The sequence below is a fragment of the Neovison vison genome, chromosome X (genome assembly GCF_020171115.1).
Source record: "Neovison vison isolate M4711 chromosome X, ASM_NN_V1, whole genome shotgun sequence".
NCBI classification, from domain to species: Eukaryota; Metazoa; Chordata; class Mammalia; order Carnivora; family Mustelidae; genus Neogale; species Neogale vison.
The window spans coordinates 19,047,226-19,191,404 of NC_058105.1; the positions used below are offsets into that span (position 1 = coordinate 19,047,226).

A 144,179-nucleotide genomic window follows, 5' to 3' on the forward strand; every position below is an offset into this window, starting at 1 on the left:
GGAAAAGTATCCTCATTACGCCTTAGAAAAAAATCCTTTTACCTGTGCTCTGGGTTTCATTTCCTTCCATTTGCTCTAGACTCAAGCCATTTGCTCTGTCTTGTTTTGTTTTTAATTCCTCGACTTCCTTTTCTACTGATTTTTATCCTATAAATACATTCAAGTTTTTTCCTGCTATGCTATCCCTTCTCTGGAATTCACTTTCTTTAACAGTTCAACCTTTTGAAAAATGTAGCAGTCACTAGCTATAATTTTCACTAATCAGGAAAGGTCTACAAAAAGAAGTTAGAGAAACAGGAACTAATTTGTGTGGATCATGTGTTTATTGAGAGACAGAATAAAAATGGATGTTATGTAAGGAGAGAGAAAGAAGTAAAGGAAAATAATGAAAGTGAAAGGGCAGCAAAAAACAGCTGGAGTAAACTAGTAGTTACTGAAAGAAAAAGACAACGTGGGTTTGCTACATAAAACATCCTCAGAGCAGAAAATGAGAGACACAGGCTTAAGAAAATAAATACTACACATTCCCTGAAGATGGAGATGGTGTCCTAGACACAGAAGTAGGAGGAGCAGAGATATGGGTAATAGAAATTCAAATTGACAAAACCACAATGAGATACTACCTCACACTAGTCAGAATGGCTAAAATTTACAATTCAGGAAATGACAGATGCTGGTGAGGATGCAGAGAAAGGGGAACCCTCCTACACTGTTGGTGGGAATGCAAGCTGGTGCAGCCATTCTGGAAAACAGCATGGAGGTTTCTCAAAAAGTTGAAAATAGTGCTATCCTATGACCCAGCAATTGCACTACTGGGTATTTACCCTAAAGATACAAATGTAGTGATTCAAAGGGGCACGTGCACCCGAATATTTATAGCAGCAATGTCCACAATAGTCAAACTATGGAAAGAACCTAGATGTCCATCAACAGATGAATGGATAAAGAAGAAGTGGTATATATATACAATGGAATACTATGCAGCCATCAAAAGAAATGAAATCTTGCCATTTGCGACGACGTGGATGGAACTAGAGGGTATTATGCCTAGTGATGTAAGTCAATCAGAGACAGACATTATCATATGATCTCCCTGATATAAGGAAGTGGAGAGGCAATATGGGGGGTTTGGGGGGTAGGAAAAGAATAAATGAAACAAGATGGGATTGGGAGGGATACAAATGATAAGAGACTCTTAATCTCACAGAACGAACAGGGTTGCCAGGGGGAGGGGGGTAGGGAGAGGGTGGTGGGGTTATGGGCATTGGGGAAGGTATGTGCTGTGGTGAGTGCTGTGAAGTATGTAAACCTGGTGATTCACAGACTTGTACCCCTGGGGCGAATAATACATTATATGTTAATTAAAAAAAGAAATTCAGATTGATTAGAGAGGAATGTCTATTTGTTTATTTTTCTCCCTTAACTTTAACTTTTTCCTGTATCTGAACCTATCCTTTTTTTCTGCCTCTGAGAAAGAAGTTCCTACATGCCTTCCTGTCAGAGCTAATTACTGCATGTACATGGTTAACTGATTCCACATCTTGATTTTTCAGCATCTTGCTTCAGTAATTATCCTCACTTCACATGCTACAATTTTTACCCTATATTTTTATTCCCTCCCTCTTTCCCTTCCCTTCAATTTCCTTCCCTTCCCTCTTTGCCTCTCACTCTTCTTGCCTTTATTTCTCTCTCTCTAAATACACACATACACATGTATACACACATATGTGTATATATCTATATATGTACGTGTGTGTGTGTGTGTGTGTATCCTACTTTGTACCAAATTCCTTTCCTTATGCCTACAATCACACAAAGGATTCTCCAGGTCTAAGAGCATTCATCCCTTAATCCTGATAAATTCGTGAGTTGTCTCATTTCTTACCTTCCCTTTATCACCAAACTTCACTGAAGAGTAGTCTACAATTGCTGCCTCTACTTCCTCACACCTGCTGTCTAGCTTCTGTACCTTCCAGTCTACTGAAACATCTTATTTGAAGATTACTGATGACTTCCTAATTGTTGAACTTAATGCTTCTTAGAACTCCTCCTCCTCTGTATCTTGGAAACATTCATTTGGAAACATTTATTTCTTTGGCTTCAATAATATTTCAGTCTCTGAATTCTTCTTCTAACTCAGGACAACTTTTCTCCTTAACTTGCTTCTTTCTCTCCCTACCCCATAAGGGTGGGTATTCCTCTTGGATACTCCTTCTCATTTTTTCTCTGATTTTGGGCTTGGTGATTTCACTCACCTCTACAATTTTAACTATCTTTTCTATGTAGTGGACTTCCAGTTTTTATCTGTATGTCCAACCTCTCAGCCCTGCATCTCTGTGTAGTTGATGAACAGCTAGATTCAGATGACTTTCAAGCACGTTACATTCAATTATATCCAAAGCTGAGCCCTTTGACCAAAGCCAGCATGTCCCCTTCTGTCTTTCCTTTGTTAAGTTTTGCTCTCTTCCTAGTCACCCAAATAGAACATTTGGATATATCTTTGATTCTTTCGTTTATTCTTTCAGTAAGGATTTGAGAATCAGTTATGTTACCACCACCAGTTTAAAAACTTCCAATGGTTTACTCTTTACTATTCAATAGAACTGAAATTCTTAGGTTAACAATATGCTCTAAAACATGCCCCCACCTTATATTTCTTAATTTACAACACTTGCTTTCAGCCAATGGGAACTAGCCATTCTGAAAATGCATCCTATGATGAGCATTTACACTTTGGTGAATTTTTTAATTGCCATTTGGAATATGATCATTTCCCATACCACATTTTGCTTATTAAAATCTTATTTATGCTTTTGTGTGCCCCTGTGTTAGCCTCTAAAATCTTACTAAAAATCTTATATCTATTTATAAAATCCTATTTATTTATTTATTTCAAAACCACCTCAAATTCATCTATCGTATAAGTAAACCATGTTTTCCGTACCCACAAATAATTTAATTTCTCTATTTCCACAACATACTGTTGCTTGCTTATAGTACTTGTCCATTATTCATATGGCATGGCTTTGGGTTTTCCTGTTACTGAAAAGGAGAGACTACAACAGAGGATTTTTGGTAAAATATCATCATGTAAATGTTTGAAAGATAGGAGATCTGAATTGGAAGACATGACGGAGGATATCAATTAGGGAGAAGAACAGTTTGGATTTGTAAATTAAGGATGCAGTGTCCTTTCTTCATTCTTCATAAAGTAGAGTGGTTTTGGAGTAGAGGGACATTTCAGTTTCATCTCAGAAAAGGGAATAAGGCCAGAGATAATTGGAAATTAACCAGTGAAGCCGAATACTTAGAAAATTGTGTGCAAAAGTGTAGACTTGAAAGATTATTTGGAAGTGTATGCTAGTCCTTGGCATTATGCTTACATAAAAGGGAAGTCATCCAGTAGGGTTGACAGGATTTATATGCAAGAGAGAGTAGAGGTCTGACGTATAAAATGAAAGATAGCACTTTTTCTGAGCATGCAATAGTAATAGCTGAAATTAATTTCTTAAAAGCTTGGAAATTTGGCAGAGGTAAATGGGAGATGAGCAAATTCCTTTAAGTAAGAAAAAGCATTGAAAAAGATGAGGAATGGTCAAGGAGAGAGAAGCCCAGCTTTCATTTCAAGCTGTCAGAGAGGATTGGTACAGATGAAAAAATAATTTGTAGAAAGCTCTCAAGGAAAGAAATGAAGCCAAATGCTTTGAAGAGAAAAAATAGAGCTGTAATGCAGGAATGGATATAGGCTAACATAGGGGCACACAAAAGCAAGCAGAGTGACTCAGCAACAGACTTCACAGCTCAAAAGTGAGTGACTGTCATGAACAAGATGTTGAGAAAATCTGAATCTGCTTTTGGTATGGATGTGGCACAGTGGAAAATTTACATGCTCTTGGGTCAGAGATGGTTTTAGTCCCACTTCTACCACTTACCAGTTTTTCGAACTTGGGAAAATCTCTCAGCTTCCAGATCTTTGAATTTCTCATCTGTAAAGTGATTTCACATTGTTGTGAAGCTCAAATAGACAATATTTGTGAAAATATATTGAGCAAAATTTAGATATTATTATTCTAGGACTTTTTTTTTGCATGAGGCGAGCAAACATTTATTTGTGGGTTTCCTTTCCGCTCCAGCTTTATTGAGATATAATGGACATGTAACCTTGTGTTCATTTAAGGTTTATGACATACTGGTTTTTTTATATCAATATATTACAGAATGATTATATCTGTGGGTTTCTATCTATAGTAGATAGAATAAGAAGGAAATCACCAATATGATTTAAAAAAAGGAAAGCGAATGATATATGAGCAAAGAAAAACTTAAAAACTGGAAGTCTCGGGGTGCCTGGGTGGCTCAGTGGGTTAAGCCTCTGCCTTCGGCTCGGGTCATGATCCCAGGGTTCTGGGATCGAGCCCCGCGTGGGACTCTCTGCTCAGCGGGGAGCCTGCTTCCCCTCTTTCTCTCTGCCTGCCTCTCTGCCTACTTGTGATCCCTCTGTCTGTCAAATAAATTAATAAAATCTTAAAAAAAAAGAAACTGGAAGTCTCTGACATTATGTATATATGTATTATATATAAACAGTTTTACATGTTATTTATATATAAGCAGTTTTATATATTTATTATATATATATAGTTGCAAGTTGACAATGGCACTTTATTTTTCTTTTCAACACCCTGTTCTACAGCTTCCTTGGCCCTTTTTGCCCAGGTGCCAAAGAGCCGGGCATTGGCACATGCCATTTGAAGACTGGCAAATGCTTTGAAGTTCCTCTTCTCCTCTGTAATGACTCTGGCTTTTTCCTTACAGACATTCCATATGTGCATGACTGGTCCTGTCAGCTGGGTAGTCAATTTGAATTCTTCAGCAGAGCTGTCTTCCTTCTTCGGGTCTAAGGCTTCCTGGGGAAGAGAATGAGCTTGGAGCCTTTCTCCTTCAGCCACTTCACATTGGTCTGTGGCAATTCTGTGGGGTTTTTTTCTGCCTTCTTGGATTCACTGAGATTCCAATGATCCATGCCACCTTCTTGTGGAGACCAACCACCCATAAATTCCATGCTGAAGGCCCTGCCAGCTTGCAGTTTGGTGTGATACCTCACCATAGGGCACTTTAGGATGGGCTGGATGGGACTGGATGTGAGTGCTCCAGGCCATGTGGTGTGCCTTGGCTTGCAGGCCTTGAGCCTGTGGATCTTCTCTGCTGGCTGGTTGAACCATGTGGCCATGACACTGCCAGGCCTTGTGGAAGTGGGGCTTCAACATCATGGCATTTGGGCTGGGTGTCATGGCTGTTGCCTACAGACCTCCTCCAAGCGAGAAAGGCCAGCAGGAAAACAATATATGTATTTTTAAAGTTTTTATTTTAATCACCTGGTGCTCATTAGGACCAGTGCACTCGTTAATTCCCATCACCTATTTCACCCATCCCCTCTCACCTCCCCTCTGGCAACCATCAGTTTGTTCTCTATAGCTAAGTCTGTTTCTTGGTTTCTCTCTTTCTCATTTCCCCTTTGCTTGTTTGTTTGGTTTCTTAAATTCCACATATGAGTGAAATCCTATGATATTTGTCTTTCTCTGACTGACTTATTTCACTTAGCATAATACACACTCTTCCTCCATCCACATTGTTGCACAGAGCAAGATTTCATTCTTTTTTATGGCTGAATACACACACACACATATGCATATATATGTGTATATATATACATATACATCTTTGTATATTCATCTATGGACACTTGGGCTGCTTCCGTAATTTGGCTATTGCAAATAATGCTACTATAAACATATCCCCTTGAATTAATATTTTTGTATTCCTTGGGTAAATACCTAGTAGTGCAGTTCAGCAGATTGTTTGCTATAGCTCTGTGAAAAATGCTGTTAGTATTTTGATAGAATTGCATTAAATGTGTAGATTGCTTTGGGTAGACTTTTTTTTTTTTTTGAGATATTTTAATACTATTTGTTCTTCCAGTCCACCACATGGAATGTCTTGCCATTTCTTTGTGTCATCTTCAACTTCTTTCATCTGTGTTTTAACAGTTTTTATAGTACAAATCTTTCACCTCTTTGGTTAGGTTTATTCCCAGGTATCTTATTATTTTTGGTGCCATTGTAAATGGGGCTGTTGTCTTAATTTCTCTTTCTGCTGCTTCATTATTGGTATATAGAAATGCAACAGATTTCTGTAGAATGATTTTGTATCCTGTGACTTTGCTGAATTTATCAGTTCTAGCAGTTTTTTGCTGGTGGCTTTCAGGTTTTCTTACTGACTTTTGTGTGGGTGTGTGTGTTATGTTAGTCACCACACAGTACATCCAGGTTTTCTATATGTAGTATTATGTCATCTGCAAATAGTGAAAGTTTTACTTCTTCCTTACTGATTTGGATGCCTTTTATTTCTTTTCTTTTCTATCTTTTCTTTTTGAGAGAGCATGTGTGAGTGGGGTGGAGGAGGGACAGAGGGAGAGAGAGAGAAAATCTCAAGCAGGCTCCACACCCAGCACAGAACCCAACATGGGGCTTGATCCTACAATCCTGAGACCATGACCAGAGCCAGAATCAAGAGTTGGTGCTCAAACAACTGAGCCATGCAACAGCCCCTACTTTTTATTTCTTTCTGTTGTCTGCTGTGGCTAGGACTTCCAATATTGAATAACTATAACTATAACTAAACTATATACATAAATATATATAAATATGTAAAAAATATATATATAAAATATATATATTTATATATAATGTATTATTTGTTTCAGGGGTACAGGTCTGTGAATCATCAGTTTTATACAATTCACAGAACTCACCATAGCACATACCCACCCCAATGTCCATCACCCCGCCACCCCATTCCTCCCATCCCCCTCCCCTCCAGCATCCCTCAGTTTGTTTCCTGAGATTAAGAGTCTCTTAAGGTTTGTCTTCCTCCCTTTTGTTTCATTTTTCCCTCCCTTCCCCCCACGAACCCCCTCCTTGCCTCTCAAATTCCTCATATCAGAGAGATCATATGACAATTGTTTTTCTCTGATTGGCTTATTTCGCTTAGTATAATACCCTCTAGTTCCATCTATGTCTTTGCAAATGGAAAGAATTTATTTTTTGATGGCTGCATAGTATTCTATTGCCTATATACACCATCTTTTTTTAATAATATATTTTTTTATTTTTTAAAAAATACTTTATTTATTTATTTGACAGAGAGAGAGAGAGAGATCACAAGTAGGCAGAGAGGCAGGTGGCGGGGGGTTGGGAGGAGGCAGGCTCCCTGCTGAGCAGAGAGCCCGATGCGGGGCTCGATCCTAGGACCCTGAGATCATGACCTGAGCCGAAGGCAGAGGCTTTAACCCTCTGAGCCACCCAGGTGCCCCAATAATATTTTTTAGAAAAAAATTTTTAAGGTTCATAGTGGTACTATTCATGATGCATGAAATGTAACAGTATGTCTAAAAGAGTAAAATGTGATGAGTGAACTTCAGACATCATGAAAGGAGCCAGAGGACATTCATTATATTTAAATAAACATTAAAATAAACATTAAATAAACATTATATCTAAATAAACAAAGTGCAATTTTATATGCCATACAAAGTTATACTGGGTCAGAGAAGGGGGCTGTCATATACAAATAAAACATAACTATGTGACTCTAGACCCTACTCTCTATATATCTCTATGTGCTCATTGAACGTTGAAAAGAAGTGAATAATGTTCAGGATGAGATCACCCAACCCTTGAGGCCCTTTATTGTATCTGTGTTAAAGAACCTGCTTCTGAGAAAATGCACATTGAAAGTAAATGAAATTGCATGTAAAAGTGAAAATGGAAGGGGTACTCTAATGACCCAAGTTTTTTCCAAATCCTTATTGCTAAATCCTTAGGTTAGTTCTGCATTAGGTCTCAGATTATTAATAGCCTCCCAGCTGACCCTATGTCCAGTCTTTTTTTTTTTTTAAAGATTTTATTTATTTATTTGACAGAGAGAGATCACAAGTAGGCAGAGAGGCAGGCAGAGAGAGAGGAGGAAGCAGGCTCCCTGCTGAGCAGAGAGCCCGATGTGGGACTCGATCCCAGGACCCTGAGATCACGACCTGAGCCGAAGGCAGCGGCTTAACCCACTGAGCCACCCAGGCGCCCCCTATGTCCAGTCTTAAAACTCTTCAATCAATAGTATGCTTTTGTGTAAAAGTGAGCTTTTAAAAACACAATTCTGAACATGTTACTTACTGATCTGCTCAAAAAATCTTTAATGGTTGCCCACAATCTATAGCAAGGCTCGGCAAACTTTTTCTGTAAAGGGCCAGATAGTAAATATTTTAGACTTTGTTGTCTAGACACAGTCTTTGTAGAATAGGCTTCTTAGTTGTTGTTTCTCTTACATTACTTAACAATTTAAAAACTAATCTTAGCTCATGGGCTTTTTAAGCCAAGAGCTGGATTTGGCTATAGTTTATTGACTTGTAAATAAAGTGCTAGCTCCTTAATATAGCATAACAGTCTCCCTATAATCTGGCCTACTGCTTTCTTCTCAAGTTTTATGTATTGCCAAAACACTTCCCACACCTTCTGCTGTGGGAATTAAATTGTTGGCACTATCTGGAAGTACACCAAGCTGGGTTTTGTACTGCTGTACTTGTTGGTATTGCATCCGCTAAAATTGTCCTCCTTTATCCAATTGGCAAGCTACTTCTCTCCCAAGACTACAAAAGGTGTCATCTCTTCTATTAAATATTTCCTGACTGCCCATTTAGAATTGGTCTCCGTAACCTGTACAAATATGGATCACATATTTGTATCTACAGCACTTCACTGTGCTTATTTACTCCCCAACTCGAATGTGAGTCTCTCAAAGGCAGAGAATGACATACTTGGATTTGTACCTCTGACATACAATAGCCTTTTAATAAATTTTTGTTAAATAAATGGCCCCAGGCATTGTGTTAGGAAGTCATCCAACACAAGAAACAACATAAAGAGAAGTGAAGAGAGATTGGCAGCCCTCTGAATTGTGCATGACCCCCACACAGAAGCAAGTTATTATATTTGTTGTCTGTAGAGAAGTTCCCTGATTTCCACTTTTATATCTTGTCATGATTTCCCTATACACTCATCAGGGCATGAGGGTGGTTACACAGATCCTCATGGCAGACTTTTTCTTGAAGCAGTAATGCCATCTAACAGTGCCTGTGTTTTTAGAATCCTAATGTGGACTCAAAACCTATCTTCCAATAAACATACTATAAAAATGTTTTTCTGAAAATAAAAGGAGAAGAATCCATGAAACAAGATGGGATAGGGAGGGAGACAAACCATAAGTGACTCTTAATCTCACGAAACAAACTGTGGGTTGCTGGGGGGAGGGGGGTTGGGAGAAGGGGGGTAGGGTTATGGACATTGGGGAGGATATGTGCTTTTGGGTAAATTGGAAGGGGAGATGAACCATGAGAGACTATGGACTCTGAAAAACAATCTGAGGGGTTTGAAGTGTCGGGGGGGTGGGAGGTTGGGGTACCAGGTGGTGGGTATTATGGAGGGCACGGCTTGCATGGAGCACTGGGTGTGGTGAAAAAAAAATGAATACTGTTTTTCTGAAAATAAATAAATTGGAAAAAAAAGAAAAAAAAATAAATACGAATCTTTAGAATGTAAAAATGTTTTTCTGAAAATAAATAAATTGAAGAACAAAAAAACCAAAAAAACAAAAAACAAAAAACCATACTTTAAAAAAGTATTCCTAAGGGTTTTAGTATTATTAGTGATAGAATGGTGACCTAAATAGGTGTTGGTGAGCTGCCTTTGGAATGTAGCTACTCTGTGTCAGTGGAGAAAACGTGCTCTGAGTTCCTTGCTGATGACTTATGAGTTAACTTTTGGACATAACTCATTCCTAAGTTTGGGGCCGTCTTTACTTAAAATATATCAAGCATAGGTCAGAGGAACTGGAATAGGAGTCAACCAGATTAAAAGCAAAGCCATAAAAGTGAGAGCCAAAGAGAAATGTGATATAACTGTGTTTCTAAAACTAGAGAATGGCGTGGTGAGGCTCCTTGTTGTACAGTCTGGAGAGGAAAATGCATAAAGGAAATTGACTTTGAAAAACAAATTATAGGAGTATTTGGCAACTTTCAGAAAATTGCTATAATATCTCAGCAGTTTTTAAAAAAATTGCTCTTCAATAAATAACAATTTATAAAAAATTGCTATTCAATAAATAACAATTTATTGAATTCTTATTATGTGCCAGTAACCACTCTAAGAATTTTTTTATTATGTTCAGTTAGCCGGCATATAGTACATCATTAGTTTTTTGATGTAGTGTTCAGTGATTCATTAGCTGCATATAACACCCAGTGTTCATCATCACACCTGCCCTCCTTAATACCCATCACCCGGTTACCCCATCCTCCCACTTTCCTCCCCTCTCTAACCCTCTGTTTTTTTTCCCAGAATCCAAAGTCTCTCATGGTTTGAGTCTCTCTCTTATCTTTTCCTGTTCAGTTTTCCCTCCCTTCCCCTGTGGTCCTCCATGCTATTCCTTATTTTCCACATACGAGTGAAACCATATGATAATTGTCTTTGTCTGCTTGACTTATTTCACTCAGCATAATCCCCTCCATCTTCCATTCACATTGCTGCCAATGGTGGGTAGTCATCCCTTCTGATGTCTGAGTAATATTCCTTTGTCTATATGAACCGCATTTTTATCCATTCATCTGTTGAAGGGCATCTTGGCTCTTCCACATTTTGGCTATTGTGGACATTGCTGCTATGAATATTGGGGTGCATGTACTCCTTCTTTTCACTACATCTGTATCTTTGGGGTAAATACCTAGTAGTCCAATTTCTGGGTCATAGGGTAGCTCTATTTTTAATGTCTTGGGAAACCTCCATACTGTTTTCCAAAGTGGCTTTACCAGGTTGCATTCCTATGAACAGTGGTGAGGATGTAAAGAAAGGGGAACCACTCTAAGAATTTTATATAAATTATCAATTAAACACACACACACACATACATACAGAATAATTTCTTTACCCCTACTGGGGCAAATGGAGTGTGAGTTCTACTTCCTGATTATTATAATTTTTTGCCCAAAGATTTTATACACACACACACACACACACACACACACACAAACACACAATGATCAACCTTCAGAAAGCAAAGAAAGAGGTCAAGGATGGAAAATAGTGTGCCCAGATATCTATCTACCCAAGAGAAGAGTGTGGGAGGAAAGAAAACTTTAGAAGCAAGACATAACTATCTTCTCAATGTGTTATGACAGAAAAATTCCAGAGTCAGTCAAAGTTAAGATGAGAAAAAGAATCAGAAATTACCATAATACAAAGTGTACAGTACATGTTGGCTGAAGTGCATATGGCATCTTATTAAATGGGGAAGAAGGAGAAAAGTAATCACAATCTTGGCCATGAAGACTCTTGGGTAGAGCAGAAATACTAAGGCTCATGAATGTGTATGAGAAGTAGGAGTAGAAATGGCCAGAGGGTCGCTAAGGCACATCATGGAAGAGAAGACAGAGAAACAGGAGAAGGCAAAAGAATAACAATTTCAGTTTAGACATTTTTGTAAGAAATTGATATGATGAAAATTAATATTTGTAGAAGCAATGTTGGTTGGGAAAAGATTTATTAGTATGTATGATATGCAAACTACTTTAAAATAAGAAATTATTAAGTATAAACTAGCACAATTTATTAAAGGATAAAGTGCTTTATACATACAAAAGATACTTCTTGCCATGAAATGTTAACACCTAAATATGGGAATTAAGGGGTTATTTGTCCGTTAAGTTCAAATTGAGGCAGACACCTATAAAATGTGATATGAGGAACAAATACTATACAATGGTTGTATAACTATTGTGCTACATATGAATTTTATGCAGTTTGTGTGGCAAGAAAGATGTTTGGTCAAAAATAACTTGCTCTTTAGACCTCAGAAAAGAACCTGTCCCTGATGGACTACTATAGTTGTAGGATTCACCTTTGCCTATCTCCTACTATTATGCTCTCTCTGAACTATTCATAGCTTTAGATCGTATTCATAGCTTTAGATCATAGTGTAACTTGAAAAAATGTTAACATTTATGGTGAATTTGTTAAAGAGTGTCTAGTAGTGACCTTGTAGAATATTCACCAAGATTTTTGATGTTGTTTGTTTTTAGATTCAAAGCACATTCATATCTTTAGATCATAATGTGATTTGAAAAAATGTGAACATTTATGGTAAATTTGTTAAAGAGTGTCTAGTAGTGACCTTGTAGAATTTCCACCAAGATTTTTTATGTTGTTTGTTTTAAAAAACATAAATTGAAATTTTATGGACAAAGTTTTCATTGTTTTTCCTGCACATTGAAGAGGTTTAAAGGGAGCCATTAAGATTTTTCCTTTTCTTTGGTAACTTCCTAAGTGTGGCTTTTACATCCTTGTTTCTCAGGGTGTAAATGAGGGGAAATAACATGGGAGTAACTGCTCCATAAAATGTTAAAAAGAATTTGTATTCTTCCTGAGAGTCCTTTGAAGTTTCAGGTACATGTAGATGGCTATACCATTAAATATGGTGACCACAATTAGCTGGGGTCCACAGGTGGAGAAAGCTGAGTTTGGCCTGAACAGAGTGGACCCTCAGCACGAGGACCACAGTGTGGAAGTAGGAAATGTGGACAAAAGTGAATGGCAGGGGCAGTGTGAATATACTGACAACCAGATCCAGACTCCGACTGACAGGAGTGTCAGAGCAGAAGAGCTTCAGCAGGGCCTGAATCTCACAGGTAAAATAGTTGGTAGAATACAGAATGGTATTCTGTCCACAATAACAAGCAGGCCTTGCAATTACTGCTAAGACTGCTACTAGAAAGGCACTGGCCCAGGTTCCCAAGGCCAGCTGTATGCAAACCTGATTATTCATAATGGTGGTAAAATGCAAGGGATTAGAGATTGCAACAAACCTGTTATAAGCCATGACAGCAAGGAAGAGACATTCTGTCATCCCTGGAAAGAGGGATGTGGTCATTTGGGCATAACAGCTGGTATAGAAAATGATGGGGAAGTCCCTGAAACATTGGGCCAAGACATATGGTTCCCAGCTGGTTGAGTAGCAGATACCAAGGAAGGATAAATTACTGAGGAAAAAAATACATGAGGATATGAAGTTGAGAATCCCATCTCACTACAACAATAAAGCTGTTTCCAAACATTGTGATCAGGTAGAAAAAAAGCAGTCCCAAGAAGACAGTCTGGAGTTGAGACTGTTGGGAAAATTCAGTGAGCAGTCACCTTAGAGGCATTGTCTCCAGGCTGCCCTTTTAGTCATCTCAAGTACTGGGAAAAACAACAAAATGTAATGTCACCTATATTAGGAAGTAAGAGGAATACCATCTTAGTAGCCTGTTAGAGTTCACGTTCTAGACTTCTGAGAATTATTGTGTGTCATTTGTTTTACTGGGTTAGACTCAGCTGCTCAAGTATCCAATGATGAAAATACAGGTTCTCTTTGCTTTTCTATCTTATAGAAACTTAAAAGGTTAAGTTGTTTGGACCGTGTTAGATCCCAATAGAGGTACTTACTTGATCAAGTAAGACAGTCATTAACACTGAGTTAAACAAAATTATTTTGCTCATAAAGGGGCATTGCTAGATGCTTGACTTTATTCTTGAGAAAAGAAGAGACAAATATGCTACATCTCTCTACCAATCATGTGCATTTATAGATAACTTTATTGAAGTTGGTTCACCAATTAACAAACAATAATTTTTAACTTTAAGCCCAGTGATCCAATTGTGAATGCCTTGAAATAGCTATTTGCTTTTTTCAACTTTTTTTTTTTTTGCTTCTTCTGGTCATATTAAAACCACATATGGATGGCAAATTAGAAAGTTTATATGTAGCTAAAGCAATCAGTCAATTCAATGGAAAAACACCACCAGCCAAAATAACATGAAATACATGAAGTTACTCATGGATTTACTAAAATCTCACTCTTTGTTCAATTGTTCTGACATCTCTCTTCAATGACAGAAGCTTACTATGTGCAGATCACCATCTCCATATAATTTCAAACAAGAGCTTAAAGAGTGATGGGAAAATTTTATTAGATTAAGGATTTTGCGAAGACAATGGTTACCAGAAATTTTGAAGAGACAAATCAAATTTTAGAATACATGTGTCCAAAAGTGTAGAAAGAAAGAAATATAGAAGGAAAGAAGGAAAGAAAGAAGCAAAAGACAGAGCCCTGTCAGTTTTGTGTGATTTTGGTAGGGAGTGAAACAGATGACCCTTTGAAATCTATTTTGGCTTTAGGATTTTCTCATTAAGACATAGAATCAAATATCTCCATACTGTATTGTTATATTAGTGCTGCATATAATTGGGTAATTGTTCATACCTCAAAAGCAGAATGTTAAAATACAGTAAGTGAGGGAGTCAGTGGAATCTAAGCCTAAATTCTGATTTAGCCACTAATAAGATGAACAATAATGAGCAAGTCAGCTTCCTCATATATGAAATGGGAATATCACCTAGCCTCTTGCAGAATTGTTCCAAGAGTAAGATAAGATTATGTCTGTAAATAGCCTAGCACAGTACCTGGCACAATAATTAGCCACACAAACTATGTTACTCTGCATTCAACGTTCACATCCCAGGTAGACTTTTCCTTCAACTTGAATTTCATCCTTGTAAACATGTGTCAAAATGTCATTTCAGCCTACCTTTCTTTGTGAGATTATCATGTTACCAGAAATAATACCATTTGAAGTTTTAGGTTTGAGTAACTATTAAAGAAAGTTTGTGTAAGTCATTAAAATTTGTTCCTGATGGTAGGCGGAGAAGACACATAAAAAGATGAAAATTACTCACTGACTTAGGGTTGGAGGACAGCAACAGAGAAGTGCACCTCATTCATAACAGAAGAATTTTGCAGTTGGCAACACCCCCACAAATGACTAATCTCCAAGAAGAAATTTGATTCCTTCAACAGCAAGGAAAAGAAGTTTAATACAAGCAGCTGTGGTAATAAATCTTCCTATCAGTTGTGGTTATAAGGTTGCAAAATCTTGAGTTAACTGTGCTGGTGAATCATGCACATTTATTTCTACTTGTTAAATATATTTTTCTTTTATTTACATAGAGATGGCTTGTAATAAGGCTTCCATGAAAGGTTGGTGTCCAAAAAACAATGAAGAAATTCATTGTCTAGCATACATAATGATAATACAGTTCATGTCAGTTCATGACATGGAATTTTTCTTTGCCTGTACAAATATGAAAATGAAATTTCTTCTTGAGGTGTCCAAAATTCTGTTACTTTGTTCCCAGACACAGAAAAATAAATTGAGGCAATGTCCTTTCTGAATACATCTAGATATTTTCAAAATATCAGTGTTTGCCAAAAAATGTATAGTGTACTTACAGACTAAAAATATTTAAGTAGCATTAAAAGAAGACACAATTCCAATGCAAGAAGGAATTTTGGAAATTTGGATAATGGTGTGGTGGTTGAAGGATTCATGACCTCAGTCTTGAAGAATAGTTTCCACTTTTGGGATTTAGGGGATATCCCTGCTTTGTAATTTAGTTGCCTAATACAAACATAGAGAGAAAAAACAAAGAAGGAGGAGGAAGCTTCCACTGTATTTCACTTATTAAAATAATGTTCGCTTTTCTCCTAACCTGGTTGATGAGAATTTCAGTGAATGTTCTATATAGCATGGTCGGTAAATATGGTGGTGTTGGATAACCACAGCCAGTCTTTCTCAAAGAGAAACTTTCTCCTGTCTGAGCAGTTCTCCATTAATTTACTTTCTTTTCTGCTAGCAAATTAAATGTTCAGGCAGTACTATGAAGAATTTATATTGAGGAATTTTGGAGAACAAGATGTACATCATAGGATGATTGCATAATTTTTGTGTTCACTGGGTTCTGCAAATGATATGTTGTGTTGGTCAATCCAGTTTTCTTCCAAGAATGATTGTTGGTTCAACAGAGATTAGATGAAGTTTTATTTTTATTTAGTTTTTTAAAAAAAAAAACTTAGGGGAATTTAGATCCTTAGAGTAAGAAGTAAGACTGAGTGGACACTTTAGAGGCTGTAAGCCCCTGGATTTAGTGACCGTAACTGAGTTGCCTCGGCTTTCTCTGGCATTCTACTTTGCACAGAGGAAAGTCTTGAAAAATGTTTGCTGAAAGAAAAGCTCCCTATGTCACTTTGAATGTATTCTTCCATTAAGGTGTTTTTTTAAAATATTGCATTTAATGATACTGTTTGGGGCCACCTGACCCTGAGTAACTATTTTCCCTGAAATTTGTACTTATCAATTTTTGGTACCCCCAAAAAAAAAAGTGTTGGCTGATAGAGTAGTGCTCTGTAGAAAGACAACATAAGAGGATGACTTTCAGCCAAATAGTTACTTCTTACTGGGCATTTGTGGTTCACTCTTTCCATAGAGGGTTGATGGTAAGGGTCTGCTTATGTGAGATACTCATTCCTCAAGAATTTTCTTTGTGATTCTATCCAAGGGACTCTCATCCCCAAATATATTTAATATATTAAAAAATATATTACACTTGTATGGAAATCCACAAAATATGAAGGAGGATAAGATGGAGAATATTTACAAGAGCATACAAATTTGGGAAATTGTAGTGTTATCCAGGAAATATTTCACAGAGGACATGGTTGATGCTTCCCTAATGAAGATTACAGAATTGACATAGAGGCAAACTACACAAACTACAGTAGGAATGGAAGGCTTCAGCTGTCCGGGCATCTGATGGAAGTTTCATTCTGCTAAAAACAGAGCATCTGATACATTTGGGATTTGCCTTACTGACAATTTCACTTCTCAGAAGGTTTAAGAAGCTTTGAGGGTAAATGATGCTATGGACCTAATTATGGTAGAATGGACCAGAATCTTGGGAGAAAATAACCATATCATCTGGGAATTCTTAAAATAAAGAAATTCTATGGCTAGTATTTCTAAAAGGGAGGTTGGCTGTGAGGCCATAGACCTCTCTTTTCTAAATCCATAGACCTCTCTTTTCTAAATCCATAGACCTCTCTTTTCTAAATCTTTTAATTTCTAATCTTTTAATTTCAAATTTCTTAAAGTCTTTGTTGATAGCTTGACCAAAACAGAGACTCACAAGAGATTTAAGATGAAAATAGACTCCTTCACTTTAAATACACAGCACAGAGCATGGAAACAGCACAGACTCAGCTCTCCTGGGTGTAGACAATACTTATTCAGCAATTTTATAAGGTCTAATTGACAGCAACTTTCTTGTCCTATAATCGGAGTCTACTAGACCCATCCCTATTGCATACTGATCTGTGACCTACTCTGAAACTTTACTAGGAAGCCGAATTTTATTTATCTTGTGGATATTTTTTCCTCAGAGCTTTTTGATGTGTATATGGAAGGATTCAATCTAGGCTTCATGGTCATGTAGAATAATTCATTCATTTATCCATTCAACAAATATTTATTGATCTCTTACACTGTGTCAGTTCTCTTCTATTTGCTGAGGATATAGCAATGAACAAAAGAGACAAGATTTTCCTTCTTATTTAATTTGTATTCTGTGGGAATGAGACAGGAAACAAGTAACAAAGTAATTCAGATAGTAATGGCTGTTAAGATGAAAATAAAATGGTCATATGAAAGAGCAGTGGAACAAGATTGTTATCATAGGTGTTTGCTTTTAAGGAAGGTGATGTTTGAGTGGGGACCAAAATGATACAAAGTAGCTATTTGAAAATTTAGGGGAAGAGAGTATGCAGGAGAGGGAACAGTAAGTGCTAAGACTCTAAGGCAAAAACAAGTTTAGGGGTGCGTAGGTGACTCAGTCGTTAAGCATCTGCCTTCAGCTCAGGTCATGATCCCAGGGTCCTGGGATTGAGCCCCGAATTTGGGCTCCTTGCTCTGTGGGGAGCCTGCTTCTTCCTCTCCCACTTCACCGGCTTGTGTTCCTTCTCTCACTGTCCCTCTCTCTGTGAAATAAGTAAAATCTTAAAAAAAAAAAACCCACCCCCCAAAACAAACCCAAGTTTAACTGTTTGCCAGATAGGAGGTAAGTGTAGGTGAACACAATGTAGGGTGACCAATCTTCCTGGTTTGTTCTGAGCTTTCTTGATTCTTACTACTGAAAGTTTCATGTCCCCAGAAACTCTTTAGTTCCTGTGCCAGGTTTAGGATTACCACAGAAACTAATTAATGATATCCACCTCACAGAATATTTTTTCTCCAAGCTAACCATGCTGTGGTCCTTCCTTCTCAATTCAGATGATGTAGTTCATTCCAAGACCTCTCAATAACAAACCCAGATTTACTCCTGAAAATGCTTAGATCTACTTCTGATTTTTTTCCCCAATGTCCTCTTGAAGAGTGGTCCTTTGAAGTAGAGACACTTCTGAAAGCATGGAACGACCACTGTCCATCATGGAGAAATTACATTTGTTGCAGCATTCTTGCACTAATCTTGAACATCCTAGGATAGCCAATATTTTTTTTTTACTTCTATTTATTTATTTATTTATTTAAAATTTTTAATTTTTTATAAACATATAATATATTTTTATCCCCAGGGGTACAGGTCTGTGAATCGCCAGGTTTACACACTTCACAGCACTCACCAAAGCACATACCCTCCCCAATGTCCATAACCCCACCCCCCTCTCCCAACCCCCCTTCCCCCAGCAACCCTCAGTTTGTTTTGTGAGATTAAGAGTCACTTATGGTTTGTCTCCCTCTCAATCCCATCTTGTTTCATTTATTCTTCTCCTACCCCCTCAAGGCCCCATGTTGCATCACCACTTCCTCATATCAGGGAGATCATATAATAGTTGTCTTTCTCCACTTGACTTATTTCACTAAGCATGATACGCTCTAGTTTCATCCATGTCGTCAGTTATTTTTAATAGTATTATGCTTAGCAAGGAGGTAAGACCCCTAACCTTGATTTTTCCACACAGACTACTCTCAAACCAATTATCTCATTTCCCCTGTGACTGTTCAACTGATTTTCTTTAATCCCAAGGCTCAGCTTTATGATTTGCTAAGCAGTGCTTCATCTTGTTCAGTTTGGCTTGGAGTTCCCTTCCACTGAGGTCAATTTGGATGCTAATTCTGGTATCCAAAACTTTACCTAAGCACTTCTTATTTTCTTTATATCATTCAAAATCTGGCAAATTTGTCTTCTGGGTTTTTATCTAAGTCATTCGACAAAAGTGTTGAACAGAGCAGGGCCTCGGGCTTGTAACTGGAGACATCCTTCCAACATAGCATTGATCCATTAATCAATATATTAAGGGAAATTTGTTTAAGCAAGTATTAAATCTTAAAATTCCAAGCCTACTATGTTACTCATGATTTGGGATAAGGCATGTAATCATGAGGCCAAAATATTGCCTAAAGATAAAGTTCTTCTCATTTGCTCTTGCAGTAAAAGATGACTGGAAGTGTGGCTGGAACAGGTAAAGGACAGCAGGTACACCTTGGAGGGAGAAAAAGAACCCTCGAAGCTGGGTCACATGGGCTTAACAATTTGGGAAAGACCAGAAGAGGAGGGGGCTTGAGGAGAAATGAAGAGTTAAATGACTTAGCCTTTTATTAAAGTTTTTTTGTAGTAATCCTACAGCTATAGAAAATATATAAACAAATGGGTATGATTGTCTTCCAGTAAAACTTCAATTAAAGAACAGCACAATGTCCCAGATTTGATGGCCAGGCTGTAGTTTGCCAACTTCAGCTTTAGATGATTTAGAATCAACTTTATAGAGATATCCTCATCCATGTCTGTGCAAATCCAGGAACACAGCTTCCACCCGCAATCCTACCTCCTCCTCTGTTAAGTTCTCCCAATTCTGAGATTCCACACATAGGTTGGGATCCCTTTAACCTCTCTTTTAATCCTGGCTGCCTTTCAGAATTCTTTCTTTAAAAAAAAAGACTTTATATTTATTTGACAGAGAGCAAACAGGAGTGGGGGGAGGGACAGAGGGCAAGAATATATCTTTTTAAAAATTTTTAAAAATATTTACTTATTTATTTTTAAAGGTTTTATTTATTTATTTGACAGAGAGAGAGGCAGTAAGAGAGGGAACACAACCAGTGGCAGTGGGAGAGGGCGAGGCAGGCTCTCCACCAAGAAGGGAGCCAGATGCAGGGTTCCATCCCAGGACCCTGGCATCAAGACCCGAATGGAAGGCAGACACTTAGTGACTAAGCCACCCAGGTGCCCCTCTTTTTTTTTTTTAAAAAAAAGGTTTTATTTATTTATTTGAGAGAGAGAGAGAGAGAGCATGCACACAAGCAAGGGGACTGGCAAAGGGAGAAACAGAATCCCCGCTGAGCAGGGAGCCCAACACGGGGTTCCATCCCAGGAACCTGAGATCATGACCTCAGCTGCAGTCAGATGCTTAACTGACTGAGACACCCAGGCACCCCAGATGATTTCTTCCAGTCTTTGTCTTTTATGATCTGAAACAGGGACTGGCTCTCTGTTTCTGAAATCAGTCGTTTAAGAGATGGTTTAGATTTTGCATGCCCTAGGTCTCGGTGGCAACTACTCGGCTCTGCCATGGTAGCACAAAGCAGGCTTAGACATCACGTAAACAAATAAGCACAGCTGGACTCTAATAACGTTTTATCTCGGAAAACAGGTAGTGGGCTGCTTTCCACCCACATGCTGTAGTTTGCCAACTGCTTGTCTAGATGGGATGCTGACTCTTGTCGAAATCATATCCTCCAGCCCGCACACCACCTTGCATTTCTTTTTTGCATTATACTAATTGGGAGCTACCCGTCCTCTCCAGGTCACCACAAACACTGGTTCTGAGGCACCCATGGGGCTTGTGTCCTGTTTCTAAACAGCACTCCTTTGTGGAACAGTGTCCTCGGAATCCCTCACACTCCTAAGGCCTAGAAGCACCCCATTGATTTCATACTTCCAATCTCAGAGTCCTCTGAGAAGGTTGTTTTTAAGCCTGTCGGTTTTCATATCCTCCTCTCCTGGAGTGAAATGTCTGCCGGGGTCCTGGGTGGCTCAGGTCGAGATCTCAGAGTCCTGAGATCAAGCCCCGCGTCGGGCCCTCTGCTCGGCAGGGAGCCTGCTTCCCCGCCCCCCATCTCTGCCTGCCTCTCTGCCTACTTGTGATCTCTCTCTGTGTCAAATAAATAAATAAATAAAGCCTTGGAAAAAAAAAGTCTGCCAATTTAATTATGAGGTGATGGCAATTGGCAGGGTTTAGCACCCGTCATGCGAAAGTTCAGGTTCTTTTCAGTGAACCCAACCAACCCAATGGATGCACTGACAGCCGTTTGCCAAGAGTCTCATCTCCTTTGGCTCCAGAGGTTATGAGCCTCCCTGGATGACTGAAGGCACTGCTGGCAATGGGCACTTGTTAAGAGCAGGTGACTGAGAAGAGCAACTACGGAGTGAGGCACAGGGGATCCCTGCAAGGTGATGAGGGCCAATGACCGCTGTAGCTAAAAGAAGGAGTAAACCTCGCAGGCACATTCATTGTTCATGTCCCTGCTTACTTTAGAATGCTGCATTTAGAAAAATGTGTGGAGATTCCTCAAGAAATTAAAAATAGAACTTCCCTATGACCCTGCAATTGGACTCCTGGGTATTTACCCCAAAGATACAGATGTCGTAAAAAGAAGGGCCATCTGTACCCCAATGTTTATAACAGCAATGGCCATGGTCGCCAAACTATGGAAAGAAACAAGATGCCCTTTAACGGATGAATGGATAAGGAAGATGTGGTCCATATACACTATGGAGTATTATGCCTCCATCAGAAAGGATGAATACCCAACTTTTGTAGCAACATGGACCGGACTGGAAGAGATCATGCTGAGTGAAATAAGTCAAGCAGAGAGAGTCAACTATCATATGGTTTCACTTATTTGTGGAGCGTAACAAATATCATGGAGGACAAGGGGTGTTAGAGAGGAGAAGGGAGTTGGGGTAAATTGGAAGGGGAGGTGAATCATGAGAGACTATGGACTCTGAAAAAACAATCTGAGTGGTTGGAAGTGGCGGGGGGGTGGGAGGTTGGAGTACCAGGTGGTGGGTATTATAGAGGGCACGGCTTGCATGGAGCACTGGGTGCGGTGAAAAAATAATGAATACTGTTTTTCTGAAAATAAATAAATTGGAAAAAAAATAAAAAATATAAATGCTATGGGACCATAAAAAATGTACACTTATTTCACCCAAATTTTAGATTGACTAAAACATGAAATTCTACAGAAAAAGAGAAAGAAAGAGACATATGTATGGTCTCACTTCTGTGTGGAACCTGGAAAGGCTGAACTCAGGCATGGAGAATAGGGGTGGTTACCAGGAGTTGGGGGCTGGGGGAATTGAGGAGGTGTTGGTTAAAGGACACAAATTTCCACTTCTAAGATGAATATGTGCTGGGGACCTAACGCACAGCGTGGTGATTACAGTTAATAATAGTATGGATATCTTTGAAAGTTGCTAATAGAGTAGACTCTTAAATGTTCCCACTGCAAGAAAGAAGCGGTAATTAGGTGATGTGAGGGAGATGTCAGCTGATGCTCTAGTGGTGATCAGTTTGCAGTATATAAGGGTATCATATCATCAAATTACACACCTTCAATTTAGACTGTGTTATATGTCGGTTATATCTCCATAAAGCTGGGACAATATAAATTAACCCACATCTTCCTTAAATCTGAATTCAAAGAACAACTTAGTCTAAAAGTTCTGAGGCAGATTTCTTGTCCTGGTTCTGCCGGAACACGCTGGGCTTTATTTCTCTCCTCTGTAAAGCAAATGGATCTCACCAATTATTGTTTCTAAGGAAAATTTTCTCCAGTCAACAGAGAAAACGTGGAAGCCACAGAAAGCCATAGGTAATGGAACAAGAATCACAGAGAATTCCACAGTTTAGTTGTGACCGTTAAGTACATTTGGGCTCTTTTCCTGTTCCTATGCTATTTTCACCGTCATGGTGTCACACTATCTATACAAAATGTGAACTGCTTTGCCACGGAAGCATTTTCCCACGGTACTAGACAATTGTTCAAGGGTCTTCTAGCTCTGTGATTTCAAGTGTGTTTAGTTTCTTATGGTCAGTATAAAGACTATCAAAAATCATGGCGAATAACATTTCTCTTTTTCCAATAAGCAAGACAATATAAAGCTATTCATGGAAAATGAATGGAATAAATGTAAAAATAAATTATTTGTAAACTTAGAAGGCATTATGAAGACCCTTTATTTGTACTTGTTAGCCATGGTTTGGATTATAGCCCAAAGAAGAGTTCAGCCTGGTGAATTGAAGAACAGATGGTACCATTCCTTTCTCCCCAGGGAGAAGTGTATGATACATATGTCTAGAAGTTAGCTTTTATGAAAATTACTGGAGAGGAACAAATATCATGTTTAGAAAAACCAGAAAACTTCTCTGATTTTGGAAGTTTAGAGTATAATTTTAACACCTGGCAAAAAAGTGAAACAATATTGCTCTGTGGAGTAGAATGAAGATGGCTGACTGGCTTTGAGAATGAACTATGGCAGGCTTTATGTGAAAATAAAACAGCACTAAGAAATCAAGAAGGCAACACTGGAAGTTTGGACTTTGGCCAGATGTTGAACCAATACCTCCTATATACAAGGCATTGGCCCTAGGCACGTAGCATCTAAGGAAAGCAGAAGCACTCTTATTGCTTGTAGGAACTCACAGATGAGTCATGAGATGAAGGGGGACATTTGGACGCAACTCGTTTTAGGTGAGGTGCAGAGTACTGAGTGTCCTGGCAGACAGACACCTGAGATGTTCTAGGAATTTCTTTCTTCTGTTGACCTGGAGCCATCAATGTTCCATTGGGTCAGTCATTCCAGCCCAGGAAGGAATCCTGGGGCTTGGCAGCGTCACATACAAGCGCGGAACACACAGTAAGCTTTCCTTCCATTCAGCTGAGATCTGAATTTAATGCCAAAGGTAACTCAAGAGCAGCAGCGCCTTTACTAAAAGGGCGAGAGGAACACTCCCCAAGTCCAATTATTAAAATGGCCAGGGATGAGGTGAAATCACACCTGCCAGAGGACGCGGTATCAGAGGTTTCAAAATTTCAAAGGGAAACCATTTCCAAGCCTCCAGGAGGAGGTCCCAGAGAGGCAATTAGAAGGCCCTTCTCATGAAAGGGTTCAGAAGTATTTACAAGAGCATGCCCAAGAGAAGGCATTTATTTCTGGGCTACTGACACCGAGGTTGCTTTCCTCCCTAATTAAGTCTCTAGATCTCTGGAAACCAAGTATTTCAGTACCTTCCTGCCAACTTTGACCCTAAGTGGCACGGGAACCTAACATTTTCACCTACGTTTTACCAAGTGCCAGGATAACAGGCCAAGCAACTCGGCAACAGTCACCTGGGTGATTTTCAATCTCTGGACGGTTGACAAAAAGTGATTTAGTTTGATGTCAACATCATACCTCAGGGTAGCATACCTTGACTCCTTAGGCAGAAGTCTGGTTCCTTTTCTTATGCTCACACTTTTCCCTCTGTGTTTTACTTATCTGCTTGCTTGTGTATCTCCCCCACTGGGCCTGATTTTAGGAGGAGAGACTCTGTGTCCTTGCTCACCGTTGTTTGCACAGTGTCTAGCCCAGTGCCTGGAACATTACTACACACTCAATAAACAGCAGTCAAAGGAAAGAAGGCTAGGACAACCTGTGCGGGGCCATCGCGAAGTGGATAGGATTGGCTCTCATATGAGAAGAGAATGCCATGGGAAGGCAGTTGAGAGAGCTCTGCCCAGGGTCAGCCAGTTCCTCGGAGATTTGCCTACATCGGTGGTGCCATGGCTGGAGCTGCCCTGCTGCACAAGGACCTTTTCCTCATTCCAGTCGGCGAGGCTCAGGAATGATGGCACCGGCGAAGCCAACTTGATTGATACTCTGATACCATTGCAAGACCCAAGTGAGGACCTCAGAGTCCATGCGCTACAACTTCCGCCTTTTAAAGATGGAGAAACTATGGCACAGAAGTCAACAGCTGTCGTCCCTGAGGCACTAGGTAGCAGAGGAAACGTTCACCCCCATGTCTCCGGACATCCAGGCCACTGTTCCTCCCTCTGCAGTTGGCTGCCTCTCCTAAGGCCTGAAACTCAACAGGCCAGCATTTCAAGGGCAGCTCCCCGAAGGAAGTAGCCATGTGGGTCTGGGGGATCTCTTCCCCCTTTTCCCACCTTAGTGTCCCCAGTGGGAAAAGCGGCCTTGTAATGTATGCCTCCCAGAACCATGGGGAGCTAGCCTTAGAGGAAGCAGTGCTTGTAGTGTTCGTAGCGGAGTGCCTGTTACATGACTGGTTCCCATCTCTTAAGTCCCTTCTCTTCCATCTGGGCACATAGGACCTTTCTCGACACTTAGAAATGAAGAGGGTCTTCAGTGGTTGGGAAGAGTCAGCTCTGCAGAGGGTCTCAGCTGCTCAGACCCATCTCATCCTTCAGGAGACACATGTGGAGCTCAGCCCTGCACCCATGGGCTCTTGCTCTGAAGAGACTCTCCTCCCTCTTCACTCCTGACATCCCCCAAGGAAACACAGCCTCAAAACACAGACTTTCCAATCTTCCTAGTAAAATGAATGAAAGAACCTTTTAGGGAATAAAGTGATTTCTCTTTAGCTCCTCTTGTTTACTTTTCCATAAGCTCCCAGGATGGCTTACATGTTGGCTGTTAATCACACCATCTGTTCAAACTGTACTCAGTAAATGATTCAATTCATACTTTTCTTCTAAAAGAATCTTTTTAAGGATGGTGTTTATGTCTCTGTTATCCTCATAGTACTATGAGCTATTTTAACTTTGCTATTGTTGTGAACGCATATTGAATCCTTCACTTGTTAAATGTATATAACAAGACAACTCCTCTGCATTTGTTCCACTCAACTCTTGGCTTAGAGGGGAGAGAATGCTATTTACTAGAGATTCTATATTGTTTAAAGGATAAAAATAATGATGATGTTCCAACCAATATTTTCTTTGGTATCTTGAATTTAGTAACAGTCACTGGGTTCTAGCTATGTGAGACTGTTCGGGCCAAGCCCAAATGAGCAGAATATTCTTAGCCATCAGGAAGCACCAGCTCTGCTGAGGAGCCTAGCTGCTCAGATGCATCTCGTCTTTCAGGAGGCGAAGTTGCCCCTGGTTTAGAGAGGTACCTGGGAAGAAGAGTCTGGATCTCCCCCAGCAAGTCCAGGTCCAAAACTTAGGTGATAGTAGACTTGGGCAGGAAGTAAAAGGGCTGGTGGTACTTTTAGGGAAAAGACAGGCCTTGGAGTTAGTAGGAGATTGGGGGTGGACTTCTTACTGTTACAGAATACTCTGTGGACCCCTGAAGGTTCTGTATCCATATGAGTGTCTGTGAGAAGTTCACACAATAGCATGACTTTGTCCTAGTGCTGGTCCGTATAGATGCCATTCTCTCCTGCTTTCTAAGACCTGTAGCTGCATGGAAGGTGTGTTACATTGTGCAATCATGTACACAATATGAGAATTATACAAAGTCGGCACATATAAACTTGTGCGTGGGGACCCCAGTGAAGAAGGGATTTGTTTTTCATGTCAAGAGATAAAAGGTAGTTGACAAAGGCTCAAATTAGAGGAGATAATCTTGCTGGGTTTCTAAGATTGGGTAGTTTACTAGTTCTAAATGCCCACATCTTACAGAGTCTACATCAATATTGTGCATACAGCTGGAAATGAATGTGTTTGTGGGGATGGTAATATGTTTGTATGGTTGAGTCAGCAGCAGTCAGGACACCTGTGTGGGATGGGTTCAGATCTCTGAAGGTCTTAAGTTTCACAAATTAAGAGTTTAGCTTCTTGCCTTCACATAAGTGGACATCACTGAGGACTCTGACACAATCTCAGAAAGATGGTTCACCGTAGTGTGTAACCTGTATTGGATCAGGTTGCCCATGAAACCATTTCTTAAGTTGTTGTAATAGTCAAAGCAAGAAATGATGAGGGCTGAAGTTAATGGAGAGGTGGTAGGATGGCAGACTAGGGATGGATTTGAGATTTGTCACAGGAGTAGAATAGGCAACAACTGAAGGATAATTAAAAATTAAAGCTTGTAATGAGAGAGGAAGAGGATTAGAAGATGTCTTTCCAATGGATTGTGGCACCATTAAATAAAATCCAAAAAAGAAGATGAAGGGGAGATTTAAGGGGAGAGGTGAATCTATGTATTTTTAAATGGTCTGATTTGGGTTGTTTGCATACTTGAGATAGATATGGGTCCATTTTCCATGAATGCATGTGACTGGAGCTCAGAAGAGATGTCTGAGCGCTAAATAGAATTTTGGTAGTTATTACTATAAATAATTATTAGACAGTGTTCATGAGTTTGACCTTGCTCCAACCAACATCTGCTCAGTTTGTCTTAGAAAAGCCATGTTTAACCCATGCCATGATATTTTCTCTCCTCATGGTTTGGGGTGGAGAATTAAATAATTATAAAGCAATAATCACCAAGTATGCAGTGAATAATAATAAATCAGTATGTAGGTAGTAAAGGAATTAACAGTATGGATAGGGTTGAAAATTCCATAAATATCTATATTCCCTACATATGCAGGGAGGTATCCTTAGTCAGAGATGTTGAGTATTGGGACACTCTGGGATTTAAGAAACAACAACAAAAAAAAAAATAAGCAAAGGGAAAAACAAAAAGAGAGAGGCAAACCAAGAAATCGACTCTTAACTATAGAGAAAAATCTGGGGGCTACTGGAGGGCTGGAGGGGTGGTGGGTGGCAGGATGTGTTAAATGTGTGACGGGATTAAGAAGGTCACTTGTCCTGATGAGCACTGGGTGTTATATGGATGTGCTGAAGCACTATATTGTACACCTGAAGCTAATATTACATTGTGTGTTAACTAGCTGGAATTTAAATAAAAACTTCAAAAAATAGTAATAAAAATGAAACATTACAGAGCAAGACATAGTTGCCTTCAAAGGGAAAGAACAAACTGGTAGGGATAATGTCTGAGAATTAGTTTCAGCTTCAAGGGACAGAAAACTTAATATTGAGTGGTTTATACAAAATGGATGATTTTTTTGTGTGTTTCATGTAACAGGTAGCTAAGATGATAGGTCCAGAATAGCCATGGTAGTTCTACAACATTCATTGATTCATACCCCTTCCAGCTAACCATTCTGCCCTCATTCTCACAGAGAAAGGAATGTTGGTAGAACTCTAGATATCACATTTATATTCTACACATCAGGATGGAGGACAGGGAAAAAATGGGGGCTGATTTGCTTTTATTTAGGACTTTCTAGAAATTCCCCACAACACTTTTACTTCTACTTCATTGTTAAGAAATTTGGTTGCCCAGACACACTTAGCTTCAAGAGAAGCTGGGAGCTATAGATTAAAAAAATTTTGGGGCGCCTGGGTGGCTCAGTGGGTTAAGCCTCTGCCTTCGGCTCAGGTCATGGTCCCAGGGTCCTGGGATCGAGCCCCACATCGGGCTCTCTGCTGAGCGGGGAGCCTGCTTCCCCCTCTCTCTCTGCCTACTTGTGATCTCTGTCTGTCAAATAAATAAAAAAAATTAAAAAAAAATTTTTAAAGATTTTATTTATTTATTTGACAGATAGAGATCACAAGTAGGCAGAGAGGCAGGCCGAGAGAGAGGGGGAAGCAGGCTTCCTGCCGAGCAGAGAGCCCAATGCGGCCTCAATCCCAGGACCCTGAGACATGTCCTGAGCCAAAGGCAGAGGCTTAACCCACTCTGCCACCCAGGTGCCCTAAATTTTTTTTTTAATTTAAATTTTAGTTAACACTCAGTACAATATTGGTTTCAGGAGTAGAATTAACTGATTCATCAACAATAGCCTGACTGTGGAGAGAGCCCAAATGTCCATTGACAGATGAATGAATAAAGAAGATGTAGCATATATCTACAATAGAATATGACTCACCCATCAAAAAGAATGAAATTTTGCCATTTGCAGTGACGTGGATGGGGCTAGAGAATATTATGCTAAGTGAAATAAGTCAGTCTGGGGACTATAGATTTTTAGTTAGTTATGTTGTCACCTGAATACAATTTAGTAATCTGTCACCAAAGAAGATTGGGAGAATAGATAATGGTATAGACAACTAACACTCTGCCACGGGACATAATACCAAATTGGCCCCATCTGGTGTAAAGAAATACTGAAAGGAAAGAATCACCTAGTAGTGCCATGGGAAGACTTCCAGTCAGTCTGATAAGCAGAACATATTTTAAGAAAATTTGTCCAGGCAAATACTTGACATCAGAGGGATCCAACATGAGTTATCAGGGATGCTCTCACAGGTACTTAGAGAAGAGTAAAGAAAAATATGGGAGCAAGCAACATTTAGAAAGTAACACAAACAATCAAATTGTGTATACCTGAAAGATCAGTCTGTATGTAGAAGGACCCCAGTCACAGTATCCCATCGCAGGACAGGAGGCTAATTCATGGATGGTGGTGGTGATGATAGAGAACCTTGACTGACAAAAGCACAGCAAGTTCTGTTTCCTAAAAGGAGTGATATACTAAGAGATGTCTAAGGCAGAAGCATAGGTCCAGAACCGAGATACAAAGAGTGGAATAACAAAAAGACGGACTGGTTTTTGAGTCCCCAGGAGGGACCTCATAAGAGTGGTTCCCAAAATTTTGGGTTTCACATACAAAGTACATTTTTTTTTTCAAAGTGAACTTGCCATAGTGTTGGCAACTTTTTATTTTCTAAGTAAGGATATATTAAAAACAAAACAACCAACTGTCCACAATTTACAAAACTTATTATTTCATTGTAAAGACTATCTTAGGTAAAAAATTAGAAAACAAATTCAAAACAAAGAAAAAATCTTGTCTAAAATTCAAAATGTGCAAAAGTATGGGCAATAATAAAGCTCCTCTCTACCATTCTTCCTTTATCACCCAGTTTACTTCTCTGGAGGCAGCCACCATTATCTGTTCTTTAGACATCCTCCCAAGATATTGCATGTTTAAGTAAATAAAACATGTGTGTGTATAGTATTCCATACCTACCATTTTTACTAAAAATATCTTGAAAGGCATTGCATGTCAATACATAGAGAATTTTCTAATTCTTATTATGTATGCATAGTAGTCCATTGTATGGATTTACCAAATTTAAGTCATTTATTAATGGACATTTTAATTTTTTCCAACCATTTGCTATTCTAAACAGTGCTTCAGTGAATTGTCTTTTAAATTTAATGAAACTAAATCTTAAGGGCTCTTAGTTTTCATTTTATTTCATTACAGACTGGTAAAAACTTTACCAGCACCAGCACCTTTTTATGTACTTGGGAAATACTTTTCTGTAGTTTTCTACAACCTTGAAGTCAGTCAAACTTGTGAAATAAGCCATTTGTTTTTGGCTGTCAGTTACCTCCTTTATGAAAAAGTGGAATCCTTTCAAAAATGTGGTCTAGCTCACTAAGCAGGGTCTGAGTTTCTGTTTCCAACTGCTTGTCATACTTCCTTCTCTGTGTTGAAATATTTTCCCTATTTGGTTTTTCCTATTGTCATTTGAAACCAGCCACTCCCATAACATGCAAGAGATTTGATATGACTAGACATGGAATAATTAAAGATGCCAGATGTAGCAACAAAAGGACAAGACTTTGAATACAACTCAGGCATTTGGGTGGATTTGGCGCAGGGAGAAAAGGCCATCCTCTGGTGTTAGGATATATTAGGCATCTTTTTTGTACATCCTGGCTTCACTTATACATTATTTTAGCTGTCACCATGGTGATCAGCTATGTGGGTTCCAACATACTTCATGCAGGTGCAACAATATGTGGACAATACCTTGCCTCATGCCTTCATCATATGCCTCTTAACTCCTGAGCTGGGATTTACTAGTGAAAACTACTGTGAGACCATCTGCCTACATATATATGTCAACCTGGAAGCATGAAGAACTGGGTGGATGGGTGAATCTTTATCCATTAGGAGATAGGAGATGATGACTAAACTTATCCCCCTGGAGGCAGTGCCAAATAGTGGTTAAGGGTCCTGGAATTATGCAGTTTGAGCTCAAATCCTAATTCTACCATTTATATGCTGTGTGACATGGGCTAGTTGTTTAACCTCTCTGGATCCCAGTTTCTTCATTGGTTAGTGTGGAGAAGAGTAGTACCTAACTGAGAGGGTGGGTGCATGTTTTCCATGAGATCACATATATAAGGCATTTAGCATAGAGCAGGGCATGGAGCAAGTATGTAGAGAAATTTGGTTAATAATGATCTATTCACCACATTACTGTCTTCCAATTTGCCCTCAGAAATTTTGAAAAAAAAATCCATCCCTCTCTTTCCACCCAGGAATGGGATGGAGTTTATACAACTTCTTAAGCAATTCAATTGGATTAAACAAAGATTTTCAGTTGAGGTCAGCTCAATAATACATCCTTGAATTAGCTTTCCCTGCTTTCTTGATTCATCATTGATGTCCCTCTTTCTTCCTCTCTGAAGTTGTGCTCCCAATATAATATCTGCCCCTAATTACTCTGCCTCAAATCTAGGTACTGCTATGAGACGACACCTTATAGGCAGACAATCATCACTCAGGAATTTTGACAGCAGAAAGGTGTACTCCAGGGGCACCTGGGTGACTCAGTTAAGCGTCTGCCTTCAGCTCATGTCATGATCCCAGGGTCCTGGGGTCGAGCCTCATGTCGGGCTCTCTGCTCAGTGGGGAACCTGCTTCTCCCTCTCTCTCTGTAGCTCCTACATCTTGTGCTCTCTCTCTCTCAAATAAATAAATAAATAAATAAAATCTTAAAAAAAAAAAAAAAAGAATGGTGTACTCCAGGTCAGGTAGGGTTCTAGTCTCTGGAAAAAGAAGGGAACACTGCTTGCAAAAGTAAGGCTGCTCCTGAGTCCTAGAAAGCCTAGACTACTAGACAGCTGACCAGACCCAAAGAACTAATTGGAAAAAGATAATGGAAGTTAACTGGGACACAGCATTAAATATGGAATAGAAGCTGATTGTCCTGATATTGAATCACCAACATATTTAGAGTTTCCTATATACTCCTTGCCTAAATTCAAGACTGAAATTAGGGTGGGGCTCAATATGTGGACAGGTAGGCAAAGTAATCCCTGCTATGTGGAAAGAAGAGTTTCACAGACCAAAGACTGAATGACATAGAAATTGACAAGAAAGGCAGCATTCCTATGTTTATTGGTAGATGGGATGAAACAAGTAATATACTCCTCATGCAGATCCCATATTTCTTGGTTTAGCATTTCACTTTATGACCCATATGAATTTTTCACCTGTTTGATTAGAGTACTTAAACATGCCACCAAAATGAATGGCAATCAATTTGCATTACAATTTACCTTAAGGCACAGCCTTAGATGTACCATGGAAGCTTCACTGGATTTATAGTCAAGATACCTGAGTGTAAGTTGTGCCCTTTAGTAAACCCTTTGACTTCTCTGAATCTCTTTTCTGTTCTGAAAGTGGGGCTAATATTTGCTTTATCTATCTTATAGGCTTGCTGTGAGTGTGAAATGTGATAATACCTGTGAAAATAATATATAAATTGCTAAGTGTTTTGTAAATACTGGCTACTATTACAAGAAAGTATCTTTAGTACTGAGTGGAATAGAGCTCTTTATATTATTTGCCTTAAGTTTTGCATATGATACAAATGCAGTAATATGGTTTCAGGGTGGATAAGTTTCATATATTTATGATAGGTTACTGGGCCACTGCTTTGTCCTTTCTAGCCTGCTGCCAGAAATATGGCTCTCAAGCCCCTGTTTATGCAGCAAATTTCTCATTATCCTCTGGGAAAGTCCCAGTTTGGATGTCATTTTGCAAACAAGATCATTAGGGATAAAAAAAAATCACTGAATCATTGACATGTAAGTATAGAGTCCTGAATGATCCAAGGCAGAAATCTGTTCTCTGTGGGAAGCTTTATTCTTTATTCTCAATGTTATAGCAAAGCAAAAGAATTATAAAATAAAATGTCTTAATGTTTAAGGACTTTTGTGTGATTTTACCTACATAAAATTTTTCACTCCCTTCATCCCCATTAAACTGTTACCTGATATCCACACTACCATATCAGTGTCTTTTAGGTGGGATTGCCCACAATCCTGATACTCAAAAGTGTGGTCTACATACCGGTAGCATTGGAATCACCTGAAAGCTTGCCAGAAATCTAGAAATCCAGAGTTTCAGATAATAACCCTGACCTATTGAATCAGAGTTTGCATTTCATCAAGATTCCCCCATGTGATTCACAAAGTTTGAAAACCAAGGGTTTATGTTAACCTCCCCTCTTAAGTCAGCCCTCTTCAATCTTCTTAACCCCTTAGGTTTTATTCCTGTGCTTCACTCTGCTTTGATCTGAGATCCTTACAGCAATCCCTTACTCTAGCCCTCTGAACAAGTCTTTCTTTGTAATATACATATGCTCCCCACATGTCTGAAATTCCACTTTTCCTAATGTATGTTGATTTACCAACCAACTTGGTGTCCCTGTTGCTTTCAACACGTAAATATATACTGTATATATTGTAGCTCTACCTCTTTGGAACACAATCTCACACCTCTACCCGTTAATCTCGGTCAGTACTGGGTAAGCTAGACCAACTCCATAGGAAGGAAGGAAATAGGAGAAAGCCAATTTGGCAATACCATAGAAGTTACCTAGAATAGATGGGGTATGCACATCTGAAACTTGATAAATTTCTTATTCCTCTAGTCTAAGATTTTCAGCAGTCATCTGGTCCTTTTCAGAGTGTAAGTCCCTGGAAGATATGCAGAGATCTCTCTTTACTTTTTACACTCTCATTTCTGTTTGTGGGCAGGGAAGTAATAGGGTAGACAAAACAAAGCAATAGCTGATCTAGAAGTCATTGTGATCAGATTCTGGAAATTACAAACTCATTGCAGCAAACATACAAAGATAAATGGCATACCATGCAGAATGTGGAGTGTGCCTTCCTGCCATATCTTCTTCCCCCCCAATCAGGTGAACACCATGGCTACCTAGCTGCTTCAGAGCTAGTATGTGAAATTTGTTGCTCTTAGCGGATTAGTATTTGTGGCTAGTATTTGTGGCAATCCCTTCTCTGGGAAGAGGCAGTTTATAAGCAAGGGCATACTGTTTCATTTGTATTTAAAAGAACAGTTCCCCTCCTTATGTGGTACCACAGAGACTAAACTGTTCTTTCTATCTCAATTTCTAGCACCCACTTTTCCTTGGTTATGATTATAATTAGTGAAAAATAAATTCATGCACTAGAGAACCATCTTCAGTATCCATGTTCTTAAAGATGAAATTGTCACGGAAGAGTCTTTTGACAATAACTGACTTTCATTGTATTGGGTCTGAGATAGGTTAATCTTTTATTCAATTCTGTTTTCTGGACAATTGTGAAAGAGCAAAGGACTGGTGACTCCTTGAAAAGGATGCTGGACAAGAAACCTGCAGCCATCAGATGGTTATCCTTCCTTTGACTACCTTCATTAGGGCATCTTTCAACATCCTTGTTTTTCAGAGTATAAATGAATGAGTTCAGCATGGGTGTTACTGCCCCATACAACACTGAAATGATCTTATCCTCCTCCTGGGACAATTGAGAGTGTGGGCACATTACATGAAGATTGCTGTCCCATAGTAAATGAAGATCACAGTCAAGTGGAAACCACGGGTAGAAAAAAACCTTGAGTCTGGCCTCTGCAGGGTGGATCGTCAGGATAGCCACAGCAATATGGAAACTGCTTCTTGTGAAATTACATGCAGTCCTTGCCTGGCATAACTATACTATCCTGTAGCTGAATTAGAACTCAAAGAACCAGTGTGAATCATAGGAAAGAGCACTGAAGTAAGGGCATTTTAGTTTTGGTTTGACCATTTACTTGCTGTGTAATCTAAGCGAGCTGCAGTCTCATTATCTATAGGTTAATCTATAGGTTAAAAAATCTATCGGTTAAAAAAAACACTTAGCATATGTTTCTTACCTCACAGAACTGTGAAGTCCTAACAAAATAATGGGTTGGAAAATGCTGTGAAAATTATAAATATATTCAGACATAAAAGTGATGACTGTTTCTGAAAGAAGGAATACAACTAAGATTTCCCCTAATTTAACCTTATTGTTGCTTTTCAAGATAAAAGGGAATATAGGAATTCAGTAGTTGCATTTATAAGCACCTTTCCTTCTGCTCTAATGATAGAAACAATATTCAGTCAGAGAAGAGCTTTAGAAACCATTTAAGTATTGGAACAGATCTCCCACCATCTCTGAATTCTTTTCAGTAGGCCCTTACAAGAACAACAGAATCTCACCACTCTTGTTCAACATAGTATTAGAAGTCCTAGCAACAGCAATCAGACAACAAAGAGAAATAAAAGGTATCCAAATTGGTAATGAAGAAGTCAAACTCTCTCTCTTTGCAGATGACATGATTCTTTATATGGAAAACCCAAAAGACTCCACCCCCAAACTACTAGAACTCATACAACAATTCAGCAACGTGGCAGGATACAAAGTCAATGTACAGAAATCAGTGGCTTTCTTATACACTAATAATGAAAATACAGAAAGGGAAATTAGAGAATCGATTCCATTTACTCTAGCACCAAGAACCATAAGATACCTGGGAATAAACCTAACCAAAGAGGTAAAGGAGCTGTACTTGAGGAACTACAGAACACTCATGAAAGAAATTGAAGAAGACACAAAAAGATGGAAGACCATTCCATGCTCTTGGATTGGAAGAATAAACATTGTTAAAATGTCTATACTGCCTAGAGCAATCTATACTTTTAATGCTATTCCGATCAAAATTCCACTGGCATTCTTCAAAGAGCTGGAGCAAATAATCCTAAAATTTGTATGGAATCAGAAGAGACCCTGAATCGCTAAGGAAATGTTGAAAAACAAAAATAAAATGGGGGGCATCACGTTACCTGATTTCAAGCTTTACTACAAAGCTGTGATCACCAAGACAGCATGGTACTGGCATAAAAACAGACACATAGACCAGTGGAACAGAGTAGAGAGCCCAGATATGGACCCTCAACTCTATGGTCAAATAATCTTCAACAAAACAGGAAAAAATATACAGTGGAAAAAAGACAGTCTCTTCAATAAATGGTGCTAGGAAAACTGGGCAGCTATATGTAGAAGAATGAAACTCGACCATTCTCTTACACTGTACACAAAGATAAACTCAAAATGGGTAAAACACCTCAGTGTGAGACAGGAATCCATCAGAATCCTAGAGGAGAACATAGGCAGTAATCTCTTCGATATCAGCCACAGCAACTTCTTTCAAGATATGTCTCCAAAGACAAAGGAAACAAAAGCGAAGATGAACTTTTGGGACTTCATCAAAATCAAAAGCTTCTGCACAGCAAAGGAAACAGTCAAGAAAACAAAGAGGCAACCCACGGAATGGGAGAAGATATTTGCAAATGACAGTACAGAAAAAAGGTTGATATCCAGGATCTATAATGAACTCCTCAAACTCAACCCACATGAAACAGAAAATCATATCAAAAAATGGGCAGAAGATATGGACAGACACTTCTCCAATGAAGACATACAAATGGCTATCAGACACATGAAAAAATGATCATCATCACTAGCCCTCAGGGAGATGCAAATTAAAACTACATTGAGATATCACCTTACACCAGTTAGAATGGCCAAAATTAGCAAGACAGGAAACAACATGTGTTGGAGGGATGTGGAGAAAGGGAAACCCTCTTCCACTGTTGGTGGGAATGCAAGTTGGTGCAGCCACTTTGGAGAACAGTGTGGAGATTCCTCAAGAAATTAAAAATAGAGCTTGCCTATGACCCTGCCATTGCACTCTTGGGTATTTACCCCAAAGATACAGATGTCGTGAAAAGAAGGGCCATCTGTACCCCAATGTTTATAGCAGCAATGGCCATGGTCGCCAAACTGTGGAAAGAACCCTTCAGTGGACGAATGGATAAGGAAGATGTGGTCCATATACACTATGGAGTATTATGCCTCCATCAGAAAGGACGAATACCCAACTTTTGTAGCAACATGGACGGGACTGGAAGAGATTATGCTGAGTGAAATAAGTCAAGCAGAGAGAGTCAATTATCATATGGTTTCACTTATTTGTGGAGCATAACAAATAGCATGGAGGACATGGGGAGATAGAGAGGAGAAGGGAGTTGGGGGAAATTGGAAGGGGAGGTGAACCATGAGAGACTATGGACTCTGAAAAACAATGTGAGGGTTTTGAAGGGGTGGGGGGTGGGAGGTCCGGGTACCAGGTGGTGGGTATTATAGAGGGCATGGATTGCATGGAGCACAGGGTGTGGTGCAAAAATAATGAATACTATTATGCTGAAAATAAAAAATAAATTAAAAAAAAAACACAACATCCTCTCCAACACATGTTGTTTCCTGTTTTGTTAATTTTGGCCATTCTAACTGGTGTAAGGTGATATCTCAATGTGGTTTTGGTGCAGCCTCTTTGGAGTACAGTGTGGAGATTCCTCAAGAAATTAAAAATAGAGCTTCCCTACGACCCTGCAATTGCACTCCTGGGTATTTACCCCAAAGATACAGATGTCGTGAAAAGAAGGGCCATCTGTACCCCAATGTTTATAGCAGCAATGGCCACAGTCGCCAAACTATGGAAAGAACCAAGATGCCCTTCAACGGATGAATGGATAAGGAAGATGTGGTCCATATACACTATGGAGTATTATGCCTCCATCAGAAAGGACGAATATCCAACTTTTGTAGCAACATGGACGGGACTGGAAGAGATTATGCTGAGTGAAATCAGTCAAGCAGAGAGAGTCAATTATCATATGGTTTCACTCATTTGTGGAGCATAACCAATAGCATGGAGGACAAGGGGCGTTAGAGAGTAGTAGGGAATTTGGGTAAATTGGAAGGGGAGGTGAACCATGAGAGACTATGGACTCTGAAAAACAGTCTGAGGGGTTTGAAGTGGCGGGGGGGTGGGAGGTTGGGGTACCAGGTGGTGGGTATTATAGAGGGCACAGCTTGCATGGAGCACTGGGTGTGGTGAAAAAATAATGAATACTGTTTTTCTGAAAATAAATAAATTGGGAGAGAAAAAAAAAAAAACCACAACAGGATAGCTCATTCAAGCTAAGGCTTCAGCATTTGAGAAGAACAAGGAGAAGAATTTAAAGAAGTGCAGTGTTAAGTGATGTCCTCCAGGATCCTTCACTCTTTTAATTGAACCTACTGAGGGTAATTGATTCAACTCCCACATGTCAGTCAGGGGCCATACATAAGTAAAAAGTAAATTTAAGTCAGGCAGGAGAGTCAATTATCATATTGTTTCGCTTATTTGTGGAGCATAAGGAATAACACGGAGGACATGGGGAGGTGGAAAGGAGAAGGGATTTGAGGGAAATTGGATGGGGAGACGAACCATGAAAGATTGTGGACTCTGAGAAACTAACTGAGGGTTTTGGAGGGGACTGGGGTGGTAGGTTGGGTGAGCCTGGTGGTGCGTATTGTGGAGGGCACATATTGCATGGAACACTGGGTATGGTGCATAAACAATGAATTCTAGAACAGTCAAAATAAATTTTAAAAAAATAAAATAAACTTTAATATTGTTTTTTTGTGAACCAAAACAGATGATTTTAAAGTGTTCAGCCTATCTTTCTCTTTGTGAACTGAAAAATACTTTTTTTTAAAGAAGATGCTTAACACTTCTTTATATGACTTGCTACACAAGAACTAGTTTAAATATACATTATTCTAAGTTGTTTTCGGAGCTAGAAACGTGTTCTGAATACATAGATCTCCTGAACACTGATGCCTACATGTATCTATATTTATATTTACATATATTTTATTTTATTTATTTTTTTAAAAGATTTTATTTATTTATTTATTTGACAGACAGAGATCACAAGTAGGCAGGGAGGCAGGCAGAAAGAGAGGAGGAAGCAGGCTCCCTGCTGAGCAGAGAGCACGATGCGGGGCTCGATCTCAGGACCCCGGGATCATGACCTGAGCCAAAGGCAGAGACTTTAACCCACTGAGCCACCCAGGTGCCTCAATATACATATATTTTAAAAAGTAGGGCCAATTTATCCAACCATCGGTGAAACTAAAGATATCAAGCACAAAATTTATGTTTAGTTCCTAGTTCAGGGCCATTGCTGAGAGACAACAGAAAGTGAGAGGTAAGAATAAAAGATGGAGAGAAAAGACAGTGTCAGTTTCAAGAATGAGATACAGAATAGAATAATTGTGTTGTGGCAAATGAGGGTAGAATGAGGACTGGAAGAAAGTGAAAGGGAGGCATATTTCAGCTGAGTAGGAGGACAGGTTTTCTGTCTAGATAACTAAAGTTATCTAATATGACAGAAGAGCAGTTTTATGAATTAGTGAGCTCACTCCCACATTGATGCAACATTCAATTTCAGCCCGGTCAGCAGTACAGGAGACAGATTTCCTGTATTGGACCACAGTCTGAACTGGGCCCAGTATACAACTGGAGAATCTATGATATCATAATTATGAGGAAGAAGACATGGCAGAGAGAAATAGGAGTTCAGAGAAGGCCAAGGGAAAGAAGAGACATCTAGGGGAAAGATCTAGGGAGTAAAACTAGGGGAATATGGAGGAAGAGAATAAGGAAAGACAGATGGAAAGAGAGAGAAGGAACCATGCTTATCAAAAGGGAGGCAGAGCACTGGTTGGTTAAGCAACTTCCCTTTCTCACCAAGTTTTTAAGTTAGCATTATTGTCACTACTTAACTCTACTTCCACACTTCCTGTTAGGTCCTAAATTCAATGCACCTTTTAAAAAATATACTTTATTGAGGCATGATTGTCATACAATAAGCTGTACATATATAGTGTATACAACTTAATGAGTTTGGAGGTAAGTACATACCTGTGAAACCATCACCACAACCTAATCCATAAACATCGCCTCCAAAAATTTCTTCCTGCCCTCTTTATTTATTATTATTGTTGTTATTATTAATAATAATATAATTTGTAAGCAAGTTTATAGCATATAATACTATTGTTAACTATAGGCTTTATGTGGAATGGTAGATCTCAAGGGCTAATGATCCAGAAATTCCAATTTCTATATCCAAAGGAATTTAAATCAGGATCTCAAAGAGATATTTGCACTTCATGTTCATTGTGACATTATTCACAATAGCCAAAACATGGAAGCAAACTAAATACCCACTGGTTGATGAATGGATAAAGAAAATGTGGTATAAAGAAAATGTGGCATATATGAGGCAGTTAGGGTTCATAGGAACAAGCTCCAAGTGAAAAACATTGTACGTCTAGTGTGCTTTTTGTTGGCAGTTGTGGTTAAACTGCTTCTATTGCACAGCAGAACTGGATGCCCCAAGAATGCAGGCCAGATACAAATCAGACATAAAAGGGTACACTGAGCTCCAGAAAGCACCAATGATCTCCCTGAGTTGCTTTCCAACCAATCAGGAGGAGGCAACTTTCTATATATAAACAGAGTCTCCCCTCTGTTTAGGGAGACAAGCCTAACTATTCTCTATTGTTGATCTGTCTTCCTTCAACTCAAATTGTAGCTCCAATAAAGCCTTACCTGTGCCTTTGATCCTGGGGTCCAGCTTCAATTTTATGGTTGTCAGGCGCAAGAATCTGAATCTGGTAACATACATATACAGTGGAATATTAATCAGTTTAAAAAAGAAGGAAATCCTGCTACTTGTGACCACATGGATAAACCCAGAAGGTATTAATGCTAAGTGAAGTAAGCCAGGCACAGAGAGACAAATATTAACATGATACTGCTTACATGAAGAACATAAAATAGTCAAAATCATACAAGCAGAGAATAGAATGATGGCTGCCAGGGATGTGAGGAAGGAGAAATGGAGAGGTACTAGTCAAAGAGTATGAAGTATCAATTATACAAGATGAGTAAACACAAACCACGAGAGACTGTGGACTCTGAGAAACAAACTGAGGTTTTTTGGGGGTGGGGTGGGGCCATGGGTGAGCCTGGTGGTGAGTATTAAGGAGGGCATGTATGGCATGAAGCACTGGGTGTGGTACATAACGAATCTTGGAACACTGAAAAAAATTAAATTAAATTTAAAAAATTTAAGATGAGTAAGTCAACTCACAGTTTGTTTCCATCACACAACGGAACCTATTAGAAAATGACCCACTGTACTACTAATGGCTGAATCCACTGTTTTTTCTCTTTAATTAATTTTATCTAACACTTTTTATAATTCTCACCTCTTGAAATTTTTAGTTCCCTGGCTTCTAAGATTCATTTTCTTTTAATTCACCCCTCACCTTTTTTATAATTTTTGTATTATTTCAGCTCCCTCAAGATATCCCTGCTTGGATATCTTCAGTTTCACCAATATATGCAGAAATGCATATATTTCTGACCTCTAAATATATTCATTTCTAAAATTTCTGTACTATTCAAGATAAGGTAGGTTACTCTATGTCAACAAACAACCCTCAACTTTTGAATGGCTTGAAACAGCAAAAGTATATTTCTTGATCATGCTACAAATCTATCAGCAGTGGGTCTCTGCTCACTGAAGTAACCTAGGGACTCAGACTGATTAATATTCTTTTTGATGCATGTTTTAGTGATTGCTAAGGCAGGAGAAAAGAGGCATGTTGAATCATGCATTGCATATTTAAGCTTCTGCTTGCAAGTGATGTAAGTCTCTTATTTGTGTTTAGTTGGCTAAAACAATCATATGTCAGTGATGCCATGTATTTGGTAAATGGTAATGATGTCACATATCTGGTAAAATGCAAGAATAGGATTGCTTTTGAAAGACTCATATGACCATTATATATTCCTTCCTAATTCCTATAACTTTACTCTTTCCATAGATGGTCATATCTGGCTATATGACTCTGTATAATTCTTTGTATTCATGGCTTCCAAATCTTATAGCTACAAGCCTAGTTATCTTTCTTTCTTTTTTTATTTATTAACATAAAATGTATTATTTGTTTTGGGGGTACAGGTCTGTGATTCATCAGTCTTATACACTTCACAGCATTCCCCATAGTACATACCCTCCCCAGTGTCCATCACTTAGCCATCCTATCCTTCTCTTTCTCCCCAGCAACCCTCAGTTTGTTTCCTGAGATTGAGAGTCTCTTATGGTTTGTCTCCTTCTCTGGTCCCATCTTGTTTTATTTTTTTCCTCCTTCCCTCCACAAATCTGTACCCTGCCTCTCAAATTCCTCATATCAGAGAGATGATATGATAATTATATTTCTCTGATTCACTTATTTTGCTTAGCATGATACCCTCTAGTTCCATCCATGTCATTGCAAATGGCAAGATTTCTTTTTTATGGTTGCATAGTATTCCATTATATATATGTGGATCTAGAGGGTATCATGCTAAGCAAAATAAGTATGTATCTCACATAATCTTTATCCATTCATCTGTTTATCCATTCATCTGTTGGTGAACATCTAGGTTCTGTCCATAGTTTGGCTATTGTGGACATTGCTACTATAAACACTGGGATGCAAGTGCATCTTTGGATCACTATATTTATAACTTTAGGGTAAATACCCATTAGTGTGATTGCTGAGTCATAGGGTAGCTCTATTTCCAACTTTTTGAGGAACCTCCATACTGTTTTGGAGTGGCTGCACCAGCTTGCATTCCCACCAACTATGTAGGAGGGTTCCCCTTTCTCTGCCTCCTCACCAACACCTGTTGTTTCTGACTGGTTAATTTTAGTCATTCTGACTGGTGTGAGGTGGTATCTCACTGCGCTTTTGATTTGTATTTCCCCGGTGACAAGTTATCTTGAAAACTTTTTCACATGCCTGTTGGCCATTTGGATGTCTTCTTTGCAGAAATATATGTTCATGTCTTCTGCTCATTTCTTGATTGGATTATTTGTTCTTTAGGTGTTGAGTTTGGTAAGTTCTTTATAGATTTTGGATTTTAGCCATTTATCTGATATGTCATTTGCAAATATCTTCTCCCATTCTGTCAGTTGTCTTTTGGTTTGTTGACTGTTTCCTTTGCTGTGCAAAAGCTTTTTATCTTGATGAAGTCCCAAAATTTCATTTTTTCCCTTGCTTCCTTTGCTTTGGTGATGTTTCTACGAAGAAGTTGCTGCAGCTGAGGTCAAAGAGGTTGCTGCCTGTGTTCTCCTCAAGGGTTTTGATGGATTCCTGTCTCACATTGAGGTCTTTCATCCATTTTGAGTCTATTTTTGTGTGTGGTGTATGGAAATGGCCCAGTTTCATTTTTCTGCATGTGGCTGTCCAATTTTCCCAACAACATTTGTTGAAGAGACTTTTTTTCTATTGGACATTCTTTCCTGCTTTGTCGAAGATTAGTTGACCATAGGGTTGAGGGTCTATTTCTGGGCTCTCTATTCTTTTCCATTGATCCACGTGTCTGTTTTTGTACCAGTACGATACTATCTTGATGATTATATTCAGCTTTGTAATAGAGCTTGAAGTCTGAATTTGTGATGCTGACAACTTTGTTTTTCTTTTTCAACATTCAGGGTCTTTTCTGGTTTCAAATATATTTTAGGATTATTTGTTCCATTTCTTTGAAAAAAGGTGATGGTTTTTTGATAGAGATTGCATTAAATGTGTGGATTGCTCTAGGAAGCATAGACATTTTCACAATATTCATTCTTCCAGTACATGAGCATGGAACGTTTTTCCATTTCTTTGTGTCTTTCTCAATTTCTTTCATAAATGTTCTATAGTTTTCAGGGTGCAGGTCCTTTGCATCTTTGGTTAGGTTTATTCCTAGGTATCTTCTTAAAAATTATTATTATTTTTTAATTTTTAAATATTTTTTATAAACATATAATGTATTTTTATCCCAGGGATACAGGTATGTGAATCGCCACGTTTACATACTTCACAGCACTCACCATAGCACATACCCTCCCCAATGTCCATAACCCCACTCCCCTCTCCCAAACCCCCTCTCCCCAACAACCCTCAGTTTGTTTTGTGAGATTAAGAGTCACTTATGGTTTGTCTCCCTCCCAATCCCATCTTGTTTCATGGATTCTTCTCCTACCCCCTTAAGCCCTCATGTTGCATCACCACTTCCTCATATCAGGGAGATCATATGATAGTTGTCTTTCTCCACTTGACTTATTTTGCTAAGCATGGTACGCTCTAGTTCCATCCATGTTGTCACAAATGGCAAGATTTCATTTCTTTTGATGGCTGCATAGTATTCCATTGTGTATATATACCACCTCTTCTTTATCCATTCATCTGTTCATGGACATCTAGGTTATTTCCATAGGTTGGCTATTGTGGACATTGCTGGTATAAACATTTGGGTGCACGTGCCCCTTCGGATCACTATGTTTGTATCTTTAGGGTAAATACCCAGTAGTGCAATTGCTGGGTCGCAGGGTAGTTCTATTTTCAACATTTTGAGGAACCTCCATGCTGTTTTCCAGAGTGGTTGCATCAGCTTGCATTCCCACCAACAGTGTAGGAGGGTTCCCCTTTCTCCACATCCTCCCCAGCATCTGTCATTTCCTGACTTGTTAATTTTAGCTATTCTGACTGGTGTGAGGTGATATCTCATTGTGGTTTTGATTTGTATTTCCCTGATGCCAAGTGATGTGGAGCACTTTTTCATGTGTCTGTTGGCCATCTGGATGTCTTCTTTGCAGAAATGTCTGTTCATGTCTTCTGCCCATTTCTTGATTGGATTATTTATTCTTTGGGTGTTGAGTTTGCTAAGTTCTTTATAGATTTTGGACACTAGCCCTTTATCTGATACGTCGTTTGCAAATATCTTCTCCTATTCTGTCAGTTGTCTTTTGGTTTTGTTAACTGTTTCCTTTGCTGTGCAAAAGCTTTTGATCTTGATGAAATCCCAGTAGTTCATTTTTGTCCTTGCTTCCCTTGCCTTTGGCGATGTTCCTAGGAAGATGTTGCTGCAGTTGAGGTCGAAGAGGTTGCTGCCTGTGTTCTCCTCATATTCCTAGGTATCTTATGATGCACCTGATTTCTATGCATTGATTTTATATCCTGATATTTTACTAAATTTCTGTATGAGTTCTAGCAGTTTTGGAGTGGAGTCTTTTGTGTTTTCCACATAAAATATCATATCATCTGCAAAGAGGGAGAGTTTCTTTGCCGATTTGGATGCCTTTTATTTCTTTTTGATGTCTGACTGCTAAGGCTAGGGATTCTAGTACTATGGTGAATAGCAGTGGTGATAGTGGTAAGCTCTGCCATGTTCCTGACCTTAGGGGAAAAGCTCTCAGTTTTTTCCCATTGATAATGATATTCACTGTGGGTTTTTCAGTGATAGCTTTGATGATATTGAGGTATGCACCCTTTATGCCCACACTGTGAGGAGTTTTGATCAAGAAAGGATGCTGTACTTTGTCAAATGCTTTTTCAGCATCTACTGAGAGTATCATATGGTTCTTGTTCTTTCTTTTATTAATGTATTGTGTCACATTGCTTTATTTGTGAATGTTGAACCAAGCTTGCAGCCCAGGAATAAATCCCACCTGGTTGTGGTGAATAATCCTTTTAATGTACTGTTGGATCCTATGGCTAGTATTTTGGTGAGAATTTTTACAGCCATGTTCATCAGGGATATTTGTCTATAGTTCTCCTTTTTGAAGAGGTCTTTGTCTGGTTCTGGGATCAAGGTAATGCTAGCCTCAGAAAATGAGCCTGGAAGTTTTCCTTCCGTTTCTATCTTTTGGAACAGTTTCAGGAGAATAGGTATTAATTCTCCTTTAATGTTTGTAGAATTCCCCTGGAAAGCCGTCTGGGCCCAGGCTCTTGTTTGTTGGGAGATTTTTGATGACTGCTTCAATCTCCTTTCTGGTTGTGGGTCTGTTCAGATTTTCTATATCTTCCTGGTTCAGTTTTGGTAGTTTATATGTCTCTAGGAATGCATCCATTTCTTCCAGATTGTCAGATTTGCTGGCGTATAGTTGTTCATAATGTGTTCATATAATTGTTTGTATTTCTTTGGTTTGGTTGTGATCTCTCCTCTTTCATTCATGATTATATTTATTTGTGTCCCTTTTCTTTTCTTTTAGATAATTCTGGTTAAGGGTTTATCAATCTTATTAATTCTTTCCAAAAACCAGCTCCTAGTTTTATTGATTTGTTCTACTGTTCTTTTGATTTCTATTTCATTGGTTTCTGTTCTGATCTTTATGATTTCTCTTCTGCGGATTTAGGCTTTCTTTGTTGTTCTTTTTCTAGCTCCTTTAGGTGTAGGGTTAGGTTGTGTACTTGAAACCTTTCTTGTTTCCTGAGAAAGGCTTGTATTGCTATATACTTTCCTCTCAGGACCGCCTTTGCTGTGTCCCACAGATTTTGAATAGTTGTGTTTTCATTTTCCTTTGTTTCCATGATTTTTTTCAATTCTTCTTTAATTTCCTGGTTGACCCATTCATTCTTTAGTAGGATGCTTGTTAGCCTCCATGTATTTGCGTTCTTTCCAACTTTCCTCTTGTTGAGTTCTCATTTCAAATCATCATGGTCTGACTATATGCGGGGTATGATCTGAATCTTTTGGTACCAGTTGAGACCTGATTTGTAACTCAGGATGTTATCTATTCTGGAGAATGTTCCATGTGCACTAGAGAAGAATGTATATTCTGTTGTTTTGGGATGGAATATTCCGAATATGTTTGTGATGTCCATCTGGTCCAGCGTGTCATTTAAAGCCTTTGTTTCTTTGTTGATCTTTTCCTGAGATGATGTCTCCATTGCAGTGAGGTAGGTGTTAAAGTCCATTACTATTATCGTATTATTGTTGGTGCATTTCTTTGGTTTTGTTATCAATTGGTTTATATAATTGGCTGCTCAAATGTTAGGGCCATAGATATATAAAATACTTAGATCTTCTTGTTGGACAGACCCTTTAAGTATGATATAATGTCATTCCTTATCTCTTATTATAGTTTTTGGCTTAAAATCTAATTGATCACTGGGTGTGGTGAAAAAATAATGAATACTGTTTTTCTGAAAATAAATAAATTGAGAAAATTAAAAAAAATCTAATTGATCTGATATAAGGATTGCCACCCCAGCTTTCTTTTGATGTCCATTAATATGGTAAATTGTTTTCCACAACCTCACTTTCAATCTGGAGGTGTCTTTGGGTCTAACATGAGTGTCTTGCAGGCAGCATATCAATGGGTCTTTTTTTTTTCCAATTTATTTATTTTCAGAAAAAGAGTATTCATTATTTTTTCACCACACCCAGTGCTCCATGCAAGCTGTGCCCTCTATAATACCCACCACCTGGTACCCCAACCTCCCACCCCCCCGCCACTTCAAACCCCTCAGATTGTTTTTCAGAGTCCATAGTCTCTCATGGTTCACCTCCCCTTCCAATTTACCCAAAAGCACATACCCTCCCCAATGTCCATAACCCTATCCCCTTCTCCCAACCCCCCTCCCCCCAGCAACCCACAGTTTGTTTCGTGAGATTAAGAGTCACTTATGGTTTGTCTCCCTCCCTATCCCATCTTGTTTAATGGGTCTTGTTTTTTTTTTATCCATTCTGATACCCTGTGTCTTTTGATTGGGGCATTTAGCCCATTTACATTCAGGGTAACTATTGCAAGATATGAATTTAGTGCTATTGTATTGCCTGTAAGGTGAGTGTTACTGTACATTGTCTCTGTTCCTTTATGTTCTGTTACTTTTAGGCTCCCTTTTTGCTTAAAGGACCCCTTTGAATATTTATTGTAGGGCTGATTTGGTGTTTGCAAATTGTTTTAGTTTTTGTTTGCCCTTGAAGCTTTTTATCTCTCCTTCTATTTTCAATAACAGCCTAGCTGGATATCATATTCTTGGCTGTGTATTTTTCTCATTTAGAGCTCTGAGTATATCATGCCAGTCCTTTTTGGCCTGCCCTGCCAGATCTCTGTGGATAGGTCTGCTGCCAATCTAATATTTATACTGTGGCATATTACAAACCTCTTGTCTTGAGCTGCTTTCAGGATTTTCTCTTTGTCACTGAGACTTGAAAGTTTTACTATTAGATGATGGGGTATTGACTTATTTTATTGATTTTGAGGGGGATTCTTTGTGCCTCCTGGATTTTGATGTTTGTTCCCATCCCCAAATTAGGGAAACTCTCTGCTATAATTTGCTCCAATATACCTTCTGCCCCCTCTTTCTTCTTGTTTTGGGATCCCAATTTTCTAATATTGTTTCATCTTATGGTATCACTTATCTCTTGATTTCTCTTTTCATCATCCTGTAGTTATTCATCTCTCTTTTTTTTCCAGCTTCTTTATTCTCCATTATTTGGGCTTCTATATCACTAATTCTCTCTTCTGCCTCATTTATTGTGACAGTGGGAGCCTCCATTTTTTATTGTACTCCATTTATAGCTTTTTTGATTTCAACTTGGTTAGATTTTAGTTCTTTTATTTCTCCAGAAAGTCTTTTGTTTCTCCAAAAGGGGATTCTCTAGTATCTTCTATGCTTTTTTCAAGCCCAGATAGCATCTTGATAATCATCATTCTGATCTCTGGTTCTGACATCTTACTAATGTCCATATTGATTAGGCCCCTAGCCATTGGTACTGCCTCTTGTTCTTTTTTTTCTTTTTGAGGTGAGTTTTTCCACCTTGTCATTTTATCCAGATAAGAATAGATGAACGAGAGAACAAAATACTAAAAGGGTAGCAGTGACCCCAGAAATATATACACTTAACAAATCAGAAGAGACCCAAAACTTGGGGTAGAATATAGAAGAAAGAAAATATAATTAGGCTGATGAATAGAACAGAGACACACACTTGATTTTGGGTGTATTTTGGTCTGTTAGAAGAAACTGCCTTTCCAAATTTTTAAGAAAAACTTAAATATATATAAAAAAGGGGGGTAAACATGATCTAGGGAGGGAAAATGACTGTATATACGAAAATGAAAAAAGATTCTAAAAAAGGAATTGATACATTAAGAATTTGGTTGAGAAAGAAAAAAGAAAAAAAAGGAGAGACTGTGATCAGGCTGGAGACTAGAACAAAGCCATATGCTAGATTTAGGGTATATTTTGATCTGCTAGAAGAAACTGTACCCCAAAATTTAAAAGAAATAAAAACTTATATGCTTACAAAAATAAGATTAAATATAATGGAGGGATAGAATATGACTATAACAATGAAAATTTTAAAAATATTTTCAAAAGGTATTGCTAAGATAAAATAGTTTAAAAAAGTTAGAAGAATAAATGAAACAAAATGGGATTGGGAGGGAGATAAACCATAAGTGACTCTTAATCTCACAAAACAAACTGAGGGTTGCTGGGGGGAGGGGGTTTGGGAGAGGGGGGTGGCTTATGGACATTGGGGAGGGTATGTGCTATGGTGAGTGCTGTGAAGTGTGTAAACCTGGCGATTCACATACCTGTACCCCGGGGATAAAAATGTATTATATGTTTATAAAAAATAAAAAATAAATAAAGAAAAAAATAGTTCAAAAAAGTTAAAATCGGGAAGAGGAAAAATACAATAAGAAAGAAATAAAATTTGGGCGCCTGGGTGGCTCAGTGGGTTAAGCCGCTGCCTTCGGCTCGGGTCATGATCTCAGGGTCCTGGGATCGAGTCCCGCATTGGGATCTCTGCTCACCGGGGAGCCTGCTTCCTCCTCTCTCTCTCTGCCTGCCTCTCTGCCTACTTGTGATCTCTCTCTGCCAAATAAATAAATAAAATCTTTAAAAAAAAAGAAAGAAATAAAATTTAAAAATATTAACTTTGGAAGACTAAAGAATCATGGGGAAAAAGCCATGAATCCTATGTGCTGCATTCCCCTAGCTCTGGAGTTCTGTGGTTCTCATTGATCAGTGAACTCGGTCTTGGCTGGATGTTCTTACTGATCTTTTGGGGGAGAGGCCTATTGCAGTGATTCTCAAATGTCTTTGCCCAAGGCAGAATTGCACCATCCTTGCCAGGGGCCATGCTAAGTAATCTGCTTGGGTTTGCTCTTGGTAGCTTTTGTTCCCTGAACGCTTTCTGTACAGCTTTGGAGGAGGAGAATTAAGATGGCAGCCTCCCAATCTCTGGCCCCAGAGGAGCCGAGAGCTTGGGGTCCCACTCCTCAGTGCACCCTCAGAGAAAAGCAGTCAATTCCTCTGTCTCCCTGGTCTCTGGCCGCAGTCCGCTCACCAGGCTTGTGACCGATCATTTCTATCTCTGGCACATGGCCCCTTTTGGAGTTTCCAAACACAGCAGATTCCTGCAGCATGCTCCTGCACCACTCCTCATGGTGGAGGAAGGTGGGGGGTCTCCCTGGATCTGCCACTTGTATGGTCTCTGTTCAAAGAGCAGTGGCCTGAATGTGATGGTAATCATTGTTTATGGCAACTGTGAGCTGAGAGCGTACGCCTCCATTCTGTCTTTGCCACCAGCTTCCCTGGTCTGATACCTGGGAGCTCTGCCACACTCAGGCACCCCTGGTCTTTCTGTGACCCCAAGGGACCTGAAGTCACACTGTCCCAACAAGGGCTCCACCTCCAACTTAGCATCCTGAGCAATGTCCCTCAATGTAGAATACTTCTAAAAAGTTCTAATTTTGTGCTCTGCTTCTCTATTGCTTGCTGGGAGCCACCCTCCCCCTGAGGTGTATCTTCCCATATATCACCTCAGATTCACTTCTCCACATACCCTTCCTTCTGGAAAGTGGTCGGTTTTCTGTTCCTAGAATTGCTGCTATTCTTCTCTTCAATCTCCTGTTGAGTTTGTAAGTGTTCAGAATGGTTTGATAACTGTCTAGCTGAATTCTGGGACCTGACAAAATGTAGGCTTCCTACTCCTCCACCATCTTGCTCCTCCCCCATAGTATCTTTCTTTAGCTGAAAAATCATATAACCATTTGTGCTCCCAAGCTCCAGACTGTTGGAAACCAAAATTTAAAAAAATACTAGTCAGTGTCTTATTTTAAAACTATCATTTTTATATCCTACTGCTAATGGCACCTAATTTTCCCAATAAACCAGGTTGGGAACCTTAGTCATCATCATCCCTCTTTCCTTAGATTTCTTATATCAGTCACTATGGATTGCCATGGTATTATGTCTTGTGACTCCTCTGCTCCTTCCCTGATACAGATTCTGTTGTCAAAGTCTTCCGTGAATCTTTCACATGGTCTCCTGCAATAGGTTCCAAAATAGATTTTACCCTTTTCCATATGTGCACTCAAATGTTTATAGCAGCATTATCAACAACAGCTAAATTATGGAAAAAGCCCAAGTGTCCATCAACTGATGAATGGATAAAGAAGATTTGGTATATATAGACACAATGGAATATTACTCAACCATTAAAAGAATGAAATCTTGCCACTTGCAGTGACATGGACGGAGCTAGAGTATTATGCTAAGTGAACTAAGGCGGTCAGAGAAACAAAGATACCATAGAATTTCACTCATATGTGGAATTTAAGAAACCAAATGAACCAGCAAAGGGGAGAAGAGAGAGACAAGCTAAGAAACAGAGTCTTAACTATAGAAAACAAATTGATGGTTACCAGAAGGATGGGTGAAACAGGTGTTGGGAATTAAGGAGTGCACTTGTGATAAGCACCTGGAATTGTATGGAAGTGTTGAATCATTAAATTGTACACCTGAAGCTAATATTATACTGTACATTAACTAACTGGAATTTAAATAAAAACTAACCAAAAAAAAGGTTTTACCTTTTTCAGCTTCCCTAGACATTTTTTCCAGAATAATCTTATGCTTTGGTTGTATCATTCCCTTATCCAAAACCCCTTCATTGCTCTCTATGAGGTATGTACCCAAAGTCCCATACGTATATATTTATTTATTATTTATTTATTTTTTTATTTACTTACTTATTTTTTAAGGGAAAAAGCAGTTAATTTATTTTTTCTTCCATAGAACAATGCATAGATAATAGCTCATTGCATGTACAAAGTATAGTCAAGCTGCAAATACGCTGTATAATTTTAACATTCTTTTATTTTTCTCTTATTTGAATGACCAACCATCCCTATTTGCCTGGGATTGAGAGGTTTCCTGGGATGTAGGATTTTCAATGCACAAACCTGGGAAATCACAAGCAATCTAGGATGAGTTGGCCTCCCTGGATTTGACATACTCAGTATTATCCAGATATGCCACTTTCTATGGCTTTGCTCACACTCCACAGAGCAGAATGGCTCTACATCCATATTCTCTACATTAAAATTCTAGCCATTTATTTCTCAGTGTCTTTGAACAAGTCTTTCTCCCAAGTCAGAATTAATATTTTCCTCTAGTGCTCTCACAGTAGTCTGGTTTTTTCCTCCTCTGTTACAACACATAACACTTTTTTCAATAAATTGTAGTTGAGTATATATAGTACACATTCATCTTCTTCTCTTTGTAAACTCTTTGAGGGCAGAAATCATGTATCATTTATCTCCATACCTGACCTTTATCTACAATAGGGATAAATAAATACTTGTTTGATGAAAATTAAGGGCCAAAGAGAAAGGTGAGGGCAAGGAAATAAAGAAATGTGAGTAGAGAGGCATTATAGAGTGTGGAAGAGAGAGGAAATGGGAGAATCTCTAGCATGTCTGACTCTTTTCTCCTCCAGTGATATCCCACCTCAACATTTTCCCTAATAACCATCCAAAAACAACCAGTAATCTACTTCAGTAATTGGTTTAAAAAAAAAGTAATTGGTTTTCATCAACATCTTACTGATTACCTAGTCTTATTTACTGTTCACCTCTGCTGGAAACACTAATTATTTACCTACTTCTTTCTAACACCCAACATTATGCAATGGTCTATTCCCTATTTTCAGAAGATCTTAACCCCATATCACTTTTAGCTTGTCACTTTTTATCGAACCATTGTAAACATCCTCTAACCCCACCCTCTCTACCCCTAAACTTTCACCAATACTGACACAGGAAAGTTTGTACTTCATCATTTTTGCTACTGTCTTCAGTTCACCCACTCATAACTTATTTTGGGGCCATATGATAATAGAATATTCTCTAAGATTACACTTGCAGAGTGGAGTGTTGGGGTAAAAACATCTAAAAATAGGGAATTAGTTCTTCCATTTTAATATCTTTAGTCTCTGTGTGTTGCTTTTAATTTGGGGAAGTAAGTGAGGATTATGGGGGAACTTGAATTGAGAAGACTTGCTTTTAGATATTTACTATGGCCTTGATCTATCTCACAGGTCATGGTCCCCCCTTTACTGAACTAAACTTTTCTTTAAGTAAGTTAAATTGAACAAATGGATATTGAGCCTCTGTAATACGTGTGACACTGTGCTACCTATTGTGTTCGTACAGGACTCTGCACATACTTCTATTAGAGCATTCTGTGTATTAAATTGTAAGGTACTGGTTTGAAGTTTGTTTTCCTCACTAAACTGAGACTGAGACTATGTTTTTTCAAGTGTATCCAGTGCCCAATACAGTGTCAAGGACAAAAGGGGTGCTCAATAAATGTAGGCAGGATAAATGTATAGGCACTTAAAAGCAGAAATAAATGAAAGACATGGTCTATCTTCAGGAAGAGGTCACCAACAAGCAGTTAGGAAGGGAGAAGATTTCTGAATATAAATAACTGTAAACAAGTCAGACAAACAATTCTTGCCATTCTGTTTTATAGAACACAGTAAAAAAACTGTGAGATTCATTTTGACCAGGAGATCATGAGTCTATTTAAATTTGAACTCACTGAAACCTTGGGGGATGACTTACTAATGGCTGATGACAGGTTTATCTTTGGTACCAATTTTCCCATATTGTCTTCAAGTTAGGCTTTTATTTTGTCTTAGGAATTCATGATTTGATTACTAGTTTTATTCTTATGCTAACCAAAATTCTTTCTCACCATGGATAGAGAGACGAATATTAAAAATCAAAGTAGGTTTGCTGTTTTTGTTGGGAGAGGAAGAGGAAAAATGAGAAGGAAGAAGCATGTTAACCCAATTTTCTGCACTGATATGGATATTCTTTCAAGTATGAGTCAACTTTCAGGAACACCGTGATGGAATATTAGAGCTGGGAATTATTTCAGGTAATTGAATTATGAGGGACAATGTGATGTTTAAGGGTATTGGCTCTGGAGACAGACATGGTTTTGAATCTTGGTTCTGCCACTTCTGTGTAGCCTTGGTCAAACCACCTAACTTCTCTGAACTTTATTTTTGTCATCCGTAAAGTAATTTTTATGTTAGAGAGATATTATAAATATTAAATGAAATGATGCATAAAACATTATCCTTAGTATTTAGTAAGCATTCAGTAAATTTATTTCTATTTTTCTATTATTACAGAAGTCTGAATATGATGCTCAAGTGACACAGGCATTGATTAAAAGTTGGACAAAATGGCCTTTTAGTTTATTCCAGGGCTGAGACTCTGAGTTTGTAATTCTTCGGCTGGGAGAAAAGTAAACTTTACTCACCCATGCCTGTGCTGATCAGATAACCTCAAAGCCCAGACACACTGCATAATTCTCCGACAGCAATAACTCAGCTGGCAGTTCCCGGGCAGAGATGTGGGAGAAAGTCAAATATCCGGGAAGCGCTAGGATCTACAACTTCCTGTGGCCTGCCTAGTGAAATCTGACCAGATAAGAACAGTTAATAAGAAGTTCTCGAGATAGAAAATCTTCTTTTATCTCTGAATGTGGATATTTTGATGTTAAATACCTGAATGGATGAGGTTAATTTGAATAATCTTCTATTGTTGCAAGAAATATAGAAAAGTGTTCAGGAAAACTTGAAAAACTCTTCATACTTATGGCATGAACTGAAAGAAGTATTTTATTATTCTGGAAAATGATGACTCCACTGTTTTGTGTGAGGGTAGAAGCTTTTAAGGGCTGGACCCTGAGGCACCCCATTGTGGTGTCTAGGAGGAAATCAAGACTCATTCTGGACCTGCCTTCTGTAACACTTTGACAGTCATGCCAGATTCCCATCAAGGCTGAACAATCGCAATTAATGGCTGGGAAAAGAAAACAAGCATCACACTGAAAGCGTTTAATGGCTATAAATTCAATTGCCAAGAAGTTCTTCTCTTTTGAATACTCAAAGGACAGGATCCCTTGGCAATGACTTATTTCCCTTGCCTGCACTACAATGATTACAGAGACTGTCCAAGTAAATATTTTAATAACTAGATTCTCCTAGTGATCCTCCCTCCTTTCTTGAAACAATTTTATAACTTTTATCATATGCCCCCCTTTTCTCTCGTCATCATGCAGGGGTGAATTTACTATAACTTGTCAGAAACTGTATCCATGGCTCAAAATCACTTTGTAAGCAAACCCACACTATGGGCCTGATAAAGATTTAGCAAGAAAGCAGGATAGCTTAGTATTTGGGTGAGAGCTCTCTTATCAGGTGATCCTGAGTTGAATTCCTAGCTCTGCCACTTACTAATTGTGTCACTTCTGTGCACCTCAGTTTCTTCATCTGGAAAATGGATATTATTATAGTCATACTTATCTAATAGGGTTGTTTCTGGATAAAATAAAACAATGCACAGTGGTGTCTGATTAAAATGTTCAGTAAATAGTAGCTACTATTATTATTGAGAAGCAGATTTCCTCATCAAGTTCACGAGGTGAGTGGATGTAGTGGAAATGGTTAGCTGTGATTATAAGTACTTTTTGAAGGATGAGGTAGTTCTGAGAATATACCATTGATTTTTCTGTTGAGTTGGCATATCCTAGCATTAGAGGTATTTGTGAAGGCCTGAAACTGTAGTCCCTTAGGACCTCTGCAACTTCTGGGACTATATATTAGGGGATGCTTGGACAATAACAATTTTGGACACCAAAATCCTTGGTCATTAAAGCAAAGCAGGTAAAAAAAAATAATCATTAATTATATTACAAGACAGTGTAAACACTATGGTATACTACTTGCGCCTGTCTTACAGTTTTACTTCTCCAGCAAAAGGTTGGCAGTTCCCTATTTGGCTTTTGCATCGGACATAAACCCAACAAGGTGGTGGAAATGCATTTATAATTCTTGCTTTTGAGATATGGCTTGTATAAGTTGAAAAGTAAAGTTGAGGCAATTTGTGGAGAACTCCCATTCTCTTAGGAGTTAGAAACACATCTGAGATCTGCACCTGAAGAGAGAAGGGAAGCTGGAAGACACAGCGGATTGGTTTTTCGTATACCTGGAATTGGACTGAAGTGGGATTGGATTCATTAGTTCGAAGTGCTAAGAGTATAGAATTTTCCATTTTTGTTGTTGGAGTGTCAGTTGCCTAGTATAAAAATGTTTGCTGAAACAATGAGATCAGTGTCCTAAGGCACCCACATGAACTCAACACAAAACTGGGAAACCATTTGCCTCTGCCTCTCTAAGACTTAGGTTTTCTTTTCTTTTTTAAAAAATATATATTTATTTATTTTTACAGAAAGAGAGCAAGCAAGTGAGCACAAAGAGAGGGAGGGGGAGTTGGAGAGGGAGACTCTGCGCTGAACATGGAGCCCAATGTGGGGCTTGATCTCGCAACCCTGAGATCATGACCTGAGCCAAAACCAAGACCTAGATGCCTTAACCAACTGCACCACCTGGGGCTCCCTTTCTTTCTTTCTTTTTTTTTTTAAATCAAAGCGAAATTTATATATAGTGAGATACACATAGTTTAAGTGTAAAACTGATGAATTGTGAAAAATGTATATACTTGTGTAACCACAACTTCAGTAAAGATATGGAATATTTCTACAATCCCCCCGAATTCTCTTGTATTCTCTTTCAGCCAATCTCTACTGCAACTGGCAACCACTGTTCTCTTTTCCATTTCCCCCATATTAGCTTTGCCAGCTCTTAAACTTCATATGCATGAAAGCATACAATATGCACATTTTTTTGTATCTAGCTTCTGGTACTTAACATTTTTGAGATTTATCCATGTTGTTGAGCACATGTATTAGTTGCTTCTTATTACTGAGGAATGTCCATGGTATGGATATACCACAATTGGTCTACCTATTCTTATACTGATAGAATTTGATTTGTTTCTGATTTTGGGCTATGTTGAACAATGCTGCTATAAACATTTATGTACAAGTCATTTTGTGGACATATGTTTTCAGTTCTCTTTGGCAAATATCTAGGAATCTAGCTGCTGGGTCAGATAGATATAGCTTTAATTTTTTTTTTAAGTTTTCAGATGTTTTTTGAAATTGTTTGTTAAATTTTACCAGCCCTCCAGCAATATATAAGGGTTCCTGTTGCTCCACACCCTTGCCAAAAATTGGTGTTGTTGGCATTTTTTATTTTAACCATTCTGGTGGGTGTGTGGTACTATCTCATTGAATTTTGTTTGTTTTTATCAGGTTTCTATTTTTTAATAGTGGATCATAAGTTTTTAATGTAGTGTTCAACGATTCATTAGTTGCATATAACACCAAGTGCTCATCACAGCACATGCCCTCCTTATGTCTCATTGGTTTTTTAAAAACTATTTTGAAATTACTGAATCATATGGTATTTCTATTTTTAACTTTATTTTTAACTCTATACTGTTTTCCACAGTGGCTATACTAATTTATATTCCCACCAACAGTATCCAAGGGTATTTACCCAAAGAAAATGAACACACAAATTCAAAAAGGTATATACACTCTGATGTTTATTGCAGCATTATTTAAAGTAGCCAAGATATGGAAACAACCTAAATATCCACAGATAGACAAATGAATAAGGAAGATGTGGTATATCTACATAATATTACACAACCATAAAAAAAGGATGAGATCACACCATTTGTGACAATATGGATGGACCTAGAGGGTATTATACTAAGTGAAATAAGTCCGACGGAGAAAGACAGATACCATATAATTTCACTCCTAGGTAGAATCTTAAAAAAAGCAAAAGGGGGTGCTTGGGTGGCTCAGTGGATTACGCATCTGCCTTCAGCTCAGGTCATGATCTCAGGGTCCTGGGATCCAGCCCTCATAGGGCTCCCTGCTCATTGGGGTGTCTGTTCTCCTTCTCCCTCTGTTCCTCCTCCTTGCTCGTTCCTCTCTCTCTCTCTCAAATAAGTAAGTAAAATATTAAAAAAATAAATGAACAAACAAAAAGAAGAATCAGACCTGTAAATACAGAGGACAAACTGAAAGTTGCCAGAGGGACAAGGGATGGGGGTACGGACAAAATGGATGAAAGAGAGTGGGAGATACATACTTCCAGTTATGAAATGAATAAGTCATGGGTATGAAAAGCACAGCATAAAGAATATAGTAAATGGGGCACCTGGGTGGCTCAGTGGGTTAAAGCCTCTGCTTTCGGCTCGGGTCATGATCCCAGGGTCCTGGGATCGAGTCCCGCATCGGGCTCTCTGCTCAGCGGGGAGCCTGCTTTCCCCTCTCTCTCTGCCTGCCTCTCTGCCTACTTGTGATCTCTGTCTGTCAAATAAATAAAATCTTTAAAAAAAAAGAATATAGTAAATGATATTGTAATAGCATTGAATGGTGACTGATGGTGACTACACTTGTGAGCATAGCATAAAATACAGAAGTGAATCACTCTGTTATACGCATGAAACTAATGTAACAATGTGTCAATTATACTCAAATAAAAGAATTTTAAAAATATTTTGAAAAAACTTTAGATTTAGAGAAAAGTTATACAGTCAAGACAGTTCTCATACAGTTTCCCCTTAATATTACCTTCTTATTGTGGCTTTAACTGGCAAATTTCCTAACATATAATGCTGGGTGAGTTTCATAAGACTACTGGCAATTCAGTCTTCCTTTGTGAAGTAAATGCTCAAATATTTTGCCTTTTTTGGTTGGGTTCTGTTTTTGTTATTGATTTTTAGGAGCTTCTTGTGTGTGTGTGTGTGTGTGTGTGTGTGTGTATTTTTTTTTTTAAGAGAGATCACAAGTAGGCAGAGATGCAGGCAGAGAGGAGGAGGAAGCAGGCTCCCTGCTGAGCAGAGAGCCTGATGTGGGGCTGGATCCCAGGATCATGACCTGAGCCAAAGGCAGAGGCTTTAACCCACTGAGCCACCCAGGTGTCCCGCTTCTTGTATATTTTAAACATAGTATTTTATCAGATTAGAAACATTGTGAATATTTTCTCCTAGTTGGTGGTTTGCCTTTTCATTTCCTTAATGGTATTATTGAAGAACAGAAGTTTTAAATTTTGATGAAGTTCAATTTATCCATTTTTAAGTGATTAGTGCTTCCAGTGATCTCTCCAGGAGATCTTACCACTGCCAATGTCATAAAAATACTTTATATTTTCTTCTAGAAGCTTTATAGTTTTAGCATTTAGTTTGGTCTGTGATCCATACTCAATTAATTTTAGAGTATGGTGTGAGGTAAGAGTAGAGGTTCACTTTTTATACACATCTATATTAGTATCTATATTCGTATTTAGGGCTGTTATAACAAATTGCCAAAATCTGAGTGACTTAAAACAGTATAAATGTATTATCTCACAGTTCCAGAAGCCAGAAATCCAAAATCAAGGTGTCAACAGGCTCCAGGGAAAAAAATCCTTGCTTACTTCTTCCAGTCTTTCACTGCTCCAGCCGCTCCCTGGTTTGTCACAGCATAACTTCACTGACAGCCTCCCTCTTCACGTGACCTTTTCCTCTGTGTTCGCTTGATTTCTCCTCTTGTAAGGACATCAGTTATTGGATTTAGAGACTTTTCTAGTTCCAGCTTGGTATTGTCCTGAGATCCTTTAGTTACATCTGCAAAGAAACTTTCTCTAAATAAGGTTACATCCTGAACTTTTAGGTGGACATCAATCTGTGTGGGAGGATATTATTCAACCCACTAAAATATCCAGTTCTGCCACCATTTATTGAAAAGACTACCTTTTTGCCATTGAATTACCTTGCAATCTTTGTCAAAATTTAATAGCCTTTATAAGTGTGGCTCCAGTTGTGGACTCCGTATTCTGATCCATTGTTCTATTTATATATGTTTAAAGCAATGCCACTCTAAATATAGCTTTAGAGCAAGTCTTAAAATCAAGTGATGTGAGTCATCCTTACTTTATTTTCATTTTCAAAGTTGTTTGGCTATTCTAGGTCCTTTGTTTTTGATATGTATTTTATTTTATTTTATTTTTATTCAAGTATAATTAACATAATGTTATATTAGTTTCAGGTATATAATAGATTCAACAATGCTATACATTAGTTAGTGCTTATCATGATAAGTGTACTCTTAAACCTCTATTTCACTCTATTTTTGATATATATTTCAGCAATTTCTACAAAAATTTCTCAGGAGTTTTTACTGGATTATGTAGAACATACAGATGAATACAGAGAGAATTAATATCTCATAGAAATGAAATTGATTTTTGTATATTGACCCTGTAGTCAGTGACCCTTATAAATGTACTTATTGCTAGTGGCTTTTTACTTTCACAAATACCTTAGAATTTGCTACCTCCAAGACTTTGCTATTTGCAAATAAAGACAGTTTTCCAGTTTGATGTCCTTTATTTTCATTTTCTTACCATATTTTACCAGCAAGAGCCTCCAGTGCAACACTGAATATAAGAGGTGAAAGTGCACACCTTTGACCAGGTCCTAAGCTCAGATGGAGATAATTCAGTTTTCACCAGAATGATACTAACAGTAGGGTTTTTGTTTATTATTTATATTTTTGATAGCTACTGTTAATCAGGTTGAGGATGCTCCCTTCCATTTCTAGTTTGCCAAGAATTTTTTTTTTTTTATCATTAACGGGTGTTGAATTTGATCAAATTCTTTTTCTGCATTTGTTAAAATGACATATGACATTTCTCCTTTATTCTATTTATGTAGTTAATTGCATTGATATAGTTTTTGAATACTAAATCTACCTTGCAGTCCTGTGATAAACACATACCCATAATATAGTATCCTTTCAATATATTCAATTTGCCATTTTTGGAGTATTTTTGTATCGATGTTCTTGGGGAATGTTGCTCTCTTGTTTTTCCTTGTAGTATCATTGTCTGATTTTATTATCAATGTAATAATCATAAAAATACTTTAAAGTATTTTGTTTTCTTCTATTTTCTGAAAGATTTTGTATAGCATTGATTTCTTGTCCTCTTAAATGTTTGGTTGAATTTGAAAAAATAAAAGATTGATCCTGGGTTTTTTTTCTCTTTTCAGCTTTACTGAGATATGATGAACATATAACATTATATGAGGTTAAGGTGTACAGAGTGTTGACTTGATATGATTATATATTGTAATATGATTATCACTATAGCATTAGTTAACACTTCTGTCAGGTTACATAATTACCATTTCTTTTTTGTGGTCATGGAGCTTTTGTTGTTGTTGTTGCTGTTTTTGGAAAATTTTAAACCACTAGCTCAATTGTTTTAATTGGTATAAAGCTATTCAGATCAATTTCTTCTTAGATTAATTTTGTTAATTTGTATCTTTGTACATTTCATCTAAATTATCAAATTTCTTTGTGTGAAATATTTTTCTTTTTTATTATTTTAGAACTATAATGTCCCTTCTCTTATTCCTGATGGCTATTTTTTTTCATTTTTCTTGAACAGTGTAGACAGATATTTGTCAATTTTACTGATATTTTTTAAAATTGGCTTTTGGTTTACAAATATACCTGGAAGTACTGCTTTAGTAGCTTCTGCAAATTTTGATAAGTTATATTTTAATTATAATTACATTTAAAACATATTCTTATTTCATTTGTGTTTTTTCTATGGCCCTTGGCTTATTTAGAATTATGTTTCTTAATTTCCAAATGTTTGGGTCTTTCCAAGGTATCTTATTATTATTATTGACAAGTATTATTATTGATTAGTTTAATTCTGTTGGTGCCAGAAAACACACTATATGATTTTAAGCTTTTAAAATTTATTGTTTTATACCACAGCACACACACAATTCTAGTGAAAAGAATATGCATTATACATTTAAATGAATTAGTGTTCTATAAATATCAGTTAGGTCAAGGTATTTATAGTGCTGTACAGATCTTCTATTTGTTAATTGTTTTTATCTAGTTCTCTTATGAATTGTTGAGAAAGGAGCATCAAAATTTCCAACCAGGATTGTGAAATTGCCTATTTCTCCCTTCGATTTTGTCAAATTTTGCTTCGAGTACTTTGAAGGGAAGTATTTAGGCACTATTAGGCACATATGTATTTATGATTATTTCTTCCTGATTAATTGAGCTATTATTATGAAATACCTTTCTTTATCTCTGTTAACACTTTTTGTCTTGAAATCTATTTTATCTGGTATTATTATAGCCACTCTAGTTTTCTTATCTTTATTTTTGAATTTATATGCTTTTATAACCATTTATTTGGACCTATCTTTGTCTATATATTTAAAGTGTTTATCTTATAAACAAAACATATTTGAGTTTTGCTTCTTCTATTCTGAAAATCTCTTTGAGTGTTTAATACTTAAATGTTTAATGTAATTATTGATACTGATATATAGCACATTTTATTATCTCACTGCAATTTTGTCACCTTTTGAAAATTATTTTCCCTTTGGTCTTCTTTTTTCCCATTTTTATTTTATTTTATTTCCTTTAATAACTGTTTTGGAATCACTCAAGTATTTTAGAATTCCATTTTTAATTATGCTAGTGGCTTTTCTAACACGTAGACGCCACCTTTTTGAATAACTTGAATTACTCTGTCTCCAACTTTGTTAACCAATTTTTAATACGATCACCAAGCCATTGAATTTTCTTTTTTTTTTCCAATTTATTTATTTTCAGAAAAACAGTATTCATTATTTTTTCACCACACCCAGTGCTCCATGCAAGCTGTGCCCTCTATAATACCCACCACCTGGTACCCCAACCGCCCACCCCCCCGCCACTTCAAACCCCTCAGATTGTTTTTCAGAGTCCATAGTCTCTCATGGTTCATCTCCCCTTCCAATTTACCCAAAAGCACATACCCTCCCCAATGTCCATAACCCTACCCCCCTTCTCCCAACCCCCCTCCCCCCAGCAACCCACAGTTTGTTTCGTGAGATTAAGAGTCACTTATGGTTTGTCTCCCTCCCTATCCCATCTTGTTTCATGGATTCTTCTCCTACCCACTTAAGCCCCCATATTGCATCACCACTCCCTCATATCAGGAGATCATATGATAGTTGTCTTTCTCCTCTTGACTTATTTCGCTAAGCATGATACGTTCTAGTTCCATCCATGTTGTCGCAAATGGCAAGATTTCGTTTCTTTTGATGGCTGCATAGTATTCTTTTGTGTATATATACCACCTCTTCTTTATCCATTCATCTGTTCATGGACATCTAGGTTCTTTCCATAGTTTGGCTATTGTGGACATTGCTGCTATAAACATTCGGGTGCACGTGCCCCTTTGGATCACTACGTTTGTACCTTTAGGGTAAATACCCAGTAGTGCAACTGCTGGGTCATAGGGCAGTTCTATTTTCAACATTTTGAGGAACCTCCATGCTGTTTTCCAGAGTGGTTGCACCAGCTTGCATTCCCACCAACAGTGTAGGAGGGTTCCCCTTTCTCCGCATCCTCGCCAGCATCTGTCATTTCCTGACTTGTTGATTTTAGCCATTCTGACTGGTGTGAGGTGATATCTCATTGTGGTTTTGATTTGTATTTCCCTGATGCCGAGTGATATGGAGCACTTTTTCATGTGTCTGTTGGCCATCTGGATGTCTTCTTTGCAGAAACGTCTGTTCATGTCCTCTGCCCATTTCTTGATTGGATTATTTGTTCTTTGGGTGTTGAGTTTGTTAAGTTCTTTATAGATTTTGGACACTAGTCCTTTATCTGATATGTCGTTTGCAAATATCTTCTCCCATTCTGTTGGTTGTCTTTTGATTTTGTTAACTGTTTCCTTTGCTGTGCAAAAGCTTTTGATTTTGATTAAATCCCAAAAGTTCATTTTTGCCTTTGCTTCCCTTGCCTTTGGCGATGTTCCTAGGAAGATGTTGCTGCGGCTGAGGTCAAAGAGGTTGCTGCCTGTGTTCTCCTCAAGGATTTTGATGGATTCCTTTCTCACATTGAGGTCCTTTATCCATTTTGAGTCTATTTTTGTGTGTGGTGTAAGGAAATGGTCCAATTTCATTTTTCTGCATGTGGCTGTTCAATTTTCCCAACACCATTACTTCTTTCTTTTTTTAAGATTGTATTTATTTATTTGTCAAAGACAGAGAGACAGAGACAGAGAATATGAGTGGGGGAAGGGCAGAAGGAGAAGCAGGCTCTCTGCTGAGCTAGGAGCCCAATATAGGACTCAATCCCAGAAACCTGGGATCATGATGACCTGTGCCAAAGGCAAATGCTTACCCAACTGAGCCACCCAGGCATCCCTCTATTCACATTTTTTCTTATAAATTCATGTTACCTTTTTCTCTTTATTCACATATCTAGAAATATTTGGTTGCATAGTGGATACTACTGATGATATTTTATAGAGTTTTTTAATAGCGATTTTTGATTCTCTTATTTTCCTCCTAAGGACATTTCAATTTTTGTTCTGACAAATTATAAGCTAATCATCTTGAACTTTTGTAGCCTTCATTTCACTTTGTTAGTTGGAGTCTGATTCTGTGTTATCCTTAGTCTTGGGGTAAATCTTTAATCCCTGGACATAGTCTTTATTCCTGAGGCATGGTCTTTTGAGAGTTTTAGCAGAAACCCCAAGATATTTACAAATGTCTTCTAACTCAGTGGAATTCAGTCTTCAGAGTTTTTCTCCTTTATGGTAAGCAACTGCTAAAATCTCTGTTCCAATTTTTCAGCTTTATTTCTGCTGCCTTCTGTCAGTTTTCTTACTGTTTTTTTCTGTACATGCACAGTTCAGGGGTTATTTAAGTATTTGATGGGAGTTTGTACATAAAAATTGAGACTCACCTCTCCATGACACTCTTATTTTAGGGATTTTTCCTTCAATTTCTAGGCACCCTGGCAAGTCCCAACTCTGTCTTATGATACCTCAAGCTAGATTCCAAATTGGTTCTTAAAAAAAATCAAAAGAAAAAAATAATCTTTGTATGATATATCTCACAGGATAAAATGTGCCAATGCATTTATAAACAAAAGCGAGAATGTACGGTTATCTGTGGTTTCTAATATAACACATATCTCAGTCTCTGGAGATGGGTCTGTATAACCTTGGGAACAACTACTTATTCTCTCAGTAAACTGTTTATAAAATAGAAAGTACTATCTGTCTGGATTTTACTTCATAGAAAATGCCAGTTTTCTGGTCAGTCCTCTGTTCTCATTTTACTTGACTTATCAGTAGCATTTGGCAGAGCTGATCATTCTCTTCTTGATACCTTTTTTTCTCCTAAGATGACGCACTCCCCTGATTTGCTATAACTCACTGGCCACTCTATTGCAATATTTTTTGCAGGTTATTTTCTTTCTTTCTTTCTTTCTTTCTTTCTTTCTTTCTTATAGATTAATTATTTCTTTGAGAGAGAGAGCAAGCATGAGCAGGGGGAAGGGACAGAGGGAGAGAAGCAGATTTCCTGCTGAACATAGAGGTCAACACAGGGCTCCATCCCAGGACCAAAAGATCATGATATGAGCCAAAATCAAGAGCTGGCCAAGTGTTTATGGATTTTATATATATATATATATACACACACACATACATTATATATGTATTTATATTTATATAGTGGAATATTACTCAGTCATAAAAATGAGTGAAATCCATGAAACAAGATGGGATAGGGAGGGAGACAAACCACAAGTGACTCTTAATCTCACGAAACACACTGTGGGTTGTGGGGGGGAAGGGGGTTGGGAGAAGGGGGGTAGGCTTATGGACATTGGGGAGGGTATGTGCTTTTGGGTAAATTGGAAGGGGAGATGAACCATGAGAGACTATGGACTCTGAAAAACAATCTGAGGGGTTTGAAGTGGCGGGGGGGGTGGGAGGTTGGGGTACCAGGTGGTGGGTATTATAGAGGGCACAGCTTGCATGGAGCACTGGGTGTGGTGAAAAAATAATGAATACTGTTTTTCTGAAAATAAATAAATTGGAAAAAAAAATTAAAAAAAAATGAGTGAAATCTTGCCATTTGAGACAACATGGAGGGACCTGGAGGGCATTATGGTGAGTGAAATAATCAGACTGAGAAAGACCACTACCATGGTTTCACTCGTAGATGGAATTAAAAAAAAATGAATAAACAAACTAACCAAAAGTTAATCAGACCTGTCAATACAGAGGACAAACTGATGGTTGCCAGAGGGGAGAGGGGTGGGAGGATGAGAAAATGGGTAAAGGTGAGTGGGAGATACAGGAGATTATGGGAATAAAAGTCACAGTATAAAGAACGGAGTCAATGATATTGCAAAAGCATTATGTGGTGACAGCTGGTGGCTACATTTGTGGTGAGCAAAGCATAACATATAGAGAACTTGCATGCCTATTTTGTACACTGAAAATAATGCAACATTGTGCATCAACTATACTCAAACAAAAAATTGTAAAAGAGACTGTGGTACTGGTATAAGGGTAGATATAATAACCAACAAAGTAGAATTGAACATCTAGTAATAAACCCATATATTTATAGTTAATTTATTTTTGATGCAAAAGCCAAGACAATTCAGTGGCGGCGGGGGGGAATGGTAATCTTTTCTGCATATGGTGTTGGGACAATGCAAAAAGACCACATACACCATGTAGAAAAGTTAACTCAGAATGGAACAAAGTCCCGTGACACCTGGGTGGCTCAGTTGGTTAAGCAACCTACTCAGCTCAGCTCAGGTCTTGATCTCAGTCTTGAGTTGGAGCCCTGCATTAAGCATGGAGCCTACTTTTTAAAAAAAAAAAAAAAGGACCAAATCCTAATTGTCAGAGTTAAAATTTTGCAACTCTTAGAACAAACATAGGCATAAATATTTGCGACATAAACATTTTGGTATAAATAAATATTTGTGACATAAGCTTAAATATTAAGTAGTGATTTCTTAAGTATGGTACCCAAATCACAAGCCACACACAAAAAGTCCCAACAAACTTCACATCAAATTAAAAAGCCTTTGTGGTTCAAAGGATACTACTAACCAACAAAGACAACCCACAGAATGGGAAAAAATATTTTCAAATTAGGTATCAAATAGGATTTTTGTATAAAGTGTTGTAAAGTACTTTTATAATTCAATAATAGACAAATAACCCCATTGAAAGTGGGGAAAGGATCTGAAAATACATTTCTCCAAAGAAGACAAACAAATGGAAAATAAGCACATGAAGAGATGCACAACGTCATTAGTTATTAAGAAAATGCAAATCAAAATTACAATGAGATACCAATTTTAGTCCACTGAGATGGCTGTAATAAAGTAGGTGAATAGCTGGTTGCATTGGCTGAGATATGGAGAAATTAGAAACTTCATATATTGCTGTGTTATGGGTTCCCATATTTCTCTAGTTTTGCAGATACATGTGTTTTACATCCTGGGGCTAATTATTTCTGAAAATATAGGGAGAAGGACTGGGTGAATAGATAAAACTTGGTATATCCATATAATGGAATATGATTCAGCTATAAAACATTAATCAACATAAGAAACCTTGAAAACATTATGCTGTTAAAGAAGCCACATAATTGTATGATTTCACTTACATAAAATATCTTGAATAGGGAAGTTCGTAGAGACAGTACATTTTTGTTTGCTGGAGGCTGGGGGTAAGGAAAAATATGGAGTAATGGCTAATGTGTACAGGATTTCTTTTGTGAGGACAAAAATGTTCTGGAATCAGATAGTGGTGATGATTACACATCTTAGTCAATGCATTAAATGCCATTGAATTGTGCAATTTAAAATGGTGAAATTCTAGCATGTGAATTTTATCTTAATAAAGCATTTACAAAACGCTGAAGTCCTTACAGCACTCAATGTAATTTGATCCCTTGTTCCTCTCTGAGCTCATTTGCTGATTTTTTCCTTTTGGTTCACTCCTGTCCAGTCATATAGCTTCCTTGATATTCTTCAAATACATGAGGCATTCTTCTGCTTTAGCGCCTTTGCCTGGAATATTATTTTCCTCGAAAGGAGGGAGGGAGGAATGAAGGGAGGAAGGAAGGAAGGAAGGTAGGAAGGAAGGAAAGAAGGTAGGTTATACCACCTACCCATCCCCTTGCTCACTTAGCTGTGGCTACGCTTGTCTTCTTTTTTTAAATTTAAATTCAATTCAGTTAACACATGGTGTATTATTAGTTTGAGGGGTAGAATTTAGTGATTCATCAGTTGGATGTAACACCCAGTACTCCTTACAGAAATTGTCGTCTTAATGCTCATCCCTCCATCCCTCTAACCACCGGCCTTCCAACAACCCTTGGTTTGTTTCCTAGAGTTAAGAGTCTCTTCTGTCCCTTAAGCATGCCCAGTTTTTTCTTTAGAGGCTTTGTATTTTTTCCCTCTCTCTAGTACAGTGGTTTCCTCAACTCTTCAAACTTCACAATAGCATTTAATGGATCTTCAGTTTCAGTTTAGATATTACTTCTGAGAAATCTTATCTTACCACCTGATTCGAAATAGATTTCACACATCACTCCAGTTTCCTGTTTGTTTCCTTCGGAGTACTTATCATGCTCTTTAAAGTCTTTTAGTTATATATGTGATAATCTGTTAAATATCAGTTTTTCTATTAAAATGTTTAGTACCTAAGGTCAGTCTTTGTCTTTTTCACTGTGGGTTCCCAATGCTAGCAAATTAACTTAACACATAGAAGATATGAAATATGTTTTGTTTTGAGTAAGTTATTAAGGAATAAAAAGAGGCAAAGTGTTAAATAACCCCCAAACACTTACAGCCAGAGATACATACATGCCTGTGTATGCTTTCCATAATTCCAGGTATGGGATTCAGCCAAGTACAACGTGATAACCTTGTCACACACAGAATTAACTGGGCATTTCAGTATATAGGTATCTCTCATGCCAGAGTTATATAGTATTAATGATGATAAGAATAGTAAAAGAGCTAACATTGTCATTTCCTTCCCATTTGACAATACTGTGCTAGTGGTTTTATGTGGTTTATCTTATTTGATCCTCATCGCAACCCTTTGAAGTAGAGACTATTATTATTATTGTTATGACTACTACTATTATTATCAATTGCATAGATGAGGATGGGGGTATCAGAGAGGTTAAAGGAACATGCCCAAGGTTGCACAGCTAAAAAGTGGTCTTTTCCTTTATTTTTAATTTAAGTAGGCTCCATACCTAACATGAGATTTGAACTCACAACTCCAAAGTCAAGACTCACATGCTTAACTGACTGAGCCCAGCAGGCACCCCTAAGAAGTGGTCTTTTAAATCTCAGAAGTCTGAATTCAAATGAGTTCTTTCTAACAATAAAGTCTCTGTGTGTTTTTCTTTATGTATATGTGGGTTGGCAAATACTGGTATACAGGGCCTTTGACTCAAATATGTTAGTGAAAAACTTTATCTGGTGACTATTTTAACCAAAATAACAACAAAAATATTGCAGGAATAAATGAACAATATTCTGTGTGCTCCTTTCCATATGATGAATGTAGAAGATTTAAAGCTCTGCTTTCTTGACTTGTAGAAACTCAAGGAGCACTCTGCAGATAATTAACTTCATTTTCTCATGACTTAGTACTGGTGTTGACAAATTCACTCAAAACTCAATGATATATTCTTAACTTTTCAAAAATTTTAGATTTCTTTCTTTTGAACACTTCCAGATGGGCTCTCAAGTGCACTTTCTTAACTCTGCTCTGCCACTACACAGCATGAAGCTCCTTTCTCAGTTATGTCCATTTTTAAGGGGTCAGTTCAACCTTCTAAGGTGTTGCTTTGTGATATTGGCATCTTCATGAGAAGATGGTGTGTGGGGAGGCAGAGTTGCCCATTATCAGCTACAGGTCATAAGTGCTGCTTCGCAGAGATAAGAAATTGAAAGATTTCCAAAGGCATAGGTAGTTCCGAAGCATTTCCGGTTTATTATAACTCAAACATGTTTACTTAGTAATAAATACAAGGGAGATTTGAAGAAGACAATGTTCACAATACACATTTAATAGAAAAGCACCTTATGCACACACCTGTAGCTGATTAGTTCTTATAATCTCTTGCACTTTGTATTCATTCAGTCTTGACTTCGTGTTAGAAATCTTCCCGCACCTTATTCTCCACTTCAGATGTACCATATTTCTCTCTAGAGAGAACCCTGTCTAACTTCTTCCTGAGGTAATCAAAAGGGAAGATATTAGTTCACCTGTCTAATTTTCTCTTGCAGCTAAAAAAGGTCCCTGCTTCATCCCAATAAATTTCTCTCTGTCAGCAAAAGTCACATCTCATTGCTTATTCTTCTATACCTCTTCTTAGTCCCTAATGAAAATGATCAAACTCCAATAATTAAGTCAGTTTTGCTCCCTTTTTTCCCTCCTTTTGAGGAATCACGTTTGTTTCTCCCCTCTAGGGTTTGACTTTATCTGCTCACCATGTTTTGTTAGTTAGTTACTATTACCTTCCCTTCCCTTTTGTTTCAGGAGTGTTTTAGGTTAAATGAAAATCATTAGAAACGCCAGAAATAAAACTTAGAGAAGAATTTGTTCAAGGTTAAATCAGTAATGTTACAACAAAATTTGCAAAACACCATAGATTCCCTTTCTAAAGACTTCTCTGTTGGGGTTACCACACTATTATTATTTTCATTTTCATTTACAATTGCCTTCTGTCAGCTTGTGTTGTTGACTGATTAGGCGTTTATCACTTGCTTACTGACTGAAATAGAATGAATCAAACTGGGGATCTGCCTGTCAGGATGTATCTGGAAACTGTGGTGGAGTCAATCAATGTTGAAATGATTTGGGGGGCTTTTATTAGCCACAAGTAGCAGACTGCAGCATTTTCTGTTTCCAAAATTGGACTGGTTCACCGTCATTTTGACCCAATGACAAGACCCTGACTCAAAATACAGATGGCCAATGAACATGGGAAACATTCAGCCTCATCTCTAATAAGATAAATTCACATTAAGACAACAGTGAGAACCTATTTTTTTCAGTCTGTCATATTACCATGAATTATTCTAAAATGATACAGTTATTATTGGTACCGATCTAAGCAAATGAACACTCATACAATGGATATGAGGGTTAGAGAGTGGACTGACAGTTTTTATCTTTTTTGGCTGACATGTATTCAGTGTCCACCACATGCAAGCATTATGATAGAAGCTTAACATGCATTATCTCATTTCCTTCTCAAAACAATTTTGTGGGGTAGGCACTCTTATAATCCCCATTTCACAGATGAGAACACTGAAGCTGAGAGATAGAAAGGAGCTAACTAAATCCCACACAGCTGTGAGTGGCAGACTTAAATACATGTCTGCTGGATTCTAAAACCCATGCAAGTCCTATTGAGTGTGGGGATGATAGGTGATTTTTCCTTTTCTCTCTACCTGCCCTTGTATTTAAAAACAATGAACACTACAATTTTTACAATCCAGAAATATAGTACACATTTGCTTGTTTCTAACAGAGTTTTAAAGAAGCTAAATTTGCTGTATGTGAGGTCCACTTTGGAAGCTGCATGTAATTATTCAGGAGTAGGGTAGGTTGACAGAGAAAATGGGGCCCTTATCTACTTAACAAGACATGTAATTGTAATTTCCATAGGTCGTCATTTTTGGCCCTCAGTATCTGTACAGTCTTCAAGAGTTTCTTGCTTCATCAGAAGACCTATGTGAAAGTTCAGTAATTTTCCTCTCTACCCACTCACAATTTGTCACTCTGAAGCTTAGATAATGATACCCTTCCTACAAAAAGCACTGAGAGAATTGTCCATTTTGCAACTTTATCCTGTATAAAAGAGAATCTTAGAATATTGCAATATTTCTCATTCAGTAAAACAATGTGAAACTACATAGGACTAAAACATACTAATTATTATTTTGTTTTATAAACTCTCCCACAACACTGTCTTGTATTTTATTACTTAAATGGATAGCATAGTAAATGTTTAACATGCCTTTTTCAGTGGCAGGATGTTCTTTCTTTTTTTTTTTCCAATTTATTTATTTTCAGAAAAACAGTATTCATTATTTTTTCACCACACCCAGTGCTCCATGCAAGCTGTGCCCTCTATAATACCCACCACCTGGTACCCCAACCTCCCACCCCCCCGAGTGGCAGGATGTTCTTAACATGCCTATTGGAAATAGAAAAAAATGCGTTTGAAACGAATGACCTTACTAAAATATTGTTTAGTGTTTATATACCTTGTTATTTGTACAAGTCCATGTCAAGTTCTAGCTTAGACAAAACTCCTTGGGATATTCATTTCCTTTTTAGGATTCTTTCTTCCTCATCACTTTTCTTAGGGCATCTTTCACATCTTTATTCCTCAAGGTGTAAATGAGAGGGCTCAACATAGGGGTTGCAATGCCAAAAATGCCGAGATGAATTTACCCTGGTCCTGGGATTTCCTTGACTGAAGTTTCAGGTACATGTAGACGGCTGTTCCATAAAATATGGTGACAACAGTCAGGTGGGATTCACAGGTGGAGAAGTTTTGAGCTTGGCCTCTGCAGAGTTGATCCTTATCACAGCAACTACAATGTGAGTGTAGGTGATGAGAATGAAAGTCAAAGGCAGGGGAAGTGTGAAGATGCCAATGACCAGATCCAGAATAAATCTGACTGGGCTGTCTGTGCAGTTGAGTTTCAACAGGGCCTGGACCTCACAGGTAAAATGACTGATGACACTGTGTCCACAAAAACAGGCAGGAATTGCAATGATCGGTATTATGGCTGAAAGGAAGACACTGGCCCAGATCACCATAGCCAGCTATATGCAGACCTGGTTGTTCATAATGATGGTGAAATTCAGGGGTTTACAGATTGCAATAAATATCTCATAAGTCATGACAGAAAGGAACAGACACTCTGTCATCCTCAGAAATAGAGCAATGGTCATCTGAGCATAACAGCTAGTATAGGAAATGGTGGGGTAGTCTTTTAAACCACTAAACAACAAAAAAGGCATCGAATTGCTGGAGTAGCAGATATCAAGGAAGGACAGATTGCTTAGGAAAAAATACATAGGGGTGTGAAGCTGGCCATCAACTCTAACTATGACAATAATAAGACTGTTACCCACCAATGTGATTAGGTAGACTGCTACGATGGTGAAATAAAAGGCAATCTGGGATTTTGGATGATTAGACAAACCCACCAGGATGAATTCTGTCACTTCACTGCCATTATATCCATTTTCTTCTCTCTGCTGAGAAAGAAGAAATTCAAGTTATTTTAATCTGAGGAACATTTATTGAGGGTCTGCTGTGTCCTCAGACCTATGTCAGGTGATTTAAGGAAAAGATACAAAAGAAAAGATACTGTTCGGAAGTTTAATGTAATTTGGGAGATAAAACAGTCTTACACATCACAGGGTTAATTTGCACAGTAGTGCAGTCCATTGCAAGTCTTAATTCCCTCATCTATAGAATGATGGGAGTTGGACTCCACCTGAATATGCTTTGAAACTCCCACCCTTAAAGAAAACATGACAATTTACTGCTCAAATATAATTAGACTTAAATCACTAAATTGTTAATTGTTTTTTCTCTGCTATGGATATTAGACTGAGATTTTTTTTTAGCTGGTTCATATCCATGACATAGAACTATGGGCAGTTCACTCTCCTTTATTCCTTATCCCATATATCCAATAAATCACTGAGTCCTATTGACTCCTCCTTCCGAATATATTTTAAATCTACTTATAAATCTCTATATTCACAGCCAGATTTATCTAGTCAGAGCCACCATCCTCTAACAGGCCTCCCTACTTCTATCCTTGCCTCTATATGGTCTGTTTTCCACACAGCAGCCAGAGAAATCTTTTACAAACATACATCATTAGGACTATATCTTTCCCATGCTTAAAACCATGCTAGGGCTTCCAATTAGCCTTGGAATAAAATCTAACCTATTTACCATGACCTACAAGACTCTAAACGATCTGACCCTAACCTTATCTCGCACTGTCTCTTCTTGTGCTTACCATGTTCCAACCATACAGTCTTTATGAAGTACTCTGAGCTCATTCTGACCTCAGAGCTTTTGCACATTGTGTTCTCTCTGCTGGAAATATTCTTACCCTCTTTGACTGGTGAACTTCTAGTCATCCCTAATATCTCAGCCTAAAAGAAATTTCATTAGAAAAGCCTTCCTTAACTGCACTAAAATGAAATCAGATCTTTTTGTTGCAATTGTTCATAGCACTGTAAACTTCTCCTGCATAGCTGTTATCACAGTTGGTATTATATATTTGTGTAATTATTCAATATCTGCTCCCTTACTGAATTTTCAATTTTTAGAGGGAAGAAGCCCTGATTGTCCCATGTATTGTCTTATTTTTATCACCTCACATAGCGCCTGATGTAAACCCATAATATATGGGTTCAATATGGTTTGTTGAATGAATCAAGGCCAGTTACTTGGCTCTTCTGTCTTCAGTGTCGTAACTGAGACTACACTGAATTGGCTGGAGGAAATGAATGTTTGAGAGTAAAAAGCCCATGATAAGAAACAGTATCTCACAGTATTTAGTTGCTGATTGCCTATTGCTCAGAAATGAACTTTAATGTCTTATATTTTTTTAGCCCTACAATTTGCTCTTTGCATGGAGGGACAGTATTATAGTAAAGAGAGAAAATGAGTATTATACTGAGGGGCACCTGCGTGGCTCAGTCATTAAGCATCTGCCTTCAGCTCAGGTCATGATCCCAGGGTGCTGGGATTGAGCTCCGCATCAGACTTACTGCTCAGTGAGTAGCCTGCTTCTCTCCCTCTCTCTGTGCCTTTTGCTCCTCTACTGGTGCTTTATCTCTGTCAAATAAATAAATAAAATCTTTTTAAAAATGGATATTAGGGGCGCCTGGGTGGCTCAGTGGGTTAAGCCTCTGCCTTCGGCTCAGGTCATGATCTCGGGGTCCTGGGATCGAGTCCTGCATAGGGCTCTCTGCTCGGCGGGGAGCCTGCTTCCTCCCCTCTCTCTGCCTGCCTCTCTGCCTACTTGTGATATCTCTCTGTCAAATAAATAAATAAAATCTTTTAAAAAATAAAATAAAAATGGATATTATACTGGAATCTGAGAATAAAAGTGTTTTTATACTTCATTTTCCATCCAAATTCTTATTTACTTTATCTGATTTAATTATGTCAAGTATGAATGCTATCACAGACTAGCTCATTAATAAGGTCAAGATACTTTCTGGATTGCCTGTAAGACTCCCATCATGTACTAGCCGCAAGTCAGAATTTGGGGCATTTATAGGAGGATCTAGTTTCAGACTCATGAGACAGGCATCAAGCCTTGGTGAGTGCAGGCTGTGGGTAGGAGGGTTTGTCTTAGGAGCTAGCTGATCAGCAAGAGGGGTCATTCAGGCTTACTATCTAGGTAATCTCTTCAGATCTTTTTTCTAAAACAGACTCCAGATCTCAGAAGGTACAAGACAAGTAATTCAGAAAGTAGAGTAAGACTTTGTAACAGGATCCTCAGTAGAACCTAGTACAGGATGAGGGGGCACCAAATAGAAATCAGAGCCAAGTGCAGACGAACTGAAAAAATACTTTGCTGCTGCTAAGCTTCTAACTACAACTGTTCACTTATTACAGTGATCCTAGGAGGCCCCTGACTACCTCTAATGAGAATTAGAAGGCTCCTTTTTGTTCTATATTCTCCCAGAATTGGGACTGGAAAACAGAATGAATCTGAAAGGAGAAGTCTTCTTGGAGTAGAGTTATGAGGGTGAGGCAGACGTCAGGGGATCTTGTTTTTATGCAATGGTGACACCACAACCATAATTTTCTAATAGCATTACAAGAATGGGATTTTCAGGGCACCAACTTTTTCAAAGGGCACTAAATCTTCACACTAGAATGACAGCATGTTTAATCATGAAGCTTTATTTTGATTTACAATCCTCACCATCTTATAGTCCTAACAATCTCAAACGTCAGTACAAATAGCTGGAAAACAAAGAACACATTTTTGTGCTACATGACTTGAGTAAATCTCACCAGACTGACTATATATATATATTTTAATCCAATAATTCAGTGTTTTACTCTGTGCTGTCCCAAATCTTCCTAAATCATCTACACACATGTGGAGATACTCATATATATATTCATGGGTTTTTTGATCTTTCAGAAATATTTGTGGCACACTCCAAGGCCTTCCTTCAAATGGACTTCCCAAAGAAATCTGTCTTGGTTTCACCTACCATGCAAGACTCATTCTATTTTTAATACTAAAATTAAGGAATGCTTGGAGCATTTTCCTTTTATTTCTGGGTGTTAGGGTCCGTGATCAAAGGAACGAGGCTCCCCGGATGTGGTCATTCCCCTACGACTATTACTCCGACTAGTAAGCTTCCCAACCGTGCTGCTCCTGATGACTACGACCCCGGACAATGAGGCCGCTCTCGGTGGCGCCACTCACCACAACGCCCCTTCCCACCACCACGTCTATGACTACTCCTACTACTACTACTACTACACCCAGCCTCACAGACTAACCTTTATAGAGGTGGTTGAGCCTGGCCCACACACAGGTGACCAATGAGACTGCAACACACAGGGAAAACTGCACAGTCACGCTTGGTCAGCAATACGGGTGGCCAATTGAATTCCAATTCACCATAGCAAATATATGCATGCCCCACTGATTGGATGTCTCCATCCGGCCTGGCCTGCCCCTATATCCAGGGTTTGCAAGTGAGTTCCTCTGGGAGGGGCAGGGTCAACCCAACCCCACAACAAAATGGCTCCCTCTGGCCAACCAGGCCCCTACACTGGGCTTTTCAGAAAACTCCCAGAAGCTCAAAATATACCTAATGGTATGGGTAGTAATTATAGACAGGAATTTCTACTATCCATAACAGACACTGTAAAATGGTGGTTAACAACATGAGTTCTGGATCCAAGTTTGAATACTGAATCCACCACTGATTCACTGTGTAACATTGGCAGTTTCCTTAACTTGTTTATACCTTAGTCCCCTTAACTATAGGATTGGGACAATTATGGTATCTATCTCAAAGGGTTTTTGTGCAACATACATATTAGCTATTTTTTAAAAGGTTTTATTTATTTATTGGACACAGAGAGAGATCACAAGTAGGCAGAGAAGCAGGCAGAGAGAGTGGGAGAAGCAGGCTTCCCACTGAGGAGAGAGCCCAATGTGGGGCTTGATCCCAGGACCCTGAGATCATGACCTGAGATGAAGGCAGAGGCTTAACCCACTGAGCCACCCAGGGCCCCCTAGATATTATTATTTTTAAATAAGGCTTCACTTGGGAAGTAACTCCCATGGCAATATGGCCATGTTGGTTGTCTTTTTTTCTAGAGGGTAGAAAATAACTCAGTGAATGAGGAGAGAAATAAGGCAATATTGTCAGATTATAGTGTGAGCCCTCTGGAGACAGAATTTGCATTTTCATTCTTTCTTTTTTAAGAATTTTTTTTCATTTATTTATTTTCAGCATAACAGTATCATTATTTTTTCACCACACTCAGTGCTCCATGCAATCCGTGCCCTCTATAATACCCACCACCTGGTACCCCGACCTCCCACCCCCCCCACCACTTCCAACCCCTCAGATTGTTTTTCAGAGTCCATAGTCTCTCATGATTCACCTCCCCTTCCAATTTACCCCAACCCCCTTCTCTCTAACTCCCCATGTCCTCCATGCTTTTTGTTATGGTCCACAAATAAGTGAAACCATATGATAATTGACTCTCTCTGCTTGACTTATTTCACTCAGCATAATCTCTTCCAGTCCCGTCCATGTTGCTACAAAAGTTGGGTATTCGTCCTTTCTGATGGAGGCATAATACTCCATAGTGTATATGGACCACATCTTCCTTATCCATTCGTTCGTTGAAGGGCATCTAGGCTCTTTCTACAGTTTGGCGACCATGGCCATTGCTGCTATAAACATTGGGGTACAGATGGCCCTTCTTTTCACTACATCTGTATCTTTGGGGTAAATACCCAGGGGTGCAATTGCAGAGTCATAGGGAAGCTCTATTTTTAATTTCTTGAGGAATCTCCACACTGTTCTCCAAAGTGGCTGCACCAACTTGCATTCCCACCAGCAGTGTAGGAGGGTTCCCCTTTCTCCACATCCTCTCCAACACATGTTGTTTCCTGTCTTGCTAATTTTGGCCATTCTAACTGGTGTAAGGTGATATCTCAATGTAGTTTTAATTTGAATCTCCCTGAGGGCTAGTGATGAACATTTTTTCATGTGTCTGATAGCCATTTGTATGTCTTGATTGGAGAAGTGTCTGTTCATATCTTCTGCCCATTTTTTGATATGATTGTCTGTTTTGTGTGTGTTGAGTTTGAGGAGTTCATTATAGATCTTGGATATCAAACTTTTGTTTGTACTGTCATTTGCAAATATCTTCTCCCATTCTGTGGGTTGCCTCTTTGTTTTCTTGACTGTTTCCTTTGCTGTGCAGAAGCTTTTGATTTTGATGAAGTCCCAAAAGTTCATCTTCGCTTTTGTTTCCTTTGTCTTTGGAGACATATCTTGAAAGAAGTTGCTGTGGCTGATATCGAAGAGATTACTGCCTATGTTCTCCTCTAGGATTCTGATGGATTCCTGTCTCACATTGAGGTCTTTTATCCATTTTGAGTTTATCTTTGTGTACGGTGTAAGAGAATGGTCGAGTTTCATTCTTCTACATATAGCTGCCCAGTTTTCCCAGCACCATTTATTGAAGAGACTGTCTTTTTTCCACTGTATATTTTTTCAAGGATGCCCACTCTCACCACTCTTGTTCAACATAGTATTAGAAGTCCTAGCAACAGCAATCAGACAACAAAGGGAAATAAAAGGTATCCAAATTGGTAATGAAGAAGTCAAACTCTCTCTCTTTGCAGATGACATGATTCTTTATATGGAAAACCCAAAAGACTCCACCCCCAAACTACTAGAACTCATACAGCAATTCAGCAACGTGGCAGGATACAAAGTCAATGTGCAGAAATCAGTGGCTCTTTTATACACTAACAATGAAAATACAGAAAGGGAAATTAGAGAATTGATTCTATTTACTCTAGCACCAAGAACCATAAGATACCTGGGAATAAACCTAACCAAAGAGGTAAAGGATCTGTACTGGAGGAACTACAGAACACTCATGAAAGAAATTGAAGAAGACACAAAAAGATGGAAGACCATTCCATGCTCTTGGATTGGAAGAATAAACATTGTTAAAATGTCTATACTGCCTAGAGCAATCTATACTTTTAATGCTATTCCGATCAAAATTCCACTGGCATTCTTCAAAGAGCTGGAGCAAATAATCCTAAAATTTGTATGGAATCAGAAGAGACCCCGAATCGCTAAGGAAATGTTGAAAAACAAAAATAAAACAGGGGGCATCACGTTACCTGATTTCAAGCTTTACTACAAAGTTGTGATCACCAAGACAGCATGGTACTGGCATAAAAACAGACACATAGACCAGTGGAACAGAGTAGAAAGCCCAGATATGGACCCTCCACTCTATGCATTTTATTTCTTTAACTCCAGAAGCATCCTCAGTTTCTGACACATGGGAGGAACTTACAATATTTTTGAAAACAAATTAATTTTATTTACTTGGATAGCAGTGGGGGAAAGGCCACAAAAACAAAAACAAAACCACTAAGGTCTCTAAGAGTTGTGTTGATATAGTCCCTTATATGTTGCACAATCAACAGCTCACTGAAATACTGGAGTCTTTCAAGGGGAGTGACTTACAGGTATATCCTGAGATCCATATCAAAAGTGACTATTTCACAGGTATATGTTGGTTTGTTTCAAGAGACAAATGTGGCTTCCTTCCTTCTTGCCAAGATATATGTTCTTTACTTTCCTTACAATGGATTGTGTCTTGATTCTACTCAACATTTTAGATTCCAGGACTCCAAATGGTTCAAAATATGAACAAGAGTAGGGAAGAATATTAAACATTATCTGCTTGTACCTTCTGAGTTTATTCATTATGGTTCCAAAGAAGTGATTTCATGGAAGAGACTTTGGAGACCAAGTCTCTAAAAGGCAATTAAATCTCACTACTGAATTGAAGCTGTGTATTCATTTGGGAATGTTATTTCTAAGTCATTAAAATACAAGTATCTTTTGTCTACTAATTCCAATAGTTCATTAGTGACACTGTACAACTTTTGACTAACACCATCAACTCCACTTCTGCTTTTATGTTACCAAAGTGTAGTAGATTCACCTCTAGGGTGATTACTCAGAGTCCTGTGTTTCTTGGGAGGGTTCTTAGCACAGTGACATAAGAAGGCACTGAATGAATGGGGAAGGAGGAGTGGCCACAATGTATTGAGACTCTATAAAAACTTTCAATTAAGAACTCAAGTAAATGAAATTTTGTAAACAGAATTTGGAACTTTCCTCTCCCTTTTTATGTTTCCCTGACTTCTCCCAGCCCAGCCCAGCCATCTTTGTTTTGAAGTTTCTGTAAATCTTGCTTTTTCCTAAAATTTCCTACATTAGTTTTGAATTGCTATAGAAACTCTTGCTGTCTAAATATAATACTGCATCCTCTCATTCACTGCTTCATTGATTTACTTTATCTGTGCATGTATCTAATTACAATAGCTTTATTCTATTGATTTCTTGCTTAGTTGTGCTCTGAATATATTATGATTATTATTTTTACATGTATTCTTAAGTTTTTCAACTTAGGTATTAAGATTCTAGGAGCTAGGAATGACACGTCTTTGCAAATAGTCCAGTTGAGTGCTACTTAAAATGTTTGCAAGGAGTTAAGAACAGAATTGAGAGTAAACATTCAGTAATTTTTAAAGTGATTTGACATTGATGTGACATTTTTTATCATATTTTATAACATGTCAGTCTGTAACAACAGGGAAATTTAAAAGACAGTTTTTCCTTACCACAAATGGTCTAAGAAGTATTTGTTTAGCACATATTTATTTAACCAATTCTTACTGTGCATATATTCTGTGCCAGAAACTATGTTGTGGAGATAGAGATAAATAAAACAGACTTCCTGCTCTCTGTAATCTTGTGAACCAAGATGTTTATTCCCAAGATTTTGTAATCTTGGGAATAAACATTCCAAAATGACTAACCATAAAATAACATGAAAGGTGTTAAATTTGTGCTTGAGTAAAATATTATTAAGTGAAAGAAATGGAATTAAGTCACCATCCAGGGTTAAACAGAATAAGATAAACTCTGGGGGGGGCTTAGTGAAATATTGCCAGACAGCGCAGGCAGGAAGAACAGCACATACAGTAACATAGATGCATAAAAATTTTAGAGAAAGAAACTATTGTTTCCCTGGAGTATGGGGTCTATGGAGATGAAATAGACAATGAGGATGGAGAGGTTAACAGGGGCCCTGAGTAATGTTGTGTATTCTATAGGCAGTAGGGAACCTATTCCTAATCTTGGAGTGCGATTATAAAGGGGATTAACATGAAGAGATTTTTCCCTTTAGAAAAGTCACTCTGGAGATATTGACTGGATGGCTAGTTTAACAAGAGATAAGATTGGAATAGAGAAAAATAGGAGCTTGTTACAGTCATTCTGGTAAGGGTTGATGAGCCCATGAACTAAGACATAAGCACTGAGGACAAATAAAAGGGGATGGATTTGAAAGATATTGGGAGATGGAGAGGAGAAGTGAGTTGGGGGAAATCAGAGGGGAAGACAAACCATGAGAGACTGTGGACTCTGAGAAACAAACTGAGGGTTTTGGAGAGGATGGGGGTAGGGGGGTGGGTGAGCCTGGTGGTGGGTACTAAGGAGGGCACATATTGCACGGAGCACTGGGTGTGGTGAACAATGAATTTTGGAACACACGCACACAAAATTAAATTAAATTTTTAAAAAGATTATTTTAGAGGAAAAAACCAATGCAATTCAGTAAGTGAGTGGTTGTCACGGGTACGTGAGAAGAAGATGTAAAGGCTAACATTGAAGATAATGAAAATCCCATCATGAAGCTTTTGTGATGTGCTTTTAACTTTGTAACATCTAACATCTATGATCTCATTTGCTCTTTCAACCATTCTGAGGTAGGTTAAGGAACATATTTTCCCCTTGTTTGACACATGCAGTCCAGAGAGGTTAAGTGATTTACCCAGAGTTTCATAGCTCATTTATGGTGGAACCCAAGCTAGAATCCGGACTTCCTGACACCCAGTCATGTGTTTTTCTGACTCCCATCATGATATTGTACTGAAAAAGTGCTTGACCTGCTGTACACATTTAACCAGAAAAAATTACTGTGTATTCCTGGTGGGAAAAGAAAGAGGAGAGAGAAAAGGCACACGGTGAGATGAGCACCAACTACGTTTGAGTCTGCTGAGATTTCAGTAATGTTACTCGTAACTCTATAATAATAATAAAATATAGGTAATGTTTATTGAGAGTTTACTATTCCCAACCATTGTTCTTGGAATTTTATAGAAACCAACTGAATTAATCCTCTTAACAACTCTATGAGGTCAGGCCTATGATTCTTTTCCTGTTATAGATGAGGAAACTGAGGCAGGAAGTTGCCCAAGGTCATATATCTAATAAATGCCAAGGTCAGATTTTTACCCTACACAGTCTGAAAGCATAGTATTTTTTCTTTGCTCAGCAACAGTCTTGCCTTCCTTCTACTCCTCTTTTCTAAGGACTACTTGAACCCATCAGGTACCTATCAAAAAGAACATCTAGGTGTCAGAGGAATTGTGTTTTTTTTTCAAAAAATTAAATTAAAATTTTTATTGAGGTATAATTGACATATAACATTATTTTAGTTTCAGGTGACAACATAATGATTCAATATTGTATGTACTATGAAATGATCACCACGATAAATCTTGAATTATATTCTAGTCCTACTCTTGTCACACTGTTGATCTTGAGAACATTACAGACACTAAATCTTTTTATATGTAAATGTCAATCTCATAATATTAATTATAACATCTATTTGCTTGTCTCATTAAATTTAGAAGATGATATGAGATTCACCTGGGTGGCTTGATTAAGCATCTAGCTTTTGGTTTCAACTCAGGTCATGATCCCATGACCTCGCAATCTCACAGATGGTGAGATTGAGTCCCATGAGGGGCTCTGCGCTCAGTGGGGAGTCTGCTTGAGATTCTCTCTCTCCTTCTGCTCTCTCTCACTTTCTCTAATATATATAAATAAATAAATCTTTTAAAAACTTAGAAGGTAATATGAACTAATATACATTCAAGAATAAGATAAATTATAAAGTGTGTAAAGTGCTTTATAAACTTAAGAACTAAGAAGATATAAATTCATGCAGTAATTTTGGTGATGTTCATGTCTTTCTTTCCACTCAGAGAGTGAGTTCTTTGAGGGGAGGGAACAAATATGTTTTCCCCACCACTGCATCCATGACAATAGCATGGTACCTGCTGTATAGTAGGTGTTCCACAAATATGTATTGAATCAATGATGTATGGATGGATGTTAGCATGCACAGGTGAAGGAGTAGTGTTGGAATGCACCATTGAAAAAGCAAGTAGGCACTCTAATTCCTGGCATTGTAGGGTTATGTGATCCAGACATTATAATGACAGCTAATATTTATTGTTCTTTAACTATAGTATAGGATAGGTAATTTTCTAAGTGTTTTATATGAATTGAGTCATACAATTCTTTTTAAAAAAATGATTATTTATTTATTTATTTATTTGAGGGGTGAGGGGAGGAGAGAGAGGGAGAGAACCTCAAGTAGAATCCCCACTGAGCATAAGCCTGACCTGGGGCTCGAGTCCATGACCCCAAGATCATGACCTGAGGTTCAATTAAAAGCTGGACACTCAACAAACTAAGTCACCCAGGTGCCCCAGAGTCATACAATTTTCATGACCAAGCTATGAAGTGATATCCAAAACCACCCAATCTTTTCTTTATTAAGGTTTATTTATTTTTTTGTGAGAGAGAGGGAGAGTGAGACAGAGAGAGCACAAGTGGAGGTGATGGCAGAAGGGGTGGGAGAAGCATACTCCCTACTGAGCAGGAGCACTGAGCAGCCCAACTCGGGGCTTGATTCCAGGACCCCAAGAACATAACCTGAGCCAATGGCAGACACTTAGCCACTGAGCTCCCAGGTGCCCACCAAACTTGTCGCGCCCTCCCTGCCTGCAGAGATGACACAACACTAACATACACACAGGTCGATGCACAAGCTCTTGTTTATTCCCTGGTCGATCTTTCTCTCCCCCCGCGGGGAAGTTCCCTTGCCTTATATAGGGCATAACAGCCAATCACAGAGGTGTTCACGTGAATAGGAGGTGTCTGGGGCTCGTAGGCAGTGGTGGCATGCGGTGTTCATGTGACGAGCACGAGGTCATGTGTGGCCAGGGCGGATGTTTTTCAGGCTGTCCGTGCTGCTCGGGCTATGTAGCCAGCACCATCTTAGGGGCACGACCCCGACAGCTCCCCCTTCTTTATTTATTTGTATGGATAAGGGACCGTGCCTGTCTTAGGTTGGGACGATCAACTTGCGCCCTTACCTGTCATCAAATACTGCAGAGCATGCTGCAGCTTCTGTCTTAGGTTGGTACGCCATTATCGTCATTACCCATCATTGACTACCGGTCCAGCATGCTAAGCCATACTTGGGGTGAGCTACCATGCTCTATGGCTACCAAGGCTTGATGTACAGCCTGCCAGTCTCTGGCTAATGTGCGTTGGAGGGCCCTTATCCAACGCAGCGCCAGGAGGAGGATGAAGAGCACAATACAGCCGAGTGCAGTAGTCCCAAACCAGGATTTCCCAAAAGCCACCACTGCCTGCATAGTTTGTAGGAATTGGGAGGCCGTGAGAGGGTTGACTCTCGTGGCATTGATCTGCAGAATCTCCATCTGGAGGGAGGCTGTCAGATTGTGGAATTTGGCTGACCAGGTGCCATTGAGCATCTGAGATAATTCTCGGGAGAGGTTCGCTGCTCGGGAGAGATTAGAATACAAGTTAGATGTGATGCATATGCCCGATAAGGGCTGGATACAACTGGTGGAGAGAATTTGTGACATTAGGTTCATTTGTTCCTGGAGGAGATCTACCCTTTGATTGAGGATCATTACGAGTGATATACAAGGGGGTTGAAAGGAAGAAGAATAGTTAAAACGAACAAAGAAGCAAAGGCTCCCGGGAAGGAGTAAGGAAGTGATGTTGTAAGCGGCTTCAGTGTTCTCGTATGGTAGAGATGGAAAGCCGGTACTTGCATTGGTAGAGAAAAACAAAGGAAAAACTGTCAAGTCGTTAGAGAGGGGAAGAGGAGTGGGCCAGGCTTGCACCATGGCCCATAATTGTCTTACTATGTTTTATTTGTATTTGTACCTAATTTTTACTGAAACTTAATTTATTGAAATTTAATTTTTAAAAGATACTATTTAGAAAATGGTCTTACCCAGAGAAAATTATAGTGACACATATTTTAGATATTACATTATTATGTTTAATTTAAATATTAGATTAAAAGTCTATAGTATCACATATACCAATTATTTAAGCTGTCTTTCCATTTGAGATGAAAGGCTTATGCTAAGCTATACTCCTCACCTTCCCTGTGACTAAGAGCTGAATTGCGAGATATATACCTACAAGAAGTGGCAATCTGTAGCTATGAAGAGTTCTGTGTGAGTGTGTAAAGTTAAGGGACCTATAAAAGGATTGAACTCCCATCCTTAGCCACATTAGCACCATGCTCCAACTGAGTTAACTGGTTCAAAGTGTTAGATAAGACAGTGATAACTAAAGAAATAGGAACAAAGAAAGGTTCTATTTCATCATCTTAAGGTTTCACAGAGATGACGCAGGTTTACTATTCAAATTCCCACCTCCTGAAAAACAACTTCTTAAATAACTCTCAAGAGGGGTTCCATTAGCTTTCAAAAGTGCCCGCAAGGGGCTCTCCATTCAGAGTCTAGAAATTTCCGACCCCATTATCTTTACCTTTACAGTCGTGATCCGCGAACATACAGCTGCTGTCCCTTTGTGGTTGCTCTTCAGCAAACTTCTAACCTTTCCTTTGTGGTCGTCCTAGTGACGAACGTGCAATATGACGAGGGGGAAAAAGCACTCACAGTTCCCGGGTTTCGGCACCAAATGTCACGCCCTCCCTGCCTGCAGAGATGATGCAACACCAACACACACACAGGTCCATGCACAAGCTCTTGTTTATTCCCTGGTCGATCTTTCTCTCCCCCCGCGGGGAAGTTCCCTTGCCTTATATAGGGCATAACAGCCAATCACAGAGGTGTTCACGTGAACAGGAGGTATCTGAGGCTCGTAGGCAGTGGTGGCATGTGGTGTTCATGTGACGAGCACGAGGTCATGTGTGGCCAGGGCGGATGTTTTTCAGGCTGTCCGTGCTGCTCGGGCTATGTAGCCGGCGCCATCTTAGAGGCGCCACCGGCGCCATCTTAGGGGCATGACCCCGACACAAACTATCCCCATCTTTTTCAGCTCTCATCCCTATTGTAAAACTTAGAAACTACATTTCCCACACTCTCTTGACAGTAACATTCAGTTTTGGATTTCACCCATAAAAGGTACTCACAGAAATCTGGGCAAGCATAAGAAAAGTAGATACCACCATTGGTCCTCCTGACATTGTGTTTAGGTGCCAAACAAAGATTTAGGTGGCTTCTGAGCATTCTACTGTGAAACATTAACTTTGGTGTGGTCGTTAGTTGCAGTTCCCTCATGCCCCTAAAGCTTCCCAAGATTTTTGCAGTTCCTCCAACAGTTTGAGGTTATTGGCAATGTTCCCTTACCAACTTTCTCTCTCACAGCCCTTTCAAAGGCTTTGTAGGTCTCTAATTCTCTTTGTTAAATCCATCCCTGCTTGAAATAACTAGAGTGGTTTCTGCCTACATGATCAAATGCTGAACATAATAGTAGGTCCTTTACCTAAGTCCACTTAGGTAAAGGGATTGAAGGGTAGAAACTGACTGAACAAAGTGGCAGAATGTAGATCTGAAACCAACGAGTTTGACTCCAGGGCTTGTACTCTAAATAGTTATACTCTACTATCTTTCCTCAAATAGAAATCCCAAATCCTATGAATGGGACACGGTATCTTTTTCTTAAATCCCCATTGGAAAATATTATTTGGAACTTGTTTTTCAGTTTATAAATTTCTCCTCAGTTTCTAGCAGAGTTACCTTTGTTTCAAACCAATCTTTATTTGTTTGTTTTCCAGGCTGAAACAAAGTAATCTTCACTATCCAGCTGCTTGGCATGTGGGATGCACAGTGGAATGTTTCTCATAGTGCCTGTGATTGATCAAGTGAAGAAGTGATATTCCACCTTAGGAGTTTTTAACAATCCAGAATTGATTTCCTTTCCCAACATCCAGATAGAGTTCATTTTATATTTAAAATGAATTAATATCAATGCTGAATTAGATGGCCTTTGGGATTTAGATACCTAAAAACCGAATGTTGCTGCTGGAAGGGCCATACTCATGTTAACTAGCTACTATGTATGCCTACTTCTTCAGTCAAAGCTAACATTTAAAAGTCAGGCAGATAGATCTATATATATTGATCTGGAGGAATGTCCATGATATATTGCCAAGTGGAAAAAGCAAGCTGCAGAGTAAATTGGTAATATGATTCCATTTTTTGAGACAAGAAAGAAAATAAAAAATAACACCTAATGCAGAATGTTAGAATTGGAAAAGTCTTTGGGTAGCAAAACACAGCCTTCCTATTATACTGATGAGCAAATTGGTCAGGCTGGTAAAACTAAGGTCACACATCTAGTTAGTAGCAGAATCAATCCCACAGCCCCCATCTCCAGATTCCACTATGTCCCTCTGCCTGTAGGCTGTGCCCTACCAGCAAGTCAATAAAGAGACAAAGCACCTAGCGACAGAGCTACCATTTTATGGTAGGGGCACCATTAGTGAAAATATAATTCTCATTTTAAGCTGTAAACCAACTTGTGATAAAGAGTAGAATATTTCTCCCCTCAAAGGCAGAGTTATTAAAACAAATACTTTTTTTGGTGGGAAATTTTCCATTTTATTTTGTATTTTAAAAAATTTAAATTTGAGTACAGTTGAAACACAATGTTGCATTAATTTCAGGTGTACAACATAGTGATTCAACATCACTATACATTATGCTATACTTACCACAAGTATAGCCACCATCTGTCCCTATGCATCATTATTGTATCATTGACTACATTCCCTATATTGTGCCTTTAATTCCTGTGATTTATTCACTCCATAACTGGAAGCCTGTATCTTCTACTCCCCTTCACACATTTTGCCCATCTCCCACCCCTTTTCCCTCTGGAAATCACACACACACACACACACACACACACACATCTACACACACACGAACTTTGTATTTATAGGTCTGATTCTGCTTTTTGTTTGTTCATTCATGAAATGAGTACTCTTTTTTAAAAATTTTTTCAATTTATTTATTTTCAGAAAAACAGTCTTCATTATTTTTTCACCACACCCAGTGCTCCATGCAATCCGTGCCCTCTATAATACCCACCACCTGGTACCCTGACCTCCCACACCCCCGCCACTTGAAACCCCTCAGATTGTTTTTCAGAGTCCATAGTCTCTCATGATATTTCCTAATTTCTGAATTTCTCTCTACCTGAAAGTCCTATTTTTTTCCTCTAAAATTTTATTAATTTCATCAATTTAACTATTTCACAATGTTAATTTGAAATGTTTATTTCAATAGAAAGAAACCCTTTGTGTAAAGTATGAAACTTGCCCTAGAAGCTAGCACAGTGTCTGGCTGAAAGTAGAAAGTTAATATTTAATATTTATTGAATGAATACATTAAAAATTGGCTTTTTCCTAAATATATTTTCCTTGGTATTAAAGCATGGTTTCAGTGGCTAAGAATACCATAAACTTAAAAAAATGTATAAGGGATGGAATTTGAATAAATGTTGCATTTATTTGAAAATTAGGTTATTTTGGCAAGTGGCTTATTCATCTGTTTTCCTCTTCATTTAGTGAGTACACATGTGAGGCAGGTCCTGTATATGTCTGGTACTGTTTTTGTAGCACAACATAGTGTCACCAGCAGTCTGTCTGAGGGATGCACTAATTATCTCTTTGCTCCATGGTGCTGTGGAGCACATCTAAGGTGCGCTGTGCATTGTATTTTTCTCCTACTGATTTGTCTCTGGTTCTCTATCAGGTCAACTGTGAGAGGACTTCTTCATGTTCGGTAGATTTGCCCAAAATAAAGTGAGACCAGGAAACAGGATATCTGGGTCTTAGGCCTAAATCTGCTTCTGGAAAGTTTCATGATCACAGGAAATTTATATACTGTACACTGAGCTTCTGACCTCATCTAAAACTTAGAGAACAGTAGTAGATTGTTGTTTGCTAAAGTTTTTTCTTTCATTTTTAGAATTCCATTTTCAAATTAAATTGTACACAGAAAACTTCACTTCTACTGACAGGTTCCAGGCACACTACTGAACCCATAGGACCGTGAGAACTGCAGTTTAAAAGCCAAGGTGCCGGGATGGGTCAGTTGGTTAAGCGTCTGCCCTTGGCTCAGGTCATGGACCAGTCTCGCATTGGGCTCCCTATTCAGTGGGGAATCTGCTTCTCCTTCTAACTCTCCCCCATCTCATGCTTGATCTCACTCTCCCTCTCTCTCTAAAATAAATAAATAAATAAATAATCTTTAAAAAATAAAGTCTAAAAGCCACTGCATTACATCTGATAATGAGGAATGGATATTTTTAAATGTGGCAAATTTGTGCAATGAAATATTCAGCAATAAAAAGGAACAAACTATAGACACAAGCAACAACGTGGATGATTTCAAAAGCATACTCAGTAAGAAAAGCCATACACAAAAGAGTACATGCACATATGATTCCAGTAACAGTCAATCTAGAAAATAAAAACTAACAAATAGTGAAAGAAATTGTATCAGTGATTGCCAGGGTTTGGGGTGGGGGTTGGGTAGCCTATGAAACAGCACAAGGAATCTTATGGATACGATGGAATTGTGTGCTGATTCAGTGGATGTGTGTTAAAATTCATAAAATTGCACACTGTAACTGGATAAGGTGTATCGTACATAAATTATGCCACAATAAATTTGATTAAAATCACTGTATTAAATAATCTCTATGGTCTCTAATGTGGGTACAGTGAATAGGATCTGAAATCAGCCAGACCTAGACTTAAATATTGGCTCTGCTCTTTACTGGCTGTGTGCATGGACAAAGCACTTAACCTCTAAAGTCTGTTTCTTCTTCTCTAATACAGGTTGATAATAGCACTGTTTCATTGCATTATTGTGATAATGGATGTAAACAGCTTAGCTCAGTGTCTGGTATACAGTAAGTGCTCAATAAATGTTAGTTCCATTTATAATTCCATTATTCCAAATAGTTTTCTAGACAACACTGACAAAGTTCAGAGGTGGTATATATGTGGTCTAAATTCTAATTTTGATTCCACTACCAATTATATATAACTTTATAGAAGTCTCAACTCCATCTCTAGGCCTCTGTTTTCTCATTGTTAAGATAGGAGGATTATGGTGTCTTTTTTACCAATTTTATAGAATTACATTACGAATAGAAAATAAAATACCATACTTGAAAGAAGTTTAGAAAAAGAGCAAGAAAAGGGGTAAACCACTCCACACAAATGTAGGAAATGGCTATGGTGCAATTTTCTCATGATTTTGAGGTTAAGTAGAGCAAGTCAATTGTGCTTTCACAACAGGGCTTTCCTCCAGTTAAGTTGTAAAGTTTCTGATTTTTGTCTGCTGTTCTTTTATTATACCATCCTTTGTCCTATTTTTCCAACTCCGTTATGGCTTGCCTCCTGTTAATAGTCATAGGAAATTCTCTTGCTGCTCATGTCTCTTCTGTTAGTGAGGAAATGATTCTGATAAGCTGATTTACCTAAATTTAAGTTACCTAATGGGTGACCACTAGCATGTCATATGTAAAACAGAGCAAAAATAATGCTTCTAATGGAAATTCAGGACTTTGTAGGGCTAATATTTTGGGGTGGGAGCACTTCCTGAAGCTTCTCAGATGATAACCATCTGCTCCACCAAAGGTAAAATCAGAAATCAGACCCTTTAAACAATATTTTATCATTAATGAGGATGTAGCTGATGTTTCTAAACTAATAATGAACCATGGAACACTACATCAAAAATGAATAAAGCACTGTATGGTGATTAATAGAACTATACACACACACACATGTAATATACACACTACATGTATATGTAGTATATGTATATATATAGTTATATGTATATATATACACACACACAGTGTTTTATTCATTTATATATGAAATTTAGAAACAAAGAAGGCTCATGTTCTCTTTGCCATAATTTTCCTCATTGCCCCTCTAACATCCTTGTTCCTCAGGCTATATATCAGGGGGTTCAACATGGGTGTCAAAGCTCCATAAAATACTGAAATAAACTTGTTCTGGTCAGGGGATGACTTTGACTGAGGTTTCATATACATGGAGATGGTTGCCCCATAGAAGATTGTCACCACAGTTAAGTGAGAGCTACAGGTGGAAAAGGCCTTGAGCCTACCCTGGGCTGAGCGAATCCTTAGGACAGTCATGGCAATTCGGACGTATGAGAGAAGAACAAATCCAAAGGGTAGGAGCAGGGTGAAGATACCTGTGGTGTGGATCATAAGCTCATTGAGGCTGGTATCAGAACAGGCCAACTTAAGGAGGGAAAGAATCTCACAAACAAAATGGTTAATGATGTTAGCTCCACAGAAGTGAAGCTTCAGGGATAAGACAAGCATGGTAGTGAGCACAAGTGATGCTCCCCATGAGGTAGCAGCCAGCCAGACACACACTGGGCCATTCATGATCATGGAATAGCGCAGGGGATTGCTGATAGCAACCATACGGTCATAGGCCATAACAGCCAGTAAGAGACACTCTGTTGTGGCCAAGAGCAAGGAGACACTGATTTGGGTCAAACATTGTGGGTAAGAGAGGTAGGGATGGGTAGAGAAACAATGTACCAAGGCCTGGGGCATAGAAGCGGTTCCATAGCAAAGGTCTAAGAAAGACAGATTAGTAAGGAAGAAGTACATTGGAGTGTGGAGGTGGGGGTCAAAGTAGATAAGAAAGATGATAAGTCCATTCCCCAACAATGTACTCAGATAAGTTATCAGCACCAATGTGAAAAATGTGACTCTCCACTCAGGATAGTTAGAGATTCCAATAAGGAGAAACTCAAACACTGCTGTAGTATTATCTATGGCCATTCTTCCTATTTGCTGCTATTCATTGGATGTGTGCCAATGAAATTGCTTCATTTTTCCTGTAAGAATGAGAATAAAGAGGGAGGGTTGGTGTGAGAAAAGTGGACATAATTAGGGTGTACAGGATCATTCTTTGTCTTTTTCAAAAGACAGGGAATACAAATGAGATATCCATTTTTGGGGGGTATCAAAACAGCTGACTCAGTCTATCACCTTTTTATTAACATATAATGTATTATTTGTTTCAGAGGTACAGGTCTGTGAGTCATCAATCCTACACATTTCACAGCACTCACCATAGCACATACCCTCCCTAGTGTCCATCACCAGATACCCTATCCCTCCCCACACCCCTCCAGCAACCCTCAGTTTGTTTCCTGAGATTAAGAGTCTCTTATGGTTTGTCACCCTCCCCAGTCCCATCTTGTATCATTTTCCCTCCCATGAGACCCCACCCTGCCTCTCAAATTCTTCACATCAGAGAGATCATATGGTAACTGTCTTTCTCTGATTGACTTCTTTCACTTAGCATAATACCCTCTAGTTCCATCCATGTCATTGCAAATGGTAAGATTCTGGGTTTTTTGATGGCTGCATAATATTCCATTACACACACACACACACACACACACACACACCCCACATCTTTTTTATAATATATTATATATATATATATGTGTGTGTATATATTATAAAGAAGATGTGATATCCATTCATCTGTTGATGGACATCTAAAATGAGAACAGAGACAAAGCTAGAAATTTCTTCCTTCCCTAGGAAAATAGAAAATTCCCCATCCTTTTGAAAATGGTTATATGAAAAGTTTTCCATCCCTCTTCCACCAGATAACCTTGGGTTATTTTTTTTTTCAAGTAAGAAGAAAAGAAAGGGAGGCCATCTTCCTGCTTCTCTTACTTGTTCACCATTTTCTAAAACAACTTCAATCAACTTAAGTAACTGAGCTCTAGTAAGAGGGTAGCTTCTGACACTTTAAGCTAAAATATTGCTTATTCTTCTGTCTGTTGGTCACTCCTAAATTGCTCATGCCTCCATTTCCGCATTGCACTAGTATCTACCATAGTGTTTGTCATAGAGTGCTGCAAAGTGTTTTATTGATCTGAACTGATATTATGTAAATGGAATATTTCATGGAATCCTTGAGGTCTGTGCAAACCTTCTGCTACTATCCCTGGTTAGATTTATGTTGCCAGCTTCTCCTGTGTTTTTTGTGCTGTAGTTGCTGAGCACCCGTTAGGAGTGTGAAAATCTAATGTGACATTTCTAAAAGTGTGGGTGGTAGGAAGAGGGCTTGAATGACCAATCTATCTGAAAAGGCTTTCTCTTTCCACCTTACCACTCTCTTTCCCCTCAGTTTATGCTTTTTTAAATAGCATATTCTAATATTTGAGATTATATTAATAATTTTATTGCTTGTTTATTATTTGTCTCCCACTCAACTGTAAATTTACTGAAGACAGGGACCTTGTCTGCTTTATTTACTGGTGTACCTAGTATGGTGCCTCGAGCATTATAGGGACCTGACATAAAATGAATAAGTGAATAAATAAATAAATATATAAGTAAATAATTTCTGTTATTGTTCAGATATTATCCAGAATCTAACTACTCCTCTTGTCATCTGCACTGCTGTCCTTTATTCCAAATCATCACCATTACTCACCTGAATTTTGCCAGTGACTTCCTTATTGGCTTCACTGTTTTGGCCTTGCTCCCATTCAGTTCAAATGATTCAGTTAAATTGTAAGTCAGATCAGGTTGCTTTTCCATTAAAAAACTTCAGTAGTTTCCCATTTTAACCTAATTGAATGTCAATCTCCTTATTATGACCTATCAGGCCCTACATGGCTTGCTTTCCAATTACCTCTCTGACCCCAGTTTTTATTACTCTTTTCCTTGCTTACTTTGCTCTAGTCACATTGGCCTCCTCATTGTTCCTTAAATATTCACAGCACATCCCTTTCTTAGAGCCTTTGCTTTCTTTGATTTTGTTGCTCTATATATATGAAGCCCAGATCCTTGCCTGGCTTATCATCTTACTTCACTCACATCTATACTCACAACAAATCTTTTTAGTGAGTCCATCTTTGACCACCCTGTCTAAAGGTTCATTTTTAGCCTCTGACATTTTATACCCCACTTTCCCACATTATTTTTCTCCTTAGAATCATTATTTCCAACACATGGTATATTTTATCTATTATGTTTATTGATTATCTCTTTTAACTAGAATGTAGTTAATGAGATCAGGGAGTTTTATCCATTTAGCTCACTGCTGTATGTCCAAAATTTAGAATAGTGCCTAATACATTGAGGGTACTCAAGAATTACTTGATGAATGAATGCATGAATGGAGCTCTTTGCCTGTTCCACATTGAAAGACCAACCTCTCTTCTTCTATCTGATTCTTCCCCTGACATTGTTGTTTATATACTAAATACCCTTTAATGTTTATGTACTTCTTTATGAAACTAACTCTTCCTTTTCTTTCTAATCTTTTCCTTGAATTATCTACTACTCACTGGCAATGTCTCTGGGTAAGTTCCTTCCTTTCACTGGCCTAAATTTGCATTTGCAAGGATTCCATAGCTCCCTTACTTCCCTGTCCTGGCCTCCAAGAACCTATCCCTGTGTCTCATTCTCTGCTTTGTCAGCCTCTCAAACGGGCTAAGTACACAAGAATGATAAATCCACAGATAGAGAAGTTTATGGCGCTTAGGAATTGGCAAACACACGCAAGAGGTGGGGAGGCTGATGACCTGCCTTTGCAGGTGTGTCCTCAGAGCATGAGAAACCTAATGCTGGTTCTTTCTTTTTTTTTTTTTTTTTAAGATTTTATTTATTTATTTGACAGAGAGAGATCACAAACAGGCAGAGAGGCAGGCAGAGAGAGAGGAGGAAGCAGGCTCCCTGCTGAGCAGAGAGCCCGATGCGGGACTCGATCCCAGGACCCTGAGATCATGACCTGAGCCGAAGGCAGCGGCTTAACCCACTGAGCCACCCAGGCGCCCATGCTGGTTCTTTCTTAATTTATTATAGGACCCTGAGAAAGAGGTTTTCTCTTGGATTGCCTCTGCCTTGCAAGTGAAAATTTAGATAATCATTTCCATAATGGTAAAATGAAGAAAGATGAGAGTCACAATGAAGTTGCAATGAGTCACAATGAAGACTTTTACACTTTAAGTTAGTATAGTCATGCCCTATATTTCCTTGAATGGTCTATATTTAATTCCCAATTATCTATACATGCACCATCCACAGTAGAAGATCTAGAAAGATGAGGGGCAGGCTACGGATGGGAGGATGAACTGGTGTTGTATAGAAGTAGACAGCTGATTGTTACACCATTTAAAAGTCTCTGTTGCTCCTAGAATTGTTTAAAACACACTGCTTTTACTGTTAAATATTAAATATTGATAAATGCATGTTTACTCTCTTTTATATGAATCTATCATTCCCAGTGGGCTGCAGGATGTATTCTGTTTCTCCAGTATTGATGGAAAGTTTAAAAAGAATTTATCCCTCAGTCTTCAAAGAGCCCAGTAGAATAAATTGAGGAGCCATTTGACTAAAAATTGGTGACCAATCTAGGTCCCTGGGGAGGCTTGTTTTTAGATGGTGTTAAGCTAACAGATAGATATTGGGATGGAACCCATGACCTTGCCTCCATTAGTACTGTGTTTGGACCCATAGAACTTAAAATTGATGACAGTTTCCCTTTCTCACTTAAAACCCCGCCTTTAATTGAGGGGGGTTTTCTTCATTAGTCTGGGCCCTGTCCTCCAAAGACAATGTTGATTATTTCACCCTAAAATTATCATTAAAAGATTCCTGGTAAACTGGACCCAGCGTATTTCCCATCTGATTCTTGTCACCTGTAATTATTTATACAGCCTAACTTTCCTTCCAACTAATGGGTACCCCTTGACTTCCTGGAGTTAGCCCATGTCTCATAAATGGTTAAAGGAAAAAAACTGGGAGGGGAGAGAAGAAATCGGAGCCTTTTCTTGTTACTGACTCACCATTGGAGGTCTTTTTCTAGTACCAGTAGTTGCAGTAGAATGAGATTGCCCAAGAGAATAATTTTTCACATTGTCAGGTTTGGAATAGTGGTGATTTTTCTGCAAACTTTCATGGTGGGATTTCAAAAGCCTTCCCAGGTTCTCAAACTCCCAAATGCCTGGAAACCTCTGAAAAAGAAAATTCTTTTGGATTAGATCAAATCGCAACTGTCAAATACTTCAATATGAAGCCCTTGGTAATGGTATCCAATTACATTATTTAATTTCTTAGGCAAACATTTATTTCACTGACATTTGACCCACTTACATCGTTGTTCAGTCTCCCTCAGAAAAATTGTAACATAAGGAGGATTAAGGTCATCTGAATGTTTTTCATCAAGACCCATAGGTTATTTCAATTTTCAGTCTGCTAGGTTAGATATCTTTCCCCTCTTGGCAATACTTATCTACCTATTATCTTATCCTGATGAACTGGAACACAATTAAGCCAAATTGCCACTTTCTTTAAAAAAAGAAGGAAATGATAGCAAAACCTGCTGTACCCAGGGCTTTAAAATAAATTAGATAACTTTCAGGAGATGTCCTGGGCTGTGTACCTACCCTACCCAGTTTTCTGCTCTTTCCCCACTACGTATTTTCAGTGCCAGAGAGTGAAAATGTGCAACCTGAAGACTCCAAGGACTTGTGCATCTCTCTATCAGCAAAAAGATCTAATGACAATCCCTTTACTCACTAAAGCTGGAAAACAGACCCAGCCCATTTCCAAAGCATCATCCTGGAGTTGAAGCTCAAAAGCCTTTTAGTTACCCCTTACCTATCCAGAAAATAAAACTACCAGAAACTGCCTTTCCTTGAGCAGGTTGGTCTAGAAATTACGCCATTTCTCCTCTTATCTTCATTTAGGTTCAAAATTCATCAATCTATATGTTTATCTGAAGCTGTCATCAGAACTCTATCTCTGGGAGCATAGTTTTCTCTGAACTAAATCTATAAATCTACATCCTCAGCCTACTCAGGATGTCTGGGGTCCAATTCTCTTCCAGATTCAATTCCAAAGGCAGGGAGCAAGTTGATGAGCTGCTCAGTAACTTAAATAAGTTGAGGTTCCAAAGTGCTACCAGATCATTTATCTCACGCATAGAGTTCAAAGTTTCTGATCTTCACCAGAAAGAAATAATTAACTTCTGAGAGCTTCAGGGACCTCATCCCAAACAGGCAATTAAATTTTGCCAAACCAGAGCTGTTTGAAAAAAATGTGGCATTTTATGTAGGGAAAACAAATAAAAGAGAAAGGAGACTTTTGAGACCATGGGACTTTTGTATACCACTGTTGGGTTTTCCACAGAACTAAGAAATAATTCTTTTTTATTTTGGTCCATAGTCCCTTCACATGCTTTCTGTATTAAATTGGTGTCGTGACAGAGCCTGCAGCTGGTGGAGAAATGTCTACCAGGGGACAGCTGGGGTAGAGAGTGCACTGCAGAGAATGGATGTGTTATTGATTCCCACATTGAAATAGTCCTTCTGTTTGCCTTTTCATTCCCACTCCCGCCACCTCAGTGTGCTCAAACAGCCTCCGTGGGCTCCTTTTTGCAACTGTATCAAGTCTGTATTCCTTCATAAGGCACATAAGGTCAGCTATGGAAGTCCCTCATCTATCATGTAAACATTTACTTTTTTATTTACCCATTGATACATTTATTCAACAAATATTTAATGAACACTTATCATATGTGGCATTGGCACATATGATTGGCATTGAGGATACATGGTTCAAAAAACTGCCAGATATGGTTCCCACTTTCATGGAACTTAGTCTGGTGGGAGAAACTGACATGGTCCAAACAAATGAGAATGTGTATATGTACCGGTGGTAGGTGGTATGCAAGCTCTACAGTGTTATATGTTATTGATTCCCGCATCCACTTCTGTCTCCCACATCTTCACCAAGTTGTCTCCACTTGAATCGGGATAGTTCCTTCATTGCTCTATGAATTCCTTCATGCTCAGCCCCATTCCTTCTGCACTGATCATTCTTAGACTTTACTGACTTGGAAAGCAAGGTCCTATCTAATCCATCATTCAACACTCAGCTTAGTTCTTCTGTTAACTATTTTGTTTTCTGGTTCTCTCTGTTATCTGACTTTTCAGCTATGGCATAGGTTACCTGAGGAAAAATAATTGTTTTACTACCTCTGTAACACTTTTTATGGTAGTAGATACAATATACGGTAGTGGGAAGCAGTCTGAGGTAGTGGTTTAGGCTGTGTACTCAGAAGGTTACTAGCTCTGTGAACTGGTTCAAGTAATCCAAAGAATCTGAGCTGAATTTCTCATCTTTAGGGAATGAATAAATACTTATTTAAATGTAAAATACTTAGAATAGCCCCTGGCACATGGTAATAATAAATACTCAGTAAATTCTAGCATGTTATCTATTTTTATTGTTCCAAATGTGTTCACATAAGTTGGTACTTATATTTTATACATGGGAGAATTGTGATCTAAAATAATGAAGTGAATAGCCTAAAGGTCACAGAATTAATTATAGACAGAGATGGATAGAAAACTCAGGGTTACTTCCATATCACTGACTTTTGAGAAATTATCCCTATGGTATTTTGCTTAATTCTTGCTTTGAGGGCAAAGGTCACAGATCTGGTACTCAGCAAGATTTTGTCAGGTCCTTGGGTAACTCAGTGTGACATAATATTGGTACCACATTAAGACATCTGTTTTCAGCTGAGGCTTGTTTCACTGCCAATTAGAAAACAGTAATTGCTTGGATATGGGATCAATTCTCATGACAATACTTAATGTTTGTCAGCCTCATGACCTCTAAATGTATCCTTAATATGTCATTCTCAAATTGGTCAGAAGAGAAGACCCAAGGCGAGAGTAGACACCCTACAAGTAGTCTGACATTGGGCAGCTTACTTTAACTTTCTGGATCTCAATTTCTTTTGCTTATCAGACCATTTCTGGGGCCTGTCGCAGTTATGACACCCTTTATTTTAGAGAAACTTTTTCTGTTAAAAACATTTTTTGATAGTAGGTCATAAATATCTTTCTTGTATGTGGAAGGCAGCTAAGGAAGTTATCCTAAGGCCTAGTAAAAGGGTTGCAGGCAATATCTGGGTTAAAGCAAAAAGGAAAACATTTATAGGTTCTGTTGGTTAGTGTAGGGATGTATCCTGACAGTCAAATGAAGGCTAGAGAATGCTGAATAGCAGGAATTACTTCAGGCAAAGGGGAAGAGACAGGTTGGGAACTGTGCTGGTAGAAATACATTTCTCTGCTTTGGATAGATTGTGACTAGTAGAAGACCTCTGTAGCTGCTTCTGGTGTACTCTTGAAAAATCTTTAATCAGAGGACAAGCAAAACAGAGTGTGTAGTGGATTATAAAGGGCTGAATGTAGTATAGGCAATTCCTCATCACAGTCCTTGGGTGTCTGTCTGGAGTTATGCACAAATCTATAATTCTAATTTAGCAAATGACATCTCCACCTTCTCCCTTTTCCTTATGTTATAAGTAGGCCTGAGCCTTGTATGAGGAGCGATGAATTACCAGAAAAAAAGGGAAATAAAGTTCTGGAGAGGACTGACCAGCCAAACATGGCCTAACTATCTTTAAGCAGATGTCTAAGGAAATTTGTTTCAATGTTGAGAGATGATTAAGCCATCTTAAACTGGAAAAGTGTTCTTTCCACCTGTGAGGCTTTGGGTTGGTCCCAGACAAACAGAACATTTCTAATAGGTTTGTGTCTTAGAGTTTCTCTCTGGCCCTCGGGGCATGATTAGCCTCGTGCAGTCCTCAAAGTTGAGCAATTAAAAACTACTTCTTGCAAACACCCAAAGATGCCACATTGGGCATTGTTAAGAAGTTGGCAGACTTGGCAGTTAACTTTACCTAAAACTTCCAACTCCATAATGACATACTAATTGTAAGCGATGGGGAAAATATACAATGTTTTCTCAAGAAGAGAATGGAGAAACTTTGAAGGCTTAAAAACAACAATAAAAAGTTCTGTACAGATAGAAACTAAGCAGTGGGATTTACTTTCAAAAACTTCTTATGACTTTGTCACAAGACAGCTGTACTTAATGTGTTCATCTAAATGACACCCATTTTAGAATATGAGACTTTATTGTGAATAACCCCAACATAAAAATATGAATCACGGGGCACCTGGGTGGCTCAGTGGGTTAAAGCCTCTGCCTTTGGCTCAGGTCATGATCCCGGGCTCCTGGGATCAAGCCCCGCATCAGGCTCTCTGCTCAGCGGGGAGCCTGCTTCCTCCCTTCTCTCTCTCTGCCTGCCTCTCTGCCTACTTGTGATCTCTGTCTGTCGAATGAATAAAATCTTTAAAAAAAATATGAATCACTTGTGGGGAGACCTGGATGCTTGTCTTGGCTCTATCACAAACTTGCTTTATTATTGTAATAAGTCTTCTAACCTCTTCCCATTTGTGAAATGGTGAATAATCCCTGCCCATATGGGTTTTATGAGGACCAAATTACATACTGATTGCAAAAGACACTTGAAGATAAAGACTACCAGTTCATAGAATTATTTTAAATCTGTGATCTGAATGGAATGAAAGTAGGCCTATAGATCTTAGGATTAGATCTGAATTTCAGGTAGGACACACTGGCCTTATTTGATTTGGTGGAGGGAGAAATACATATCCATAAATATACAGATTAGCTCATTTAATTTCACAACACCTTAATTTCACAGATTAAGAAAGAGGCTTAAGGAGATGAAATAACATATAAAAAGTGAAAAGTGATAAGTGTTGTGCCCAGAACGTAATAAACAATCAATAAGTGGTAATTGGCTACCCCAAAGATACGGATTTAGTGAAAAGAAGGGCCATCTGTACCCCAATGTTCATAGCAGCAATGGCCACAGTCACTAAACTGTGGAAAGAGCCAAGATGCCCTTCAACAGACGAATGGATAGAGAAGCTATGGTCCATATATACAATGGAATATTATACCTCCTTCAGAAAGGATGAATACCCAACTTTTGTATCAACATGGATGGGACTGGAAGAGATTATGCTGAGTGAAATAAGTCAAGCACAGAGAATCAATTATCATATGGTTTCACTTACTTGTGGAGCATAAGGAATAACATGGAGGACATTAAGAGTATGAAGAGAAAAGCAAATTGGGGGAAATTGGGGGAGGGTGAACCATGAGAAACTGTGGACTCTGAGAAACAAACTCAGGGTTTTGGAGGGGAGTAGGGTGGGGAGATAGGTGAGCCTAGTGGTGGGAATTAAGGAGGGCGTGTATTGCATGGAGCACTGGGTGTAGTGCTTAAACAATGAATCTTGGAACACTGAAAAAATAAAATAAAATTTAAAAAAAGAAGAAAAAATAAGTAGCAATTGGTATCATGGATATTCTTTATCATATAGTCATTTGATGTATTCAGGTCAGAAACATTACAGGCTTCTCAGGAGGAACATCACGATGAAAGTATTGGTTTAGCATAGCTGGTAGGGGCTGGGGTAATATGCCCTATGCAGAAGTCAGGTTTTTAGAAAATTCATATTACTTGATCTACTGATTGATTCATTGATTTTTTTCAGGAAGATTTAAGTTACTTGATCTATTAGTTGACTGATTGCTTCATTCATTCATGTATTCACTTATTAAATAAACATATAGACTATGTACCATGGTTTCAGACAATATGTCAGAAGCTCAATGTACAGAAATAAGGTCTTTAACTTCAATAATTTTATCATTTAGTAAGGAGATACAGATACCTAAAGTAGTTCATACAAAAAATTTTTTGTAGTTCATACAAAAAAATATAATAAATTTATCATTTAGTAAGGAGATACAGATACCTAAAGTAGTTCATACAAAAAAAAAAAAGTATTACAAGTGCTTTGAAAGGAACACCAGCTATCATGGAAGAGAAGAGGGATTAGTCAATTCCACTGGGGATGACAGGATGTCAGGACAGTTTAATTGAGAAGGCAAAGCTTGAGCTGAATCTTTTTTTCTTTTTTTTCCTTTTTTTAATTAAAGTATAATTTAGGGGCGCCTCGGTGTCTCAGTGGGTTAAGCATCTGACTCTTGATCTCAACTCAGGTCCTGATCTTAGGGTCATAAGTTCAAGCCTGGCATTGGGCTCCATGCTGGACATGGAGCCAACCTAAAAAAAAAAAAAAAGTGCTTTTGGGGCGCCTGGGTGGCTCAGTGGGTTAAGCCTCTGCCGTTGGCTCAGGTCATGATCCTAGGGTCCTGGGATCGAGCCCCGCATCGGGCTCTCTGCTCAGCAGGGAGCCTGCTTCTGCCTCTCTCTGCCTGCCTCTCTGTCTACTTGTGCTCTCTGTCTGTCAAATAAATAAATAAAATCTTTAAAAAAAGTATAATTTAACATGCTGTTATATTATTTTCAAGTGTACAGTGAAATAATTCAACAATTCTATACATTACTCAGTATTCAAGAAAAGTATACTCTTTTTTTCCCTTTTTTTTCTTTTTTTTTTCCAATTTATTTATTTTCAGAAAAACAGTATTCATTATTTTTTCACCACACCCAGTGCTCCATGCAAGCTGTGCCCTCTATAATACCCACCACCTGGTACCCCAACCTCCCACCCCCCCGCCACTTCAAACCCCTCAGATTGTTTTTCAGAGTCCATAGTCTCTCATGGTTCATCTCCCCTTCCAATTTACCCAAAAGCACATACCCTCCCCAATGTCCATAACCCTACCCCCCTTCTCCCAACCCCCCTCCCCCCAGCAACCCACAGTTTGTTTCGTGAGATTAAGAGTCACTTATGGTTTGTCTCCCTCCCTATCCCATCTTGTTTCATGGATTCTTCTCCTACCCACTTAAGCCCCCATGTTGCATCACCACTTCCTCATATCAGGGAGATCATATGATAGTTGTCTTTCTCCGCTTGACTTATTTCGCTAAGCATGATACGCTCTAGTTCCATCCATGTTGTCGCAAATGGCAAGATTTCGTTTCTTTTGATGGCTGCATAGTATTCCTTTGTGTATATATATACCACATCTTCTTTATCCATTCATCTGTTGATGGACATCTAGGTTCTTTCCATAGTTTGGCTATTGTGGACATTGCTGCTATAAACATTCGGGTGCACGTGCCCCTTTGGATCACTACGTTTGTATCTTTAGGGTAAATACCCAGTAGTGCAACTGCTGGGTCATAGGGCAGTTCTATTTTCAACATTTTGAGGAACCTCCATGCTGTTTTCCAGAGTGGTTGCACCAGCTTGCATTCCCAGCAACAGTGTAGGAGGGTTCCCCTTTCTCCGCATCCTCGCCAGCATCTGTCATTTCCTGACTTGTTGATTTTAGCCATTCTGACTGGTGTGAGGTGATATCTCATTGTGGTTTTGATTTGTATTTCCCTGATGCCGAGTGATATGGAGCACTTTTTCATGTGTCTGTTGGCCATCTGGATGTCTTCTTTGCAGAAACGTCTGTTCATGTCCTCTGCCCATTTCTTGATTGGATTATTTGTTCTTTGGGTGTTGAGTTTGTTAAGTTCTTTATAGATTTTGGACACTAGTCCTTTATCTGATATGTCGTTTGCAAATATCTTCTCCCATTCTGTTGGTTGTCGTTTGATTTTGTTAACTGTTTCCTTTGCTGTGCAAAAGCTTTTGATCTTGATGAAATCCCAATAGTTCATTTTTGCCTTTGCTTCCCTTGCCTTTGGCGATGTTCCTAGGAAGATGTTGCTGCGGCTGAGGTCAAAGAGGTTGCTGCCTGTGTTCTCCTCAAGGATTTTGATGGATTCCTTTCTCACATTGAGGTCCTTAATCCATTTTGAGTCTATTTTTGTGTGTGGTGTAAGGAAATGGTCCAATTTCATTTTTCTGCACGTGGCTGTCCAATTTTCCCAACACCATTTATTGAAGAGGCTGTCTTTTTTCCATTGGACATTCTTTCCTGCTTTGTCAAAGATTAGTTGACCATAGAGTTGAGGGTCTATTTCTGGGCTCTCTATTCTGTTCCATTGGTCTATGTGTCTGTTTTTGTGCCAGTACCATGCTTCATATACTCTTAGCTGGACAAAATGACAAGGCGGAAAAACTCACAACAAAAAAAAGAACAAGAGGCAGTACCAAAGGCTAGGGACCTAATCAATACAGACATTGGTAATATGTCAGATCTAGAGTTCAAAATGACAATTCTCAACGTTCTAGCCGGGCTTGAAAAAGGCATGGAAGATATTAGAGAAACCCTCTCCAGAGGTATAAAAGCCCTTTCTGGAGAAATAAAAGAACTAAAATCTAACCAAGTTGAAATCAAAAAAGCTATTAATGAAGTTCAATCAAAAATGGAGGCTCTCACTGCTCCGATAAATGAGGCAGAAGAAAGAATTAGCGATATAGAAGACCAAATGACAGAGAATAAAGAAGCTGAGCAAAAGAGGGACAAACAGCTACTGGACCATGAGGGGAGAATTTGAGAGATAAGTGACACCCTAAGACGAAACAACATTAGAATAATTGGGATTCCAGAAGAAGAAGAAAGAGAGAGGGGAGCAGAAGGTATACTGGAGAGAATTACTGGGGAGAATTTCCCCAATATGGCAAAGGGAACGAGCATCAAAATTCAGGAGGTTCAGAGAACGCCCCTCAAAATCAATAAGAATAGGCCCACACCCCGTCACCTAATAGTAAAATTTACAAGCCTTAGTGACAAAGAGAAAATCCTGAAAGCAGCCCGGGAAAAGAAGTCTGTAACATACAATGGTAAAAGTATTAGATTGGCAGCTGACTTATCCACAGAGACCTGGCAGGCCAGAAAGAGCTGGCATGATATTTTCAGAGCACTAAACGAGAAAAACATGCAGCCAAGAAAAGTATACTCTTAATCCCCTTTATCTGTTTCACCTATTCCCCCACCCAACTCCCTTCCAGCAACCACCAGTTTGTTCTCTATGCTTAAGAGTCTGCTATTCTTGGTTTGTCTTTTTTTTCTTACTCATTTGTTTTGTTTCTTAAATTTCACAATGAATGGAATGAATGAGCTGAGTCTTTAAGTAAGTAGGGGTTTGTCAGGAAGCATGTTGGAAAGTAGAAAGAAAAATCAAAGAGAAAAAGAAACATGTATCAAGGCCCAGAGATGTGAAACTTACTTCCCGGTTTGGGAAACCAAAAGAAGCTCATCATGGTTGGGGCAGACCATGAAAGAGAAAATAGGGCAAGCAATTAGATTGCAGAGTTAGGCAGGGGTGAGGTAAGGAAGAGCACCGTTCACCTAGCTGAGGATTTGGACTTTATTCTGAATGTAGTGGAAACCACTGAAGAGTTTAAAGAGCATATGGTTGGTTTTGGTTTTGGAAAGATCATCCTTCCCAGCATTGTGGAGGATGGAATGGGGGCAAGTGTAGAGACAGCAAAATTCATCAGAAGGTTCCTAAAATAGTCCCAATGAGGCTTAAATCAAGGCTTCAGTTGTACCTTAATCTGTGAAATGGAATAATAATAATTCATAAGGTTTTGTGAGGATTAAAGGAGTTAATATTTGTTTTTAGAACAGTGCCTGCTAATTAGGAAGTAGTTTATATTTCTGCTAAACAACAAAAAGATAAAAGCTTCTTAAAAGCAGAATTTTGACTATCTTATGTATTAACCTTCTACCTGATCTATATCCTTCTATGTATTTTTATGAAATAAGTGAATAAATGTTATTTATTTTTTTCTGCCTCTCTCTTTTATATTTTTGCTCCAAAGACAGGGATATTCTTGGAGAGTTTGTGTAGAATTTTACCCTTTCATTCAACCGAGTGATAAGACTGAGTTTTTTTTTCTTTTTTTTTCTAAACATGTTTATTGGGATATAACTTGCTACCTTATAATTCACCCGTTTAAAATGTACAATTCAATGTTTTTTTAATATGTTCATAGATATACGCAACCATCACCACATTTAATTGTAGAATATTTGCATCACCTCAAAATGAAACCCCATATCCTTTATCTATCCCCTCACCTACTTCCCAGCCCTGCCCTAAGGCAACCACTAATCTCCTTTTTGTCTCCAGAGATTTACCCATTCTGGACTTTCATATGAGTACAATCATACACCATGTTGACTTCTGTGACTGTCTTCTTTCACACAGTACACTGTTTTTGAGGTTCATCCAAGTTGCAGCATGTTTCACTACTTCAATCTTTCATACGGCCTAGTGATAAATGGATATAATACATTTTGCTTATCCAATTGTTCACTGATGGACATTTGGGTTGTTTCCACCTCTAGAATATTATGAATAATGCTGCTATAAACAACAGCATACAAATTTTTGTGACATATGTTTTCATTTCTCGGGGATATAACTGGAAGTAGAATCACTAGGTCATATGGTATAACTCCATGTATTACCATTTGAGGAACTACAGCACTGTTTTCCAACATGATTGTGTTATATTACATTCCCATCAGCCGTGTATGAGGGTTCTGATTTCTCCACATCCTTACCCACACTTGTTATTATCTGACATTTTGATTTCGGCCACCCTAGTGAATGCGAAGTGGTATCTTGCTGTTGTTTTAGTTTTTAATATTTTCCTGAAATATTATAGAAATTTATTTTTCACAGTCTGGAGGCTGAAAAGTCCAAAATCAAAGTGTAGTATGGTTGGGGGAAGCCCTCTTCCTGGTTCATACCCTGTACATTCTTGCTGTGTCTTTACATGCTCGAAGGGGTTAAAGATCTCTCTGGAGCATTTCTTATAAGGCCCTAATTCCATTCATGAGGGCTCCACTCTCATGACCTAAGCACCTTCCAAGTCACCACCTCCTAACACTGTCGTGTTTGTGGATTAGGATTTCAACATATTAATTTTAAGGAAACGTGTTCAGACCACAGAAACCTCCTACATTTAGGTCTTTGATCCATTTTGAGTTACTTTTTTTATATAGTATGAAGTGAGGGTTCAACTACATTTGTTTGCACATGGACATCCAGTTTTTCCAGCACCATTTGTCGAAAAGACTATTATTTTCATCCATTTATTAGTCCTGACACCCTTGCTAAAAATTAGTTGATCACAGATGCTTGGGTTTATTTTTGGGCTCTTGATTCTATTTCATTTATCTATAATGTCTATCTTTGTGTCAGTAATACTCTGTCTTGATTACCATTGCTTTGTAGTGAGTCTAGAAATCAGGAAATGTGTGTCCTGCCATTCTGTTCTTTTTATTTTTTTTAATTCTGTTCTTTTAAAAATTGTTTTGGCTATTCTGGATTCCTTAAAATTCCATTTGAATTTTAGGATCAGCTTGTAAATTTCTATGAAAAAGTCAGCTGGGATTCTGATGGGGTTGTATTGAATATGTTCAGAAGTTTGGGGAGTATTGTCATCCCAACAATGCGAAATCTTCTGATCATTGAGCATTGGGTGTTTTCCCACTTATTTAAACCTCCTTTAATGTAAAATAAATTACAGTGTTTTGTAGTTTTCAGAGTATGTTTTTCACATTCTTTGTTGCATATTGCTAGGTATCTTATTATTCTTTTTGATGCTATTATCAGTGGAATTGTCTTATTTTTAAAAATTTCAGTATAGTTGCACATGTTAAATTAGTTTCAGGAGTACAGCATAATGATTAAACAATTCTATACAATATGTTTTGCTCACTGTAAGTGTAGCTACCATCTGTCATCTTATAATGCTATTACAATACCATTTGACTACATTCCCTTATGCTATACCTTTTATTCCTGTGACTTACTAATTCCATAACTCAAAGTCTGCATATCCTTCTCATTTTCACCCATTTTTAAATAGTATTGTTTTCTTAATTTCATTTATGGATTGTTCATTGCAAGTGATTTTTGTATATTGATTCTGTAGTCTGCAATCTTTCTGAACTTGTTGATTGGAATACTATGCAGCCATCAAAAGATTTGTTGCAATTTTTTTTTTTGGATTTTCTATATATAAGATCATGCCATCTAAGAATAAAGATGATTTTACTTATTCTTTTCAAGTCTGTATGCCTTTAATTTTTTAGTTGCCTAGTTGCCTTGTGTAGAACCTTCAGTATGGTGTTAAATAGAAGTGGGAAGAGTATATATCTTTGTCTTGTTCCTGATTTAGGGAGAAAGCATTCACTCTTTTCCCATTAAGTATGATGTCTTCTGTGGATTTTTCACAGATTCCTTTAACAGGCTGAGAAAGTTTCCTTCTATTCATAATTTCTTGTGTTTTTATCATAGAATGGAACAATAGACTTTCAATAAAAGAATATCATGGGCTTTTAATGATATTCCTATCATTGTTACCATCTATACATAGACTAGATGACTACATTTTCAGATTTTTTTCCTTTGGGATATTAGATAACATGATTTTTTAATCTTCTAATAATGAACTTTGAAGGACAATGCCAGATTCTAGTTTTGTAAAAGATATTGTGTCAAATGCTACTGAAATCCTTTGGCCCCTCATTGGACACTGAAAGACATTTTTTTTTCCAATTTATTCATTTTCAGAAAAACAGTATTCATTATTTTTCACCACACCAGTGCTCCATGCAAGCCGTGCCCTCTATAATACCCACCACCTGGTACCCCAACCTCCCACCCCCCCGACACTTCAAACCCCTCAGATTGTTTTTCAGAAGACATTTTTGATGTGTAAAGCTTTTCATTATAATATTTATTTCAGTGGATTTTGGCCCTTGCTGCACCCCAGCAAAACCTACTCTGGTGTGATTAAACATTTCTGTGAATGTTCTCATCAGTTCCTTATCCTCCATGCTTGCTGGGAAATGGGAGTAGGAACAAATTGGGTTAGGTGTTAAGTGCCTTAAATTGATTTAATCTCTCTGTTCCAGGAAGCCTGGGGACATTTTCATTCACTGTCCTGCTTGACAGAATTTCCGGAAAGAAGTGAAGGCTGATGTTATCATTCCTAAAATGGAGATAGAGATGGTTTAGGAACTTAGTCACTGTATACATCATTTTATCACAGAGTTCGCATCACTCCAGTTATAAAGGAAATAAGCACCTAAGCTTCCAAAAAATTCTTTGGGCTGTGTCTTAATCAGTTTGTGTTGCTATAACAAATACCACAGACTAGGTGTTTTAAATAACAGCTACTTATTTCTCACAGTTCTAGAAATGGGAAATGGAAGGCCGATGTGGCAACTGAATTGGCTCCTGGAGAGGTTCCCCTTTTTGGCCTGCATACTGCACCTTGCTGTATCTTCACAAGGCGCAGAGAGAGAAATCATCTCACTGTCTCTGAAAAGGGCAATAATTCCATCATGAGGGCTCCACCTCATGACATAATTATTTCTGAATGTCTCCTCCTCCACACATCCCATTAGGGTTTAGGACTTCAACATATGACTTTTGGGGGAACTCAAGCTGAAAATTTGAAAAGAAAAAGATCTGTAATTAACATGTTATTGCCCTTGAGAAAGTTGAAAAGACTAATTTTCTTTCCTATTTTGATTCCCCCTCAAGTCCACCTGGGGTTTATGACTTTTGATGGGAAAAGACTAAGTATAAAGCAGCTATAACTCCCTTGAATGGCTGTAAAACTCGGTAAAATCCAGCAGGGTTTGGCCTCACATTTGAATCAAGCAGAGTCAAGGGTTCAGGCAGAAGGTGTGAACAAAGTACCAGTTTTTACTTTTTCTGATAATGGTTTTGTCTGGAAAAGCTATTTTTACAAACATGTATTGGCTGTATTTGACAATATATTGTATAGACTGTAGTCACAAATTAGTATTTTCAAATTGAGATGAAATAGTTCCCTCAGGAAATATACTTTTCTGGTCATTTACAGATTTAGGCTCTGGAGTTTGCAGGCTTTTCATTCACTCTCTCATACATTCATTCATTTCACTTACTCATTCATAGAAGCATTTATCAAGTGGCTGCTGTTTTCTCAGCCTGCTTCCAATTATTTCTTTGAAAGGTGGCTCGTTTGGAAGGCTCCTAAAGGGACTGGTGAGTTGATTGGTATTTCTAAGTACAGTCTGAATGTGTGAACTCTGAAGGTTGTTGGAAAGGGCTTTAGAAATAGGCTCGTCACTCCTGCCATTTCCTCTGCTGAGAACTTGCAGGGAGCATGCCGAAAACCAAGGGCCAGGGCAAATGCCACCCTTGAGGCACTGCATTTCCTCTCACAAACTCACAGTATATTCCTGGGATGGGCTTCCCACTGGCCCTGTTTGCTTATCCACATGGAGCCTCTTGTTGCCCTTTGGTTTCAGCTTTAGTGTCACGCAGGTCCTTGGCAGTTAACATCGCAGCTTCCCAGTTGACTGAGGAAGGAAGGTTTTAGACTTTGTGGGAAAGTCACCATAGATTAGAGATTGCAGAGACTAGTGAGGGGGGCATTTGCACAGCAGGCATCTTGGCTGTTCTGATGTTCTTTTTTTTTTTTTTTTTTTTTTTTGGATGGCAGAGAAACCAACTTCTTGGTCAAAAGAAAATCCATGCTTTCTCTGAGAAATCGTACCCAGCCAAGATTTCATGTTGTATCACTGTACATTCCTTGTCTATAAAGTAGGATTTAGATGTGTCTCCCCATATAAGTTAGGCTAACCAAATTTTTAAAGAAAACATTTAAATGCATTGGACAGTTTTTTAATTCAAGATGGACAACTGCATCCTTGATGTTGTTCTACCATATTTTCCAAATATTAAAATATCAGAATAACTGTAAAAATTAAAATAAACCTACTATAGCAATGGGGAATATAGAATAAAGCTGTAGAATTGAAAACTATTAGAAGACTAAATGAAGTTAATATAATTTGGGAAAATAAAAAGCACTTAAGCTGGTGTTCATGATGAAAGTAGGCAGAGGCAAGAATCTTGGAGTTGAAGTTAGAGAAAGTACAGAGCAATGGGCAATTATTCTTTTTTTCTGAATCCCTGGAGAAACCTAATGCTCAGAACTAACAGAGACCTGATCCTGAAAAGACCCTGGGACAGAACATGGATGTGGCATACATTTATTGATTTATTTGCAATCTACTCTGTGGCTTTTCATCTTGGCCAATGAAAAAAAAAGTAAATATGAAATTATCATATGTAGGATCTATAACCTATAGAGATTTGCTGCTTCCTCAGAACACAGGTCCAGAATAGAGTATTGGAGAGAAAATTTCTTAGAAAGTTTCTGGTTATCCAAGCTCACTAGTCAAGGACCTCTGTTCACAGTGTATTTTTTCTTCCTTTCTTTCTTTTGAGAGCATGCAAAGGGGAGGGTGAGAGAGAATCATAAGGAGGTTCCATACCCAGCACAGAGTCTGATGTGTGACTCAGTCTCATGGCCCTGAGCCTAAATCAAGAACCAGACACTTAACTGACTAAGCCACCCAGGTATCACTGTCCACAATGTATTCTTAATGAAATATAGGTCCTCATTAAAAGATGAGTAACAATCCAAAAGAAATCAATAGGGCATGCATGCTAAGATATTATAATAGAGATGTGAAAAAACCCATAACAAATGAAAGGCAGTTAAAACACACAAAATAAAAAATAGGCCACAGAGTAGAAGAAAAATATTGAACCAAGTCTTCTCTCTAAAACCCAATAAATTAAAGAAAATATGGAGTTTCTGACATAGGACCTCAAAAATGAGCTTTACAAGTTCAAAGATAATAATCAGACAAAAGGAAATGACAAGTGAACTGGCAGAGCTCCAGAAAGATAAGTAATATGAAAGAATATAAAAATTAGAGAAATGAAAAGCACAATGAGGAACAAAAACGAAGGGCTAGATATGCTGAACATATAATCAGAATCACTGTATACACATCAACATTAGTGGGTTGAAATAGATCAAGTTTAAATGGAAAAAAGAGCTGAAAAGATCTGGACAGAAAATTATAAATATGGAAAATAGTAGAGACCCAACAGATGCATAATTGATATTTCTAAAATAGAGAACAGAAAAACAAAATAAAAAGTAGTATTAAAATAAAATTATAACCTGCATAACTAAAATGCATAGTCTGTTTCTGCTGAGAATTTGCAGGGTGAGTCCTGAAATCTAAGAGCAGGGGAAATGCTACCTGGCAGACTCTGCATTTCCCCTCTTAAATTTGCAATGTACACCTGTGATGGGCTTCACACTGTCTATGCTCGCTTATCTCCATGAAGCTTCTTGTTGCCCTTTGGTTTCAGCTCTTGTGTCATATAAAAATATCAATATCAAGGCATACCCACTGAAGTTACTGTACTTCAAGTGTAAGGAAATAATGCCTTAGGTGCCCAGGTTACCATCCATTCCCAGTCAAATCAACTGTAAGTGCAAAAGAATCCAGCTGGCATCAGACTTCTACAGAACAATAATCAATGCTAGAAGACAGTGAAGGAATGCCCAAGCTTTCTTAAGGGGAGGAAAATGAGAAAAACAAACAAACAAACAAACCCTACACAGTTAAACTGTCACTGAACATCATGACCACAGATTTTTTTAAGTTTTTATTTTAATTCTAGTTAGTTAACATTCAGGGTAATATTAGTTTCAGGGGTATAATACAGTGATTTAACACTTCTATTCAACACCTGATGCTCATCACAAGTGCACCCTTTAGTCCCCACCATCTATTTCACCTATCTCCCCACCCATCTTCTCTCTGGTAACCATCAGTTTGTCCTCTATAGTTAAGAGTTTGTTTCTTTGTTTGTTACCTTTTTTTTTTTTTTTGCCCATTTGCTTTGTTGAGATTATTACCTGAATATTCTCAGATCACAATGCTTTGAAACTGGAGCTCAATCACAAGGAAAAGTTCAGAAGGAACTCAAACATCTGGAAGCTAAAGACCATCTTGCTTAAGAATGCTTGGATCAACCAGGAGATCAAAGAAGAACTGAAACAATTCATGGAAACCAATGAGAATGAAGACACTTTGGTCCAAAACCTATGGGATACAGCAAAGGCGGTCCTAAGGGGAAAATACATAGCCATCCAAGCCTCCCTCAAAAAAATTGAAAAATCCAGAACACACCAGCTGTCTCTACACCTTAAAGAACTGGAGAATCAACAACAAATCAAACCAACTCCACACATAAGAAGGGAAATCATCAAGATTAGAGCTGAGATCAATGAGGTAGAAACCAGAGATACAGTAGAACGTATCGATGAAACTAGAAGCTGGTTTTTTGAAAGAATCAGTAAGATCGATAAACCATTGGCCACACTAATCCAAAAGAAAAGAGAGAAAGCCCAAATTCATAAAATTATGAATGAAAAGGGAGAGATCACAACTAACACCAAGGAAGTAGAAACAATCATCAGAAGTTATTATCAACAGTTATATGCCAATAAGCTTAGCAACCTAGATGAAATGGATGCATTCCTGGAAAAATATAAACTACCAAAATCGAACCAGGAAGAAATCGACAACCTGAATAGACTGATATCTAATAACGAGATTGAAGCAGTGATCAAAAACCTCCCAAAAAACAAGAGCCCAGGACCCGACGGATTCCCTGGGGAATTCTACCAAACCTTCAAAGAAGAAATAACACCTATTCTCCTGAAGCTGTTTCAAAAAATTGAAGCAGAAGAAAAACTTCCAGACTCTTTCTATGAAGCCAGCATTACCCTGATCCCCAAACCAGGCAAAGACCCTACCAAAAAGGAGAATTTCAGACCAATATCACTGATGAATATGGATGCGAAGATTCTCAACAAGATCCTAGCCAACAGGATCCAACAGCACATTAAAAAGATTATCCACCATGATCAGGTGGGATTCATCCCTGGGCTACAAAGATGGTTCAACATTCGCAAATCAATCAATGTGATACAACAAATTAATATGAGAAGAGAGAAGAACCACATGGTCCTCTCAATTGATGCAGAAAAAGCATTTGACAAAATCCAGCATCCGTTCCTGATTAAAACGCTTCAAAGTATAGGGATAGAGGGAATATTCCTGAACCTCATCAAATCTATCTATGAAAGACCCACAGCAAATATCATCCTCAATGGGAAAAAGCTTGCAGCCTTCCCATTAAGATCAGGAACAAGACAAGGATGCCCACTTTCACCACTCTTGTTCAACATAGTATTAGAAGTCCTAGCAACAGCAATCAGACAACAGAGAAAATAAAAGGTATCCAAATTGGTAATGAAGAAGTCAAACTCTCTCTCTTTGCAGATGACATGATTCTTTATATGGAAAACCCAAAAGACTCCACCCCCAAACTACTAGAACTCATACAGCAATTCAGCAACGTGGCAGGATACAAAGTCAATGTGCAGAAATCAGTGGCTTTCTTATACACTAACAATGAAAATACAGAAAGGGAAATTAGAGAATCGATTGCATTTACTATAGCACCAAGAACCATAAGATACCTGGGAATAAACCTAACTAAAGAGGTAAAGGATCTGTACTTGAGGAACTACAGAACACTCATGAAAGAAATTGAAGAAGACAAAAATAGATGGAAGACCATTCCATGCTCTTGGATTGGAAGAATAAACATTGTTAAAATGTCTATACTGCCTAGAGCAATCTATACTTTTAATGCCATTCCGATCAAAATTCCACTGGCATTCTTCAAAGAGCTGGAGCAAATAATCCTAAAATTTGTATGGAATCAGAAGAGACCCTGAATCGCTAAGGAAATGTTGAAAAACAAAAATAAAGCTGGCGGCATCACCTTACCTGATTTCAAGCTTTATTACAAAGCTGTGATCACCAAGACGGCATGGTACTGGCATAAAAACAGACACATAGACCAGTGGAACAGAGTAGAGAGTCCAGATATGGACCCTCAACTCTATGGTCAATTAATCTTTGACAAAACAGGAAAAAAATACAGTGGAAAAAAGACAGTCTCTTCAATAAACGGTGCAGGGAAAACTGGACAGCTATATGTAGAAGAATGAAACTCGACCATCCTCTTACACCGTACACAAAGATCAACTCAAAATGGATAAAAGACCTCAACGTGAGACAGGAATCATCAGAATCTTAGAGGAGAACATAGGCAGTAATCTCTTTGCTATCAGCCACAGCAACTTCTTTCAAGATACGTCTCCGAAGGCAAAGGAAACAAAAGCGAAAATAAACTTCTGGGACTTCATCAAAATCAAAAGCTTCTGCACAGCAAAGGAAACAGTCAAAAAAATAAAGAGGCAACCCACGGAATGGGAGAAGATATTTGCAAATGACAGTACAGACAAAAGGTTGATATCCAGGATCTATAATGAACTCCTCAAACTCAACCCACACGAAACAGACAAACATATCAAAAAATGGGCAGAAGATATGAACAGACACTTCTCCAATCAAGACATACAAATGGCTATCAGACACATGAAAAAATGCTCATCATCATTAGCCCTCAGGGAGATTCAAATTAAAACCACATTGAGATATCACCTTACACCAGTTAGAATGGCCAAAATTAACAAAACAGGAAACAACATGTGTTGAAGAGGATGTGGAGAAAGGGGAACCCTCTTACACTGTTGGTGGGAATGCAAGTTGGTGCAGCCTCTTTGGAGAACAGTGTGGAGATTCCTCAAGAAATTAAAAATAGAGCTTCCCTATGACCCTGCAGTTGCACTCCTGGGTATTTACCCCAAAGACACAGATGTCGTGAAAAGAAGGGCCATCTGTACCCCAATGTTTATAGCAGCAATGGCCACAGTCGCCAAACTATGGAAAGAACCAAGATGCCCTTCAACGGATGAATGGATAAGGAAGATGTGGTCCATATACACCATGGAGTATTATGCCTCCATCAGAAAGGATGAATACCCAGCTTTTGTAGCAACATGGACGGGACTGGAAGAGATTATGCTGAGTGAAATAAGTCAAGCAGAGAGAGTCAATTATCATATGGTTTCACTTATTTGTGGAGCATAACAAATAGCATGGAGGACAAGGGGCGTTAGAGAGGAGTAGGGAATTTGGGTAAATTGGAAGGGGAGGTGAATCATGAGAGACTATGGACTCTGAAAAACAATCTGAGGGGTTTGAAATGGCGGGGGGGTGGGAGGTTGGGGTACCAGGTGGTGGGTATTATAGAGGGCACGGATTGCATGGAGCACTGGGTGTGGTGAAAAAATAATGAATAATTTTTTCTGAAAATAAATAAATTGAAAAAAAAATGGAATACATTAAGAAAGTACAATGTGGGTTATATATGGTGACAGACCAGAATATAAAAATAACTATATTGTGGGGTGCCTGTGTGGCTCAGTCAGTTAAGTGACTGACTCTTGGTTTCAGCTCAGTTTTTCATCTCAGGGTTATGAGATCAAGCCCCAAGACAGTCTCCATGCTTAGCAGAGTCAGCTTCGACTCTCTCTCCCTTCCTCTCCCTTTACCCTTCCCCCCTATTCTCTCTCTCTCTCTTTCTCTAAAATAAATAAATGAACCTTTCAAAAATTAACAATGTTGCTTAAGAAAAAGATTGGAAAGTGCTATAAAAGGCACTGTCAAAATATCAGAACTATAACTCACTAGAGGGTTATTTCTTTGTCATGTCACTGTCCCTTGCCTGTTAAGAGACAGGGGGTGTTAGAGAGGAGAAGGGAGTTGGGGAAATTGGAAGGGGAAATTGGAACCATGAGAGACTATGGACTCTGAAAAACAATCTGAGGGTTTTGAAGGGGCGGGGGTTGGGAGGTCGGGGTACCAGGTAGTGGGTATTATAAAGGGCACGGATTGCATGGAGCACTGGGTGTGGTGAAAAAATAATGAATACTGTTTTTCTGAAAATAAATAAATTGGGGAAAAAAAGCAATAAACTGGTAGTTCTCAAACATCAAAAAAAAAAAAAAAGAGACTCTCTTAAGTGACTCTTCTCCACAAAGTGACTCAAGAATTCAAGGCTCTTTCTAATATGGTTCTGTGGTCTTGGAGTCATTCATTTTCAAGCAAATGCATGGGATGGGGAGAGGTGCAGGGAAGTGATAGAGCAATAAGTCTCCCATAGAACACTATAGAGGCCACACTTGGAAGTTGTGTATATCACTCATGTTCTTTTGGTATAATTAGTCACATGGTCCAACTGAACTGCAAGGGAGTTTGGGAAATGTAGATTTTCTTGTGTTCCTAGAAAGAAGGAATGAGACAGTGCATGTCCACTTTCTGCTATAGTAACATTTAATGATATAGTAGTGATAATGTTCATATTCTTTCTGATCTAATTCAGCAGGTAGAAACTGGGAGAGGAATTAGGAGAATATTTAAGCAAAGTATTCCCTTTCTTTCATAGTGGCTGCTAAAAATCTGATAAAATAAACTTGTTCTTAGTGTAACAGTTGTATATATAAAGATGATCACTAGAAATGCTAATGATATGAACTTAAACAGCTGAAATCAGAAGGTAGAGTCAGGTTTGTAGAGGAAAGAAGTATTATGTAGTATTTTCTCATCTATCATAGTGGGTAGTCACTAACGTATTTTCTACAGTTGGTAATTAAAGAAATCATGATTTAAGTTTACTGTACAAAATCTTTGTTATTAAAGTAGCATTTGGAAGTGAAAACTGTATAAACCCTAGAAGGAACAATTGAATTAAAACAAAGAAAAAGGAGATGATATGGGAAAGAAAAACACAAAGGAAATGTTCTTACAGAAACAGAAATGAAAGTAAAAACTGGCATATCAATAAGTAGAAATGAGACAATTTGTTCATTTCTTCAAGAAGGTCATTTTGCTGAATATGAATATATGTACATGCATATAAATGCAACACCAAGAGATGTACTCAAAATAAGATGGAGTAGCAGGGACTGGATATCTATCTATTATCTATCTATATCTATGCATCTATCATCTATCATCTCTCTGTCATCTATCATCTATCTGAAACACACATTACTTATATATAAATACCATTGACAACAAAAGACAGTGTTCTATGAAATATGAGAAACAAATGAATTAAACTCTGTGATTGCCTAACCTTACTGACTTGAAGAAAAAATCGGGCAGAATCTGGCAGGAATTTGTATTGTGGAGAAAGAGTTAGTAGTTCAGTGAGACCAAAACATTTAGAATTAGGAGGACAGAGTATTAAGGAACAGGGTTTCACGGAGATGATTCCAGAGGATTGCAGAAGATCCTTCTTAGTATTCAGGAGAGAACTGATCAGCATATGCATGTAAAGAAACTCCCCACGGCTGGGGGAAAGAGCCATCTGAAAATATCAAGGGAAAATCATCTCTGGAGTTCACACAGATCTAGGAGTGATTCTTGTTCCCATCAACCAAACTGGAAAACTTCATAATTCATGGGGGCATTGGATAGAGTACTTGTTTCGTTCATGGGGCAAAATTAGCTGTATAATAAATACTGTTTTAGTCTTGCCTAAAAGCTTCAAACAAGACCCAAACGAATTTAACTCTAAGTAACTTAACTGGGCCCCAGAAAAAAAAAGTTAAAGATATTTAAAGTAATACAAAAGTATCGAGCACCCAAACAAGGTAAACTGCTGGTGGGAATGTAAAATGGTACAACAGTTTTGGAAAATAGTTTGATGGTCTCTTACAAAGGCAAAGATACTCTTACCATATGATCCAGCTTATTTCACTGCTAGGTATTTACCCAAAAGAAATGAAAATATGTCTAATAGAGACTTGCATGCTAGTATTTATAACAGCTTTATTTGTAATAGACAAAAAGTGAAAACAACCCAAACATCCATTAACAAATAAATGATGCATGCACAAAATATGCTATATTCACAGAATAGAATACTACTCAACAATAAAAAGGAATGAAGGGAATGAACTATTGATGCATACAACAATATTATATATCTCAAAATAATTATGCTGAATGAAAGTAGCGAGATAAAAAGGAGTTCATACGATTTGATTTCATTTGTACAAAGTTCTTGAAAATCCCAATTAGTCTTTAGCGAAATAAAAACAAAACAGTGAGTGCTTGTGTTGAGGTGGGGAAGTTTGAGGGACTACAAAAAAATCATGAGAAAATTTTTGGGCGTGGTGGATATGTACATTATCTTGATTGTAGTGATGTTTTCACAGTGATTGTAGTGATGTGATTATTTCACAATAATTTCAAAATTATCAAATTATATTTTTAAAATATGTTCTATTTGTTTATATTATATCTCAATGAAGCATAAAAAGTGACAATGAAAAATTGAAACTAAGAAATGGATAATGATATATTAGTCAAATGCATATTAAAAAGGAAGGGACATGATTTTAATATCATAGAACTTTGACTTCAAGACAGAAAGACAAAAAACACAACTAGACAGTTGTGTTTACATCCCATGAATCCTTATGCAGAAAATAAAATATCATTAGAGTGTAAACCTAAAGTTACAAGGCATAGAGGGTAAAATATAAATGCTGTAAACACTAGGATTCTTTAACACAGATCTTTCAGTCTATAATTGATCACATAGACAAAGAGGTAAGAATAAAGAATACCTATATAGTCTCAATTTGTAAGAGGTACAGTAAAAAAACACATTGAACTATATACCTGTGAACGAAGAATACAGCTTCCTTTCAGGTGGCCATGGTAAATTTGAAATAACTGAATTAAAAAAAAAACTCAATAAACTCAGAACAGTAAAAACAATACAGATCATATTCTCTGACTAGGGAATGACAAAACTAAAAATTAACAAAACAAAAATATCTAAGTCCTCTGCCCATCTTTAAATCAGGTTAATATTACTACTGAGTTATAGGAGTTACTTATATACTATAGCATCTTATCAGATATGGGACTTGCAAATATTTTCTCCCATTCCATCATTTATCTTTCCATTTTGTTGATTGTCCCTTTTACTGTTCCTTTTACTACTAAAAAAAATTTTTTTTTTACTTTCATGTGATCCCATTTGTCTATTTTCACTTTTGTTGCCTATGCTTTTGGTATCATATCTAAGAAATCATCAGCCCAAGATCAATGTCAAGATGTCCCTTCATGTTTTCTTCTGGGAGTTTTATAGTTTTAGGGCTTATGTTTGAGTCTACAATCCATTTTGAGTTTATTTTTGTGTACGGTATAAGATAAAGGTACAATTTCTTTCTTTTGTTTGTAGAAATCCAGTTTTCCCAACACCATTTACTTGAATAACCATTTCCCAAAAGAAGACATACAAATAGTCAACAGATGCTCAACATCACTTATCACTGAAGGAAACGCAAATCAAAACCACGATGAGATATAACCTCACACCTGATAATGACAACCATTATTAAAAAAAAAAAGAAAAGTGCTGACAAGAGAAATGTGTACCTTTGTGCACTGTTGGTGGGAATGTAGATTGGTACAACCGCTATGGAAAACAGTATGGAGGTTTCTCAAAAAATCTTTTAAAAATTAAAAAAAAAATAGAACTACCATGTGATGCAGCAATCTCACTTTTGGGTATATATCTAAATGAACTAAAATCAGGTTCTTGAGGAGTGCCTGAGCAGTGTAGTTAGTTAAGCATCCAACTCTTGGTTTTGGCTCAGGCCATGATCTCACAGTCATGAGATCCAGCCCCAAGTTGGGCTCTGCGCTCAGCACAGAATCTGCTTAAGATTCTTTCTCTTGAAAAAAAAAAATAGATTCTTTCTCCCACCCCTTCTACAGCTCTCTCTCAAATCTTTTTTTTTTTAAGTAAAAGAAAATCAGGATTTTGAGGAGATATCTGCATTTCCATGTTCTTTGCAGCATTATTCGCAATAACCAAGATATGGAAACAATCTAAATGTCCATTGACAGATGAATGAATAAGGCAAATGTGGTATACAATAAAAAATGATAATTATGTGATGTGATAGAGGTGTTAGCTAATCCAAATATTACTTATTTTATGGTAATTATATTGTAATATGTAAATGTACCAAATGAATACATTGTATGTCTTAAACTCATACCAGATGTCAATTATATCTTAATAAAAAAAAGAAAATGTGGTATATACACACAAAGGCTGAGATCTTGCTATTTGTGACACCATGGGTGGACCTAAAGGGTATAATGCTAAGTGAAATAAATCAGACAGAGAAAGACAAATACCGAAAGATTTCACTTACATGTGGAATAGAAAAAACAAAAGAATAAACAAGTAAACAAAAAGTAGAATCAACAATATTATTTATTCTTAGAAGAAGCCAATCCTGCCAAATGCAGCAACATGAATGGAGTTGAGGACATTATGCTAAGCAAAATAAGGCAGACATGGGACAAATACTGCATGATTCCACTTATACAAGGCATCTAAAATAGTCAAACTCCTAGAAGCAAAGAATGGAATGATGGTTTCCAGGGGCTGTGGGGGAGGGGAAATGGGTAGTTGTTTAATGGGTATAAAGTTTTATTATGCAAGATGAGTGAATTCTAGAGATCTGCTGTACAATATAGTACCTATAGTTTACAGTACTATATTGTATACTTAAAAATTTGTTAATAGATCTCATGTTAAGTGCTCTTACAAGAATAAAAATAAAAATTAATAAAATAATGCAAAGAATATTCAATTGGATATAAGAAATGCATTTCATAGAACATACTATTATACAGCAGTGGAGACATTGCTATATACCAGGATGTGGATGAGCCTTAAAAGGATAATGTTGAATAAAAGAAAGCAGAGAGAGAAGAATAAGCACATATATTGTGTTAGGATTGTAGTTACTATTGTGGAGAAGATATAGTGATCGGGAATGAACACTTCTAGGGACTTGTGGGATATGGATAATTGTTGCATTTCTTGATCTGATATTAGTTAAGGAGTGTATTCACTTTGTGAAAATTCACCAAAATCTATGTCTTTAATTTTTCAGTATGTTATACTTTTTTATTAAGATTTATTGAAATAAAAAAAAAAACTTCTTAAACATCTTGGATGAAAGAGGAAAAATCAGCATCTTATATTATCTGGAAACTAACAGTAATAACATAACTCATAAAATTAGGAATTACAATGATGAAACAGTTCTAGATATCGATGAAATCATAATAATAATACGTAAGTCAAAAAATTAAAAAAAACCTTTCTGAATTGAATATGCAAAACGGTTTTCATTAAAAGTTTTTGAACATCTAAAAAAATAATAATACTTAAGTCAAATCTTAGAAAACACAATTGAAAACCTGACTGCAATGGATGGTTTTCTTGGAAAATATACATCAATAAAATTAAACCCTGAAGACATAGGCAATCTAAACAGAAAAATTACCATAGAAAAAAAGTTGAGCTAGAACTCACCTAAAAAGAGTTGAGCTAGAACTCACCAAATAGAGCTAAGAACTTTCACAAATGAAATCCACCAAACCTGTATTTTTTAAAATTCATTTTAAAGATTTTTTTATTTTTAGTAATCTCTGCATTCAATATGGGGCTCGAACTTACAACCCTGTGATCAAGAGTCGCATGCTCCACTTACTGAACCAGCCAGATGCCCCTCCATGAAACCTTTAAAAAAGAGTTAACTCCAAAGTTATTCACACTGGCCCAGAGCATACAACAATTTTTTAAAAAAAGTCTGACCATTAAAGTATCTGATTGAAGAGCACCTGAGATGTTCAAAATCGCTTTTCTAACTCAGACATGTTGGATTATAGCCTCTGTAAGTGAAGTCTGGGAATCTGCATTCTTATCAAGCTTCCAAAGTGATTCATATGCACATAAAAGTCTGAAAACCACTCACATAGACTGAGAAAGAAAGTTTTCAATGTATTACTAAACTGGTTCATAACCAATACCAAAATCTGACAAAGATGTAATAAAATAAAAAAGCCCACATATCAATCTTACTCATGAATATTGATGCTAATATCCTAAATAAAAATTTAGCTGATAGAATAAAGCAAGCACAAGTGGTGCTCATTCCCAGAATGCAATGATGTTTCAGTATTAGAGAATCTATTTGCATAATATTAGCAGAATGAAATCCAAGTTCTTTGCTATTACTTACCATATCCTCCATGATATACTTCTGATTGTCTCTGTAAACATAGCTTTTACCCCCTCAATGTATCATACTTTGAGCTCCAACAATAATAAATGGCTTTATCACTTCTATCTCACACACATCATATGGTTTTTTCACTACAATGTTATTCTATCATGTTGTTTTCCTCTGCTCCCAACCACACTCTTTTCTTTTTTTTACAAATTGTCACTTTATTTTTTATGATTGACATAAATTACTTACATATATAATTTATACAACTTGATAAGTTTGGGGATAAGTATATACTCATGAAACTTTCACTATTGTTAAGGCTTATAGACATATCTATCATGCCCTAATTTTTCTCTTACTCAATTATTATTGTAATTATTATTGTTTTTATTATTTGTGTTTGTGTTAAAAACACTCAAGATCTACTCTCTTAGCAAAATTTAAATATGCAATATAGTATTGTTAGCTATAAGTACTATGCTGTACAGTAGATCTCTAAAACTTATTTATCTTGCATAACTGAAATGTTATATCATTTATTTATTACTACCCCATTTCCCTCTTCACCCAACTTCTGGCAACTACTATTCCACTCTCTGCTTCTATGAGTTTTGACGATTTTAGATTTCTTATGTAAGTGAAGTAATACAATATTTGTCTTTCTGTGTCTAGCCTATTTCACTTAGCATAATGTCCTCCAGATCCATCTGTATTGTCACAAATGGCAGGATACCTTTCCTTTTTAAGGCTGAATAGTATTTCACTGTACAATATACGTTCTCTTTATCCATTCACCTGCAGATGGTTAGTTGTTTTCATATCTTTGCTTTATTTTTTTTTACATTTATTTTATTTTATTTTTAAGGTAGTCTCCATATCCAACATAGGGCTTGGCACACAACCATGAGATCAAGAGTCACATACACTACCAACTGAGCTAGCCAGGCATATCACTACATGCATTCTTTTTTTTTTTTAATAATTCTTTAATTTTTTTATTTTCAGCGTAACAGTATTCATTGTTTTTGCACCACACTCAGTGCTCCATGCAATCCGTGCCCTCTCTAATACCCACCACCTGGTTCCCCCAACCTCCCACCCCCCGCCCCTTCACAACCCTCAGATTGTTTTCCAGAGTCCATAGTCTCTCATGATTCACCTTCCCTTCCAATTTCCCTCAACTCCCTTCTCCTCTCTAACTCCCCTTGTCCTCCATGCTATTTGTTATGCTCCACAAATAAGTGAAACCATATGATAATTGACTCTCTCTGCTTGACTTATTTCACTCAGCATAATCTCTTCCAGTCCCGTCCATGTTGCTACAAAAGCTGGGTATTAATCCTTTCTGATGGAGGCAAAATACTCCATAGACTACATGCATTCTTTAAGATAAATTCCAGTTTAGGCACCACCAACTCAAACATGGCTTCCCTGACTCTACACTAGGTATCTTTTTGCCCTGTTTCTTAGAATAGTCTATGTGTATCTCTAACATTATATATGTATATATTACATGACATGAAAATGATATATTTATGTAAAGGTCTCCCCAAAGAAACTGAGTGCTCCTTAAGTCAGCCAATATTCTTCAAGATCTATTTTTGCACAATTAACTTGAATATTGAATGAATGAATGATTGTCAGTGGGGTGCAAATTCATTCCACATGGAACCAAGTACAAGTTCAGGATGAATTTTTCATTTCCTACCTGGGGGTTAATATGATAATATAGTTAACAATACTTAATGACTTTAAAGCCAACTGTTCTTGACTTCTTGGGATCAATTCAAGTTGGTCATAGCATATTAGTATTTTTATGTATTGTTTGACTCAATTAACTCTTTTTTAATTAAAAAAATTTAAATTTATGCCAGTGAGAATGGCCTATGATTTTAACTTTTCATATTTTCTTTTACTGGTTTAGATAGAATGACTGTAATAACTTCACAGAATGAGTTAGGGAATATTCCTATTTTATTTTCTGGAAAGTATTAAGGTGGGAATAATCTGATCCTTGATATTTTGGTAGAAAACACTAGCTAAAAATTTGGGTGTGGCATTTTCTTTGTGGGGAGTGTCTCAACCCCTGCTTCAGTTTTATTTTATTGGACTATTAGGACTGTATATCTCTAACACGTTTTAACACATTTTCATAATCAATATGTGACTAGGACTTTGTCTATTTGTCTAAGTTTTATTTTTTAGCATAAAGTTGTTCATAGTATTATCTTATTATACTTTTAATCTGTAGTGATGACTGACTTTTCAATTACGGAATTGTACTTTTTGCCTTCTGTCTTTTGTTTGGATAAATTTTTACCAAAGGCTTTCCAATTTTATTAATCTTTCCAAAGAAGCAGTCTTTGGTTTCATATAGTCTCTCTTTTTAATTTCATTTTTATTGTTCTTATTCTTGTTACCTGCTTCCTTTATTATATTTTTCTCTTGTTGCTTATCCAAATTTTTTAAAAATTATTTATTTATTTGAGAGAAAGAGAGAGTGAGGAGAGGGAGGGGTAGGGAGAAGGACAGGGGAAGAGTAGAGGAAGAGGGAGACAAGCAGACTTCCCACAGAGCAGGGAGCCTGACTTAGGGCTTAATTCCTAGACCCTAAGACCTATGCCAAAATCAAGTCAGATGCCTAACTGACTGAGCCACCCAGGCACCCCTTTATCCACATTTCTTAAGCTAGATGTTTAGGATATTAATTCTGAGGTAAATTAAGTAAATTAACTAACCTAATTAATTGATCTAATTTTTGAATAAAAATATATAAGGCGATCTCTTTGCTTCTGAGCATCAGTTCATCTACATCTAACAAATATTATATGAAGCATTTAATTATTACTTAGTTCTAAGTATTTTAAAACTTCCATTGTTATTTTTCTTTAATCTATGACTTAGAAACTTGCTTTGAAATTTCCAAATGTAAGGGAATTAAGCAATGTTTTCTAGGTTATTGACATCTAACTTCATTGTGTTTTAGTCAAGAAGCAATATCTGGAACCCTACTTTCTTTACTCCTTAGTATAATCAATATTTATAAATGTCTTATGTAGGTATGAGAATAATTGATATTTTCTAATTATTGGGTGCAGAACTAAATTTGCTGATTAAGTTAAGCTTACTCACTGCATTTTACAGATCATTAATGATTATTTTTTATCTAAATTATCTGTAATGATAAATTATCTCAATAATCAAGAAAAGTGATACTGAAATCTTACCAATATGATGTCAGGATTGTTCATTTGTCCTGTATAGCAATTAGTTTTTTCTTTATACATTTGAAGTTAAATTTATTAGTTTTATGAAAGTTCAGCATTGTTTACTGTGCTGGTAGACTAAGTATTATATTATGCAGTAAACTTCTCTTTCACTAGTGATTTTTTTTTCTTAAATGCGTAGTTGCTTAATAGTAACATAGATACGTTTCTTGGTTAGCATTTACCTGGTATATCTTTTTAAAAAATATCTTACTTATATATTTGACAGAGAGAAATCACAAGTAGACAGAGAGGCAGGCGGGCGGCGGGGTAAGCAGGCTCCCCGCTGTGCAGAAAGCCCAACGCAGGGCTCCCATCCCAGGATCCTGGGATCATGACCTGAGCTGAAGGCAAATGCTTAACCGACTGAGGCCCCCTGTATGTAGCAGCACAGATATAGGGTTTCTTGTCTTCATATCTGATATGAAAAATTCTTTCACTGACAATTTGGTCCATGTATATTTTTTATTCATATTGATATATTTGAAAATGTTTACACAGTTGAATTTTTGGGCTTCAATTTGTTTAACTTTTCAAATTTTCTTTTTTTCTACTACAGTGTGTGTATTTATTGAATGCTGTTCTGTGTTTATTTTTTCTCTTATCCTATTTCTATTTTTTTCCAGTTGTTTGGAAGTTGTAAGTTTATTACCATCATTTTAGTCATTACCTTTATATTTTCCCACACTTATTTACCTTAACAAAATCTGACATTAAAAAACATCTCAATTCTTCTCTAAAAATAATACATTTTAATTTTGATTATCTAGTCTCCAACTTCCTCCTGTTGACCGATATTTTATTTCTGACCCATAGAGTAATACTACTTATTGTCATTTAGGAAGACAATAATTGTATGTATTTGCACATATGGTTACCACTTTATTTGCTTATCATTATTCTTGCACCACAAATATTACTTCTAGAATAATTCTTATTCTTCCTGAAATATATCCTCTAGAAGCCCCTTTGCATCCTCTTAGTGGTAACTCTCTTTTAAAAAGCAATGGGTGTTACACACACAACTAGTGAATCATTGAATACTACATCAAAAACTAATGATGTACTATATGTTGGCTAATTTAATTAAAATAAATTAAGAAAGAAGAAAAAAATCAATATATGCACTAAAAATAGCATCTGTTACACACACAAAAAAGTGATATTAGAAATATAAAATATGGGGTACCTGAGTGGGCATCGGCCTTCACCTCAGGTCGCGATCCTGGGGTTCTGGGATAGGGCCCTGCTGTGGGCTTCCTGCTAAACATGGAGTCTCCTTCTCCCTCTACCTGTGCACCCCTCCATGCTCTCTCTTGCTCTCTCTCAAATAAATAAATAAATAAATAAATAATAGAATCTTATGTGTGTATATATTTATGTAGTACAAATATATAAATCAGGATACATCACTGCTAGGCTCATATCACGACAGTGGATTCTCACTGAACTTTGGAAAAAGTACTGAAGTAAAACCATGGTAAAAAGATATGTGTGTAAGGAGAGAAGGACTCCTGACTCATCCGTTCTGGACATCCATCTTTGGTGGTGATGTGATTGTTCACGATGCCAGATAGTGTCAACCAGTCACCTTCAGAAAGTTGATCTTGAATTTATAAGGACTAGATTGTGTGAAGATAGCCATACTGTCTCACTGGGGTCTTCTTTGGAATAAAGATTCAGGGTCGGAGGATGTGCCCTACTCAGGGGCCAGAACAAAACCTAGTGAAACTTGCAGAAAGTCACATTTGCCTCCTGGGCCAGTTTCACTCAGCATCCAAGTTGGCTGAGAGATGAGCCTGCAGCCAATGAGCTCCAATCCGTGCAGGTGGAGCTACAGGTGTCTGTCTTTCTCTGTGGTGGAGGCAAGTGGAGAAAGAGCTGTGGTGAAGCAGGGCTACCTAGGGGACTCCACTGGACATCTCCAGGAGTAGAGCACTGATGAAGCCTGTAGCAAGCTGGCTTGAGTGGGTTCTGGCCATTGGCAAAATGGGTGGGCTCTGCCTGAATTGTTCATTTTTCTCTCTGAAGAGTTTTCTCTTCCGGCCACTGGCACGTGAGTGGCAGTGACTCAGCACTGTCTAATTACCTCTGCCCCCGGGTGAACCCGCATCCCAGGGGGCGGGGACTCAGGGGACCGCCCCCCCCCAATCCCCAGATCAGGGAAAGTCATTCGTTGGCATCATTCAAAGGAAGATGAGGCCATTTTAATAGGATACTCTCATCTCTAGGTGAGTGTGGAAACTCTGTGACAGGAAGGAAAATAATTGCATTTTCTCCTAAAGCCACCGGAAATAATTTCTACTTTAATGGTGAAAACAGGACTCTTTGCGTCTCTGGACGTTTTACATTGCAGGTTGTAATGAGCGAGAAAATGTCTTTCTTTTAATAGCTAATCCTCTGAAGCTTCGTGCCTGGCAAGGTAAGTTGATGTGGCAAATTATCGTTATCGAAGGGAGATTGAGCCAGGGACAGCATCTGTGCTTTGTCCACTGCATCACTTAGCTCTTGTTAGCGTAGCGGGAACATTGGCCCTTGTTTGTAACAGGACATTTTTTGAAAGAGTTGTGGTCATCAGGCACAGGCCCAGCCAGATGAAGGTAGAGGGGGAGACATCTTGCCCCCACATCTCCCAGTTGCACCAGACTCCTTCAGCTGAATCCAGCAGTGTCCCCTTTGTTAGCCATCATGCTATCCTCCTCCCTCCCCTTCTGCCTCCTCACTTCTCTCCTTCCTGCCTCCAGCAACTCTCAGGACTCTCTGGGATCTGGGATAAGTCTTTGTACTGCAGTGAGCATAATCCTAGGGGTTTTGTCTCAGGAGCAGGGTTTTGCTAGGGAGATGGCCTGAATGTGAGTAGGCAGAGAGAGAGAGAGAGAGAGAGATGGCAGACGTAAATGGGTACTCCGTTCACCTGCCCAGAGTCATAATGTTCCCTGGGACCAGTTCTGAGTACTTGCATCCTCTTGCCTTTGTCCCTTCTTTCAGCTCTTTCTCTCTAGGGGGCTTGTTTTCCCTTTGTGGGTATGTTTTTCCAACACAGCCGAGTAAAGTTGGGGTGCCCTTTGAGCTAAAATGCCTGCACGATTCTTCTTTCCTTTATGAGTGTAAAGCTGCCCTGAACCTTCTCTTTGGCTGATGTTCCATACATGTGAGGAGGTGTCCACACTTTCAGTGAAACTTCTATGACTTTTTGGGTGTTCCTTTACTTGGGAAATCCTATTGCGCAAGTAATTCTGAACCTCCTGCTTTCAGATGTTTAACTTTTTTTTTAAAGTTTAGATTCATACATCTGCTGCCATATTTCCAACACTTTTTTTTCCAATTTATTTATTTTCAGAAAAACAGTATTCATTATTTTTTCACCACACCCAGTGCTCCATGCAAGCCGTGCCCTCTATAATACCCACCACCTGGTACTCCAACCTCCCACCCCCCCGCCACTTCAAACCCCTCAGATTGTTTTTCAGAGTCCATAGTCTCTCATGGTTCACCTCCCCTTCCAATTTACCCAAAAGCACATACCCTCCCCAATGTCCATAACCCTACCCCCCTTCTCCCAATCCCCTTCCCCACAGCAACCCACAGTTTGTTTCGTGAGATTAAGAGTCACTTATGGTTTGTCTCCCTCCCTATCCCATCTTGTTTCATGGATTCTTCTCCTACCCACTTAAGCCCCCATGTTGCATCACCACTTCCTCATATCAGGGAGATCATATGATAGTTGTCTTTCTCCGCTTGACTTATATTGCTAAGCATGATACGTTCTAGTTCCATCCATGTTGTGGCAAATGGCAAGATTTCGTTTCTTTTGATGGCTGCATAGTATTCCTTTGTGTATATATACCACCTCTTCTTTATCCATTCATCTGTTCATGGACATCTAGGTTCTTTCCATAGTTTGGCTATTGTGGACATTGCTGCTATAAACATTCAGGTGCACATGCCCCTTTGGATCACTACGTTTGTATCTTTAGGGTAAATACCCAGTAGTGCAATTGCTGGGTCATAGGGCAGTTCTATTTTCAACATTTTGAGGAACCTCCATGCTGTTTTCCAGAGTGGTTGCACCAGCTTGCATTCCCAGCAACAGTGTAGGAGGGTTCCCCTTTCTCCGCATCCTCGCCAGCATCTGTCATTTCCTGACTTGTTGATTTTAGCCATTCTGACTGGTGTGAGGTGATATCTCATTGTGGTTTTGATTTGTATTTCCCTGATGCCGAGTGATATGGAGCACTTTTTCATGTGTCTGTTGGCCATCTGGATGTCTTCTTTGCAGAAACGTCTGTTCATGTCCTCTGCCCATTTCTTGATTGGATTATTTGTTCTTTGGGTGTTGAGTTTCTTAAGTTCTTTATAGATTTTGGACAGTAGTCCTTTATCTGATATGTCGTTTGCAAATATCTTCTCCCATTCTGTTGGTTGTCGTTTGATTTTGTTAACTGTTTCCTTTGCTGTGCAAAAGCTTTTGATCTTGATGAAATCCCAATAGTTCATTTTCGCCTTTGCTTCCCTTGCCTTTGGCGATGTTCCTAGGAAGATGTTGCTGCGGCTGAGGTCGAAGAGGTTGCTGCCTGTGTTCTCCTCAAGGATTTTGATGGATTCCTTTCTCACATTGAGGTCCTTAATCCATTTTGAGTCTATTTTTGTGTGTGGTGTAAGGAAATGGTCCAATTTCATTTTTCTGCACGTGGCTGTCCAATTTTCCCAACACCATTTATTGAAGAGGCTGTCTTTTTTCCATTGGACATTCTTTCCTGCTTTGTCAAAGATTAGTTGACCATAGAGTTGAGGGTCTATTTCTGGGCTCTCTATTCTGTTCCATTGATCTGTGTATCTGTTTTTGTGCCAGTACCATGCTGTCTTGATGATGACAGCTTTGTAATAGAGCTTGAAGTCCGGAATTGTGATGATGCCACCTACTTTGGCTTTCTTTTTCAATATCCCTTTGGCTATTCGAGGTCTTTTCTGGTTCCATATAAATTTTAAAATTATGTGTTCCATTTCTTTGAAAAAGATGGATGGTACTTTGATAGGAATTCCATTAAATGTGTAGATTGCTTTAGGTAGCATAGACATTTTCACAATATTTATTCTTCCAATCCAGGAGCATGGAACATTTTTCCATTTCTTTGTGTCTTCCTCAATTTCTTTCATGGGTACTTTATAGTTTTCTGAGTATAGATTCTTAGCCTCTTTGGTTAGGTTTATTCCTAGGTATCTTATGGTTTGGGGTGCAATTGTAAATGGGATTGACTCCTTAATTTCTCTTTCTTCTGTCTTGTTGTTGGTGTAGAGAAATGCAACTGATTTCTGTGCATTGATCTTATATCCTGACACTTTACTGAATTCCTGTACAAGTTCTAGCAGTTTTGCAGTGGAGTCTTTTGGGTTTTCCACATAAAGTATCATATCATCTGCGAAGAGTGATAATTTGACTTCTTCTTTGCCGATTTGGATGCCTTTAATTTCCTTTTGTTGTCTGATTGCTGAGGCTAGGACTTCTAGCACTATGTTGAATAGCAGTGGTGATAATGGACATCCCTGCCGTGTTCCTGACCTTAGCGGAAAAGCTTTCAGTTTTTCTCCATTGAGAATGATATTTGCGGTGGGTTTTTCATAGATGGCTTTGATGATATTGAGGTATGTGCCCTCTATCCCTACACTTTGAAGAGTTTTGATCAGGAAGGGATGCTGTACTTTGTCAAATGCTTTTTCAGCATCTATTGAGAGTATCATATGGTTCTTGTTATTTCTTTTATTGATGTGTTGTATCACATTGACTGATTTGCGGATGTTGAACCAACCTTGCAGCCCTGGGATAAATCCCACTTGGTCGTGGTGAATAATCCTTTTAATGTACTATTGAATCCTATTGGCTAGTATTTTGGTGAGAATTTTTGCATCTGTGTTCATCAAGGATATTGGTCTATAGCTCTCTTTTTTGATGGGATCCTTGTCTGGTTTTGGGATCAAGGTGATGCTGGCCTCATAAAATGAGTTTGGAAGTTTTCCTTCCATTTCTATTTTTTGGAACAGTTTCAGGAGAATAGGCATTAGTTCTTCTTTAAATGTTTGGTAGAATTCCCCTGGGAAGCCGTCTGGCCCTGGGCTTTTGTTTGTGTGGAGATTTTTAATGACTGTTTCAATCTCCTTACTGGTTATGGGTCTGTTCAGGCTTTCTATTTCTTCCTGGTTCAATTTTGGTAGTTTATATGTTTCTAGGAATGCATCCATTTCTTCCAGATTGTCAAATTTGTTGGCGTAGAGTTGCTCATAGTATGTTCTTATAATAGTTTGTATTTCTTTGGTGTTAGCTGTGATCTCTCCTCTTTCATTCATGATTTTATTTATTTGGGTCCTTTCTCTTTTCTTTTTGATAAGTCTGGCCAGAGGTTTATCAATTTTATTAATCCTTTCAAAGAACCAGCACCTAGTTTCGTTGATTTGTTCTATTGTTTTTTTTTTGGTTTCTATTTCATTGATTTCTGCTCTGATCTTTATGATTTCTCTTCTCCTGCTGGGTTTAGGGTTTCTTTCTTGCTCTTTCTCCAGCTCCTTTAGGTGTAGGGTTAGGTTGTGTACCTGAGACCTTTCTTGTTTCTTGAGAAAAACTTGTACCGCTATATATTTTCCTCTCAGGGCTGCCTTTGTTGTGTCCCACAGATTTTGAACTGTTCTATTTCCATTATCATTTGTTTCCATGATTTTTTTCAATTCTTCTTTAATTTCCCGGTTGACCCATTCATTCTTTAAAAGGATGCTGTTTAGTCTCCCTGTCTTTCGGTTCTTTCCAAACTTCCTCTTGTGGTTGAGTTCTAGCTTCAGAGCATTGTGGTCTGAAAATATGCAGGGAATGATCCCAATCTTTCGATACTGGTTGAGTCCTGATTTAGGACCGAGGATGTGATCTATTCTGGAGAATGTTCCATGTGCACTAGAGAAGAATGTGTGTTCTATTGCTTTGGGATGAAATGTTCTGAATATATCTTTGATGTCCATCTCATCCAGTGTATCATTTAAGGCCTTTATTTCCCTGTTGATCTTTTGCTTAGATGATCTGTCCATTTCAGTGAGGGGAGTGTTAAAGTCCCCTACTATTATTGTATTATTGTTGATGTGTTTCTTTGATTTTGTTATTAATTGGTTTATGTAGTTGGCTGCTCCCACGTTGGGGGCATAGATATTTAAAATTGTTAGATCTTCTTGTTGGACAGACCCTTTGAGTATGATATAGTGTCCTTCCTCATCTCTTATTATAGTCTTTGGCTTAAAATCTAATTGATCTGATATAAGGATTGCCACTCCTGCTTTTTTCTGATGTCCATTAGCATGGTAAATTCTTTTCCACCCCCCTCACTTTAAATCTGGAGGTGTCTTTGGGCATAAAATGAGTTTCTTGGAGGCAACATATAGATGGGTTTTGTTTTTTTATCCATTCTGATACCCTGTGTCTTTTGATTGGGGCATTTAGCCCATTAACATTCAGGGTAACTATTGAGAGATATGATTTTAGTGCCATTGTATTGCCTGTAAGGTGACTGTTACTGTATATTGTCTCTGTTCCTTTCTGATCTACCACTTGTAGGCTCTCTCTTTGCTTAGAGGACCCCTTTCAGTATTTCCTGTAGAGCTGGTTTGGTGTTTGCAAATTCTTTCAGTTTTTGTTTGTCCTGGAAGCTTTTAATCTCTCCTTCTATTTTCAATGATAGCCTAGCTGGATATAGTATTCTTGGCTGCATGTTTTTCTCGTTTAGTGCTCTGAAAATATCATGCCAGCTCTTTCTGGCCTGCCAGGTCTCTGTGGATAAGTCAGCTGCCAATCTAATACTTTTACCATTGTATGTTACAGACTTCTTTTCCCGGGCTGCTTTCAGGATTTTCTCTTTGTCACTAAGGCTTGTAAATTTTACTATTAGGTGACGGGGTGTGGGCCTATTCTTATTGATTTTGAGGGGCGTTCTCTGAACCTCCTGAATTTTGATGCTCGTTCCCTTTGCCATATTGGGGAAATTCTCCCCAATAATTCTCTCCAGTATACCTTCTGCTCCCCTCTCTCTTTCTTCTTCTTCTGGAATCCCAATTATTCTAATGTTGTTTCGTCTTAGGGTGTCACTTATCTCTCAAATTCTCCCCTCATGGTCCAGTAGCTGTTTGTCCCTCTTTTGCTCAGCTTCTTTATTCTCTGTCATTTGGTCTTCTATATCGCTAATTCTTTCTTCTGCCTCATTTATCGGAGCAGTGAGAGCCTCCATTTTTGATTGAACTTCATTAATAGCTTTTTTGATTTCAACTTGGTTAGATTTTAGTTCTTTTATTTCTCCAGAAAGGGCTTTTATATCTCTGGAGAGGGTTTCTCTAATATCTTCCATGCCTTTTTCAAGCCCGGCTAGAACGTTGAGAATTGTCATTTTGAACTCTAGATCTGACATATTACCAATGTCTGTATTGATTAGGTCCCTAGCCTTCGGTATTGCCTCTTGTTCTTTTTTTTTGTTGTGAATTTTTCTGCCTTGTCATTTTGTCCAGCTAAGAGTATATGAAGGAGCAAGTAAAATACTAAAAGGGTGGCAACAATCCCAGGAAAATATGCTTTAACCAAATCAGAAGAGATCCCAAATCGTGAGGGGGGATTTCTCCCCCCTCACGATTGGGTGAGGGATCTCCTCTGATTGGGATCTCCTTTGATTGGGATCTCCCAATCTCTTCTGATTGGGATCTCTTCTGATTTGGGGATAAAAAGAGGTTCAAAAAGAAAGAAAGAAAAAAAAAGAAAAAAAGAATTAAAAAAAAGAGATTGAATTAAAAATTCAATCAAGAATTTTAAAAAGAATTAAGAAAAAAAAAGATTGAAGAGATTAAGATCTCTTCTGATTTGGGGATAAAAAGAGGTTCAAAAATAAAGAAAGAAAAAAAAGGGAAAAAAAAGAATTAAAAAAAAAGAAAATGAATAAAGCAAAGTATAAAAAAGAAATATATATATATATATATATATTAGATAATCTAGTTAAAAAACGTTAAAAAAGAAAAGGGTAAAAGTTTAAAAAATTTTAGCAGAAGAAGAGAAAAAAAATGAAAAAGAAAAAAAATTAAATTAACTGTAAGACTAAAAAATCACAGGCAGAAAGCCGTGAGTTCCGTGGTTTGTTTTCTCCTCCTCTGGAATTCTGCCGCTCTCCTTGGTATTGAAACTGCACTCCTTGGTAGGTGAACTTGGTCTTTCCTGGATTTCTTGTTGATCTTCTGGGGGAGGGGCCTGGTGTAGTGATTCTCAAGTGTCTTTGCCCCAGGCGGAATTGCACCGCCCTTACCAGGAGCCGGGCTGAGTGATCCGCTCGGCTTTGCTTTCAGGAGCTTTTGTTCCCTGAGCGCTTTCCGTAGAGTTCCGGAGGACGGGAACACAAATGGCGGCCTCCTGGTCTCCGGCCCGGAGGAGCCGAGAGCCCGGGGCCCCGCTCCCCAGTGCGCCCTCAGCGAACAGCGCCCAGCAACTCCCGTCTGCCTGACCTCCGGCCGCGCTCCGAGCTCACCGAGCCTGCGACCGGTTCAAGGCAACTCCGAGCTGCGAGCTTACTGTCGGCTCTGTCTCTGCAGCCGGCTTTCCCGTTCCAATATCCGCAAGCTCTGCGACACTCAGACACCCCCGATCCTTCTGTGACCCCGCGGGACCTGAGGTCACGCCAACCCCGCGTGGGCTTCGCCCCGGTTTAGCCTCCGGAGCGATGTCCCTCAGCGGGACAGACTTTTAAAAGTCCTGATTTTGTGCTCCGTTGCTCCGCCGCTTGCCGGGAGCCGGCCCCTCCCCCCGGGGTCTATCTTCCCGTCGCTTTGGATTCACTTCTCCGCCAGTCCTACCTTTCAGAAAGTGGTCGTTTTTCGGTTTCTAGAATTGTTGTTCTTCTTCTCTTCGATCTGCCGTTGGATTTGCAGGTGTTTGCAATCTTTAGATAAGCTCTCTAGCTGATCTCCTGCTAGCTGAGGTAGTCTCAGCCGGCTACTTCTCCACCATCTTGACTCCTCTTTTCCAACACTTTTTAATAGAATCTTGTATTCTTTCTCTCCACTAATGACTTCTTATGGAGTTAACTGCAATTTAGTGTCCTCAGTAGTTAACCTGAACTATTTTTTTTAACAAAGACATATTCGAGCTCTTGTTTTTGATTTTCTTTCCAAGTTATGAATGAAAATGAATTTCTAAATGCTATTTTGGTTTTGGTCCTAAAATAATCTATTTAAGTCATTTAACATGATTCTTAGGAAAGACTCCCACGGTCATCTCATGAAGCTTTTATTTACTTTTGTAGAAATTAAAGCTCATAATTTATGTATTTCTGCACTTCACAATAATTTATTGGAGAAACATTCCCACTGCTCAGTGAAGACAAGCAATCAACTTTGTACAAAATCATATTAACTGTGAAAAATAAGTTTGCATAGCAGCACAGTAGAATGTATTCTCTTTACTATTTTGGGTCCTTCTTGAATCCACCTGGGGCTTATGACTTTTGATGAGGATGGACCAAGTCTAATGTAACTAAAATGTTGCTGAGTGGCTGCAACATTGAACCAATGCCAGCGGACCAGGTTTCACATTGGAATCAATCAGATTCAAGGGCTCAGGCAGAGGACATGAAAAAGTTAACAGTTTTTTTTTTCTTTTTCCTATGATAGACTTTGTCTAGAAAAGCTAGTTTTATAAATGTGAATCGACTGAAAGAGAAAATACATTACACGCACTCTTGGAGGCCAGAAATTAGTATTTTCAAATTGAGATGAAATAGTTCCCTCAGGAAATATACTTTTCTGGTCATTTACAGATTTAGGCTCTGGAGTTTGCAGGCTTTTCATTCACTCTTTCATACATTCATTCATTTCACTTACTAATTCATAGAAGCATTTATCGAGTGCCTGCTGTTTTCTCAGCCTGCTTCCAATTATTTCTTTGAAAGGTGGCTCGTTTGGAAGGCTCCTAAAGGGACTGGTGAGTTGATTGGTATTTCTAAGTACAGTCTGAATGTGTGAACTCTGAAGGTTGTTGGAAAGGGCTTTAGAAATAGGCTCGTCACTCCTGCCATTTCCTCTGCCGAGAACCTGCAGGGAGCATCCTGAAAACTAAGGGCCAGGGCAAATGCCACCTGTGAGGCCTTGCATTTCCTCTCACAAACTCACAGTGTATGCCTGGGATGGGCTTCCCGCTGGCCCTGTTTGCTTATCCACATGGAGCCTCTTGTTGCCCTTTGGTTTCAGCTTTAGTGTCACGCAGGTCCTTGGCAGTTAACATCGCAGCTTCCCAGTTGACTGAGGAAGGAAGGTTTTAGACTTTGTGGGAAAGTCACCATAGATTAGAGATTGCAGAGACTAGTGAGGGGGAACATTTGCACAGCAGGCATCTTGGCTGTTCTGATGTTCTTTTTTTTTTTTTTTTTTTTTTTTTGATGGCAGAGAAGCCAACTTCTTGGTCAAAAGAAAATCCATGCTTTCTCTGAGAAGTCGTACCCAGAGTTCATGTTGTATCACTGTACATTCCCTGTCCATTAAGTAGGATTTAGATGTGTCTCCCCATGTACATTAGGCTAACCAAATTCTTTAGAGAAGATATAAAGCTAGCAAAATAATTTACTTGTATTATATCATGCTAAATAGTATACCCGACAAAAATGTTCTCTTACTGACTAGTGAAGGGGTGCCATGTAGAGGTGATGCTCTTGTCCCTCTGAGCATTAAAAAGGATGAAATGATTTGATCATATGATTAAAATTATCATGAATTTAGGAGTGAGAGTTGGAGGAGAAAGAACAAGCTAAGCTCAATCATGTGTGAATATGTTATTTTTGAAGGAGCATTAAAATCTCTGTTCTCCACCTTAATTTGTTAATATAGAATACTGGCCTATGAAGGACACATAAGTGTTCATGAGAGGTTTCTGTTTGGGAATGAAGGTAATGAGTAGAAAAGTTGCATGTTGCTGTGTTTGTATGTGTGTGTGTTTTTGAATGCGAGTAGTGAGTATGTATATGTGTATATGGATACCCTGGGTGAGTAGCAAGAAAAATTGAAAGCACTTAAAAAACAATTGGGTTTAATTTTTTAGAAATATATTTGTTCTACATAATGTTGTTTTTCCTTCTATATGGACTTTTGTTAATGTACTCAAAGTGATTTCTTGGCACAGCTCCTAGGCAGACCTGCCTTATTTTCCCCCTGACTTCTGGGCTAGCCATCCTTTGCAGTCTGGTCACCTTAAACTGGTCTGTGGGACAGTGACTTTGACTTGCCTATTTGCTTGTTAGAATTGTAGAATCTCAGACCTCGCTCCTCACCTAATGGATCAATATTCATTTTTGCAAAATCCTTGGGTGATTCACAAGTACCTTAAAGTTTGAAGTACTCCTTTGCAGGGCAGTGTTCAGAATCAAAAACATCATCATCAACACCTCCCATATTTTTTTCTTCTTTTTGTGTTTCTTGTCTGCATTAATGGTATTGCAATCTTTCCATTTGGCCAGGCTGAAAGCATCAGCCCTATTTGTCACCCTCATCTGTCATGTTCCTCACATCTCATCCATTGTCAAAGCCTGGCAATTATGCATCTTCAGCATCTCTTAACTTTGCCATTTTCTTTCTCTTCCCACTTCTAATCTCCTCGTTCACAGTTTAGTAAGCTTTCACTAGGCCATTGAAGTAGCTGGTAACCTGTGCATGTGTATTTTCTTTGTCTTGAGACTTTCTGGCTTCTAATCCATTCTCCTTGTTGTTGCTATATTCTTTCCTAATGCATACCTCTGCGTCATTTTATGCACAGAAATCTTCACTGGTGACTCGTTACCTACCAAAACTTATTTCAATCCTTTAACATAACATTCAAGACTGCAATATTTCTAAATTCAACCTCTGACATACCGTCGTTCAGACCCTGAGTTTCAGCCTTATCTGGTTATTTCCTTCCTCCCCCTACAACATGTCCCAAAGTTTTCTGCTCCTGTATTTTTCTTTATGTTTGAAATGATTCTCTCAAACAATCACACATGCAAATATTAACTTCCTTCAAGGCCTTCTTAACCCATTCTTTGTCCTTTCTCACAGTTCATCTGTGGTTCCTTAGCATTGTTAGAACACCCCCCACTTCTACTCTTCCCTAGTGAGCTTTGCATTCATGTCTTACCTCCTCTGATTCTCAGGTCCTTGAAGGTAGGAACAGTGTCTTGTTCTTCCTCTAGCCTACCACAATGCCTAGCCAAGTGCTTTATAAAAATATATATTCAACCAATGCACTGTGAATACAAATGAATAGAAGATGGGATGCTATCCTCCCACAAAAAGACATCCCAGATATCAGCAGAAATTTATCAAAGGATTTATTAAATCGGCTAGTGATATTAACAACCAATAGCATGGGATAAATGCAGAGGAGGAGTTGACTGCTAGGATTAGTCCTATTTCGTATTAGTCCTACAATCAAGTGTTCCCTCATTGCCTCTTATTTTCTAAATGTATTTGTATAGGTCCTCTATTTGCACCTGGCTGCAGTACACCTAGAGGTACACTTAGGCTTCTCACTCAGAGAGCTATAGTAGAGCTTAGAGGTTTAATGACAAAAGTAGCTAACCCTACCAGTGGCACAGGATAAAAGCATTGCAGGGGTCATTGTGTTGTAATCTGGATCCTTGGGAAAATTATGCTTGATGGTAAGTTCTGATGTCAGTCTTGTATTAAGTTCTGTGCTTCATTGTGTATTGGTTTGTAACTGTCTTAAGAGCTCCCCTGGGTGTAATCTGAAACTGACCCCCGTACTCTGAGGGCAGGGAGAGACTGAAGAAAGAGAGACTACTCCAGGTTGGTGTGGCAATTTTAATAAGCAAAGGGAACTTACACATGAGGCTTCTCTTGGGTGTCTGCAAGGTGAATGTATCCTTTATACCCACGTGCCAAATCTTTAAAGTTTAAGAGAGACCTTAACAGAGAGGCCTTAACTGGGTTCATTGAAGTGTACTGTGCAGGTATTCTCAACACCACATCACTATCTCAAGGCTATGTCCTTGAAGCAGACTCTGGCAATGGGAAAGGCAAGTGGAACCCACATTCCAAAGACAGGGGATGGAATTAGATTGCCCAAGTCCAGCTCACAGATCAGCTGGTGGTCATGCCTTGTCAGTGACCTTCCCCAACATTGTGAGAGTGTCTTAAGCTGGAATCTGTTTGAAGGCAAGACAGTTTTCCATCCTTTTTCACATGGTCTAGCCTTGCTCAGTGTGTGCTTCTGTGCTTTTTTTGGTGTGTGTACGTGGGTTTTGGTGCTTTTTTAATTAAAGAGACTGTGTTAATAAAGTGATAGTGATATAATCTTTTTCATAACAACTATTTATTGAGAACCTACTATGTGTCAAGCAATATTCAAACAACATTACATATGTTATATTATTTCATTTAATTTTTGTCAAAACCTGTTCACCTCATTTGGTAGATAAGACAGTTATGGCTTAAAGAAATTACTTAATTTAGTCACATACAGACTTAGAAGGTCAAGAAACTAGGAATTAGATCTTCACTTGGCTGATTTAAGTGCCTATATCCTAGTGCCATTAATATTGATGAAGATGATCAGATTATGTTTATCTGACAGTGAATTCTAATTTGATGGAAGGAAATAACAGAAATTCAGTGATTTCATGCTTCCAGGAATTTCTGACATAATTCAACCACAGAAATTCCTGTTTATCTCTTTCTATATGTGTTTTCTGAGCTTAGTCTTGTTCATCACTATCAGTCCTAAACTCCACACTATCATATACTCATTTCTTGCCTACCTGTTCTTGCTCAACTCCTTATTCCTCACTAATTTTCCTATGGAGAGCAGTTATACATTCTGTTTCAGGTTAAGGTTAAAAACTCAGTTTGTTCATTGTCTTTTCTACAGAAATTTAGCTCTTGATCTCCAAGAACTGCCATTGTTAGGCGTCATTTGCAACTCGCTCTCTACTCAGTATTCACATTAACTGATTTAAAAAAATCACTGGTGACTGCTTGTTACAGTCAGAGAATATTTATTTCAATACCAAAATCAATTGCCATATTTTGGCTCTTATTGTAGAGGTCCAATGTGGTGAACAACATCTTCTGTGATATCCTCCTATTTTTAGTTTTATCTTGCACATTTTTGAGCTTCCAATCTGCAACTCAACTTCTTTTATTTTTTTCCAATTTATTTTTTTTGATGTATTTTTTATTTTTTTCCAATTTATTTATTTTCAGAAAAACAGTATTCATTATTTTTTCACCACACCCAGTACTCCATGCAAGCCGTGCCCTCTCTAATACCCACCACCAGGCTCCCCCAATCTCCCACCCCCTGCCCCTTCAAAACCCTCAGATTGTTTTTCAGAGTCCATAGTCTCTTGTGGTTCATCTCCCCCCTCCAATTTCCCCCAACTCACTTCTCTCCATCTCCCCGTGTCCTCCATGTTATTTGTTATGCTCCACAAATAAGTGAAACCATATGATAATTAACTTTCTCTGCTTGACTTATTTCACTCAGCATAATCTCTTCCAGTCCTGTCCATGTTGATACAAAAGTTGGGTATCCATCTTTTCTAATGGAGGCATAATACTCCACAGTATATATGGACCATATATTCTTTATCCATTTGTCCGTTGAAGTGTATCTTAGTTCTTTCCACATTTCGGTGACTGTGGCCATTGCTGCTATGAACATTGGGGTGCAGATGGTTCTTCTTTTCACTACATCAGTATCTTTGGGGTAAATACACAGTAGTGTAATTGCATGGTCATAGGGTAGCTCTATTTTTAATTTCTTAAGGAATTTCCACACTGTTTTCCAAAGTGGCTGTACCAACTTGCATTCCCACCAACGGTGTAAGAGGGCTCCCCTTTCTCCACATCCTCACCAACATCTGTTGTTTACTGTCTTATTGATTTTGGCCATTCTAACTGGTGTAAGGTGGTATCTCAATGTGGTTTTGATTTGAATCTCCCTGATGGCTAGTGATGATGAACATTTTTTCATGTGTCTGTTAGCCATTTGTATGTCTTCATTGGAGAAGTGTCATTCATTTCTTTTGCCCATTTTTTGACATGATTATCTGTTTTGTGTGTGTTGAGTTTGAGGAGTTCTTTATAGATCCTGGATATCAGCCTTTTGTCTGTACTGTCATTTGCGAATATCTTCTCCCATTCCGTGGGTTGCTTCTTTGTTTTGTTGACTGTTTCCTTTGCTGTGCAGAAGCTTTTGATCTTGATGAAGTCCCCAAAATTCATTTTCTCTTTTGTTTCCTGTCTTTGGAGACATATCTTGAAAGAAGTTGCTGTGGCTGATATCGAAGAGGTTACTGCCTTAATAACTGGATGCCACATTGGATAATTTGGATTCATGAGCCCTATCATAAAAAGGAGAAGGATAAACATCCATCTACATACAGATGATTTAGTTTTATCACAGAAAACTAAGAGAGCTTTCAATAGACATTGGTCCTGCTAATTACTCTCAGTGGTAATGACTTTATCCCAAACCATTATTTTTAGTAGTAGTCTTCCAGCATTTAAATGTCTTTTGTATAATAGTCTTGTATAGCACAACAATGTATCATTGGAGGGCATTAAAAATATATGCAGATAGAGATTGAGATGACTGTAAAATGGAACATTAACAAAAAAGTTACATTGTCCTGCATTTGCTTTAAACTGGTTGCTCTACAGTAGCTTTGGTTTTTGAGAATTTTGCGACTATAGTGGGTAATTAGTAACACTTCCTTTGTAAATTTTCCATGCAAAATAACTAGTTGATATGTTTTATTACTATAGTTTACAAATTGCATTACATTTTTAAATGAATACACTATTTTAATAAGTTTTAGGTTTACAGAAAAACTGAGCAGAATGTGCAGTTATCATATACCCCATCACAACTCCATACACAATTTCCCATATTATTAACATTTTACGTTAATATGGCACATTTGCTACAATTGATGAGCAAGTATTCATATATTATTATTAACTAAAATCCATAATTTACATTAGGGTTTTCTCTTAGTGTGCATTCTTTGGTCTTGACAAATGTATAATGACATACCCACAATTGCAGTATAATACAGAGTAATTTCATTGCACTAAAAATTTCCTGTACTCCATCTATTTATCCCTCCTTCCTCTCTGCAGACCTTGGCAAACACTGATCTTTTTCTGTCTCCACCATTTTCTCATTCCCAGAATGTTATGTAGTTGAAATCATATAGTGACTAGCCTTTGCAGACTAATTTTTCTCACTTAACAATATACATTTGAGGTTCTTCCCTGTCCCTTAGTGGCTTGATAGCTCATTTATTTCTTTTGCTTAATAATTTTCCATTGTATGGATATACCACTGTTTGTTTATTCATTTACCTATTAAAAGACGTCTTGACTGCTTCTTAGTTTTGGTGATTATGAATAAAATACTAAAATTTGTGTGAACATAAGTTTTTATCTCTTTTGGATAAATACTAAGAAATACAACTTCTAGACTGTGTTGTAAGAGTATGGTTAGGTTTATAAGAA

At 38.1% G+C, this 144,179-nt stretch overlaps 1 protein-coding gene and 2 pseudogenes across 1 annotated transcript; all 3 read right to left on the reverse strand.

Moving 5' to 3' along the window:
• Positions 1–5,288, reverse strand: part of LOC122896501 — a 6,158-nt pseudogene extending 870 nt beyond the window's left edge.
• A 28,353-nt stretch (positions 5,289–33,641) lies between these two features.
• LOC122896502 lies at positions 33,642–75,481 on the reverse strand (annotated as a pseudogene).
• A 16,002-nt stretch (positions 75,482–91,483) lies between these two features.
• On the reverse strand, positions 91,484–92,410 carry LOC122897440 (olfactory receptor 13H1). Its single transcript, XM_044235688.1, has one exon. It carries the CDS (start codon positions 92,408–92,410, stop codon positions 91,484–91,486), a length of 927 nt encoding a protein of 308 aa, XP_044091623.1.
• Positions 92,411–144,179: the final 51,769 nt, after the last annotated feature.

Excerpts from the sequence above, each read along its gene's own strand:
- LOC122897440 (XM_044235688.1), bottom strand. The coding sequence starts at position 92,410 with ATGGCCATAGATAATACTACAGCAGTGTTTGAGTTTCTCCTTATTGGA.